The 123,907-nt window shown below is 36.5% G+C and overlaps 4 protein-coding genes across 4 annotated transcripts in view; 2 read left to right on the top strand and 2 right to left on the bottom strand.

The window, feature by feature from the left end:
• Nucleotides 1–3,241, bottom strand: part of LOC129263072 (uncharacterized) — a 12,481-nt gene extending 9,240 nt beyond the window's left edge. Inside the window, exon 1 of the mRNA XM_054900999.2 lies at nt 2,762–3,241. The gene's annotated coding sequence lies outside the window, so the exon portion shown is untranslated. The remainder of the gene's footprint in view (nt 1–2,761) is intronic.
• Nucleotides 3,242–42,483: 39,242 nt separating this feature from the next.
• On the bottom strand, nt 42,484–49,156 carry LOC129282369 (uncharacterized). The gene is made up of 2 exons (XM_064100632.1): nt 49,057–49,156; nt 42,484–48,016 (listed from the first exon to the last, which is right to left on the bottom strand). The coding sequence occupies exon 2, from the start codon at nt 47,886–47,888 to the stop codon at nt 42,876–42,878; it is 5,013 nt and encodes a 1,670-aa protein (XP_063956702.1). The 5' UTR covers nt 47,889–48,016; nt 49,057–49,156; the 3' UTR covers nt 42,484–42,875.
• Nucleotides 49,157–55,782: 6,626 nt separating this feature from the next.
• On the top strand, nt 55,783–83,956 carry LOC129263622 (2-hydroxyacyl-CoA lyase 2-like). Its single transcript, XM_064100607.1, has 13 exons — nt 55,783–55,806; nt 56,840–56,998; nt 58,757–58,927; nt 60,559–60,697; nt 64,770–64,881; nt 67,869–67,969; nt 68,687–68,796; nt 69,969–70,092; nt 70,439–70,533; nt 71,395–71,549; nt 73,195–73,332; nt 74,412–74,685; nt 80,287–83,956. The coding sequence occupies exons 1-13, from the start codon at nt 55,783–55,785 to the stop codon at nt 80,470–80,472; spliced, it is 1,788 nt and encodes a 595-aa protein (XP_063956677.1). The 3' UTR covers nt 80,473–83,956.
• A 3,729-nt stretch (nt 83,957–87,685) lies between these two features.
• On the top strand, nt 87,686–108,989 carry LOC129263924 (MYG1 exonuclease-like). The gene is made up of 8 exons (XM_064100631.1): nt 87,686–87,940; nt 94,502–94,636; nt 96,127–96,232; nt 98,025–98,255; nt 99,090–99,168; nt 101,788–101,910; nt 102,125–102,306; nt 104,618–108,989. Exons 1-8 carry the CDS (start codon nt 87,811–87,813, stop codon nt 104,790–104,792), a joined length of 1,161 nt encoding a protein of 386 aa, XP_063956701.1. The 5' UTR covers nt 87,686–87,810; the 3' UTR covers nt 104,793–108,989.
• Nucleotides 108,990–123,907: the final 14,918 nt, after the last annotated feature.

Raw genomic sequence — 123,907 nt, 5'->3', positions numbered from 1 at the left:
TTCGTCACGTTTAGGCATAGGCCTGTTTCTCAACAAAACAATATACCGTTATCTATTTCCGCTAGAGCATCCTGTCTATTTCCTCTTTCTAAACCATCTGAATGAGACAAAGTGTGCTAAATGTATTCTCATTTTACTACTTCCCCGTAAGCATGGCAAGTTCATTTCTAGGTAATCAAGAAATAATTCCAGAACAGTTTAATCGCATTTTATTTATATTTCACAATCGTCCACTCCATACAGAATATTTAAATTACTAGGTTTTTATCGAATGGGGTAAGCAGGGACGGCTGAGCGAGTTAAAGGGGGAGGGGGCAAGGAAAAAGGCATTTCGTCTTTTGAAAATGGCATACGCCACTCTTAATGACAGAATACATACACCTTATACACGTACGATCAAGGGCAGCGGAACTTTTGCGTAATTTCGTGGGGAGGGGGAGGGGCAAGGCAAAAAAAAAAGAAAAAGAAAAAAAAAAGACACTTATATATCAAAGGTAATTGGGCGCAAACAGATATACACACCTTCAAAGTACTTTTTCGGCCGGAAGCATGGTAATGTAATTTCAGCAAAACTTTTCCGAAAAAGTTTCTGATTATTTGGAAAAGTTTGGAAATCCTAAGTCGTAAAATTTTATTCCTTTGTGGTCTATTCTTGCACGAATTACAACTCTGTTTCTGTAGTTTAATTAAAAGGAAAATAAGTTTTTGTTTGTTGAAGAAACAGTTACAGTCGTCTCGGAAAAATTCCTCACGAAAGACCCTTTATATCGCTTGAAAAGAACATAAACAAAGGACCATATAAGATGGAGAGGGGCTCCTTTTTGCCTCATGTGGGTCTTGTAAGGTAAGATACCAAAATACCCTCAATATGCTCGTTAAATAGTATTCACCCAATTACATTAGGTTGTCTTTGGACTGTATACGTATCTTTTTAGAGACGAAAACAGAAAATTGATAAAAACGGAAATATTTCACAAGAAATACATAACAAATAAGAGAGAATCAACTTCAGAAACTAAAATGCGGAGATTTAATGTAACCTCACAAAGGGCACATTTTATTTGAAAAAGGGGATTTTTAAAAAAAAATATAAGGGGCAAGTGCCCCTACCCCTTACGGTTCCCAACAAAAAGAAACGGTGCTGATTGCAATTACCTTACCTTAACTGACTAAACATTTCGAATAAACTAGAAAAGAAAAGGAGCATTTATCGGATAAGAATATGGATATATTCAAATGGGGCATCAGACGTGAAGATTACAGAATAGGTATTCACTATTAAAAATAACTTAAAATGGTAAGAAAAACATTTAACAAGGGGGCACTTCCAAAAACAACTTGTCTGTAACGAGAATGGGCACTTATAAGAAGGCGAAATTACACTGAACACGTATAAACGTGTTTAGTGTAATTTCGGGAGCATTTTCTTGGGCAAAGGGACACTTTTTAGTGGTTCAAAAAGTGGTGAACTGTGCCCCCAAGGATAGCCGCCCCTTGGTATAAGCTCATACATTCAATCATAAACTAAACTTGTCACCCATCACTATTTCTTAAAAAAAACATTCCGTCATTCAAGTAAACTGTAACATAATATTAGCGATCCCTTCCCCATATTTTTTCTTTCTAAAATAATATCTTAATTCTAACTTAATCAATAAAACAAACGAATTAATAAAGAAGATATACCTGTAAAGACAGATGTAAGCTGTCTATTCTAGAACAGAGAGACAGTCTAAATAGTTTGAACACGTGTATTCTGTAGTATGTCTTTAATACAGGTATGCCCTGTATCCGTTATATTGATTTCCTTTCATTAATTAATTCATTCATTTACTTGAAAGATTTGGTATTTGTCTGTAGCATTATTTGACTTGATACTGTATTTTGAAAATGATTGACGCGCATTATTTTATGATGTTCTTTATTTGTCATAATGACATATTCTCTTCTATTGTTCAGACATAGCTCAAGATGAAGTCCATATTAAAGACGAAAGCTCAACTACGGGTATCCTGCGGCATTGTCTCCTAGAACTCGTAGTGTTGATAGTTCTCTTTTGCAATTAAAACATCTTTTACATTATATGTTTTATGAGGTAGAGTTTTTATTAATCTTTGTTTATTTTTTCTTTTATTTCAATACATAACATAAAAAACATTAAGTTAAAAAAAAATGATATTGTTATTACAGCCTGGTAGATCTTTTTTCACCTAGTTTCTTTCACGTTTATCATTGATATTGATTTGTATGTTGAAAATTAAAAAGGCGATGAAACAAAATACTCTAGTGAGTTCACAAGTCGAGTACGTGTCTTCACTTGTCATGTCATGATGTGATATAGCCTATCTGATCTTAGTTTACTTTCCATATTTCACTTCGTTCATACATTTTAATTAATTTAGTCAATTTTTCGTTCTTAAATCGAGAAAAGCAAGTAAAAAACAATGTTTTATAAAAAGTAAAAGTGGTTTGAGCCATGGAAATGATGTACCTAAACAATTTGGCTATCAATAGATAAGACACATATTCTAAAACAAATAATACTCAATTGCATGTGTATTAAACCAAATTGTTAAACAAAATAAACATACCTTTGAGAATACACGATGGTGAGAGTGGTCAGAGCAAACAAAACAAGAGCACATGAGTAAATGAATTCTTATCGCAAATCATTCGATAAAGATTATATACAAAACTTAAAAAAACATTAAATGGATAGGAATTATTCATTTAAACTGAAAATGAATGCAGTGCAACGTACCACAATTTCTTGATTGAAACGCAAGATTAGAAAATGTTGGTTGTTCTTCTTCTTCTTCTGGAAACAGTACAGTCCACCGTCTGGTGTATTGTCGTACTGGTGAAGTGCAGCGTGCAAGTGTATGTACATTATTTGATAAAAAATTGCTTACAGCGTGCAAGTAAAAGTGTTGATCGAGCATAGCATAGCTTGTTAGAATTCCACATAAACACAGATCCAGTAGCACACATTGTGATTCAAAGACGTAGTCAGAAATGCATATGATATAGTTGCCGTTTCTACTTTAGAATTTGATGTGCGCTGTGTTCTTACTAGAAAACATTGGTGTCAGAGGTGAGAGAGGCTATCAGCAGAGAATCTTTAGTTTTTGATGGTGATACCACAGCATGGCCAAAGTTCATTGACCCAAAATGGTATTTTACCTCATCTCGGGCCTGATAATCGTTTCAAATGATCACTGATACTTCTACCCTTATGTGTGAGTTACATAAAATAGGATGTTACATTTTCAAACTCATGGTGACATTTCAAACAATTAACGTTGGGCATGGGTAGGGATGACGACATTGCAGAAAACCCACCATGTGAGCTGAAATCTAAACAATTATAATAATAAAGATAGGCATATACCGCCATATCTAGAAATAATCTATTCCGAGGCGCATTGTTATTATTATTATTACCCCGGCTTGGGCTCGAGCTGCCTTTCAGCGCTCAATGTATTAAAGGAATTAATCCTTCCGGGTACCCATTCACCTCAACTAGGTTGAGTGCAGCGCAATGCGGGTAAATTTCTTGCTGAAGGAAAAGACGCCATGGCTGGGATTCGAACCCACGTCCCTCTGATTGAACGACGAGAGTCGTATACCTCAGCACCCCCAACAATCTAAATCATATTTTGAATGCACTGATTTTATGTGATTTGTTAATGGATGAGGAATCATTTTCGCAGGTTCGACGGTTGCAACAATGTTTCTTTGAATCCCGTGGAAACTAGTTTTGTTTATTATCTTGCTGACTCATATATGTATAGATTCACCTGACTCGTTAGACTAGACCTTGATCGTAGTCTTTGTACCATACCTTGGTGATTTTAGCTTACCACCAGACCACATCATTCTAAATTATTACATGACTGATCTCGTATTGATCACAATTCAATATTAAGTCTCTCCTGTTGGTTATATGTACAGTTCATTATTATGCGATCGCATTTGATCGTTTGATACTATTGTTGCTGATTGGATTTTTGACATGAACATAGATATTATCGATAGCTTTTACTATAGTAAAAGCTTTGGGAACGATTTTTTACAGGGGTTGCTGATGTAACTTTGACAGGCAAAAAAGGGGTTACACTAGAAAATGAAGGTAAATATACTCCCGGGAAATTTGAAAAGCAAAAAAAATAAAAGGTGATTCACTACAAAATGAATATTATTTTTGGTCCCAAGAAATTTGAAAAGCAAAAAAGAAAAAAAAAAGAGGGTTCACTACAAAATGAAGGGTTTTTTTTAATTCCAGGGGTGCTGCCTATGGAAAATAACACACGCATGGTTTGTCACTTGTCGGGAATACGTAGCGCCCCAAACAAATTAGAAACATGGTCTCTTTTTAACCGCAGAAAGATGGATAAGCTATTCGATATTGTGATACCTGTTTGGGGTTTATTCTACGAACCGGGGCGTCTTCCTATCCTAAAGAGGAAAATGCCAGATGAAAATGGGAGAGAAGATATAGAAGGTGAGAGAAAGAGAGAAGAAGATTGAAAGGGGTGGGAGAGACAGAAGGGGGTGGACTGCTGTGCAAACCCTTCACTGGAGGATAGTGTTCTGAATGACTACGATGACTTGAGTGCAGCAGAAGGGTCTGTGTCTCCATGGACCTATTATGGTGTCTCTGTGTCTGAGAGAGGGAGAGAGAGAGAGAGAGGGGGGGGAGAGGAATGGGGGAGAGAGTTGAGACAGGGTACAATTAATCTGTGATAATCTCTCTCCTGTTTTAGCATCTTTTCTACCAGTTCTCTCAGTGTGTTAGTCAAGATGACCTTCATAGATGGTTGATCATGGCAATGATTAGATGACCATACAAGTCTATCATCAGTCACGTAGAATGTGATCTTCTATTCAAGATTATGTTTTGCATGTTTCATGTCAATTTATATGTCTGCTCTCACGCCTGGTGTAATACTGTACCTCTCAAACGCCATGTCAAAATGCAAGATTCTCAGGAGGGCAAATCTACCCCAAAAATACCTTGATTTGATTTCTTTCCAAAGAGTAGAATCGCTTTACGCTAAAAATGTCATCAAATTCGGATGTAAAATACGAAAGATATGATTTCAAAATTTCGCTTTATATTTTACAAAACAGTTCGGTGAGGGAACCGAATGCGTCAACCACTCATTTCGTATTCTTTTATAATAATTAAATGCGTTTAATTTCTCCTCACGTTTAATGTTAAACAAATTTTGATTCATCAAAATATAGAAACATGAGCGTACTCATCATGCTGATATCTGGCCAAGCTGACAGACATCAAACTCCACAGGTAAAGTGAAGAGCACAGGTAAAACGAAACAAAAACCTATTCAAAACATATAAAAGACATCGTGTGGCCGCATTCTTTGCCAAAACATATATAAAACTCTACATTATCAAATTAAAGAAATGCAGCACGGACGCACGGGAAAAAGTCAAAGAAGAGCCATTATGGCTGAACTACGTGCATCGTGCTTAATGAAAATATATGAAAATGAAATGAAAGAACTACACACTCATTCACGCCCTCAGCACCCCAGCCCAACATACACCACAACATTCCCAAAAGAAACACCCCTATTCACGAACAATTGAAGGGAAATAGGAGTGGCCTTGGTAGGCTAACCTTGGAAGGAACTCCTGATCGCCTTTGTTCTCCATTTATGATGATTTTCAATTATGTTGTCTCCATGTTTTCTGATGAATAATCTGATTTATTGCTATCGATCTATCTCCCTTATTGTTGAACTAAGTTTTATTGAAGCGATATACAAGATGTTTTTGTTTTGTTTTGAAATATCAATTCCTCGTTCCCTTCCGTAACTGATTGCAAAAAATGTTTGAACCAATTTTATCAACGATCAGTAGGCTTACGATTGCTCCGATACGATCTGATACGAACTGGTACGATCTGATACGATTAACTACGATTATTACACGACTAAGACATGTAAGATGACCGTTTCAATCGTAAGGCAAATCGTGAAAATGAAATGATTCCATTTCCTATTGCATAAAGTACTGTGTAACTAAACTAAACCGGTGAAATCTTTCACTTCTTAAGCATGTTAAGGGGCGAGAAAGATCTAAATCCACTCTTGATACACGCCTCCGCATACATTCGTAATTCCGAAGCTTCGTTATTCCGAAGGTTCGGATATTCCGAAGGTTCGTTATTCCGAAGGTTCGTATTTCCGAAGGTTCGTAATTCTGAAGGTTCGTAAGTCCGAAAACGAAATGAGGTTCGTAATTCCGAAGGTTCGTTAGTCCGAAAACAAAGTGAGGTTCGTAATTCCGAAGGTTCGTCAATCCGAAAACGAAATGAGGTTCGTAATTCCGAAGGTTCGTTAGTCCGAAAACGTAATGATTAACGAACCTTATTTCGTTTTCGGACTAACGAACCTTCGGAACAATGAACCTTATTTCGTTTTCGGACTAACGAACCTTCGGAACATCGAACCTTATTTCGTTTTCGGATTATCGAACCTTCGGAATAACGAACCTTCGGAATAGCGCCACAAATGTTCGGATTAACGACATCGAGGTATAGGCAATTTACGTGTTTCGGAATTACGAACCTTCGGAATAAGGAACCTTCGGAATTACGAACCTTCGGAATTACGAAGTGTAACCCACGCCTCAAGGATAATCATCATTTGGGCAATTTCCACGTTACCCACGTTGCACAATTCAGGCACCCTAGCATATTGTAATTACAATATTTTTTTACTGTGGAGTTTTCTGTACAGGATTCGTGATTTTTTTTTAAAATACATATTGGTATGTTATCATCATTCAATTAAAAAAATCTATCCAGAAAATATAGACAAGCAAATTCTTGTTACGTTACGTTTTTGGACCACATAAGTCAATAACATGACTTTGTTCAAAACGTGTCCTCATACTGGGTGGAATAACAAGTAGTGGGTTTATGATTTTTATAACTGGCATAGATGTTCACAAATGTAGATGATCATAATTTTTGAAACCTTACATAATTATGTTTGACAAATTCACCAAAATTAGTGTTACTCACGTTACATGTTCATTGCCATGCTCCTGACCATGAAAATCTGCTGTATATTTAGATGTTATTAACTATTAAAATTATTTTAGGCATAAAATGGAGCAGTTTTTTCAAGTGTTAACTTTTACCCTGTATATCCCATTTTACATGGCTAATCATGAGCATTCAAGCAAAGTTACCACACATACTGATGTCAATCTTAGTTACATGTATGCATTGTGTAAGTGGTGTGGGATGAAAAATGTTCTCCCGTAATTTCATTATCTTAACAATTAAATTACTTTCAAGTTTCTTTGAATCACTGGCACAGGAGACACAATACACATTTTATTTTAGTCAGTCCTTTAAAGATTTTGATAATCGTGAAGTAGGTTACAACTTCCAGAATAAGTATTAACAAGTATTCTTACTAGATTGACTCCACACCGCATTTATGTGCAATCTGATCCAACCTAACACATGAACTTAATAAATACTCTATACAGTGTATGTTTCCTTTTCCTTGAAATCCCATGAATTAATTGTAAGCAAATCTATCTGATACTTATAAGTTAATGTGCTTGCTTAAAGATTAAGGGAGCAGCGTTATGTGTTAATACAGTAACAGTACAGTTACTCTGGCCAAAACATTTTATCTATTGCATTACAGGGCTAAAGAAATTATCATATGTCCCTTCCCCCTTAAAAAGGCAATTTGTGAAAATAGAAGTTGCCACCTTTAACAAACTAAAATGAAATGAAGAAGTGTATTTATTTGTTAAATTTCAATTCAATTTATTTCCACTTTAAAAAGCAACAATACATACAAATCAATACAATGTTCAATACATATAAGTATAGTGGGGGCTCATAAAAATCACAAATGATGGCTTATTAAAAATGACCCCTTACAGTACAAGCAAACAAAGATAAAATAACGCAAATGACAACAAGGTATAATATAAAATAAAGGAGGGAAAGAACAAAGAAAGAACATTTGGTCATATTATGCAATAATCATGCGGACTCCTATGACCAAAGATACAAATTTATTCATCTTAATTTATGAAAAATATAAGAAAGGCTTAAAACTGAACAGTAAACTTGAAAGGGCAACGATTATTAGCTATCTATGTTAATGGTGATGTACATGCAGTTGCAGCCAACACCTTTTTTTCACGAGAAAGTCTTAACCAAGGTTAATTGTCATAGGTCTACAAATATCATTACCGACGTCCGGCAACCATGAATCTGGGAATTGTTCGACATTCTCCTCAGTCACATTTTCGTTCGTCATACCCAGGATCAGTTCCAGCTTTCACCAATGAGGGGAGGGGGATATTTTCATCCACATTTTCTCGTCGCGGCCGCCAAAATCTAATTTTCTTTTTTGTAAGGGGTCAGTCCGAACTGAATTGTCATTTTAAAAAGCAACATAAGGTATATCACGTGGCCTGAATATAAATGACCATGCGAGCGCGAAGCGCGAGCTCAAATTTGTTGATATTTTTTATATTTAGCCCTGAAAAATGAACATTTTGCATCACCATGGAGGGGGGTATCTAACTAAACGATCCATGCGAGCGCAAAGCGCGAGCTGATATTTTTAATATACTTGCCAGCAAAAAGACCTGTTAAAGAATGTTCGCAGTGATCCATATAGAATACATTAGCATGAAGTGCTGGCTAAATAATTTAATATTTCGATCTGAAAACTCGATTTTAACCATAAAGAGGATGAATCAATTAACCAAACAATAATCGATGCGAGCGCGAAACGCGAGCTGAAAGTCTTGAATTTCGATATTAAGTAAGCATTTCATGTTAGCGCGAGCTTAAACTTTTAATTAACTTTTCTGAAAAAGGACATGTTAATTAACTGTTTGCAGTGAATCATTAATACTATAGAATACGCTTCTCAATAATCAAATTGAGCGAGTGCAAAGCGCGAGTTGAAAAAAATATATATTACGACCTGAAAACTCGATTGTAACCATGAAGAGTGTGGATATATCAACCAAACGAGCTGAGATTTCGATTTCCGACCAGAAAACTGGACATTCTAAACACCTTTTGCATGAATAATATGCACATATAGCAATCCATGCGAGCGCGAGCTGATACTTTTAATTAATCTTTCTGAATAAGGACATGTTTAATCAACTGTTTGCAGTAACCCATGAATATAATACACTTCTCACTAATCAAATAGGAAGTTTTAAGAGATTGGATCTGAAAACTGGACTCGTTAAGCACATTTTCAATAAAGAAAACAGCAAACAATCGCCAAGCGGGATCTGAAGTTTTCAGATTTAGATCTAAAAAGAAAACATTCGAAGCAGTGTAACCATAAAGAATGTCGGCATAAACCTAAGCAACTATTGCGAGCGCGAACTGATTTATTTTTTACAACCTGAAAAATTGACATTCTTAATACTTTTTGCGAACGTGAATATGATGGGTGTCTATTCAAATTTGGATATTCCATGCATTTTTTGTAATCATGCAAAGGAAATGTATCACGCGCGAGCTGAAAATTTTGGATATTTTGACTTGAAAACTAAACACTTTTATATATTTTTGCATTGAAAAAAAAATCAGTTTCTGCATCTGTAATTGAACAAGCTGTGCACTAGTATCTCAAGAAACATGATGCGAGCGCGAAGCGGTAGCTGGAATATTTGATTTACTGACCCGAAAGGGACCATTTTAAATACTGTCCAACATGAAGGAAAATGGTTCACTGTCGGTACAGAAGTGCGAGCTTCTAAACACAAAACTAAACATTTTCACAGTTTTGTATAAAGAACAAACTTATAGATTCCGCATAATTGAACAAACTGTGTATCTCAATATACACAATGCTAGTGCAAAGCGCGAGCTGAAGTTTCTGGTATAGTACTATTATTATTATTATTTGTTTGGCGTCACCTGTGCCTGGGAGGCGAAAGGCGAACTGAATCACTAAGACCCGCAAGTCTCTCCTCCCGATATACATGATTGGGGGGGGGGGGCGGGGGGAGTACAGGTGGACCACTACACCGGGGTTTCCCTCTACTCTAATTCGAATAGTGCAGTTGGTTCTTAACGTGCAAATGTGGTGACTCTCCTCTACACGGGGCCTCCATTTAACGTCCTACCCGAGGGACGGAGTGTTTTCCACTGTAACATAGCCTGCATCTATGAAACAGGGGAGAGACGTTTACATACAACGCACTGGCTTCAGTCATCCGCCCGGGGTGGACTCGAACCCACGATCGTTGGTTCGACGGGCAGACGCGTAATACCGACTGAGCCTACAACGCTTTCGAAAGGGAAGTTTTACGCACTGTCTAACGTCAACATGAATAGACACTATGGAGAGAATATTGATTTTGCTAAATGCGAGCGCGAAGCGCGAGCTAATTTTTGTTATAATTTAGACATTATACCGGGACATTCTTATCACTGTCGGTACAGGAGCGCTAGCTGAGAACTTTAAATGTTTTGACTTGAAAACTAAACATTTTCACACGTTTTTTATATAAAGAACAAACTCAGATATGCATATGCAATATTCTGTGTATCTTAATGCGAGCGCGAAGCGCGAGCGGAAATTTTTTATATTCTGAGGGAAATTTAAGCAAAATTTTCAGCACAATTTTTACCAAATATATGATGCGAGAGCGAAGCGCGAGCTGATCTTTTTTTTTACCTGATTGATTTAGACATTAAACTGGGACTTTCTAATCATCAGAGAGCTCCCCACTAATAAATTTAATTACAATTTAACGATAATAGCATGCAGTTTGACATTACTTTACCGACAAAGATAATGGAACTCAAAGACCGAGTAACAACAAGGTACATATGGAGCAGTTGGAACAGCCCTGCGTGACCCGACAGCTTTTCATTTTCCGGGTCATTTTACCGTCAAGCGTCAGTCCAACAGCCCTGCGCTTGCGTATTAAACAAACAATTTTCCAACATCTCAGACTTCGCATTTTTAATTACACCGAAAGAGGCCCCAATATGTATCTTTTTCACACAGATCCAAACGACATGCAGAACGATCACTTCGTGATAAAATTTCAATAGAAACCACATAAATAACAATTAACGTAACATTAACTATAGTGATACATTGATTAGGCAACTAGATAATTGGCGCCTCATAAACGCTATGTATATATATTTTATTAATCGATATTATTGAATCCTTACAAAAGCCATAAATTACTAGCTTTAATCGAGAGTAGACTGTTGCCATGGGAACGAAACTTGAACAATCTTTGGATTTGGGGATAGAAACTTAGGCTTTGGCCCCGGATACTAAAATAGGTGTAGGCTTGTGATCTTCCTAAGGTCAATGTCACTATCGGTTAAGGAGTGGTCCCTTGACGTCATTCTATATCGTAGTCTAGAATCCAGTCTTAATTAACAGGTCAGAATTTCATAAAGATTATTTGAAACCGAGTGTAAACCAATGACGTAAAACACCTAGGTGACCAATACAAACACCCTTCCCCATTCAACACACTCACCAATCTCTTACACACCCTGACACAGCTAGTGCGGTGCAATCGGTAAAATGGTGCGCTATGTGAGTTTACTGCAGTCAAGATCATTGACGCAGTTTCGAGGCTCACCTTCAACGGTTTTTCAACATACTTTAAAGAAAGAAAATGGTATTTCAATGTCAGTATTATTGATATAATAATAGGTCAAGTAACAGGATTGTCTAAAGTTCATATTTTATATCCGTAATAGCTCTATCTCGGTCGTCCATATCAACGATACACTCCTGTCCCATTATATCCCACCGCTGCCACCATGTAAGTGTGGTGGCATTGTTATACAATGCTACATGATTCGATGGTGAGTCTGATGATGATATAATATATGTCACTCAAGTCAATTGTATAAGTCGACGTGAAAAGATAGCGATGCAGATATCGTAAATCGTAACAATTACACCGACTGAAATCGCTTTGGCTTTTGGAATATTTAATGCAAACATTATTTATTTATTTATTTATTTCTGTTTCTGTTTCTACTACTCAAAGATGTGCATCCTAAGATACTCCGCAACTACTACCCAAAGATGTGTAGCCTAAGATACACATCTTAGGAAAGATGTCCTGGGTAAGCGGGGGTGCGATTTTCTTCTTCAAGACCACCACCCACCTATTTGAAAATCGTTCCCAGGGACCTGGATGTAAATGGTGTATAATATGCCCCGACGCTTAAATTGAAAAAAAAATGACTTAATTTTTGTCATATAAATACAATTGATATTCCTAGGGTGATTATATCTTCGAATTCTCATATAAAAAATGCGAGAGTATGCTATTGAACATTTAAAGACCTTCAATTTAATGAATAATAATCAGTGTATCCTGGTTTAATTGATCTGATATTGAGACACCATTGTCTCTGATGACTGATGTGTAGTATTCTTGTGACAACACCAATGTGATTTTTATTTCATCATGTCACCCTAAAAAGGGAGTAGACAAAATACAAAAGTTTTCACTGGCAAAAGGCGATTGGGATCTTGTCCCGAGGATACTTGAATTAGACGGTCATTTTATACTTAATTCATTTTATTTAATTTAATTTTATTTGTATATTGGGTCCTTTAAAAAAAGGATAATTGCAGAAAATTTGGAAATTAAAAAATAAAAAGCATTATGGAACTGAAGGTCTCAAGTTATCCTTTTCGCAGATGAATATCATCAATAAGAAGAAAAATATCACAAATATGCTGATGAGCTATATTTATGGAGAATAAAAATTCTCTTTCTGTGTTGATGAAGGAATTTATACTATTTTGTTCAAATGCTGGGCCAAAGATTAATTTGTAAAAAACCAAGCTGCTGAAGCTTAATATTGATATTGACCGCGGACAAATAGAATGTACTGAACAACCGATAAAATATTTAGGTATATAAGTTTGGGAAAAATTAGATAGAAGTTGAAGATTATAATTGGCAAAATAAGCCAGATAAAATACAAAATATTAGAGTCTGGAAACTCAGACATCTAACATTTGTTTGGAAAAATTATTATCATCAAAACTTTGTTGGTTTCTCAAATTTTTTAACCTGCAAAAGTAAGTAGAGTTCCCCCTAGAATTATCAAATCTCTAAATAAAACCATATATCCTTTTATTTGGAATTCTAAAAAAGAAAAGGTTAAAGAAATGTCTGTATAAATAAAACAAATGAAGGTAGTCTTGGTATGGCCAACTTGGAATAAAAAAAAAATCGCTAAAGATTTCATGGGTAAGCAAGTTATTAGAACACAGTGATCGCAATTGGACTTTCTTTTTTAGTTATTGGTTATTTAAAAATCTACTTACTTTGTCAATTTGTTTGAAATGAAGAAAAAATAAATTCAATCAATCAATCAATCAATCAATCAGTGAAATTCCTTTATGTTTTGAATACAATATATCCAAAAAAGATATGAATTGTCTTTGTGCAAAAGCGGGACGGTGTGCCTAGGCACACCGTCCCGCTTTTGCACAAAGACCACGATCTTTACCATGATCTTTTAATAAGATATTAGTTTAGTTGAAGTAAAAACATTGAAAATTAAATCATTTGGAATAATAGTAATATAACATTTATTAAACGTATGTTAATATGTGGGAAATTGAAGCATGCAGGTATACCAAGAGCCTATTAATCGTCAGTGGTTAGCATCAAATATTTTGAATAAATCTCTCTTGCAGAATCCTCAGATTCTTATTTACTTAGAATATGCTAAATCAAAATACCAAGGTTGCAGACATACAGTGGTATGACAATATAAGCAGATGCTTGAGCCGTTATCACACATTTGGATATATAAAATACATACATAAATATATAAAAAAGCTAAAAAGTCAAAACGAAACTAGGTAATGATAAAACAAAGAAAAAACCAAACAAATCATTATGTGCCACAACTATTTACAAATATTTACAAAGAGTGTGTGGGGGTAATGGTACTTTGAAATTATATTAATCTTTAAGTTGAAAATATCCAGTACAACAAATATTTGTCTTGCTAGAGAATTATATCTTAAAGACAAGTATGCGTTTAACAACACTTTCGAAGGAATGCACTGATAATATATTCCTGTAGTACTTGTAGGTAGGGAATTCCAAACATCAGGTCCATAATGTCTGATAGATTTATGAGCCAACAGCGTATGAGGGTTATACAAATGCATATGTGATGCTTGTCTTGTGTGGTAGGTTTGGATAGCATTATTTTGTTGAAACATAGCGGAAAAGCAGGTAGGTAACATTTTGGCATTAAATCGATACATAAAAAGGGAAGTTTGACAGAAATGGACATCATCAACAGTAAGACATTGCAGCTTTATAAAGAGAGGGCGTGTATGGTTACGTTCACCAACTCCAGCACAAATACGAATAGCTTTCTTTTGCAACAAGCTTTCTTTTGCAACAGAAGAATTGGGTTTGTGACACTCGTTGATGTTGCCCAAAGAATATTGCAGTATGACACATAAGGTAGAATAAGAGTATTGTACAAAATGTAAAGTATGTAACTTATACAGTATTAGGTACAAGGTACTTAACTTATACAGTATAACTATATTTCGAGAAATTGGTTTACTGATGTGTTTCAAATGAGTTAAGTTGATCATTAATGTAGACCCCAAGGAACCTAATATACGTCTTTTTTTTTTCCAACAAAGCATTGTCAAGTTTCAATCTTAAATCATGGTCAGCACATGACTTCCTGTCTAATTCATAATAATTCAATTAAGTGGCATGTAGTGAATAACAACACATGTAACATATCCCTTCATGAGCGAAAAAAAGGGAAAATCAATAAAAAGAAGGAAATATTTCATAATAGGAAATACATAAGAGACTAACAGAAGAGACTTGGGGATCAAATTGCAAAGAAAAAAAACGTTTGGGGCAAACGCCCCCGAAACCATTTTCTGGTTCCGCTCATGTAGAAAGGAAAGAGAGCTAATTGATCCTCACATTAGCAAACTGAACATGCTGAATGTTTTGAACAACTAAGAAAAGGGGCATTTATCAGAAGTAAATAAGGGTATCAGTGGCGTACCTAGGATTTTCCAAAGGGGGGGGGGGGGGGCAAATTCGTCCGCCAAAAAATTTGACAAGCCCCCCCCCCAAATAAAAAGGTCTTCAAGTTCAAAGGAGGGGGCCACTTGTGGCTGGTCAAGGATCAGTTGTGACTCGTCAGGGGGGGGGCAGGGATACGTCCCTTGCATGGGTTGTGAATCGTCAGGGGGGCAGTCTGCCCCCCCCCCCTTAGATACGCTAATGAGGGTATACTCACACGAGGGACAGGGTACTTGATCAAAAGTGAAAAGGGACACACTGCAGAAGAGGAATTCGATATAAAGAGGGGAGCAAAAGGGAGCAATAAAACCATTTAAAATGGATTATCAAATTAAAAGATGAACTTGCAGAACGGAATTGAACACGTAATAAGAAAAACGGGCGCTGATCGGGCATCAAAGTATTTAGGAATGAGCACTTATAAAAAGACAAAGGGGCACTGAACGGGCTTGGAAGGGGACATTTTTTTTCTGCTACAAAAATTCGGGACACTGTGTCCCCCTGCCCCATCCAGGCCCCTGTAATCCTCTATTCATAATCGTCTTAATGGGGGAAATGGCTTTTAAGTAAATTTGATTAATGAAAGTTATTCTAGTTCATATGACAACTGAAAACAAACTCTAAACTACCACAGACTTTGAAAAAATGTGAAAATAATCAGGATAGATTATTGAGGAAGTTTATCCGACTGTTTCCGTTGACCGTCTGCCTGTGGAATTACTTCAAGATAAATTTCCACACAGATCTTTTCTTTTTCTATTTGCAATATTTACAAATTAAAACACCTTGCTAGAAGCTTATTAGATCACGTGGTTTCCTTTATTCTATCCGGCATGTCCTGAAAAATCAGTCGTCGGTGTAATAAGCCAAAAACTTTGAGAGGGCCAGATATGGTAGATATAAAAAATGACCCTTTTCAATACAATAACCTTATTCTGTCATTTCACTCTTCCTCTTCCCTTTCTTTCTTTCTTTTCCCTTTCCTTCTTTTTTCTTTTTTTAGGGGGAGAGCATGACCCACTCAGCTCCCCCTCCATCTGTACGCCATTGGGAGAAATAACGCAAGCGTATACTTTCCTGGATTATGAAAATAGCGCAAACGCTTTCCGCAACGTTCAGAATCTATTGAAGTGTCCGTCAAATCCGAGATTAGAGGTCATTCCTGCAAATCTTCTAAGATTGGAACGGAATAAACTATTGCAAATATGTCGTTTGTCCAGAGTCCAGGACGACACTGCTGTTTTGATTCACCTATTCGACAAAGACTGCTTTGTTATGAAGGGATGAAGGGCTTTTGATAAAAAGATTCTCTGTGTTATAGAAAGCGTCTGAGAAGTGATTAGCACTCACTAAATAAGGTGGAGTGAGAACAATGGGGATTGCTTTTACTTACAGTAACTGGGAAGGGACCGGTACAGTAGTATTCAAATCAGTGGAAAGGATAGGGAAAACTGTGCAAGAAACTCATTCTTGGCACGTAGAGTAGGAGTGCAGGCCGAGGACAGAGTAATAATAATAATAATAATAATAATAGCTGGATTTATAAAGCGCTTTTTGCCAAAGGATACAAAGCGCTGCTATTATTACCCCGGCTTTAGCTCGAGCTACCATCACCGGCGCTCAGTGCATGTAAGGAATTACTCCTGCCGGGTACCCATTCATCTCACCTGGGTCGAGTGCTGAAGGAAAACACACCATGGCTACGATTCGAACCCACGACCCTCTGTTTCAAAGGCGGCAAGAGTCAGAACCACTAGACCACGACGCACCAGGGAGTACCCCCCCCCCTCAGTTCAAAATAATGAGCAAACATAAAAGGAGGAAAAGAATGCCACTTGAAACACCTCTGACCTAAATTCCTGCTATTAATATTTTTCTTAGAACATTTGATTTCCTTTTCCTATTCATTTCTGCATAAAATTGAAGCCAACAGAAAATAACTTTCATTTATTTCATTGTGGTTTTTTTGTTATTCCTATGATTAAAATGCTCCAATTGAAGATTGGAAATAAACAGAACAAACTGGAAAAGTACATCTATCACATGATAGCAATAACTATCATCACGTAGTTGAATAAAAAAAAAACAAGTTGAGTTTGAGAGGAAATGACTCAGAATAAAAGCCTTGTTTCTAATCGTGCATTGTTTTCTCGCCCTTTTCTTTCTCTCTCTCTTCAACTATTTGATGGGCTTTCTCCAAGGGATGTTACCATAATTCGTTTATATAGCACTTTACCTCCTTATATTTTTTCATTATTTTTTCCTAATGTTTTCTTTCTCCTTTTTTGTTGATTGTTTGAAAGCATGGAATTCTCCTGCAGAACATAATGCATATATACCTTCTGTAATTTTTTTTTCTCTTTCAAACTCAATCTCAAGATTCTCTTTTACTTTAACTTTCTTTTTCTCTTTTAAAATCGTTTACCTTTGCCTTCTATTGTATTTGCATGCTTCATAATGATAGCCTAAAAAATAGTTTTCACTAATTTTTCCTCTATGTTTTTTCCTTCATTTTCCTAATGTGCTCGAGAAAATTGCTGGAAGTAAAAGGAACAAGCTTGAAAGTTTCACACATCCCGTGATCTTAATAATAATTACCCTGTAATGGAATAAATAAATGACTCAAAATTAAAGCCTTGTTTATAATTGACACTGACTCTATTTTGTCGCCCGTTTCTTTCTATTTCTTATAATCCGTGTTATGCATTCTGTTCGTCTGTTTATAAATCATTCTAATCCTGTAAATATGTGATACGGTTGATGTACTTATATCAGACTTACCCCAAAATAAATATTTCCCTATCATACTTCATTAATCTTGCACTTCATATTTATTCACATCCGTATTATTCGTTATCAATTTCATCTTTCAAATTTACTTTCTATTTACACGGATTAAGGTACATTACTTCCTTCTCTTAAATTTAAAGGGATGCCCCAGGCTGAAGATACTTATATAAACAGAGTAAAATTCACAAAGCAAAATGCTGTAAATTTCATCAAAATCCGATGACAAATAACGAAGTTATTGAACAGTTATATTCACGTCGTCATGAATATTCATTAAGTGGGCTGATGTCACATCCCCACATTCCGTTTTCTTATGTTCTTACATGAAACCATAATTGTGTAATTTTTTTCATATATAAGTAAATGATGTGTCTCCATAATGATGAAATAAGTTGCAGTATGTAATAAATAAATAAATAATGCACTTAATTAGTCGCATGGGGTGTTCAAACTGATACACTAAACACTGTAGCGACTGCATGGGGTGTTAAAACTGATACACCAAACACACTGTAAAAAATGAAGTGCTAATTTAGCACTTACAGTGCTTGTATAGTGACTGCACTACGAGTTCTGATTTTCTAGTTCAAATCTAAACTAGAAAGTCAGCACTCGTAGTGCAGTCACTATACAAGCACTGTAAGTGCTAAATTAGCATTTCATTTTTTACACTTGTTGTATGTAACCTTACAAATTTATTGTAATAAAACTTTTTTCCCCTTTTTTAAAACGGACATGTTCTGTAAAATTCTAGAAAAAATGTAAAAAAAATTATGTCATGTTGTAACAATTTACAGAATTATTTGGTTATTTCTTTCTGTAAAATCTGTTTTTTTTCATTTTGTTCTATTGTAAAATCTTATGTTCACCTAACAGTGTAGATACCAACATCTTACCAACGGAGTGATATGACTGATGGAGCGATGGATTAGTGGATTAGTCTTCGGACTTTGAAACAGAGGGTCGTGGGTTCGAATCCCAGCCATGGCGTAATTTCCTTCGGCAAGAAATTTATCCACATTGTGCTGCACTCGACCCAGGTGAGGTGAATGGGGACCCGGTAGGATTTATTCCTTGAATGCTTTAGCGCCTATATGGCCGCACAGCTACAGTCGGGGTAATAATAATATACCAAGTATATATCAGCGCCTTGAGCACATAATCAATGTGGATTTGGCGCTTTAAAAATACTCTATATTATTGTTATTATTATTATGACTGATGTTCACCAATCAACACAAATTATTTTGACAGTGTAATGGGAGAGCGAGTCGGTAAAGCGTCTCCCTGTCCCACTGGCCGGCTCACAAACAAAACTTATTCAAAAACGACACATCGGACGAGCAAAATTTCGCCAGTAGCTCCCTCCGTTTTCATCCGCTCCATAAATGGACAAAATTGGCGAAAAATTTGCGTTTAACGATGCTAACGGACATGGGACGTTTAATGCTCTTACACGTGGCGGATTTATATACATCGCACACGGTGGAAAGTTCATCCGTTCTGAAAGGTTTGTGCAGCGCAAAACTTTTTGCGCGGATGAAATCAAAGTGGACGGATGCTCGGTGGATAGAGCGTATGAAACACGTAGGCCTATTATATGTAATGAGTACACAACGGATGCATAGCGATTTCCAACGGACTGCAAGATTTTGTTTCACGTTTTACATCCTCTCTGTATCCGTAAGCGCAGTGTGACCGGGCATTATAAGGTCGTGGGTTCAAGTCTACCCTGGGAGGATGACTAAAGCCTGCATTGTATCATGTAAACGTGTCACTCTCCTGTTCCATAGATGCATGTTATGTTACAGTTGAAAACATTCTGTCCCTCGGATAGGCCGTTAAATATTCGTATAAGAGTAGGAGAAACCCTGCTGTAGTGGTCCACCCGCACCCCCTAATCAGTTAGTATTATCGGGTCATAGTGATCATAGTATTATCGGGTCATAGTGATTCAGGTCGCTTTTTGCAGACACAGGTTTGATTTGATTTTATTTTATTTTACATATTTCACAAGTACAAACAAAATTATGAAACAATATCAGAAAACTTATGAGAATACAAATCAGACAAGGCATAACAATTAATTCAAATTAAAGAAAATAGCGATTTCGAATTAAAGACAATTTAAAAGAGTGAAATATGAGGGAACCTGCATAAAAAAGCAAGGCTTGTTAAGTCTGCAGGATCCAGAAAAAAAATCGGTCTTAATGAGGAGAGGACAGGTAAGTAAATTGATTATAACAAAGTAATGCCAAAATGTGACGATTGTGTAAGGAATACAAAAAAATAAAAAAATAAATAAATAAAAAAGAGTCCGCCACTCTATGACTATTATTTATTACTCATTACTCGGCCAGAGCGTATTAACAAAGTGCATGAATATAAAAGTTTACAAAGGGAAATTATAAAAATTGATAAGCATCGCTTTCAATTTACGTTTGAATATATTAAGTGAGGCACTATGTACCATATCATCGGGAAGATCGTTCCAAAACCTGGGCCCTTCAAATGCGATTGTTCTTTGAGCAAGGAGAGTGCGAGTACGCGGAAGGTGATAGGAGTCACTTAGCCGGGTGGGATATGTGTGGATTAGATTGTTCCTTTGAAACATAGAAACAAAGGTGACGCCAGACATAATAATAAATAATAATAATAATAATGTTAATAATAATAATAATAACAATAATAATAATAATAATGATTATAACAATAATAATGATAATGATAATGATAATAATAATGATAATATCAATAATAATGATAATAAAAAGGAATATAGTATTTCTACAACTAAGAGTAGAGCAAAGACTGATAACTGATTGAAAGCTAAACCCATCCTGAGATCGGAAATGACTCACAGTACAATTTATTGTTTCCTTTATTGTACCGTGTAATCAAACTCAAGGTTTGATATAAATTTAATTCAAACCGAATCCAACCACAAACCAGAGTGTTTTCATTTATATATTAAAGACTGGTGAAGAATGGGTAATTATGGAGTATAACGATCTGTGTCGGGTTGATTGGTCCTTCAATAGGGGATCTACTTTTCCGATTTTCAGAGCAAATGGGTTTCCATTATTCCAAATGAAAGAGGGTGGGGCAAAAACTCTTTAATTAATTCAACTTAACACTTTCTAAACACAATATTTCTTCACATAAAAAATATATAAACTTTGCTGTAGTCTGAGTGGTTACTGGTTGGTTACTGTTTGGTTACTGAAAATCGCCATAACAACGGAAATCGCAAATATTTTCTGCTTTGATTAATAAACACATGCATGGGCTGATCTTTCTGTACAAGATAGTGTGTTTATGTATCAAACCTCTTGTATCAGCGAGCACGAGTACATGAAGTATGGGTACTCCTGTCATAGAGACACATAATTGCGTGTTTTGAAAGTTGTTTTCATTTTTTTTTTGGCAGGGCTAAAAACTACAAGTGCTTCTTTAAAAAAAGCATGTTTTAACACAGATTCGATTAAATGCTGATACGTATTCACGGTACGCTCTATCCTCATATATCTTCTCATTCGAATCCTCCGGTATATGCGCGCAAGAATCAGATAGCTCTTCATTGTCGACATAGAGTGTGGGCTTATTAGCCCGTTACTTAATTGGGCTGTTGGGTTCTAATTTGAAATAAAACTCTGGTCCGAAATTATGGATGGACAATTGTGTCACAAATCTAGAAGTTCAATTCGACAGCAAAGTTTTTACTTATTTCACAATAGTGTTCTTCAACATTTAAGCGTGGAAAAGCGCGAGATAAATTAAAAGTTACAATGTTCCTGATAATGTTAACAAAATTTTACTTATTTATTCTGATTATCTCATAATTTTAGACTTATCATTGACGTACAATAGTCTATACAGGTCTATAATATAAGATCGACAGATAAAGACTTCATACGCAGACTACACCAAACAGATGGGAAAATGAAAACAGTTTAAATGTATTTGTAGATGGTAATGATAGTTGGGTGGTTAGTGAGGTATGTGCGTATAGTATTACCACATGTTGTCATACGCTATCGCCCGCTCTCGAAGGGGGGGGGGGGGGGGGTTGAGGGGGCACATAAAAGGTGACGTTATTGTTCTCAGTTGGCATAAATAGTTTTGATGACTGCAATGCCAATAAAAATCAATTTACGAATTCACTCAGCTGATAAAATGGATATTGCTAAAATATACGACCCAGACTTTCAATTTCCACACAACAATTATTTAAACAACACAGTTAGGTGAAAGTGTACGGTGTCACTCAATATTTCTTTTTTATTTCATTCTTGAATCATACAAAAGCCGTTACACGGTACTTAATAGCATTGGATTAACACTTATTTCAGCTTGTAATTTGCCCTTAACTCTAAAAGGACTGGGCTATTTGAGATGTAATGAGGACTGGGGGCCATGATGCCCCCTTCTGATCTCGGCCGCCGTTCACGCGATCGCGCCGAAATTTGGCACGCACATTCTTTACCACATTAACTACAAGCTCGTATAAAAAAATCTAAAAATAACTATTTTTGATTTATTATGAATAAAAATATGCAAATTTATTTATGAAAAACATTATTTGCAAATTTAACACCCAATTTTACTTCAAATTTTCTTCTTTTTTGCAGATGTCATCTTTGTAATCTAATTGAAAGGTTTCCACAAAGAAAAATTGCGAAAGCAAATTTTTTTCCTTATGTATTTCTTAGTTTTTTCATCTTTTGTTTTTCATTGTTTTTTTAATGGAAATTATTACAGACCATTTAACAACTAAATAAAACCCTAAATTAATTGAGCAGACCAATTAGAACGAAAAATAATCACCCTTTTATGAATTTCCTCTCCCATAGACTTTGTACACAAAGTATAAAAATGAGCCGTTTTCGGCATGACATCGTCTCGTAAAACGTCACGTGAGGTCGCGATGCTATACCCGTATGTCGCGAATTTGGTGTCAAAAACTGCCCGAGACTTAAAAAAAAGTAATAAATTTTGCGGCGCTATTTTTTTGCGTTTCGGAAATATCGCGCGAAGCAACGAGGGGGGGGGGGGGTCACCATGCCCCCAGACCCTTCAGGAGTAAACTTAAAAGTGTTTTAATATTTCCAAATCAATATACTTAAATAAACAATCATGCGTTTCACGATTTGTTTACTGAGATATCCCGGCCTTAGACAATTCTCATTGAACTGAAAGAGGACGTTTTAGGACGCATCTCAGTAAACAAATAGTGGGAGCGAGCAGCGCGAGGGAAAGACCAGAGTTTTATTTTTTTTTCTTTGGTTTCTCATGTATTCTAAATTTATTTTCAATAATACCATAGGGAAGCGTGAGTAGAAATTTTGTTGATAGGGTGGTGGTGGTGGTGGGGGGGGGGGGGGCTATAATGGGCCTACGCAACAGGGAAGGGGGCAGTCGCCAGCTGAAATTCTAAAAACTAACATTTTGTACTTAGAAATTTCACAAAATTCACCACAGAGTACAAGAAATTCTTTAATTTCACAAAATACAATAGTACCCGATTGACAAGCTCGGTTGCTTTGCTCTCTCGCTTTCGATTTTCTTCGAAAATAAAATCTGCCCCTCCATCTCCCCCCCCCCCCCGAAACAAATTTGTGCGGGGTTGATAAACCGACTTACAAGAAAGGAGACATTCTGAGCATCGCCAGAGTTCATGAGTAGTATACAAATCTCATTAATTCAACATTATTATAATGCGAGTGAGAAACGCGAACTCGAATTAGAACTGAAACATGAAACATGGACTGTTTCATGACTAATACCCTTTTTACACACGCTAAAATTTCCTTAACCCCGTACTATAGGTGGGGCTAAATTGCCATTTAGCCCCACCTATAGTACGGGGTTAAGCTTAGCCCACTTTCTTTTTACACAGCATTTTTGCAAAGTGGGCTAACCCCACCTTTAGTACGGGATTATTTGGCCCTGCAAAAAAGCAGGGTTATCCCAGCAATTGCGGTGCTAAGAGCGATAGTACGGGGTTAAAATCGCTAGTGTAAAACGAAAGTGGGCTAAGCTTAACCCCGTACTATAGGTGGGGCTAAATGGCAATTTGGCCCCACCTATAGTACGGGGTTAAGGAAATTGTAGCGTGTGTAAAAAGGTACGAGTGAAGTACTTGTACTACGAATGATCGACAAAAACCACTAGTCCGGGGTTAGCGAGTTTCGTGTGTGAAAAGCAAGCATTCCTTATCCGGGGTTAGCAATAACAATTTGGCATGTGTAAAAAGGAGAAAAAAATAGTACGGGGTTAAGGATAGTACGGGGTTAGCAATAGTCCGGGGCTAAGAAAATTCTGTGTAAAAAGGGTATAAGATACGTACCTAATTACCAAACACTAATGCGCGCACGAAGTGCACGGGTGGGGGGCGTTTTGTGAAAAGTTTGGTAGGTGACAGATCGAGTGAACCATCCCTCTTTTTTTCTTCAAAAACTCAAGTATCTAGAACTACATCATGTTAAGATTCACATTGGAATGGTTAATTTTTGTACACTGTATCTTTATCATGTTTATCATTATTCAGAAAATAAAATAAAACCACACCAAACAAAGAAAACAAACCTTGTTATCCGGGCTTGTTATACATGCTATATGTCCGTTTTGAAAATCCATGCCTGGACGAGTGTATCGATATCGTGTACAACATTGGTCGCATTGGTCCCCCTCTATCCACTATCACTCATCCATTGTTTTATCAGAATGTCTACAAACATCGCAATTTAAAGACAAAACAAAAATTATTTACCTTTTTAAATGTAAAGATTTAGTTGCAGGCTTGAATTTTCCCCCTCTGCAGGACAAGTGATGTTTAGCTTTGGGCAGCTGTTTCAGGCACAGATATGTGATTGCTACTCCATCTGTGTTTCTTGCCATAGCCTGGACAATGTTCACATTGAAGTAGACAGAGCTGTGGTAGAGTAAAGGTCTGACTGGCTTGTGTTTTTAATCTGATGAAATCCGGATCGAAGTGTTTCGCAAGGCAAAGGTAGGCCCCTAGCCTAGCTACCTGATTGTACGGCCCTTGGAAATTGTCGCGAATCTTATTGAGATATCGAAAAGTAATTTTATGTCGTTTCGCTGTAACGAATAAAACGTCGCCACAACATTTTCCCAGTCCGCAAGGTTGAATGATTAAACCAATGAGGCCGACTCCTCAGTCAACGGGATATGTGTGAATCGAATTTAATGCCCATGCAGATGCATCAACGAAACGAATTCCAGATCGGATCAACAAAGCAAAGCTATTGCGTTATTCTGATTTTTCTCAACATGTAATCTACACGTTGCTATCATACAATATATAGACCTTTTATTCCCCTTCCCTTTTATTTTCATGTCCCTTTCCTACCTTTTTAAGATTGAAGGAGGATGCAGTGAGGGGCGGCCTCTCCCCCTTGATCCATACAATATACCTTTTAGTTTTATTCCTCATCCCTCTTTTATTTTTATGTCCCTTTCCTCCCTATTCGCGCGCCCACTAAGTGACTCAACATTTTTGCTTGTGCCCCCCCCCCCATGCCATGACACATGGTACGCCGCTGTTTGCTATGATGTAAAAATATATCACATATTAATAAGAATTTAATTTCAAAAGGCCTTTTTTCTTTCTAACTCGCTTCGCTCGCTGGCGACTTTTTAAAATTTATACACACAATTTGATTAAAATTAGTGGCCATCTGTAAGGTTTAAAATGGCTTTAATATCAAGAGGTGTCGGGCCTTTGAAATGGCTTTAATATCAAGAGAATCCGGGGCTCTGCCCTGGACCCCACCCACATAGCACTGTTGTATGGATGAGTTTGGACCATGCCCCTCAAAAGGTTCTACAACCAAACACAAACAAAAGGAGAAAAGCAAAAGAAAAGTGTATCATATTTTTCTGAATAACACGTCGAAATCTTTTTATCTCGCTCGCTTCGCTCGCTCGGGACTTATATTAAGCTACCTCTTGCCACAAGCGCCATACTGGGCCCCCTCGAGCATATAGAGCTTCGCCCTGATGTGCACAATCATAACAACAATCATATTTCCCTTAGCGTACAAAAAAATAGAGAGAAGGGTGAAATATGATATTGTCTTTTTTTAACAGAATCTCAAAATCTTTCACAAATCTTTTGGATTTCTGTAATAAAAATGTCAATTTTTTTGTTCGCTCGCTTCGCACGCTCGATGGTCATTTTTGGCCTGATACACCATATCGCCCCCTCAAAATTTTTGCCTCTTGACGCCATTGCCTGTTCCATGAGATGACCGGGAAATTTTAGGCTCTTGCCCCCCCCCCCCCCAGAAGGTAAAACCAGTAAGACCAGTAAGAATTTTTACTGGTTTCCAGTAGAATTTTACTGGTTTCCAGTAGAATTTTACTGGTTTCCAGTATATTTTTACTGGGCCAGTTGATTTTTAACTGGACCAGTAAAATCAACTGGAAACCAGTTCCAACAATTGCATTCCAGTTGAAGCAATTAGTAATACCAGTTAAATTGTTTTTTCATCAAACTGGTGTTGCTGGTCCAATAAATGGTTTCCAGTAGATTTTTACTGGTTTCCAGTATATGTTTACTGGACCAGTTGATTTTTAACTTGACCAGTAAAAATCAACTGGAGACCAGTTCAAACAATTGCATTCCAGCTAGTTGAAGAAAAGTAGTAATACCAGTTAATTTTTTTTTTGATCAAACTGGTGTAACTGGTCCAATAAATAATGACTATTTCAAGTCAGATCATTTGACAAATTAAGGAAAATGAATCTTGCAATTCAGAAAAAGTTATTATCGTTATCGATTGTTATCATCATTCTTCTTATAATTATCATAATTATTAATTTTATGATTATTATGATCATTGTTATCATTCTTATTACTGTTATCATTGTTATTGATATTGTAATTATTATTATTAATATTATCATAATTATCAAGTATTAGCATTATCATTAAAATAATTATTTCCTTTAATTATGATTAATTAAGAGCAAGATATATTCCTCTGATATAGTCAACTGGTCTAAAGTAATTCATTGTTTGAAATTGAACTGGTCAAGACCAGTAATACCAGTAATTCTGATGATGCTGATCACGTGGTTTACCTCATTTGCATATTTCCTGTTTTTAAAAGAAGAATCAGGATTTAGAATGGAATATCCTTGCAATGGCACTCATTGTTGTTTAAAAACTTTCTAAATAAGTGTGCGAACTAATTCACAATGAAAATGTGTAATTTCATACATCAAATTTAAAATAACAGCAGAAAGATTAATTTACTAACCATTTTTCCATCACATTTCACTGACCATGGTATATAGCAACCCAAATGCATGTAAAAAATTGATCCAGTAAGACCAGTACGAGGCCAGTCAGATCAGTAGAAAATACCAGTAAAGACCAGCTTAAATTGGATACTAGTGTGAAGACCAGTATAAAATTCCAGTAATTCAAGACCAGTTTAATTTTAACTGGACCAGTAAAATTTTAACTGGACCAGTATGACCAGTTAGACCAGTAAACCGATGTTCCAATTTCCAGAGTTACCAGTTAAAATTCTACTGGTCTAACTGGTCCAGTGGAACTGGTTTTTCCTTCTGCCCCCCCCCCCCCCCCCCCCGGGCCACCGACCCCTGTTACACCCCTGGTTATAGCGCACTATCCACCGTGTTAGGTGCTCAAGGCGCTATACCCGGGCAAAGCTATAGTCTACCGATTCCGGTGCGCACAGCTCACATTTTTGCCGGTACCCATTTACCTCACCTGGGGGTGTAGCTGTTCGTAAAGTTACGCACGACTGGAACATGTTCTTAGGTCATAAATCAATTTTAAGGATACCACATATAGCACGTACAAGAAAGGATCACCAGTCGTGCGTATACCGTCATTGGTATCTGTATGAAACACCCACCTTGATTGAGTGCAGCAAAATGTGGGTAAATTTCTTGCTGAAGGAAAACACGCCATGGCTGGGAATCGAACCCACATCCCTCTGATTGATAGACGAGAGTCATTACCACTACGCCACGATCGACGCCTCCACCTGATGTCCACTATACTTAACACAGGGAGGGGGGGGGGGGGGGGGCCGGGAGTCGCGACTGATCAAATCATCAACTGGAATATATATGTATGTATATGTATGTACGTGTGTATGTATGGGTGTACGGTGTATGTATGTATGTACGGGTGCATGTATGTGTGTACGTACGTATTTATGTATGTATGTGTAATCATGCCCATCCCACTGGGCATTTTACCCGATATTACCCGGGTTGTAACAGGTAATAACGTAGTTATTACCACGGTAACACCAGTGGGTAGTAACGGGGAAATAGTAGACCAATCTTTCCCCGTTATTACCCGGACCCGATATTACTCCATTTACCCAATATTACCCAGTATGATGTAACCGATATTTCCAGTTATTTTCATGATATTACTGCCCGATATTACTCCATTTACCCAATATTTCTCAGTATGATGTAACTACTATTTCCAGCATTTTAATGATATCACCACCTCATATTACTCTGTTTACCCAATATTACCCAATTAATGTCGGCTCATTTAAAAAAACAATTAGTGTCATTAGGGTCATTGAAGCACATTTTTACAACTCCATACTCTAAGCCATATCATCTTATCCTATCCTAAAATCCTACATCCTAATCCTAATCCTATCCTACACCTATCCACCAAACCCTGTCATTTACTTCTATATATTGAGCGATTTTACAACACTTGACAAATTATGGTTAACAATTATTCAACCCTAAAACATTTTTCTAAAATTAATGTCATGATTATGACTAATATGATATATAAACTACACATTTTTCTGAAAATTTTCTGGGTGGAATAATTGCATAAACATAAACACATTAATTATTACAGCTATATTAGCTAAAATTTTGGCCATTTATTGTAGTAATGAATATTCATGAGTAACTAATATTCCCAGCATTTTCCTGATATTACCATCTGATATTACTCCATTTACCCAATATTAATGGGTTCCGCATGGGTTGGAGGTCTCGTTTCCATCTGAGTCCTATCTGGGCACCATGTGGGTTCAAGTATATGTTTTCATCTGGGTTCCATGTGGGCCCATATGGGACCCAGATATCCCAGATAAGAACCGTATGTGATCCAGATACTTTGCTGTCTGGGAATGGAAGCGTTTCAACATTACCCATTACCCCTTATCAACCTGTTTGTAACTGGGTAAAATGTTGGTTTCATCAGGGTGATAACAGTAATTTTTTGGACTTTGAAAATTTCGCTGGGATTGCTGTAAGATTGCTCTTATTACTAAAGTTTGCAATGTTATAACCAATCAAAGTCATTCAACATTACCCTTATTACCCCTCATCACCCTGTTGTAACTAGGTAAATGTAGGTTTCATCAGGGTGATAACAGTAACAGGTATCAACAGGAATTATAATTTCGGTAATAACATGGTAATAACGGTAATATTTGGTGTTACTCAGATTTCCGGGTGATATTACCGGTAATAACCGGTAAAATTGGTAATCGGTAACAAATTGCCCAGTGGGATCTACACTGAAAATAGCAGGTGTTTTTTTTTTTTATTACAGAGACAATATTTTAAATATAACATTCACATTTTCATCTTCATAATAGTTTGTTTAAAAGGGAACCTGCATCAGGCAAAATATAGAATTATAAACATTAATAAGCATGGGCGAATTAGATGTGGAAATGTTCGTGTAGGTCTACAACACACAACATTCAAAGGATGGTTATTGTCGGTTGTCGCTTTTACGAGACGTATTATACAGTAGTACTTTACCACAAAAACAAATTGAAATTCCTCGTTTGATTGGACTGCATATTGAACTATATTGTAAAAATTACTTTCTTTTCGTGCATGGATTCGTGTAGCATATAATTTGGAACTCAAAAGGAAATTTAAACAGTAGTGAAATATTGTATATACAAAGGAAAGCGAGAATGACTAAAGAGGAATATTTCCAACATTAAAGAAAACAAGAAAACAAACATGATTCAAGAAAATTATGGAAGAATCTAATGGATAGCGAAGCCAATAACGATAATTTCAAAGTAGTACATGCATATAAATTAGCTCGTGAATACCCCCGTTCGTTATGGACACAGAAAAGTTAGGAATTAATTCACCACTTTTCCTTATTGATATGTATCTGATATCACTATCATCTTAGACTAATTACATCACGTTTCAAAATATCTAGCATTAAATATTTATTTTAAAGAATTTGTTTAACCTTACATGGATTGATTTTTTCCGGAACAAAACCTTATTCGAATGTCCATTTTTGCAAATAAAAAAAAATAATAACGGAAATTGAACTATAAATGCCTAAAATTTGGTAGCAGAGCATATTTTACATCTTTTCTGATGTTTAAAAATTGGGAAAAATTGTAGGCCCTATATATTTTGTTCATATATGTAAGGACAGCGATTTTTACGATGTTTTATTGGAATGCAGACGCTATCATAATTGATTGATTGATTGATTTTATTTGGCAAGTCACCATAACATATATACAGTAGCATTAAAACAACAGGCTTGCACAGGATGACCCACGAAAGCTCGAAAGCTTATTTCCAGTGGGGTCCTCAATATACAGAATTAAGATAATAAAATGTTAAAATTATACTATTTACATATTAAAAATGAAGAAAAAAATCAGAATTTACTATTACCAATAAATAAGATATATAGACAATAAATAAGATATATACAAGAATATAACGAAGAAGAAGAAGAAAAGAAGGAGAAGGAAGAGGAGGAACAGAAGAAGAGAGGGGACGAGGAGTAGAAGGAGACGGAAGAAACTGATAACGAAGGGAAATAAATAAGGAGAAGAACAACAGCATAAACGTGACGACAATAACAACAAGAAGAGGAGAATAGGAAGAAATAAAAGAAATAGAAAGAATAGAAGAAAGGACATATCGAAGCTTCAATCAAACTATGTAAAATACATAATAATACCTAGTAGAGAAGAGAAAAGAACTAGGTCAGTATTCAGGCTAAATCAACCGTACAACATATCATTTGCATCTTCTTTTTGACTCTCAAGTGAAAGATATTCTTTCAATTTCCTCTTAAAATGCAAAAAGTTTCCTATTTCCTTTATATCATTGGGAAGGGAATTCCAATGTTTTATAGCATTGTAATAAAATGAGTTACCAATACTACCTACCCTTTCTGGTAAGCAAAAATTGAAATGGCTGTTTCTTGTATTATAGTTATGTATTTCGGTAACTAGATTAAAGTTTGATCCAATGTAATGATTCGATCTATTGTGATAGATTTTATGCACGTGGTGCAAAATAAGCTGTTTTGATCTTTTGTTGACTTCAAGAAAACCTGCTCCAGAGAGTTCGGTGTAGCCAACATGGGTTCTGGGACCAGAACAGCTAATGAATCTAACCATTTTATTCTGTATAATTTTCAACTTCTTTTTATCGAGTTCGCTTATGCCACTAAACCAAGCAGGGTTGGCATAGTCAAATAAACTCTGAATAAGAGCAAAACAGAGAATACGCCTTGCTTTTTGATCCATACAACTTTGATACCTGTACAAAAATTTCAAACGGGCATTCGCCCTTTTTACGATTGATTCTACTAAAGATGAAAATGAAAGGGAGCTAGTCAACTCAATGCCTAAATACTTTACAGATTCTTTCCTATGAATTATCTTATTATTGTATGATACTTCAAATTCAAATGAAGTTTTATGATTACTTTTAGAACAAAACAGAATGCTTTCGGTTTTGCCTAAGTGTAACGATAATCTATTATCAGTCATCCAATCGACACATGTAGACAGCTGTTCGCTAAGTTTTTCCTCAACAAATTTTGGGTTGGCATTTGAACAAAGTAGTACGCTATCATCTGCATACAATAATAATTTACAGTCAGCTTTTAAACAAATAGACATGTCATTGATATAAGTTGAAAATAGGATTGGGCCTAAAATACTTCCCTGTGGAACTCCACACGTTATAGGCATAATTTTGGAACAAATATCGCGAATAGCCACTACTTGATGTCGATTCGACAAGTAGGATTTGAACCATGCTACAGTAGCCTGGTTAAAACCCATTATTTGTAATTTTTTCAATAAGATGCCGTGATTAACTGTATCAAATGCTTTTTGAAGATCTAGGAGTACCATCCCAACGAATTGTCCCTTAGACATATTTGTTCTCAGATAATCAGTAAAGATAAAGATATCATAAAAGGAGCTAGATCAAAAATGTTTATTTATTCATTTATTTACGTATGTATTTATTTATTCATTTATTCGTTTAAATTCATTCACTCATTCATTATTAGGCGAGCGAGTATGAGGCGCCGAATGTACCAATATTATATAGAACAATTATTTGTTATATAATCATTATTTATTAAATAATAACTATTATTTATATATAATTTACATTTTATTTGTAAATAACTACTATTATATAAAATATCATTTCTAATTATTTATATATAATTCCAAGTAATACTTCATTATTTGTAAATAATAATAGTTCGACATTCCATTATTTATAAATAATGATTATTTGTTTTTCATTATTTATAAATAATGATTATTTGTTTTTCATTATTTATAAATAATCATTATTTGTAAATAATGAAAAACAAATAATCATTATTTATAAATAATGAAAAACAAATAATCATTATTTATAAATAATGAAAAACAAATAATCATTATTTATAAATAATGGAATGTCGAACTATTATTATTTACAAATAATGAAGTATTACTTGGAATTATATATAAATAATTAGAAATGATATTTTATATAATAGTAGTTATTTACAAATAAAATGTAAATTATATATAAATAATAGTTATTATTTAATAAATAATGATTATATAACAAATAATTGTTCTATATAATATTGGTACATTCGGCGCCTCATAAGCGAGCCACAGAAAATATACAATTCATTGGAGCGAGCTGCCAGCCTCCGTAATAGCGCCAGCTTGTGTTGGTTTACGATAATTTTGGTCCGAAATCAATCAATTGCGCAATACTTTGCGGAACTCTCCTTTCGAATGAAACGATCATTCTTCTTCTACTGCTAGTTCTAGCTCTCTGCTGCTCGATAGAATGGCCTCTCTAGTTTTCCTGAGTATTTGCGGGATTTCTATTATTCCCATTCTCCTCCTTCTTGCATTTGGAATCATCGTATGGAAGAACAGCATACTAAATCAGTTATTTCACCCGGTAAGTATGGCAGTGAGTCCAAACTTCGCGCGTGTCCATACTTCGCGGACGGTCATTATCTCAAAAGCTAGCCAATATCCTTAAAATCTGACATCATCAACATGAAAAGCAACCTAAAATTACCCTTTGGTGTAAGTTTCTTTAGGATGAGTTCAGTATTCATGAAAATATTGACAAAAGATCGGCAAATTTGTCACCGTTAGCGCTAACCCAGAGAGCTCCAGCCCGCGTAGCGGGCTGGAGCCCAGACGCTCAGTGTGCAAACGGGCATTAAGGCGGTATTTTATAGATGGCAAATATAGCGATCTTCAACGCTTATATATAAGCGTCGAAATTTGTAGCCATCTCCTTGTATTAGTCTATAATATACGACGTGTCAAATTGTAGCGAACTAGTTCGCTATTTCCAGATCTCCTCTATATATATATATACGAGGGGGAATTGTAGCGAACTAGTTCGCTATTTTCCAGATCTCCTCTATATATATATATACGAGGGGGAATTGTAGCGAACTAGTTCGCTATTTTCTAGATCTCCTCTATATACAAACGACGGGAAATTGTAGCGAACTAGTTCGCTATTTTTCGGATCTCCTCGATATATATACACGAGGGGGAATTGTAGCGAACTAGTTCGCTATTTTCCAGATCTCCTCTAGATACATACTACGGGATTTGTAGCGAACTAGTTCGCTATTTTTCGGATTTCCTCTATATATATATACGACGGGAAATTGTAGCGAACTAGTTCGCTATTTTCCAGATCTCCTCTATATATATATACGACGGGAAATTGTAGCGAACTAGTTCGCGATTTTTCGGATCTCTTCTTTTGTAGCGAACTAGTTCGCTATTTTTCGGATCTCCTCTATATACGACAGAAAATTGTAGCGAACTAGTTCGCTATTTTTTGGATCTCCTCTTTATATATACGACGGAAAATTGTAGCGAACTAGTTTGCTATTTTTCGGATCTCCTCTATAAAATTTTATACACGAGGAGGAATTAGTGAACTAGTTCGCTATTTTTCTAATCTTTATATATACAAGAGACGGAATTGTAGCGAACTAGTTCGCTACAATTCCCCCTCGTGTATATAATTTTATAGAGGAGATCCGAAAAGTAGCGAACTAGTTAGCTACAAATCCCGTCGTATGGATATAGAGGAGATCTGGAAAATAGCGAACTGGTTCGCTACAATTCCCCCTCGTATATATATATAGAGGAGATCTGGAAAATAGCGAACTAGTCTGCTACAATTTGACAATATGGCATCAATATATACAGCCAAAACCTGCAGATTTTCACTTTGAAGCCTTCACAATAATGTAAGCTTTGGAAAAAATGACAACTAGTTCGCTACAATTTCCCCCTCGTGTATATGAAGAGATCAGAAAAATTGCCAACTAGTTCGCTACAGTTTGCCATGTTTATATTTTAGAGAGGAGATGAGAAATGGCGAACTAGTTTGCAACAATTTCCTGTCGTATACATGTAGAGGAGATCCGAAAAATAGCGAACTAGTTTGCTACAATTCCCCCCTGGTGTATATATAGAGGAGATCAAAAAAATAGCGAACTAGTTCGCTACAATGCCCCCTCGTATATAGTTCGCTACAAATCCCGTCGTATGTATATAGATTATAGGCCCTAGAGGAGATCTGGAAAAATAAAAAAATAGCGAACTAGTTCGCTACAATTCCCCCTCGTGTACATATCGAGGAGATCCGAAAAATAGCGAACTAGTTCGCTACAAATCCCGTAGTATGTATATAGAGGAGATCTGGAAAATAGCGAACTAGTTCGCTACAATTCCCCTTGTGTATATATCGAGGAGATCCGAAAAATAGCGAACTAGTTCGCTACAATTTCCCGTCGTTTGTATATAGGCTAGAGGAGATCTGGAAAATAGCGAACTAGTTCGCTACAATTTCCCGTCGTTTGTATATAGGCTAGAGGAGATCTGGAAAATAGCGAACTAGTTCGCTACAATTCCCCTCGTGTATATATCGAGGAGATCCGAAAAATAGCGAACTAGTTCGCTACAATTTCCCGTCGTTTGTATAATATAGAGGAGATCTGGAAAATAGCGAACTAGTTCGCTACAATTCCCCCTCGTATATATATATATAGAGGAGATCTGGAAATGGCGAACTAGTTCGCTACAATTTGACACGTCGTATATTATAGACTAATACAAGGAGATGGCTACAAATTTCGACGCTTATATATAAGCGTTGAAGATCGCTATATTTGCCATCTTATTATTTCCCGCATTAAGGTGAGAGTACCGTGAAGTTTGGTCAAAATAATTTTGATAATACATAATTAAAACAGAAATTAAGCACTTACCACGATTGTATGGATGATAGTCTAACGAGTGGCAGTTTCCTGACATCGAGGCACAGACTGGAACCTCAAAAAACGATCAGTTCTGTCGCGGTAGCTCTCCTCTTTCAGAATTCAACACAAAATGGCCGATCGAGACCGAGGCTAGTATAGCACTAGCGCATATAGACTTTGTCAAATTCGCGCATGCGCCCTACACCCTCTCGAACGGCCATTTTGCTATGAATTTTGAAAGAAGGAGAGCCACCGCGACAGAACTGATCGTTTTTTGAGGTTCCAGTCTGTGCCTCGATGTCAGGAAACTGCCACTCGTTAGACTATCATCCATACAATCGTGGTAAGTGCTTAATTTCTGTTTTAATTATGTATTATCAAAATTATTTTGACCAAACTTCACGGTACTCTCACCTTAATGCCCGTTTGCACACTGAGCGTCTGGGCTCCAGCCCGCTACGCGGGCTGGAGCTCTCTGGGTTACGTTAGCGCTAGACCAAAAGCTTCGGTCTCTGTTATGTTGGTTGTTCAGCTGAACTCCGTTGGCTTCACTCACCAAATACAGATACCGAAGTTCTAGCGCGATCTGTACAGGGGACTCAATGGCCATATGTTTATGTACTTAAGATCGGATAAAACGGGGAAGTGAATTTGCGCGACAGCCGAGGTAAGTCACTGTTTTTGTTCCTTTTAACTCGATTTTTCTCCGTTTTTTGGCAATTGATGCCAAGAGGGAATATTAATTTGCATTTTGGTCGCGTGAATTTTCAAAATTTTTACTCATTAAAGACAAAAATTGAAGAGCCCCGACGGGGGGATTTTGCATTGCAAGTCCCCTAATGGTGGCTGCACGCTAGCGAGCCGTCTGTGTATGAGGAGAAATAAAAATTAAAAAAAATGTTTAAAAACTCCTCGAAACAGACGGCTGCCAGCTGTCTACGTTAGCGCCCATTTTGAAGAAATCTGATATTCTCAACAAGCATTACGATATCACCATTTTGCAAGCAGAAATCATCAAAAATGTGAGTTAAATGTGGTACTAACCGATTCTATAGCATTTTGCCGTCAATCTGATATAAAAATGTCACTTTGTGAGCTTGAGTTTTTGTTTAAATCTCCACAAAAACTTTGGTCCGCGAAGTTAGGTCACACTTTTTCAGAACGGTTTTCCAGCAAAGCGCGCATTCGCCGATCGGAATAGAATTTTGAGATCGCGATACCGGCGAAATCCCTTGACCTGCTTTACATTTTCGTCAATGATTTTATAGTTTAGGATCTTGCCGTCAATGTGGTAACTATTTCTTGAATTGGTTTTGTATGAATTATGAATATTTTGTGAACAAATTTAAGCCTGATTAATATTTTTGAAAAGTCCGCGAAGTTTGGACACCCCATCATACCAAACACCTGTGAAACAAAGAAGTGTGATCTTGCCCGGCAAGATTCTTGGACTTGGGACCCGCCCGGACGCCGCGACCCTGACGTTTGTTCCTCTAAAAATCTAACGTATGGCAGTGTATCCTATTACCGGACACCTTTATTTCAAGTGCTTTAAAAATGACAACTAGAGGAAATACAATCAAGAAATATTTGCACTTGCTATTCCAAATATTATGAAAATTATGAATATGATAAAATTATTTACCGGTATATTTACCAACCGTTTTCTTTGCATCGCAATTGTCGCATACCCCTCCACGAAAAACAGTTATTTTCACGCGCGACAAATTACATCATGATTCCGGACACGCGCCGGACGGGTAAAGATATTCTTCATTATAATGATGTAAGAAAGAATTTGTGTGAATTTTTCTTCATATAGCCTAGGGCCTAGGCCTATATCATATCATGCATATAATTCTAAGCTTATGTTTGTTTTTTTTCACATCAAATCTGAGCAGATGTTGGTAATAAATTCGTGTTTGATAAATTTTATTTTGACTTCTTAGCTGCATGTTCCATGGCACTTTCCAATACTATTCTCGTTCGTATCGTAAAGCTCATCAGGTTTGATGAGCTGTCGATCGACGGCTCTAGTCACGGTAAACCTCGCGCGCGGTATACCTCGAGTCTAGCCGTCGACGATTAACCACAATACGAAAACTACAGACCAATAAGCCTGACTTCAGTTATCGGAAAGATCATGGAATCTGTTGTGCGTGATGCCATTCTCAATCAACTTATTCAGAATGACTTATTGTGTGATGCACAACACGGATTTCTACCAGGAAGGTCTTGTGTCACACAACTGCTTGAAGTCATGGAATTGTGGACTGCCTCTCTTGATGAAGGATGTGAAGTTGATACCATCTACCTTGATTTCTGTAAAGCTTTCGATTCTGTGCCCCATGAACGACTGATGAACAAACTCAGATCCTATGGTATAACAGGTAGTCTGGGGAAATGGCTTTACAGCTTCTTGACCCATCGGAGGCAGAGAGTCGTCGTGAATGGAAAAACTTCACAGTGGTTACCTGTTAGAAGTGGAGTGCCTCAGGGTAGTGTCCTCGGACCGACAGTTTTTGTGGTATTCATCAACGATCTCCCTGAGGTAGTAAGCAGTATCATAAAGATATACGCTGACGACACCAAACTCTTCAGAGAGATCAGAATGGAAGATGACTATGACAGGCTACAAGCTGACTTAGACAACTTAGCTGAGTGGTTCAAGAAGTGGCAGCTTCAGTTTAATACAACGAAGTGCAGATCCCTCCATCTAGGTCATCAGAATACCCATCATCAGTATCATCTAGATGGAGATGTGCTGGAGGAAGTTTCAGAGGAAAAAGACTTGGGAGTCATTATGGACTCTCAACTGAAATTCCATTCCCAAGTAGCCAACGCAGTCTTGAAAGCTAATCGTGTGCTTGCTATGATTCGACGCACTTTCTTGCATAGAGACAAAGAAAACATCAAAAGGTTGTACAGTCACTCGTGAGACCAATTCTTGAATATGCGAATGGAATATGGTACCCAAGATATGCTTCTGACTTGAAGGCTATTGAGAAAGTCCAGCGACGAGCGACCAAGCTAGTACCAGCCCTGAAAGAAATGGACTATGGTAGAAGACTGCGTGAAATGAAATTACCCTCCATCAAGTACAGACTGCGCAGAGGAGACATGATACAAACCTATAAAATAATTTATGGCATTGATGATGTGAATAGAGACCTATTCTTCACATCAGCTACCACTCAAGCAACGCGTGGCCACCCTTACAAGCTATTTTTGAAAAGGAGTAGACTGGCAGTGAGACAAAACACCTTCAGTGTTAGAGTGGTTAATGACTGGAACTCTTTGCCTACTGAGGTAGTCACAGCATCAACAATCAATGGCTTCAAGACAAAGTTAGACAAGTTCTGGTCTGCGTGGCATTATGTTCACGCATGGGAATAGTGCCTATTTCATTCCAATACATTAATTGGCACAGCACATTGCACAAATAGCACAGACTCAGTTTTCGAACTTATCCAAGCTAGGAAGACAACAAGATAGGAAGACAACAAGATAGACCTGGAAACTTGACTGCAGGAACAACTGTATTTTTCCAGTAGATGCGGTATAAAGATATAAAGAAAAAATACACCACACTTCATCATTCGATCAAAGGAGCGGACGAGACTGAAATTCGGCAAAATCAGGCCCATTTTTCCATTAGAAAATATATCAATTGTTAATGCAAAACTACCTTATATGATATTTTAATAATTTTCTGTCATTTTAGAGATAGGCCTAAATAAGGTAAAAGTTTGATTTTTTCGCCTTGTTTTAGCAATCTTGTTCTATGTATTGCTCTGTGAAATTGAATTGCGGAAGTCTTACGGTACGAAATTGTTTTCGTACGCAGTACTATGCGCGTCCGGAATCATGTCCGGTAATACAATACGTAACTATACATGAATGCTAACTCTCCACGGAGCCAGGGATTGTGTGTCCCATCAGGCATCACCATTCATGTGCTTGGCCTTGGCAGGACAGCTGGCAGCCGTCTGTTTCGAGGAGTTTTCTAACATTTTTATTTTTTTTAAAATCTCTCTTCGTACACAGACTGCTCGCTCATGTCGCTATCGTGCAGCCACCATTAGACCTAGGCTTAGGGGGTTAACAATGCAAAATCGGCCCGACGGGGCTCATCGATTTTTGTCATTATTTCATAAAAATATGTAAAAAGAACTGTACCAAAAATTATTATTCAGTTTTGGCCTGAAATGCACCAAAACAGGGAAAAATAAACTTAAAAGGGGAAAAACGGTGACTTACTTCGTCTTTGACTATCGTTCAACTTCACTTCCCTGTTTTATCCGAACTTAATACATAAACATATGGCCATTGAGTCCCCTGTACAGATCGAGCTAGAACTTCGGTCTCTGTATTTGGTGACTTACAACACTGTTGGCAACAGAGTTCAGCGGAACAACCAACATTAGCAGAGACCGAAGCTTTTGGTCTAGGCCTTGGCAAGAGTAGTAAGTTAGATACTTCATATGTCCCCTCCCCTAGGCCTAATTAAAATTGAAAAAAAAAAATACGGAGAACGAGGTTTATCAAGCCGAATTATCTAACATATATAGGCCTACTAATACTAATACTAACCTCGCAATACGTGTGAGTGACATATATCTAAGTTATTCTAAGAGATTTAAGAAGGAAAAGTTGGATACACGTATACCAAAATATGGCTTTATTCCGTCAAAATTTCGAGTGTGTGTAACTTGATCCCACTGGCGCTGCCACTGGCATTGGTTTATTTAAAATAAATACCCAATACTCTTGGAGAGTAGACTAGTCGTAATATCGTTTGATAACCGTTATGAAACCCATCAGGCCCAGCGGACGGGTGCAATTAACTCGGTGATAACGCCCGATTCGTTTTGGAGGTTCAACCGTCATCCGCGCACGTGGAGAAAGAGCAGGCGCGTAGCCAGGAAGGGGGGGGTTGGGGGCGGTCGCCCCCCCCCAAAACGTCCCCAAAAAGAAGAAAAAAAGAGAGGAAAAAAGGAAAAGGGAAGGGAGGAAAGGTAGCTTTGTTGGGTTTTTTTCTTTTTATTCTTTATTTTTTTTCTCAAAAGAAAAACTCCTTCACTCTTGCTCTAAATTTATATATGAATTTTGCTTCCGTGCTGCGCGCGGTCAAATGACAATATTGAAGTTCTTCATTGTTTCCCCCACCCTTTCTCCCCCCACCTCAGCTATATGTGTTTCTTGCCAGTTAAAGTTCAAATGTATACATTGGGCATGGAATTAGAGTAAGGTTAGGCCGAAGTATATGAAGTTATCTTTTTTTTTTGATCGCGCAACTTCTGGTCGGGTCGGCTCCGGGCGGGTTAAATCTTTGTATCAATTTCTGCCGTCACCTCCATAAAGTCAACTTCTCCCGCTTTTCAGCTCATTACTAAACAACCATAATTTGGGGCAAACAGGTTCCTAATTTAAAAAGAGGAATGTATAAAATTTGTGTCGTATTGAATAAAAAATTACAATATTGTTTTCAAATTCTATTAATCTTCATGTTATTTCCCTGCACATTCATCTCCTGTCCTGTTTTGCGCCCTCAGTTTGAAATTTTGAATGACACTTAGGTTTCTTTATAATTCAAAATGAAGCGCTTCAGGATAAGTCAAAGAAATTAGGCATCCTTTTTTATATAATTTCAATAAATCACATAAGTTTCAACTTTTTGCACACTATTTTCCTTGTAATGAAGTTCAATAATCTTAGGAAATCAATTGAATTAGAGCCGATGGGGTATTAGAGATATCCAACCAAAAAATTACTTTTTTTCTTTCCAGGGCTCTTTTTGGAGAAACTTAAAAATTTTCCAGGGCTACTTTTTCATTTTTGGATAGTACAGAACAAGCCGAGATGTGAACCATGGAATTGAGATATTTCTACAGTGTTGATTTGTAGATTTTATTCAATCTGAAATGATAAAACAAAACAGCATATTTTGAGTCATCTCATCCTGAATTAAAACATGCACTTAAATATGAATATCTTGTGTAACCTGGTCTTGATGCATTTACATTTGTCCATCAAAGTATTACTAAATATTCTGACCAAGATTGACTTTCATTGTTTATAGTAAAAGCATGGATTAAGATTAATATAAACCAACTGAAAGTCTGAATGTAGCAGACAATATTATTTTCTATCAAAATCACTCCTTATATAAAAGGCATAAAAAATCAATGCCCAATTTTGGCAGGGCGCCAACAACGCATAGTTGAGTCCAACTATGCCGAAACAAATCCCTAATAGCTTTTAAAACTGGTTTTCTCTAAATTAAATGCACATGCAATTATTCATGAACCAAAACTAGTTTTGCCAGAAACTTATTTCTACCTCTTCAAAATACACTTCATGAATTCACCAAATGTTCATGTATCAGACTCATGAACATGTTTTTGTATCCTTTTGTATAGATCTATATTTATGCACTTTCACCTCACAATGAGCAACTTGTCTTAAGCATAGATATGCTTTAAAATACAATATAATCTTTGTAATATGAAAATAACCCACATATTTTGCCTCTTCATTCTCACTAAAAAAAGAAGTCTTGTATTTTCATGCTTTTGCTTAGATTATGAATCCAAACTGAACTAAACTTCCTGGAAATGTTTATATTCACATTTTCCAACATAACCAGTTGCTTCCAAAAAACTAAACAAAGCTTTCAACTGAAGCTTTTCATTAATTAAATATTCAGATTTTAGACATCTTAAAACTTTTACTTTATAACACAAATTTCCGTCATGTGCATTAAAGACAATTGTGATTAGATTTCACACGAGCCTTTTGAGCCAAAAAATTGTCTTCTAACTTCAACCTCTTTTCACGTGTACATTTATAATGAATTTTTACTTGTTTTTCGTCAATAACTCTCTTTGAGTTTCTTGTCATAATTATATAATCAACACGTTATCTCCCCTATTATCTGATTAATCTACGAAACTTACTTCTATGACGGGACACAAATGAACATTGCTGAAATTCGGACATAAAAGGTGACGAACTGCAGCACCTCCGTTAACTCATGAACGTGAAAAATCTGATGCTGTAAATTGACGTGTTGACAAATTTGATATGGTATCTTTGAGATAGATCATTAAAGCAAACGTTATAATAATTATATGGCGTTTAATCCAAAACAAATCACTTTTTTCCAAAGTTTAATCTTCTCTATAATTTAGCCTTTCTGAAGGATTAAATTTTCTCATATATTCAGCTTCTTACCAAAACATCCTCCCCGCCCAATGAGGGGGTTGTCCTCATTACAAATCGAAACAAAAAAAAAACAGCCAAATTCGCGCTACAGATAAATTGTTTCAAAACTTACAGTCCTTATGTACTAATCTTCGTATCCCTCAACAGGGTAGATTACTGCTAACTTGGTTACTGGGCGACGATATTCAGAGTTCATAGTCTTTACTTTCACATTCCGCACTTTACCGTCGTCACCTGGGTAAACTTCAATCACGCGAGCGATTGTCCAGTTGCTGCGTATAGAGTTCATGTCGGCGAGCATTACTACATCCCCAATGCAGACATTGCGTCGATGAACATTCCACTTCCTTCTTGGAGCTAACAGTGGCAAGACATCCCTTGTCCACCGTTGCCAGAAAGAATCTACAATGCGCTGAACCAGTTCCACTCTGTGTCTTGGATTTCGCGTCTTCAAGAATGGGCCTTGCGCTACGCTCCCCGAAGCTCGTCCTAGAAGCATGTCGTTCGGTGAGATATAGCTGCCATCGTCTGGATCAGTTGGAAGTCGGCCGATAGGTCTTTGGTTGACAAGATTCGATACCTCCACTAAGCATGTATACAGTTCAAAAGGCGACAACACTTGATCACCTATCGCCCTTTTCAATGCATGCTTGCAGCTCTTGACCAAAGATTCGGCGCACCCGTTTTGATGTGGTGCCCCTGGAGTAACAAACTTCCATGTAGTGCCTCTCTCTGCACAAAAGTCCTTCAACTCGTTGTCAGACATTCCTTCCGTCATCTTCCTTAGTTCTCGTTCTGCACCTATGAACTGGGTACCATTGTCGCTCATGATCATCGTTGGTTGTCCTCTGATAGAGAAGAAACGTCTTAGCACCTGTATGAATTCCATCGTACTGCAATCCACTGCCAGTTCCAGATGAACAGCACGAGTGTTCAAGCAGGTGAATATCACCCCATAATATTTTGATGTCTTGTTACGTCCCACTTTCACCGTTAGCGGCCCGAAATAATCACATGAAGTGAAGTGGAATGGTGGTGTACTTGGGGCCAATCTCTCTTTTGGTAGGTCTGACATATGTTGGGTCTCTGTCTTGTGCTGAAACACTCTGCACCTGGTACATCTATACTTAACTGTCTTGGCAAGTTTGTGACCATGAAGAATCCAGTATTTCAGTCTTATCTTTGCCATGGTTGCAGCTACTCCACTGTGACTCGTCTCATGTACATGACGAGTAATCAGTCTTGAAACATGATGTCCATATGGAAGCAAGGCAGGATGCTTCTGCTCGAATGACGTAATCGCTTTATCTATCCTGCCTCCAACCCGTATGATACCGTAGTCATCAATGAATGGACTCAAAGACTTCAGCTCTCCTTTCTTGATTCGAGACTCCATGCCATTTTGTACATCTCTGATGATGTACTTTTCTCCGTCATCTAGTTCTGTGGGCGTAATCTCTATACTGGTCTCTTTTTCCTGATTCTGCCGTCTGGCCTTGAGTTTCTTTACAAACTTTATCACCAATGCTGCTACTCTGACCAGTTTCCTCCAGTTAGAGAACCTCTCGTAATCAATCAGATGATAACTCTGAGACACATTTAGAACTGTCTTCTCGTTACGCCTCTCCTTTTCAACATCAGGAAGGTCCTCACGAACCTCGACTTCGTCGGGCCAATCAGATGCTGACTTTTGAAGAAAGTCTGGACCCCGTTGCCATGACCCCACCAGCTCACTTGCCTTCAGTCCTCTTGATAACACATCTGCTATGTTGCTTTCTCCAGAGATGTGTCTCCATTTGCTGGGGTCTGTACTGGTCTGGATTTCTCCCACTCTTGTTGTAACAAACGTCTTGAAGGTTTTCGCCCTACCTCTAATCCACGAGAGGGCGATCGTACTGTCTGTCATTAAAATGACATCCTCAATTTCAATCCTCAGCTCCTCCAATATCGTCTTATATAACCTACTCGCAAGAACTGCAGCCTGAAGCTCAAGGCGTGGAACTGTTAGTGGCTTGAGTGGTGCCACTCGTGATTTTGCTGCCACAAATCTAGTCATGTAGCCTCCACCATCCATTTCCCACCTCAGGTATGCACACGCTCCAAAGGCATGCATCGAAGCATCACTGAAGATACAGAGCAGCGGCTTACCCACTGCCTCTTTCGGAGTCAGACATCTTTCAAATGTTACCTCCTTGAGCTCTTCCATTTCTTGAAAGAATCTTTTCCATTCCATTTGACATTCATCTGGAAGAACTGCATCCCAGTCATAGCCATTTTCCCATAGTTGCTGTAGTCCAATTTTTGCCCGGATGACAAATGGTGCTGTATAGCCAATCGGATCGAAGATTCGGGCAACCTGACTGAGGATGATTCTCTTGGTTAGTCTCTTATCTATGAACTTGTCAACTTTCACTCTGTAAGAGAACTCATCCTTCTCTCTATCCCAGAAGACTCCTAGCACCTTCTCCTCTGCTAGACTTTCCATCATAGTTTTCTCCATTTCGTTTGCCTCTGGACCTTTTAGCTGTATGTTGGAAGTCCAGCCTTTCACCTTAAACCCACCATCAGCAAGAATCATGTCAATGTCCTTGGTTAAGGCTTTAGCTTGCTCTATCGTATCTGTAGATGTGCAGATGTCATCCATGTATGTATCTCTTTTCAATACATCTGCAGCCTCTGGAGACTGAGCACGGCCTTCTTCTGCAGTGAGTCTCAGTGCTGTCTGCGCCATTGCTGGAGCCGGCTTATCTCCAAACGTCACGACTTGCATCACATACGTATCAGGCTTTCTGTTCACTTGCAAATCTCTCCATAAAAACCTGTGTACGTGCTGATCAGACTCGGGTATCAGCACCCTGTGGTACATTTTTGAGATATCTGCACAAACTGCTACTGACCTCTCCCGGAAACGTAGGATGACTCCAAACAAGTTATTTAATAGGTCAGGGCCTTTCATCCAGAAGTCGTTGAGACACTTGCCAGCATACACTGAAGAGGAATTGAAGACAATTCTTATCGGTGTGCTCTTCTTTTCCGGTCGCAACACTGCATGATGAGGAATATAATGCACAGGGCCCTCATACGACTCCATTTCCTCATTTGTCATTTTCCTTGCGAAACCCATCTGTACCATTTCTTTGATTTGATTATCATAGGCTTTGGCATGCTCGGCATCCTTCAGCAACCTTTTCTCTGTAGCACAGAGCATTTTTTCCACCAGTACCTTGTTGTCTGGCAGTTCCTTTGGGTTTCTCTGCCATGGATATGGAACCAGCCACTGTCGTCCTTTCTTCTGACAAGCCTTGATGATAAACTTCTGTTCATCTACCTCTTTATCTGGACAGGCCACTCCCATAGACTCTGTCGTCCAAAAATCCTGCAGATCAATTGGATTCCTGATTACTTGTACATTGAGTACGTTTCCACCCTTCTGGCCTGGTTTACCACCAAACACCACCCAGCCTAGTGGCGTTCGCTTAGCAACTAGATGTCCTCTCTCTCTTGGCTTTCCATTCCCAAGATGAAGTTTTGCATAGTCGGCACCGATGAGTAGATCAATTGGTCCAGAACCTCTGTAGAGTTTGTCAAGATGGAAAATCCTTGCTAACTCTCTAACATTAACACCTGTGATGTTATCGTTGATGACATCTAGTCCGATAGCTTGTACCACAATGACTTTATGGGTATCCAAAGACTCAAGCTTAACCCGATATAACTTGGAATCAGCAGTCTCTCTGTCTCCGCCAACTTTTGTGATCACGACTTGGATTGGATCACCCTCTAGATTAAGCGTCTTTGCAATCTCCGTCCTGATGAGTGTCACTTGAGACCCAGAGTCCAACAAACAGTTACCAATGACCGCTCCCTTCGTACCTCGAACCTTGACTGACAGTATTGGTAAGAGTGTATCTCTTGATCCGATACTTGCCACGTCCACTGTAGACTCCCTTTTTTCTATTGTTGAATGCAGCAAAGGATGATGATATGAGGGGCATTGGTCGCACTTCCTTCTTCGTCTACATGTGGTCATGCGGTGTTCCTTGCTGGCCCGCTTCAGACAGCTAAAGCACGCTCTGTTCGCCTTCATCAAGTCGTACCTTTCTGGTTGGCTCATTCTGATAATCATTTGACACTTATCAATCCAGTGATCATTGGATTTACAGTGCCAACACTTAAAGTCCTGCTTACGAACCACATCATTGCCTTGGTCTTGGTTCATAACTTGGTGTATGGATGCACCTTGCTTATTCTTGTTATCTGATCTTCCTTCTCGAATGGATGCAGTCGCCCGAATGCGAGTCTGTAGTTCCTCGCTCATCCAGTCCATCAAGCCCTTTAACGTGGGTGACCTCTGCAGACGTAACCAAATCTTACGATCTTCATTTGTAAGCTTCCGTTCTATCAACGCCAACATATGAGAATTGTTCATATCCTCTTCCTTATTTATCTGTTTCAGAGTGTTGTAACTCCTCCTAACTAATCCGGCAAACTCGATGAACCTTGCATCCTCACCGTCCTTCAAGTTCTTGAACTTTGTGATATCAGATATGATAGCATCGGCTAGATTCCTCGGATCACCGTACATGATATCAAGTTGCTCCCATGCTGCTTGATAGTCGGTTCCTATCCCTTGAATTATTTCCAGTGGTTTCCCTTGCAGGCTAGTACGCATAATTGTTATGCAATCCCTTTCGGCATATCTGGTTTCAATGAGATGCTTGAAGTCGGACTTAAAAGTTTGATATTCTCTAATATCTCCTGAAAACCTGGGTAACTTAGGTTTTTCAACCTGCACCTTACATTGAGTTGCATTTCTTACTCCTCCAGAGCTGATATTTCCAATGCTATTGTTTTCGAGGTAGTCACAAACCTTTGCTTTCACTTGCATGAAGTTATTCATGCAATCTTCTATCCATGCCTGCTCTGATTCATATGCCGAATCATCAAGAAGCTCACAGTATACGTCATGCTTCTCTTCCAGATCTTTGTAGCATTTCTGACATTCCTGAAAACCCTCATCAACCTCTTTGCTGGATCTTTCACTGTCCATCAGGGCCTGAACTTGATTCAAAGTCCTTGTGAACTTCCCCTTTGCCGACCTCCGCTTCACCTTCAGTTCGCCTGCTCTTTCAGCCATCTTGTCCTTCTTGTACTATTCCCGGAGTATGCGAAGAAATTGAATTTATGGATAGTACAGAACAAGCCGAGATGTGAACCATGGAATTGAGATATTTCTACAGTGTTGATTTGTAGATTTTATTCAATCTGAAATGATAAAACAAAACAGCATATTTTGAGTCATCTCATCCTGAATTAAAACATGCACTTAAATATGAATATCTTGTGTAACCTGGTCTTGATGCATTTACATTTGTCCATCAAAGTATTACTAAATATTCTGACCAAGATTGACTTTCATTGTTTATAGTAAAAGCATGGATTAAGATTAATATAAACCAACTGAAAGTCTGAATGTAGCAGACAATATTATTTTCTATCAAAATCACTCCTTATATAAAAGGCATAAAAAATCAATGCCCAATTTTGGCAGGGCGCCAACAACGCATAGTTGAGTCCAACTATGCCGAAACAAATCCCTAATAGCTTTTAAAACTGGTTTTCTCTAAATTAAATGCACATGCAATTATTCATGAACCAAAACTAGTTTTGCCAGAAACTTATTTCTACCTCTTCAAAATACACTTCATGAATTCACCAAATGTTCATGTATCAGACTCATGAACATGTTTTTGTATCCTTTTGTATAGATCTATATTTATGCACTTTCACCTCACAATGAGCAACTTGTCTTAAGCATAGATATGCTTTAAAATACAATATAATCTTTGTAATATGAAAATAACCCACATATTTTGCCTCTTCATTCTCACTAAAAAAAGAAGTCTTGTATTTTCATGCTTTTGCTTAGATTATGAATCCAAACTGAACTAAACTTCCTGGAAATGTTTATATTCACATTTTCCAACATAACCAGTTGCTTCCAAAAAACTAAACAAAGCTTTCAACTGAAGCTTTTCATTAATTAAATATTCAGATTTTAGACATCTTAAAACTTTTACTTTATAACACAAATTTCCGTCATGTGCATTAAAGACAATTGTGATTAGATTTCACACGAGCCTTTTGAGCCAAAAAATTGTCTTCTAACTTCAACCTCTTTTCACGTGTACATTTATAATGAATTTTTACTTGTTTTTCGTCAATAACTCTCTTTGAGTTTCTTGTCATAATTATATAATCAACACGTTATCTCCCCTATTATCTGATTAATCTACGAAACTTACTTCTATGACGGGACACAAATGAACATTGCTGAAATTCGGACATAAAAGGTGACGAACTGCAGCACCTCCGTTAACTCATGAACGTGAAAAATCTGATGCTGAAGATAGCGCACTGCTGTAAATTGACGTGTTGACAAATTTGATATGGTATCTTTGAGATAGATCATTAAAGCAAACGTTATAATAATTATATGGCGTTTAATCCAAAACAAATCACTTTTTTCCAAAGTTTAATCTTCTCTATAATTTAGCCTTTCTGAAGGATTAAATTTTCTCATATATTCAGCTTCTTACCAAAACAATTTTCCAGGGCTCTTTTTCCACTTTCCAGGGCTACAATTTCTGGAGCTATTTCGCGGCTTTTTTGCGTTTGTGTGTGTGTGTCTGTGTGTGTGTGTGTATATATATACACGGTAGCTAGCATATACGGTGTAATCATACGCGTGTACTGTACATGCGATCGCGACGAAGCTTCGAAGCAGCGCGGCGCGAGCTAGCGAGAAGTACGTACCGGTACCATCTCGAATTCATAGGCACATGTACCACATGCACTATTCACGCCCGTAAACAGAGATTCACAGGTAAGTTCTCTTAGCTGACACGATCCTATGATGGACTCGCGTGCGCTGAAATGAGCAATGTTATTGTGCCACTGTATCTTGTATTTGCTTGTGTGACTCTGCGGGCAGCTCCGCGGTGATTTACGTACATATATACGTGATGTTCGCAACTGCAGTCGGGCAATGAGTTTGGGATTTTGTAGCACAATTGGTGTGCGCGTAGGAAACAGCTCAAGATTGTAATATAAGCGGTCACACGCAAATGCAAACAAGTACACATTTAAATGCAATATAACGTATAATGTATAATTTAAATGCAATCACGTACGTATGCATGAAATGCTACATAAATATACAGTGTTGACGGGGGCGATTATGAGTTTTGCAGTCGCCCTCGTGTGAATGTTTTTAGCCCTTTTCCGGGGCTCTTTTTGGACTTTCCGGGGCAAATTCGCCCGCCGCCCCCGTGTAATTTTTTGGTTGGAGATATCTATATTTGATGAAATGTCCACCCTTTGAAATTTCAGAGTTTATTGCTCTGCGCGGGGAAGAATATCTTCCTCCCGGCATATACACTTCTTCTCCTCTGTTTGGCGAGTTAAAGATATATGCACTGTCGCTAAATTGTTTGTATTCAAATCTGATCTTTCCAAGGGAAGTATTCAATATATCTTTGAGAATACCCTTTTCTCGGGACCCTTTTCATGGCAAAAAAATTGATAAAACGGTTTAGCTTCCGCGCTTCGCGCGGGGTTATGATTTTAATTTCCTCCATTGTATTCCTTTTTGTGCGTTCACAATCACTTTTGAAAACAAGGTTCAAAATCACAATATAGTCAATTGAATTGGAGCTGATATAGGTACTAGAGTCAAGAGAGACGGCTCCTTTTCATTTTAATTTATGAAACACCAAAAGCTTCGCGCTTCGCACGGGAGGGGGAAAGTCCCCCTCCCTGCACCCACCCCCTAGGGAGCGCGCTTTGCGCTCTGTATTAAAGTGTTGGCACGCTTTGCGTGCATTTACCGCCCCCTCCAAAATGAAATCCTGGCTACGCGGTTGGAGAAAGAGTTAATTTTTTCATGGATTATGATGGAAAATTTGCTTGCTAATATTTTATATTAACTAAATAATCGAAATTCCCTAAAATTTTCAGGGCTAATCCAAAATGATAATATCATTTGATCCTGAAAAAAATCATATCAAACAATTAAAGCTTTAATTTCTCATTAACTTTCATTTTCTTTGTCTCCAAAATATGCCCTCGAACCTTTTCCAGACATATCTCTACCCCGCATTGAATATTCATGAAACTCGCTGTGCATATTCATGAATATGTACGGGTTTGCATGCTAAGTTTTTGCTGTGCCGAAGACTTATTTTTCGAGAAATCACTTTATGAAAAGGGGTTCTGACACAAAATAACAAGGAGTTATGAAACCAGCGAACCCAATTCCCGCACGCCAGAGGTGGGCCCTATAACACAAGACGTTAGAATTGATCGTATTGCTAATCATGTAAAATAACCGGTGCAATTAGCTATGGGACTCAGCCCTGCATGCAATCAATTATGGTATAGTACGTCCGGGTCTAAGTGTTTACATGCATTTGAACCGTACTAACCGAGCTGAATGAAAGTACAAGGTAGGCATAGAAATGTCCTTTTTTTTTCTCTTTAACGTATGATTTTGCTTAAAGGGATGGTCCGGGCTGAAAATGTTTATAGCTTAATAAATGGAGTAGAATTCACTGAGCAAAATGCCGAAAATTTCATCAGAATCGGATAACAAATTTATAACAAAGTTATTGACTATTAACGTTTAGCAATATTTTGTGAAAACAGTCATGAATATTCATTAGGTGGGCTGATGATGTCACATCTCCACTTGTTCTTTTGTATTTTATTATATATGAAATTAGGATTATTCAAATTATTTCCTCCAAGAACTAGAAAAATTGGATTGACATCTGATTTATTGCATTAGATATTTATTGCTGCAACTTATTTTATTATAAGGGAGACATGTTATTCACACAAGTATGAAATAATGAAAAAATTATGATTTTATGTGAAAACAGACAGTGGGGATGTGTGACATCATTAGCCCACCTAATGAATATATTCATGACGACTGTTTTCACAAAATATTGCTAAACTTTATACTTCAATAACTTTATTATTTGTTATCCGATTTTGATGAAATTTTCGGCATTTTGCTCAGTGAATTTTACTCTATGTATAAAGATATAAATATAATTGCCCGAAGGTCAGTAAGGTGTTACGGTCCACTTGCAGAGATAGATTCAAGGAATCAAATCTTACTGGGTACCCATTCACCTCACCTAGGTCGAGTGCAGCACAGTGTGGATGAATTTCTTGCTGAAGGAAAACACGCCATGGCTAGGATTCGAACCCACAACCCTCTGTTTGAAAGGCGAGAGTCAGAACCACTAGATCATGACGTGCCCACTAGCTTTATTACAGTATAAAGTGAAAGCAACATATTTGTAAAATAAATTATTTAAAATATTTAAAGATTATTAAGTTTACATCTGGCTCTACATGTGTGTGCATGCAAATTATTCACAGCGATTAGTGGCCGAGATCTGAGGGGGGGGGGGGGTGGCAAATTGATAATCTTGAAAATGTGATTACATGTGCAACCATCCTGATTGACATTTGCTGCCTGAGACTGTTCAAACCAATTTTTTTCAAGCAAAATACATAAGTGGCAAGAAAACGAATAAATTTGCATTTTTCTGTCTGTTCTGCTTAAAACTGGTTGTAATTTGTTAATTTTACCTTTCGATATGGTTATACCTGTAGGGTCTGTAAAATTCAGGAAGTCACAGGACATGGTGATTTTATTTGATGTCATTGTGAACTTCCCCTTTAATCAATCTGTGATCACTTTAGACTTTGAACTGTTTAATTATCCCAGGTCAGATTGTTTTGTTTCATACATGTACCTTGTATACATGTCAAATGCTTTGTTTTTAAATAAAACAAGACCTGAAGTTTCTGAGACAAATTTTTTCCGACTCTGGCAGCCATTTTTTATTTCAAAATGGCTGCCAAAGTATGGATACAAATTAGTGTTGAAAATAGTATATTGATACATATTTTGTTTTGACAGATTTTTAAAGAACAAGTTTGATCATGTTGTTTTCGCCTGTGATTTAGCTTGCTATTATAACACTTTTTAAAATCCCACAGAAAGAAACACCAGTAATTCATTCATCTGATAAAAAAACATTGATGAAGTATGTGATATGGTATGTAATGTCAGTTACCGAAAACATGAACTTGTTTTTCTAATTTCCTGGAAAAGAGGATATACATGTATTATATGAAACTTGGTAGATTTCCTCTCTAGGTAACACCCCTCCCTTCTACACCAAAATTAAAGATTACTAATTAACAATGAAGCCATAGGGTACCATTAAATATATGTAATGTCAGTTACCATGATAAAACGTTGGTTACCAATATTGAAATGCAAATATGTGGTCAATTTTATGGTGAAGAAATATTGTATACTTGTTATTTAAGTCTTTTACTTTAAAAGTCACACCAGAAGAGCTTGTTATTGACTTTTAAAAGGTATACAGGTGTAGTTCACAAGGAATAGCCTACTATATGAAATTATGAAGGAAGTTGCATTCCCATCGTGCAAAAAAAATTACTATGAAATTGTTTTGTACATATGCACTTACCAAGTACCTAATTGTTTGTATCAGACAATTTTTTGTTTGGTTTTCGGGGGGGGGGGGGGGGTGGTAGAGGGTACTTTTCCCAACCTATTGCCTAAATCTGCAACATTCTTTAAGCTTAACATTGTGATGAAGGGGATTTCCAGGGTCCCTTTTTGTCTCACCTGCATAGCAGAGTGAGACTATAGGCGCCGCTTTTCCGACGGCGACGGCGGCGGCGGCATCAACACCAAATCTTAACCTGAGGTTAAGTTTTTGAAATGACAGCATAACTTAGAAAGTATATGGACCTAGTTCATGAAACTTGGCCATAAGGTTAATCAAGTATTACTGAACATCCTGCCTGAGTTTCATGTCACATGACCAAGGTCAAAGGTCATTTAGGGTCAATGAACTTAGACCATGTTGGGGGAATCAACATCAAAATCTTAACCTAAGGTTAAGTTTTTGAAATGTCATCATAACTTAGAAAATGTATGGACCTAGTTCATGGAACTTATACATAAGGTTAATCAAGTATCACTGAACATCCTGCATGAGTTTCACATCACATGACCAAGGTCAAAGGTCATTTAGGGTCAATGAACTTTGGCCGAATTGGGGGTATCTGTTGAATTACCATCATAACTTTGAAAGTTTATGGATCTGATTCATGAAACTTGGACATAATAGTAATCAAGTATTACTAAACATCCTGTGCAAGTTTCAGGTCACATGATCAAGGTCAAAGGTCATTTAGGGTCAATGAACTTTGGCCAAATTGGGGTATTTGTTGAATTACAGCCATAAATTTGAAAGTGTGTTGGTCTAGTTCATAAAACTTGGACATAATAGTAATCAAGTATCACTGAACATCCTGTGCGAGTTTCAGGTCACATGATCAAGGTCAAAGGTCATGTAAGGTCAAAGAACTTTGGCCACGTTGGGGGTATTTGTTGAATCGCCATCATATCTCTATAAGTGTATTGGTCTAGTTCATAAAACGTGGAAATAAGAGTAACCAAGTATCACTGAACATCTTGTGCGAGTTATAGTAGTTTTCAAAATCAGCACTGCTGCTATATTGAATCGTGTAATGCAGGTGAGACGGCCAGAGGCATTCCACTTGTTTACTTTCTAGGATTCTTTTGAGCATTGCCTCGCTAAAAGTAATTTCCTGGTTTTTATACAGGTCTGTTAGTAGTGTGATACTATTTTGTTTTGGGTTTACAAGTATAGATGAAAAGTGAAATTTGACAGTTGTGATCGATGTTGCATGGATCTACTAAAACTGTTTTTTTTTTCTAATTTACAAATAGTTCAGTTTCAGTTTAGAAGCTGGAATTTATTTTTTGTTGACAGCTTAAAAAAGAAATTAGCAAAGAAAATGATTAAACAAATTATGATGAGAATTGAAATCCGACAGATATGAACAAGCATTGCTTGCACTGACCAGAATAGAAATCAATAAAACTACATGGCTGCATTAGATTCGGGGGAGGGGTTCGTGTAGCCTAGGGGATGAGACCCTTATTCATTTTGCCTTTTTTGAGGGGAGGGGGAGGTTGGAGAAGGAAAAGGTTTAAAAAGTCAATATAAAACTGATGAATATATTATGGGTGTATAGTCAGAAAAATCCATGTGTACAGTCAATGCAATATTAAATTACTATAGGAAAACATGTAGCTGCTATGACCCCCCCCCCCCCGAGTAAGTAAAACATACATTTCTTATCTTTTGATAATTAAAAATGTGAAGTATTATGAAACTTTTATGATTTTAAAAAGCCTTACATATAAGTACCTACTAAGAAAATTATGCCTTTGAAAATCATATAGCACTGGTAAATGTTAATGTGTTTTGTCAGTTACCTACAAGTAATGATAAAAATGTTCAAACCAAAGAAAGGAATTAAGAAAAAGAAAGAGTTTTTTCATTGAAATGTTCCTAGAAACTTGGGTATACTTCCACATCAAGCTCACTTTCATGTGAAGCCCTGCACAGAAGATACAATGCAATGATTCCACACATTTGACTTCCATGTGTTATCTCTATGGCAAATTCAGTGTAATGTCAGTCACTGTAATGTCAGTTACCAGCATGGTTGTGGAAAAATTATCATAGCCCCCAAAAGACAAAAACGAATTGTTTAATATTTTGACACATCTTAACCTAGTAACAGAGGTATATTTAGCCTACATATTCAAATTATCTACTCAGGGACATGAGATGCCTCAATTTTAATGAACACCCTGAAATTGCATGTCCTTTTGCGTAATGTCAGTTACCGACACATTTTTGCTTGCTGATGCGTAAAAAAATGTGGTTACATAGGAAAACTTAGTATCAGAGTATACAGCAAGGTTCACTTTATTAACTCTATCAAAAGCAAACTCCCATCATTTGTTGTTTTTAGAGATACACACCATGAAAGGTGTGAAAACATTGTGCCGTGTAATGTCAGTTACCGTGAAAATGCCCAAATGGTATTACAACATGGTACATGTAGTAGTATGAATATTGTAAACTTTTAGCAATGAAGTGTGGATATCACATTTTTTTTTGCATGAATTAAGAATTCTAAGGGGCACGGACATTTCTTAAATGAAAGGGAAGGTGGTGCTCACTTTAGGTACTTCAGTCCAAGGCCATTAAAAAAGGGCATCAATTAAAAGGGCATCAATTAAAAGGGCATCAATTAAAAGGGCATTAATTAAAAGGGCACTTATTTTGGCCTAAATGTAAGTCTACAAATATTTGGATAGGCATCAAGGCTATTTTGAGGGCAATGGCGGCCATAACCTTGTATGGCCTTCAAAGATTACTTTGCGTGCTTGTAAATGGTGGCCTTCATGTGTAGTGTAAGTGTTCAAATATTCAAGTGTTCAAGTATAAGTGTAATTATTCAAATATTTGCAAAAATGCTTTGGGCAAAGGACACTATTAAATATTTTTTAAATTTTTGTTTATCCTCATTAGATTGATTTTTAAACTGTTCAAGTTTGATGAGGATAGAAGGACCAAAAACGAAGATTTACTTTAAATACATTTCTCTTGCAATATAACCTAAAACCCTGTAAGGACCGGGGGGCATGATGGTCCCCCGTGCTTTATTTCGGAAGTGCGAAAGATAATGCCGCGAAATGTTTCTTTGAAGTCTCGTGCAATTTTTAAGACCACATTCAAGCTGTACGGGTATAGCATCGCGACGTCATGTGACTTATTAAAGAGACAGCATGCCGAAAATGGCTCATTTGTGTGCAAAGTCTATTAAAGGGAGATGAAATGAAAAGGGTGACTATATTTCATTCTAATTGGTCTGCTTAATTAATTTAGGGTTTACTTTAGTTGTTAAAGGGTCTGTAATAATTTCCATTCGTTTGGAAAAAAATCAGGGTAAGATAAAATTTGGATTCTAGAAAAATAAAAGTATATTTCTTTTGGCATTTGGCTTTTTAGATGAGTGTGAGTAAGATAGTAGTTGCTTGACTCAAGGTAGTGATTTCATGTATTTTGACATTTTAACTTGCAGGTGGATAAGACAAGCAAGCGTACAGGAGGAGAGTTAGTGGCTGAGACACTGAAGGCTCATGGAGTCAAGTTTCTTTTCACGCTTTGTGGTGGTCACATATCGCCTGTCAATGTTTCTGCTGAGAAACTTGGTATAAGGGTTATAGACACTAGACATGAGGTAAGTCTATTTATGATAATAAAACTTCTTCAAATTGTTCATTCTTATTATTTGTAACAACAAAAAGAGGACAACAAAAATATGTATGAAAAATAATTAATAAGCCTCCTTACAATTAAATATTTTAGACCATCAGCTCAAAACCTAGCAGTCACAAATCCTGAATGACATTTTTATCAACAGTGGGTCTCAACACAAGATTACCATAATACTCAAGTAATTCACAGAAAATGATATGCACTGTATTTATAAGCTAAAAAACCCCCAACAAAAAAGGAAACCCGTTTTTGTCTCACCTGCATAGCAGAGTGAGACTATAGGCGCCGCTTTTCCGACGGCGACGGCGGCGGCGTCAACACCAAATCTTAACGTAAGGTTAAGTTTTTTAAATGACAGCATAACTTAGAAAGTATATGGACCTAGTTCATGAAACTTGGAGATAAGGTTAATCAAGTATCACTGAACATCCTGCATGAGTTTCACGTCACATGACCAAAGTCAAAGGTCATTTAGGGTCAATGAACTTTGGCCAATTTGGGGTTATCTGTTGAATTACCATCATAACTTTGAAAGTTAATGGAACTGATTCATGAAACTTAAACATAATAGTAATCAAGTATAAGTGAACATCCTGTGCAAGTTTCAGGTCACATGATCAAGGTCAAAGGTCATTTAGGGTCAATGAACTTTGGCCAAATTGGGGGTATTTGTTGAATTACCATCATAACTTTGAAAGTATGTTGGTCTAGTTCATAAAACTTGGACATAAGAGTAATCAAGTATCACTGAACATCCTGTGCGCATTTTAGGTCACATGACAAAGGTCAATGAACTTTGGCCATAATGGGGGTATCTGTTGAATTACCATCATAACTTTGAAAGTTTATGGCTCTGACTCGTGAAACTTGGACATAAGAGTAATCAAGTATCACTGAACATCCGAACATCCTGTGCGAGTTTCAGGTCACATGATCAAGGTCAAAGGTCATGTAAGGTCAATGAACTTTGGCCACGTTGGGGATATTTGTTGAATTACCATCATATCTATGTAAGTGTATTGGTCTAGTTCATAAAACTTGGAAATAAGAGTAACCAAGTATCACTGAACATCTTGTGCGAGTTATAGTAGTTTTCAAAGTCAGCACTGCTGCTATATTGAATCGCGTGATGCAGGTGAGACCGCCAGAGGCATTCCACTTGTTAGAGATAGATTTCACAATTATTAAATACATGTATGCTTTTACTATAAATTTTATACTCTTGGCAAGATTGGAATCTCATCTCTAATTTGAAAACAACAGCTTAGCAAATTGTTCAAGCATGGCTGATATAAACAATAAATATTGAGACATATCAGAAGCGATTTGTGTAGAAACTCATGTGTGAATTTGAATCCACTCTCTTTTCAGGGATTAGTTAGAGAATCTTAACAAAGAATACAAAAGAAATGCTAATGAGCCAATCGTTGAATAATCACGATCGTCGTATCACAAACCAATCTTGTCAAATTTTTGTGCGCAACCTGGTTTTGACGTTAAAATTTCAAACTCATCTTGCTCATTAATGCGTGAAGTGTTCGTCTCAAATTAGGTATCAAAATAAAGAGAAATGATTGAATTATAAGATTAAATGTAAATGATATCATAATTCATTTGCCTGTGAAGAATAAAAACATGGGAATCTCAGTTTCCTTTTTTCTGGGACGCACTGTATATGGATAACTTTGTAGTGCTCTTCTAATACTACCTGTATGATTAGGCGACGGCAGTGTTTGCAGCTGATGCTGTAGCTAGACTATCTGGGGTAATTGGAGCTGCTATTGTTACGGCAGGACCAGGTCTTACTAATACTATCACAGCAGTCAAGAATGCACAGATGGCAGAATCCCCTCTTCTCTTAATGGGAGGAGCCGCAGGTACATTATTAAAGGTGAGTTATGGGTGAATTCATTCTTCTTAGGAGGGGTGAATGCTATCAAAAAAATAAATAAAGCTAGTGATAAATACGTCAAGAAATTATTCCAAAATTTGATGCTTGCACAAACCCTTTATTATTATATTTATTAACATTTATTAACAAGGTGGATATGTGCGCAATATAAATACCCTATATTATTATTATTATTATTATTTATTAATGAAGAAATATGTTACTTTTTCCAAAGTGGGTAATGTGAAAGATCATTTGCTCAGGGAGAGATGTATTCTTAATGATGTCAAGAGAAAATGATTTAACTGTACATAGCCATATGACATTGCATGAGACATCAAAATAATAAAACTATGATATTCACTGATTCTTTTATTTGATGGATGTGCTAAATCTTCATAGAACTTACTTGGCATCATGGCCAACTTCTTCTTTTGAATTAATGATAAAGAGCTCATTGATAAACCTACTGATCTAAAAAGAGATTTCAATATTATTTGCTCAAATTGGTTTTAGGTGATATCTTGACATTAGAAGCATTGAATACTGAGTATGGTTCAAAGGTTCTCATACAATCTGTGTTCTGTTTGTGTGAACAGATAGAGAATAGATTAAATACAATTGAGGATTTGATCTTTGAACTTTCAGTGTTGACCAAGACCAAGTGATCAATGTATCACCAGACTTATCTTGCAGTTCATGGTTTTCTGATGAATATAGTAGGAGTTATTATTTTGATTTTTTTTTTTTTTTTTTTGGGGGGGGTAATCTTTTTTTTTTTGGGGGGGTAATATGGATATTATACTGTATTACGCTTTCAGTACCAACACTAGCCTGTAATATAGGCCAGCAAATGCCCGTGTCCTTGTTTGTGCCATCATTACAGTCTTGAATAGCAGTTTAACATAACATTGAAATCATAGATTAAACTTAATCAAATATTTAAAGAACATTTTATTATTTGTATAAATTTGTTTTTGATCTTCAAATCAGCATCAATTTGGATGTTATACCCTCTTTCACAGTTTGAAAAAAAGTGTTATGAACAATAGCAAGACTTAATGAAATTAAAATTGGACTATTTTGCATGAGTTCGAGATCAATTGCTCTTAATCATTAAAATTAAAACATAATGATAAATTTATCACTTTTGGCTACATGTACATATTAAAAGATCTGTGCATAAAATCACGTTTTTGTGCTAGTTTGGGTCTGACATGCACTTGCAAAGTGTTTCGAAAATTGGAACCACGTATTCCCACGTTCGCGAATTTGGTCTTAAAACTTGCATGAGACTTGAAGGAAAGAGGTCTTGAAATATTGCAGTGTGAACTTTTCATGTTTCACATTTATCACAAAAATATGTTCAAGGAGTTGTTATGGTTTCATGAAGAAGCATTAATGCTCTCTTAATAATCAGGTATTAAAGTTACTTGGCTATGAGATGCCATTCATTCATGTATACATGACATCACAATTTACAAGTAAGGCTATACATTTCTATTTCAACATTGAATAGATTTTATGATAGTTTGGTGAGGTATTTTTATTTGAAGTATAGTTTATTTGCTCCTATGACATGCTGTATATTGTACTAATAATTTCTGTATACGCTATTTTTTCATTCATAGGGTCGTGGAGCACTCCAAGATATTGACCAAATGGCATTGTTCAAACCGCTATGCAAGATATGTATATCAATATCACAGATTAGAGATATCATACCAGCTATGAGAAGAGCAATACAGATAGCACAGTCTGGTACACCAGGTATGTTGGCACTCTGGTCTAAAGAATTGTCACAAACATCTTCATTTTATCAGCTCATGTGTCACTCAGATACTGGGAATAATAATTGAATTGGTTTTTTTTTTTGCTCTTGAAACATGAAAGAGCACTTTGAATGTAGGAAAAATTTGGCTTCCTGTGACCTACATGTAAGTTAAACTAGACTTCAGAATACAGGCCTTAACAGCTGTAGTCATATCCTTCAACTCCTCTATGTGATTTTGACGGAGCTGCAGCTAATATCTCTGCTATGAATGAATACTGTTATGCTAATGAAATTGATTGGTTTGATCCAGAGAGACTTCAATCAGCCGCTGCAGAGATCTCATCTTACTTTTAATAGTCAGGATTTTCTTATCTAAGATTTTATTGCATTTTTTAAAATAAAAAATATCACATAATCTTAGATCTTAGTCTTGCTGCATTAGACCTACATGTATGTATTGCCTCTGTAGGGGAAGGCGGGGTAAGTTGAGCTACTACCCCCAGGCCAATTTGAATTCAGACATTTTGATGGTGACATATTGATGACCCATTGCATAACATCTAACCCCACCACATTGTCTCTTCAACATTGAAACAGAAAATAGTTTTTCAGAGGGAAAAATATAAATTTCAGCCCAAAAAGTATGAATGTATCAAACAGATAAGTGCATTTTACCCACATTATTCATCTTTAAATATAATAAGGTAATGAGATGACAATATTGTTAGTCCAGGTACAGTCTTTTACATGATGAGTGAATATAAAGTAATATGTGGATGTGAAAATATCACATGAAGTTTTGACTGACGAGGGTAGGTTGAGCTAGCTAACATGGGGCAAATTGAGCCATGGTAATTCATATGGTAATAAAAACAAACACACCTTAAAAAGCAATCATATGCAGGCAGAAAGGAGAAAGTTCACAAGACAGAACTTGTTTTAGTATTTGTAGAGAACTGCCAAGTAAAAATACTTTTTAAATAAAAGTTATGCTGGTTTTTGCCCCATAGCCTTTTTACATATTTTTTTTTGTGGCTCAACTTACCCCATGGGTAGGGCAAGTTGAGCCATTTTACTTTTTTTTTCAAAGTGACGGTGCCTTTCAGTGTGGGGATAGAAAGTTACATATTGGTAAAAAAAATGTTTCCAAATAATGAAATTTTACGGCAAGGTACTTGTACAAGACTATTAGTCATATCGGTCCTAACATGCAAAAACACAAAATAATGGCTCAACTTACCCCGCCTTCCCCTACCATATTTAGTGTTTTAGCTAATGTTGTAAATCGGATCAAAAATCAGATCGAAAATCGGATCGGCAGTTAAGCTTCTAAAATCGAAATCGAATCGAAAATCGAATCGGCGATGTTTAAAAACAAAGGAATACATCAAAATATTGTTCGCGGTCGCGCGCATCTTCCTGACAAAGTCACAAAGACGAATGCATTGGAATGGAAGTCGCCAACATGCGCGATCGTTTGGAACATGTTTTAAAGCCAGGGGTTTTGAGGTGTTATTGCTTTAAAATAAACCGAGTGATTTTTATTAGAAAGATAAACGAAAGACGCATCTTCCGAGCGAAGGCGCAAAGGAAAATAAAATGAAAATATTTCTCATAGATCACAGGTTAATGAACGATCGGCAGGACATCTTTTAGAAGTATTTTTAGGTGCTAGCGATTTAGAATTATTGGAATGATCTCTTACGACGCATCATCTTAAAGTCGCAAGTGCAATTAAAATGAAGTAGAAGACGCAAGCACGCACGATGATTTGAAATATGTTATTAAAATGTTTTGGGTAGCTAGCGTTTTCAAATCAATTTGAAGTTTACGGCGGGGTCCGCTATCACCACGAGGTTGAAGAGAAGATGTCTATCATCATAAAGGGGGTAAGAGAGTAGCGCAGTGAGCTCCGTCGGTAATACGACCTTTCAAAGTTCACGGCGGCATCCGCTATCACCACGAGGTTGAAAATAAAATGTATATCATCATAAACGATGTAAGAGAGTAACGCAATAAGCTCCGTCAATAGTACAGTCTTTAAAAGTTTATGGCGGGGTCCGCTATCACCACGAGGTTGAAAATAAAATGTATATCATCATAAACGATGTAAGAGAGTAACGCAATAAGCTCCGTCAATAGTACAGTCTTTAAAAGTTTATGGCGGGGTCCGCTATCACCACGAGGTTGAAGAGAAGATTTATATCATTATAAAGGGGGTAAGAGAGTAGCGCAGTGAGCTCCGTCGGTAATACGACCTTTCAAAGTTCACGGTGGCATCCGCTATCACCACGAGGTTGAAAATAAGATGTATATCATCATAAACGATGTAAGAGAGTAACGCAGTGAGCTCCGTCGGTAATACGACCTTTCAAAGTTCACGGCGGCATCCGCTATCACCACGAGGTTGAAAATAAAATGTATATCATCATAAACGATGTAAGAGAGTAACGCAATAAGCTCCGTCAATAGTACAGTCTTTAAAAGTTTATGGCGGGGTCCGCTATCACCACGAGGTTGAAGAGAAGATTTATATCATTATAAACGGGGTTAGAGAGTAGCGCAGTGAGCTCCGTCGGTAATACGACCTTTCAAAGTTCACGGCGGCTTCCGCTATCACCACGAGGTTGAAAATAAAATGAATATCATCATAAACGATGTAAGAGAGCAACGCAATAAGCTCCGTCAATAGTACAGTCTTTAAAAGTTTATGGCGGGGTCCGCTATCACCACGAGGTTGAAGAGAAGATTTATATCATTATAAACGATGTAAGAGAGTAACGCAATGAGCTCCGTCAGTAGCACGATCTTTAAAAGTTCACGGCGGGGTCCGCTATCACCACGAGTTTGAAAATAAAATGTATATCATCATAAACGATGTAAGAGAGTAACGCAATAAGCTCCGTCAATAGTACAGTCTTTAAAAGTTTATGGCGGGGTCCGCTATCACCACGAGGTTGAAGAGAATATTTATATCATTTTAAAGGGGGTAAGAGAGTAGCGCAGTGAGCTCCGTCAGTAATACGACCTTTCAAAGTTCACGGCGGCATCCGCTATCACCACGAGGTTGAAAATAAAATGTATATAATCATAAACGATGTAAGAGAGTAACGCAGTGAGCTCCGTCGGTAATACGACCTTTCAAAGTTCACGGCGGCATCCGCTATCACCATGAGTTGGAAGAGAAGATATCTATCCTCTTAAACATCGCCATAGATAATACCGCGTCTTTCTCCCTGAATAATGCGACCTCTAAATAGCTAGCACCTCAAAAACAATCTTGAAATATGTTCTGAGCGATCACGCACCGTAACCAGATATACGCCGATTTTTTATTTTCGATTTTTTCCTTCAAGGGGCATGATCGAAGATCGGCAAGTGATTGCCGATTGTGGTGAAATCGAATGGAATCGGTTGCCGATTGCAAAATCGGTTACAAGCTTAGTTTTAGCTGCAGTCTCCACATTGATTACATGTAGCAGCTTTCTCCATTACTTACCTGATATTAATGATGTTGATTGTTGCCCACATGTCACTCTCACTCTTCATTCTGTAATTTATGAACTGCATCTCAATACTGCATGGAAGGTGCTATCAATATCTGTTAATGTCAAGTTTCTATCCTGCCAATGCTGTTGTCTATCAGCATCTCAGCATTAGCATAGTAGCTTTACACTAGCTGAGAATAAATGTATACACAGTATCGTCAGGTACATGTGGGCCCCGTCTTACAAAGAATTACAATTGATCCAATCAATCGTAACTCTATGGAAATCCATCAATGTCATAATTTTTTTCACAGGAAATTTTTACAGTGTACTTTGTAAACGAAGAGAAGCACAGGGAATTTTCAAGAAAACATTGACTGCATGAATATACATCATAGATAGAAAATATTTTGATTAAACATGCATAATAGATGTTGACCTTGCTGGCCGTCCATAGTAATCTTTTGTAAGACGGGCCTCAGAATATGAACAGGTACATGAATGTCAAGTGTGCATGTCCTTAATATTAAATCTGATTGTTACTCTGTTAATATTTTCTGCATTTCTAATTGTTTTACAGGGCCAGTTTTCATTGAGTTGCCTATTGATGTTCTGTATAGTTATGAACTAGTTTTGAGAGAAGTAGCAGCAAAGGGCAAACAATCAGGCTTTGTTAATAACATTATAAACTGGTAAGTTACTCGTTATCAGTCTCAGTTTGAGGCTTGGTCAATAAACATTGTAAACTGGTACATGTAAGTTACTCATTATAAGGCTTGGTTAATATAACATTGTAAACTGGTAAGTTACTAATTATCAGTCTCAGTTTAAGACTTGGTTAATATAACATTGTTAACTGTAAGTTACTCATCAGTCTCAGTTTAAGACTTTGTTAATAACATTGTAAACTGGTAAGTTACTCATAATATCAATCTCAGTTTAAGACTTGGTTAATAACATTGTAAACTGGTAAGTTACTCATTATCAGTCTCAGTTTAAGACTTTGTTAATAACATTGTAAACTGGTAAGTTACTCATAATATCAATCTCAGTTTAAGACTTGGTTAATAACATTGTAAACTGGTAAGTTACTCATTATCAGTCTCAGTTTAAGGCTTGGTTAATAACATTGTAAACTGGTAAGTTACTCATTATCAGTCTCAGTTTAAGGCTTGGTTAATAACATTGTAAACTGGTAAGTTACTCATTATCAGTCTCAGTTTAAGACTTGGTTAATAACATTGTAAACTGGTAAGTTACTCATTATCAGTCTCAGTTTAAGGCTTGGTTAATAACATTGTAAACTGGTAAGTTACTCATTATCAGTCTCAGTTTAAGGCTTGGTTAATAACATTGTAAACTGGTAAGTTACTCGTTATCAGTCTCAGTTTGAGGCTTGGTCAATAAACATTGTAAACTGGTACATGTAAGTTACTCATTATAAGGCTTGGTTAATATAACATTGTAAACTGGTAAGTTACTAATTATCAGTCTCAGTTTAAGACTTGGTTAATATAACATTGTTAACTGTAAGTTACTCATCAGTCTCAGTTTAAGACTTTGTTAATAACATTGTAAACTGGTAAGTTACTCATAATATCAATCTCAGTTTAAGACTTGGTTAATAACATTGTAAACTGGTAAGTTACTCATTATCAGTCTCAGTTTAAGACTTTGTTAATAACATTGTAAACTGGTAAGTTACTCATAATATCAATCTCAGTTTAAGACTTGGTTAATAACATTGTAAACTGGTAAGTTACTCATTATCAGTCTCAGTTTAAGGCTTGGTTAATAACATTGTAAACTGGTAAGTTACTCATTATCAGTCTCAGATTAAGGCTTGGTTAATAACATTGTAAACTGGTAAGTTACTCATTATCAGTCTCAGTTTAAGACTTGGTTAATAACATTGTAAACTGGTAAGTTACTCATTATCAGTCTCAGTTTAAGGCTTGGTTAATAACATTGTAAACTGGTAAGTTACTCATTATCAGTCTCAGTTTAAGGCTTGGTTAATAACATTGTAAACTGGTAAGTTACTCGTTATCAGTCTCAGTTTGAGGCTTGGTCAATAAACATTGTAAACTGGTACATGTAAGTTACTCATTATAAGGCTTGGTTAATATAACATTGTAAACTGGTAAGTTACTAATTATCAGTCTCAGTTTAAGACTTGGTTAATATAACATTGTTAACTGTAAGTTACTCATCAGTCTCAGTTTAAGACTTTGTTAATAACATTGTAAACTGGTAAGTTACTCATAATATCAATCTCAGTTTAAGACTTGGTTAATAACATTGTAAACTGGTAAGTTAATCATTATCAGTCTCAGTTTAAGGCTTGGTTAATAACATTGTAAACTGGTAAGTTACTCATAATATCAATCTCAGTTTAAGACTTGGTTAATAACATTGTAAACTGGTAAGTTACTCATTATCAGTCTCAGTTTAAGGCTTGGTTAATAACATTGTAAACTGGTAAGTTACTCATAATATCAATCTCAGTTTAAGACTTGGTTAATAACATTGTAAACTGGTAAGTTACTCATTATCAGTCTCAGTTTAAGGCTTGGTTAATAACATTGTAAACTGGTAAGTTACTCATTATCAGTCTCAGTTTGAGGCTTGGTCAATAAACATTGTAAACTGGTACATGTAAGTTACTCATTATAAGGCTTGGTTAATATAACATTGTAAACTGGTAAGTTACTAATTATCAGTCTCAGTTTAAGACTTGGTTAATATAACATTGTTAACTGTAAGTTACTCATCAGTCTCAGTTTAAGACTTTGTTAATAACATTGTAAACTGGTAAGTTACTCATAATATCAATCTCAGTTTAAGACTTGGTTAATAACATTGTAAACTGGTAAGTTACTCATTATCAGTCTCAGTTTAAGGCTTGGTTAATAACATTGTAAACTGGTAAGTTACTCATTATCAGTCTCAGTTTAAGGCTTGGTTAATAACATTGTAAACTGGTAAGTTACTCATTATCAGTCTCAGTTTGAGGCTTGGTCAATAAACATTGTAAACTGGTACATGTAAGTTACTCATTATAAGGCTTGGTTAATATAACATTGTAAACTGGTAAGTTACTAATTATCAGTCTCAGTTTAAGACTTGGTTAATATAACATTGTTAACTGTAAGTTACTCATCAGTCTCAGTTTAAGACTTTGTTAATAACATTGTAAACTGGTAAGTTACTCATAATATCAATCTCAGTTTAAGGCTTGGTTAATAACATTGTAAACTGGTAAGTTACTCATTATCAATCTCAGTTTAAGACTTGGTTAATAACATTGTAAACTGGTAAGTTACTCATTATCAGTCTCAGTTTAAGACTTGGTTAATAACATTGTAAACTGGTAAGTTACTCATAATATCAATCTCAGTTTAAGACTTGGTTAATATAACATTGTAAACTGGTAAGTTACTCATTATCAGTCTCAGTTTAAAGCTTGAGTCAAGCTGGTTTTATCTCACCTTACATGTATATTGGTGGAATAAATAGTAATAATAATAATATAAGTATCACATCAGAGCGGCTTTGTCTAAATGCCAAATATGTTATGAAATGCTGAGAATGTTGGCAACCATAATATATTCACCATGTTAACGTGCTCGCAAGTGAAATGCTTTAATTTTTACCATGACTAGTTCTTTTTCTTTAGGTACATCATGACATTTGTTAATAATATCTTTGCTGGAGCCTTTGACAAACGAGACCCCTCCCCCTTGCCTGTAAATCAGCCTCTAGCCACACCCCTTCAAGGTAAGTAGATAACTAAAGAACTATTTGAGGGCTCCACTTCAAACTTGGCCCATGTATTTATAAGGAAGTGAAGATGATTTCATAAGATTTTGGTTTCTTTTTATCAAAGGTCGTATGTCACAAGGTCATTACATACAATGTACACTGAAATAACTTTGAGACTAAGGGATCAACTGGAAAATTTAGTTATGTATGGACTTTGATACAAATAGATTTTGGGGGTCATTTGGTCAAGGGTCACAGAGGTCATGTATACCTGAAAATATTACGTTATTACAAAATAATACAAATATGATTTATAGGGAGCTTTATACGGGTGTTTCAAGGCGCACAGGTCAGCTGACTTAAGTACACAATGAATCAATAAAACAACAAAAGCAAAAAAACAAACATACCAACAAACCATCAGACAAACTGAGCAAGTTCGTTGAAAAATGGTTTGATGGTTCAAATTCAAACTTGGTTGAGTCACAAGGCCATATAGGCTTTTAGTTGTGTAATTTATTCTTCATCTGGCAATGGGAGGAGATTTTTTTACTGCATGCAGTTGCAAATCCATCTAGTTATTTTTGTTTCTACTGTAATGTGGTTGGTCCAGACATGGTTTTCGTCAGAATATTATGCTTTGAAGTGGGATGAATCTGTCTTTCCTTGAATAGCTGGCTTGTCTAACATGATTAAATGATCCTTTCTTTCTATGTTTTTCTTTGTATATAGTTCAACAGGGTATTGAGATTATTAGCAGAGCAAAGAAACCTGTTATATTACTTGGTAGTCAATCAACACTACCACCTTTACCTGCAGACAAGCTTAGGGCAGCTTTAGAGGTGAGAGTCACTGTGTTACCTATTTTGAGGCATTATGGGCTGATTGGTGGCTTTCTCCTTCCACTCTCTAATGATCTCGGTCATCTTCTGCACACAATAATTTACCACATAAACTTCAAACATGTATTATTATGAATAAAGCATGCACATTTATTTGTGAGAAACATGTGACATATTGACCATCCACCTTTATCCATAGATTGTCACCAATGAAAATTGGCATCATATCCCTCCTGTAGAATATTGAGCGAAAGATTGAAAAGGGTGGGGCTTTCGTGCAATATTTTACATTATCATCTATATAGAGTGTTTTAGCGATGCATTGAAAATGCACTTTTGGTCTGCATCAATTGTCTGTGCGTTAAAGGACGGTATCCCTAAAAAGGACCGAAATCCGACGAATATCCCATAGGCCCCTGTTCAAACTTTGCTATCGACTATGAAAGCTTACTCAACAGTTTATGGGCGTGCGTGAAATATACAACGCGTACAATGAAAGCAATGCGATGCGCAGCATAGAGCACAACTGCCCTCAATGAAGTGCAAGTCTCATGTCAACCAAATATGATCCCAAGTATGAAGTGAAAATGGCATAATGTGATAAGTGATATGACTCGTTAAATCAAATTGCTCCCTCTTTAAAAATTTTTTTTGGGGGGATAGATGAAAATAATGATATTGGATGGCTTTATTTCATGAAATACCAGAAATATTGCACTCGTTAGGGCCAATATTCCACTCATCTGCGATTCATAGAATATTTTCCAGAACTCTTGGAATATTTTTTGGTATTCCATTCTGAGCCATCCAATACAATATAAATGCATGAGAACATGGCTGTGTTTCATTTTGTTTTCTTTGAACCCTTTCCATGTATGAGGAAAATAAAGAGAATCTTCATTTTCCTCATACATGGAACGATGTCTTATTAATTCAGTCATGACTAATCTCAAGATTGTATCCTCAATTGTACTCATAAGAGTTGCTAAAACTAAATTTATATTGACTAGTAATACTTGCACTCTAATTCTGATTTCATGTGGGATATAATGCATCACTTGTTCATAGGAGGGGTTTTACAGTGCATTAATCATTGAGATTGTTAAATAGTTGTCTGTTGGCTTATCTTGTCAGACTTATCTTGTGAAATGCTTTCTGTTGCCTCTATGTAGGCCATTGGTATCCCATGTTTCTTAGCTGGTATGGCCAGGGGCATGCTGGGAAGGAATAGTCCGCTTCACATTCGACAACGTAGAAAGGACGCCCTCAAGGAGGCGGATGTTGTTATCTTGGCCGGTTAGTAATATTACCAAATTTAAAAGCTGAGTTTAGGGTTGAAGTTGGTATACTCCTGAATTATAAACATTGAGTTGGGTTCTTTTGGGGGTGGGGGGGGGATGGTGATATACTCTCCAAGTGTCAATAAACCTTTAATTAGTATTTGGTTTGAAAAAGCTATGATTTTGAATAAATCAGTGTTTGGAAAGTGGGATAAAGCCAGGGTAATACTGTTGCATAATTGTAGAGTGCTTAAGAGACTTCAGTAACTTTTAAGTACTTTATACGCAAAGTATTTATATGTGTTGTTATTTTTATTGATAATTACAATTTTTTATGAAATCTTTTCTTTTTTTCTTTGAAGGATCTGTGTGTGATTTCCGTCTGAATTACGGCCGATCATTAAGCAGGAAATCAAAGGTCATTGCTGTCAATCGTAACAAGGAACAACTTTACAAGGTTTCTCCCTTTCCTTTCTTCATTTGTATTAGATTGATGTCCCGCTACTAATCACACATATTTACTTTCCAAACATGGTGCAGTGCAAATACATAGTCTGTTGTTTAATAGTGTGATGTCAATATAATGCTGGTAAAAATAATTTGAACTTGATTCAAATGGATTACTATAATGGTAGGAGACTTTCCTTATTAATACACATCCCTATCCCGATCAGACATCTGAGCTATATTTCCTAGTTTTCATGAATATTTTTAATAAGTGGGGTATAATATTTTTACTTTGCTTGGTCTATACAGACTCTGCATACAGAGACATTGCTCAATCATACCTTTGTACTTCCTTCACTCTTGCATCTGGACATATGAATACCCATACAAATAGATACGTGTCATTATTATTCCATTCACCAACAATCTATGACATACATGTTATAGCAGCCTATTCTTTAAGGATATCTCCATTTTCATGTACATGTATTTGCCTGATTTTGATTAATAATAATAATAATGGAATATTTACCCAGGGTAGCCACTTCAGTTCCGAAAACTGTTCTCCCAGCGGGCACTGCTAGTATTATTACCCGGCTAAGCTAGGCCACCGATTCAGGTGCACACAGCTTTTTGAGGAATTATTTCCTGCCGGTACCCATTTACCTCACCTGGGTTGAGTGCAGACAGTGTGGATTATAATAAAATGATTGATTGACTCGCTTTGTGAACATTAAATACATTCCCCTTGCCTAAAGACCTGTGCCAATATGATTCTGTTGTGGGATATTTATTTTATGTTCCCTGAAGGCCAGTCAATATTATTATTGTTTGGCCAAGCTGATGTAATAACGGTATATTTCTCTTCTAGAATACTGATCTATTTTGGAAGCCTACACTAGCCATCCAGGGTGATCCAGCCAGTTATTTAGTTGAGATTCAGAAAGGTCTAGGTTCATATACATGCAATGAAGATTGGATTCAAACACTCAGAGATCGTGACCAAGAAAAAGAAACAGCTAATCTGTAAGTATGCTTTCCATATTCAGATTCTAAAAACAGTATCTAAACTTTGTATTTTGAAGTGCACCGAAATAAGTGTACACTGGTTAAGTGTTTAACTTAAGCTATTTGATATACAGTATGCACACATGATTAATAAGTAGGGGTTTTAAACTTCTATACAGCAGGGATTAGGGGAGCATTTCATAAAAGGATTTACTAAATGTTCATTTGACAGTTACCATAGTAACAGTAAGACACCTTGGCTCCTTAGCTAATGTAAATCAAGGTAAGATGTAAGACAATGAATATTCATGAAATGTTGTCTGGGCTTACTCACTACTCAAGCTGGTAACAATAGTATATCTTACACCTTTGTTTCATCAAGAGGCAGCTTTATCTACAATGTTTCTATCATTCAATGGTTGATCCAGGTGGGGGTGGGAGAGGGGGGCAGGGATAGGACGCACAACCCGCTTTATTTTAATATGCGCCCCCTTTATTAACTATTTGCCGATGCTCCCTTTCTATTCCCAAATCATGGACTTGCTACTAATATTATCCAATGATCATCAAGTTGAGTTCATTTGTAAATCTGCCCGATATTCTTTTTGTATTTATAGTAAAGTGTATTAACTCAATAATAATCCTTCAGTGTTAACTATGTTAGCTTCCTCAGTATTAAGCTGGAAGAGAGGCTGCTATAAATGATACCTGAGTGCGCCTGAAATGATTGTATGCTGTAAGATTGAAAAGAATGCTCCGGGCCGAAGATATTTATATCTAAATAAATTGATTCAGTTCTAGGCATGTCTTAATGAATATTCATTAGGTGGGCTGATGATGTCATATCCCCACTTTCCTTTTTCTTTTGTTACTACATGAAATCATAATATCTTAATTTTTTTCATACATGTGTAAATGATGTGTCTCCATTATGATGAAATAATTTGCAGCAAGAAATAACTAATGCACTTAATCAGTTGTCACCCCAATTGTTTTAGTTCTTGGTAGAGAAAATTTGAATAAACCTAATTTCATATAATACAATACAAAAGAACAAGTGGGGATATGACATCATCAGCAAATCTAATGAATATTCATAAAGACATGCCTAGAACTGTTTCACCGGAATAATGCAAATCTTTAAAATTCAGTAACTTTGTTATTTGTTATCCGATTTTAATCAAGTTTTCAGCATTTTGCTTTGTGAATTTTACTCTGTTTATTGAGATACAAATGTCTTCAGCCCGGAGCATCCCTTTTAAGAAAGCACACACTGTGCAATGCAATAAGCACTAAGATCTGATTGCAACAAGTTATCACTGGTCTAGTTGCAATCGGATCTTAGGTCAGTCAGGTCACATAGTATGCGCTGGTCAGAAATAAGATCTATTTTGATGTCTTGCATAAGTATTATTCACAAGCAAACATAGAGGGCGGTACACAAATGGTTAACACATACTAAAGCTATTAGGTTTTGAATGTTGGGAGTCGGGACATGAATAATAATTCTGTGCAGTGAATCTTTGCATATTCTTCCAAAACAAACTGAAAAAAAAAGGATGGAAAAATCAACAATTATTGTGTTTTAAATCTTTTGCACTGCTGATGGTTCTCAGTTACATTAATCTCAACCAACTCAAACCTCAACAATTTTATTTTGTAGAACGAAGGCATCGGAGAAAGCAGATAGATATCTGAATCCTCTAAATGTCTTATACCAGGTTGAAGATGTAATGGAAGATAATAGTATAATTGTAGCAGACGGTGGAGACTTTGTTGGAAGTGCTGCTTATATACTAAGGTTAGTAAGGGAATGAGATTATTGGCATGATGACGGTGTGTTGAAAGAACAAGAAATATGATATTTATTTTGATAATAATAACGACGATGATGATGATGTCAGTGGTGAGTGATGAAAAAGTTAAGGCAATACTGCTGATGCTTCAGTACTACATTATTATTAATTGGTGTTGTTCAGCAATATTTTATTATGATGCTGTTGATATTTATTTCACATTTTTGATAAATTATTCAGTGTATCCATTTCATATTTGCTAGAAATTTTTAATCTTAATTTGAATTTATAACTAAATCTCACTGTCAAGTGCATCACATGTAAAAAAAAATTGGTAATTGGAGCTAACACAACAAAAAATTTTAACCAAGAAAAGCCCTAAATAAATAGTCTTTTATCCTAGTTTATAACAATTGTATACAATTTTCTGTAAAAGCTGACATTGAAATTCTATTCAAATTGGCCATAGTACTAAAGACTATTGGAAGCCCAAAGAAATATTGGAAAGCTATGCAGATGAAAAATATAACATGGCAAGTTTCATTTATTTTTACTGCTTACCAGATGAATATTTGTGCATTGTATGTGAAAAGAGTTTAGATTACAATTCTTTGGTAAGACCAGTGTGTTGGCTCCAATGGTAGGGCATCCATCTCTCAACCGGGAGGTCGGAAGTTCAAACCTTGGCCGTGTCAGACCAAAAGATGTTTAAAGTTGCGAGTTGCTGCTACCCTATTTGGTGCCCAACGATTTGAGGGATAGAGCTACGTCAATCTGGCACTGCCGGGCCCACGATCGATTGGGCAAAGTAAATTTTCGGGGGATGTCTATGTCTGGTTTGTTAATATGAACAATAAAAAAAATGGATGAGATGGTGCCGTAGTTCACTGGCTGATGAGTGATGCTCATTTTCAATGTCAGTGAAAATGAATGTTTGTACAGCAGAAATTCAGCTGGTAAGCTGTGAAAAATGAGTGAATTGGCAAAGTGAGTAGTTGTTATATCTTGTACCTTGATATTATTTTTCTATTTTTAGCATATAATCCATCAATTTACTTGGTGTATAACTGGTTTTCTTACACAGACCAAGAGGTCCTCTAAAGTGGCTAGATCCTGGTGCCTTTGGGACTCTTGGTGTCGGTGGTGGCTTTGCTCTTGGTGCCAAACTTTGCAACCCTGATTCCAACATCTGGATTGTTTATGGTGATGGATCATTAGGTTACAGCTTGATTGAGTTTGATACGTACAGCCGTCATAACACACCTGTTATTGCAGTGATTGGCAACGATGCGTGTTGGACTCAGATCTGTAGGGAACAGGTCCCAATATTAGGATCAAGAGTCAGCTGTGATCTAGCTGTAAGTACTTTGTCTATAAAGAACTGTAGACTATATTATGTTATCACATAACAGTCAATGGAAGTTTACCTTCAAGGGATTCATTCATTGTGTACAAAATCGCTCATATCAAATGATTATATTGTATATTGTTTAGAAGCTACCCCATCCCTCAAAAATGGGAGATGATAAAGTAATTGAATCCAAACTAATTGTATGGCAATTTATGTATTAAATTATCATTTGGGATATCTTTGAATCCCAAAGGTTTTATCTTGGATCCATCATTTCCCCCCCCTAAAGTTTCCATTTATGAAAAAATATTCCTAATCTAGTCATATCAGTTTTCACTCTTTTGCAAGAAGATCATCAATATATTTTGACAAGTAGACATAATTCCTAATATCTCCCATGTGAGTAATTATTGCCTACTGTTCATAACATCACAGAACTCTTCTTCTTTTCAATGAAAAATCTTACTCTTGAAGTTCCTGAGCTTTTTGTTTTGAAATGATTTTCCTATTTGACTTGATGATGTATTGTGACATTTGCTATCCCTATTCGACTCTTGTTAAGTATAAAGAAGAATGAATTCATTGAAACCAGATGGATTCATGTAAAAGAGACAAATCGAGCAAAAGACCAAGAAAGTTATGAGCTTTTGAATATTGGGAACATTAAAGGAAACCAAAACCCAAGATGAGAAGCAATCTTATTGGAAAGAGATGGTATGTAAAGCATTAAAGGAATCCAAAACCCAAGAAGAGAAGCAATCTCATTGGAAAGAGTAAAATAAGAGGAACAATTTAAAATAAGTTTCATCAAAAATCGGTTGTGAAATAAGCAAGTTATGGATGCTTAAAAAGTCTTGTTGTACTTTCTATGGGAATCCTCAAATTGGCAAACATGCTTTAAAATGGCTGATTTTGTGGACAACTCTCCACTTGTTTTGTACACAATTTTTCAGATTTTCCCTATTATCATCTTTAAAATTGCATATTGCCTCATTCTGAGCATAAAATATGTAATGGGAAAATGTAATTCACACCACATATATCAAGGTCAGGAGGAGATGATGTGAAATATGTACATTTAAAATAAAGGGGAAAATATGTGTACAAAACAAATTGAGGGTTGTCCACAAAATCAGCCATTTTGAAGCATGTTTGCCAATTTGAGGATCCCCATAGAAAGTACAACAAGACTTTTCAAACTTCCATAACTCGCTTATTTTATAACCGATTTTGATGAAACTTGTTTTAAATTGTTCTTCTCATTTTACTCTTTCCAATAAGTTTGCTTCTCTTCTATGAGGCGCCGAATGTACCAATATTATATAGAACAATTATTTGTTATATAATCATTATTTATTAAATAATAACTATTATTTATATATAATTTACATTTTATTTGTAAATAACTACTATTATATAAAATATCATTTCTAATTATTTATATATAATTCCAAGTAATACTTCATTATTTGTAAATAATAATAGTTCGACATTCCATTATTTATAAATAATGATTATTTGTTTTTCATTATTTATAAATAATGATTATTTGTTTTTCATTATTTATAAATAATGATTATTTGTTTTTCATTATTTATAAATAATGATAATTGGTTTTTCATTATTTATAAATAATGATAATTTGTTTTTCATTATTTACAAATAATGATTATTTGTTTTTCATTATTTATAAATAATGATTATTTGTTTTTCATTATTTATAAATAATTTGTTGAGTTTTCTATTATTTATAAATAATGATTATTTGTTAAATAATGAAAACGTCTACTTCATTATTTATAAATAATTTTTTCGAGTGCACCATTATTCTCATTATTTATAAATAATCATTATTTAATGTTCGAGTTTTCCATTATTTATAAATAAAGATTATTTGTTAAATAATGAAATATCTACTTCATTATTTATAAATAATAATTTTGTTTCAATATCCCATTAATCATTATTTATAAACAATTTTTACAGTTTGCCATTATATACAAATAATCATTATTTATATACAAATAACCATTATTTATTAAATAATGCCATTATTTATTAAATAATGCCATTATTTATTAAATAATGCCATTATTTATTAAATAATGGAAAACTCGCTATAACATGCAAATGTGGGACCGCCCATGATATGAATATTCATGATGCGATTTCCTTTTTCGTGATTTTTCTTCACAAATTTTTGTCCATTTCCTCTTCATAATGACATTTCTTGAAGCAATTTTCTAGGGATATGGTCTGATTGTAATATTCTTCATTTTCTATATAACTTCGTCTTCGTAGAAATATCAAAAAGTGTAATTTTATACGATTTTTCCTACAGTTCACAATCCCCATAGGCGCGCGTGTACGGTAGGGACAACCGGTGAATCGACGGAGTGCTCTTCATCGAAATACTACGTTGGTTGGTCCCCGGAAGTGGCGGGCGGAATTTAGCCCGAATCCTCGATGGAAGTCGATCAAGTGCATATGAGCTGAGAGAGTGAAATATCAGTGTACTTGTACAGGCCCTTCTACTTTTTATAAATATTTCTTGTTGCTTTTTTTGTTAAGTTAATTTTTCCTGGTGTAGAGATAAGTTTCAGTTCTAATAATGCACTTCAAATACATTTTGGAGTGTCTGTTTGAGGCGTTTGGGGCGATTTCACCCTGGCCCCAAAATGCTCGCAACGACAATACGGGGGCATGATGACCCCTAAATTTTAAAAAACTTATTTTTCTATTGAAAATTATCACAAAATTCACCAAAAGTGTGCACGAAAGCCTTCGTATTTCACTTTTAAAACTCCAAAAGTGCCCAAATGACAAGCTTGGTCGCTTCGCTGTGTCGCTTTCAACTTGAGAACGTTTACGCGTCTGCTTCGATATATCCCCCCCCCCCTCCTCCGAAAGAAATTCTGTATACGGCCATGCTCTAAAGAGCCTGGCACATTGATTTATGTATACTTTCATTTTCATTATTTTTATCTCATTATCAACATGGCCTTACGCATAATTTTTTCCAGGGGGGCCGGGGCCGGAGCATGACGCGCGTAAACTTTCTCATAAAAATCTTGAAAAAGCGAAGCGACCAAGCTTGTCATTTGAGCTTGGTCGCGTCGCTGTCTCGCTTTCAAGATTTTTTTGAGAAACTTTACGCGTGTCCTAGCTGCTCCCCCCCCCCCCCCCCCCCCCCGGTAAAAATTCTGTGTAAGGCCATGATGATAATGTGATAAAAATAATGAAAATGAAAAGTACATATAAATCAATGTGCCATATGCTCTTTTGAGCATGGCCGTTCACAAAATTTTTTTCGGGGGGTGGGGGCAGACACGCGTAAACGTTCTCAATTAAGTTGAAAGCGAGACAGCGAAGCGACTAAGCTTGTCATTTTGGCTTGGTCCCGTGGCTGTCTCGCTTTCAAGATTTTTTTGAGAAAGTTTACGCGCGTCATGCTCCGGCCCCGGCCCCCCTGGAAAAAATTATGCGTAAGGCCATGTTGATAATGAGATAAAAATAATGAAAATGAAAGTATACATAAATCAATGTGCCAGGCTCTTTAGAGAATGGCCGTATACAGAATTTCTTTCGGAGGAGGGGGGGGGGGATATATCGAAGCAGACGCGTAAACGTTCTCAAGTTGAAAGCGACACAGCGAAGCGACCAAGCTTGTCATTTGGGCACTTTTTGGAGTTTTAAAAGTGAAATACGAAGGCTTTCGTGCACACTTTTGGTGAATTTTGTGATAATTTTCAATAGAAAAATAAGTTTTTTAAAATTTAGGGGTCATCATGCCCCCGTATTGTCGTTGCGAGCATTTTGGGGCCAGGGTGAAATCGCCCCAAACGCCTCAAACAGACACTCCAAAATGTATTTGAAGTGCATTATTAGAACTGAAACTTATCTCTACACCAGGAAAAATTAACTTAACAAAAAAAGCAACAAGAAATATTTATAAAAAGTAGAAGGGCCTGTACAAGTACACTGATATTTCACTCTCTCAGCTCATATGCACTTGATCGACTTCCATCGAGGATTCGGGCTAAATTCCGCCCGCCACTTCCGGGGACCAACCAACGTAGTATTTCGATGAAGAGCACTCCGTCGATTCACCGGTTGTCCCTACCGTACACGCGCGCCTATGGGGATTGTGAACTGTAGGAAAAATCGTATAAAATTACACTTTTTGATATTTCTACGAAGACGAAGTTATATAGAAAATGAAGAATATTACAATCAGACCATATCCCTAGAAAATTGCTTCAAGAAATGTCATTATGAAGAGGAAATGGACAAAAATTTGTGAAGAAAAATCACGAAAAAGGAAATCGCATCATGAATATTCATATCATGGGCGGTCCCACATTTGCATGTTATAGCGAGTTTTCCATTATTTAATAAATAATGGCATTATTTAATAAATAATGGCATTATTTAATAAATAATGGCATTATTTAATAAATAATGGCATTATTTAATAAATAATGGTTATTTGTATATAAATAATGATTATTTGTATATAATGGCAAACTGTAAAAATTGTTTATAAATAATGATTAATGGGATATTGAAACAAAATTATTATTTATAAATAATGAAGTAGATATTTCATTATTTAACAAATAATCTTTATTTATAAATAATGGAAAACTCGAACATTAAATAATGATTATTTATAAATAATGAGAATAATGGTGCACTCGAAAAAATTATTTATAAATAATGAAGTAGACGTTTTCATTATTTAACAAATAATCATTATTTATAAATAATAGAAAACTCAACAAATTATTTATAAATAATGAAAAACAAATAATCATTATTTATAAATAATGAAAAACAAATAATCATTATTTGTAAATAATGAAAAACAAATAATCATTATTTATAAATAATGAAAAACCAATTATCATTATTTATAAATAATGAAAAACAAATAATCATTATTTATAAATAATGAAAAACAAATAATCATTATTTATAAATAATGAAAAACAAATAATCATTATTTATAAATAATGGAATGTCGAACTATTATTATTTACAAATAATGAAGTATTACTTGGAATTATATATAAATAATTAGAAATGATATTTTATATAATAGTAGTTATTTACAAATAAAATGTAAATTATATATAAATAATAGTTATTATTTAATAAATAATGATTATATAACAAATAATTGTTCTATATAATATTGGTACATTCGGCGCCTCATACTCTTCTTGGGTTTTGGATTCCTTTAATGCTTTACATACCATCCCATTAGCAATGCCACCAACATCTCTGATGCCACACATGTACATTTTCCCAATTACCCTTATTAGTACTTATTTCGTTTCAGTTGTCTCTTTTATCTAGTCTCTATTGCAAGATCTTCTTTTATGAGATGACATGAGTCTAAACGGGAGAGTTGTACATGTGTGACATCACAAATCTTATTTGCATTGCCAATATGAGGATTGCCATAGCACATCCAAATGTGTGTCCAATTTTACTAAAACTTTAGATTATCATATTCTTTCATTATTATGTTTTCACACAAGCTAACTTGTTCCATATGATTTATTATTTCTTAACTCTTAAAAAAAAATCATTTTCCCGACAGTTCTGTGACTATGACAAGGCGGTTGAAGGAATTGGTGGAGTAGGTATCAAGTTAACAAATGAATCTAAAGATGAGATACATCAGAAGCTGATTGAAGCTCAGGAGATCAGTAAGAAAGGCAAGCCAGTCCTCATCAACTGCCTCATTGGTAAAACAGACTTCAGAAATGGATCTATATCGGTCTAATCAGCCTACGGTCACAACTAGATGTCTTTGCGAATTGAATCTCAGCATATCTCTTTCATCTATACATTTAATGTGTAGGTTTCTTCTGTACACCCTGAATTAGCATGGTCCATTTTATCTTGAGGCAGTAACAACGATCGACTCCAGCTCCAGCTAAGGAGCTCAGATGAACTCCTCAATCTGCTTATAATGCGTTTGCAGTAAGAAGTACATACAGATTAAACATTCAGATGTGCATGATAAGTTCTGACAAATCCATAAGGAAACAATTTACTCCATTTTTCCTGAATGGAATCAATTTTTATGAGCAATAAACCTCCTTGCCTCACATGGAAATTCAGTCATATATTCTGTGTTCAATTAGCTGATAATGATTTGTCTTTGATGGACATACATGGCTCTGATATTTTGATAATTAAGGTGCCTCTATTCGCTAATCCTGGAATATTGAAAAGAATTTTGATAGTTTCAAACTATTTGATGTTTTGTGGAGTCAGCAATTCACCATTCCACTAAAATTTAATCTTCACTTTTAAAACCTGAGGCACTTTTGGCCCTAGATTGAGATGATGAGGTTAGGTATTGCTTGGAATATGTCTTAGGGTTAGGTTTACAAAATATATCCAGATTACTCTATAAAGGCCCAACAGGTGATACTGGACAATACTTTAGGTTCTGCAGAGTCACGCTGCTGCGTCATATTATTATCATCATATTTGGTACCCACAGGCAAAATGTGGGCAGGGTCATTGTCGCCATGATGATTGTATTTCTTTGTCAAATTTCTGTGTGAGCTCTATATATCGCAATGACGAATGACGCGGTGGGTTCGGGGATACATGTGCTCGGCTCCACGACCTGGCGAAAATCTCTAGTTTATTTATTGAATTCGAAATTGTTAATATGTCATAAATCTTGTTGGCTACACAGTCAAATTGTATCAAACGTTTTTCTGAAAGCTGACATTGAAATATCCTAGGTAAATTAGTACATGTTCATATCATGATATAAATTTATAATTTTTTTTTCTGATGGCGGCGGCATCGTTAACATTGAAATCTGAACCAAGGTTAAGTTTTTGAAATGTCATCATGACTTAGAAAGTATATGGACCTAGTTCATGAAACTTATAAATGAGAGTTATGGTGTATCAGTGAAGATCCTGCCTGAGTTTCAAGTCACATGACCAAGGTCAAAGGTCACTTAGGGTCAACAAACTTTGGCCATGTTGGGGGTATTTGTGGAATTTTCATAACTTTTAAAATTTTTTGGATATAGTTAATGAAATTTGGACATAAGAGCAACCATGTATCCCTGAATATCATGAGCGTGTTTCAGGTCACATGACCAAGATCAAAGGTCATTTAAGGTTAATTAGCTTTGGCCGTGTTGAATTGGCATCATATATTAGAAAGTTTATGGATCTAGTTCATGAAACATAGACACAATGGTAATCAAGTATGAATGATTGTTTTGCACATGTTTAGGTCATATGATCATGGTAAAAAGTCATTTTCGGTCTATGGGCATAGTATTTTTTTATCATATGAATGTTTTGTTGTGTGAATAATTATTCAATAGCTGTTTTCAAAGTCGGCACTGCTGCTATATCAAATCGCGTTATGCAGGCGAGACTGCCAGAGGCGTTCCACTTATTTTATTAATGTAGGCTTTCTTTTTTAATACATTCCATCATTAATATGAAAATATTATGTTATACAAGTCATTATGTAACATTAGCTTTATTTCACTGTCATTGTCCTATTAGAAATAATTTCTGGCACCACCAAATTGTTTTTTTTAGTTTTGCGAGAAAATTATTGTATATCGCCATGTTTCTAGTTGCAATTTTCAATCTTTGGCCCATATTGCTCTACTTTGGCAAAATTGTAATATATTTTGTGTCTACCAATATATACCATCCATATCTTGATCAGTATGTTGGTATGACAATGTGTCAAATTAGGAAAACTTAGTCAGGGCCAGTCATTTGACTGTGTTTATAAACAAGTTTTGTTAATCCTATCTTAACTGGGCTATTTCAGACCAATATATACTGGGGGGCGGTCAATTTGACCCCCCCCCCCCCTCAGATCTCGGTCGTTGATTGCGTGATCGCCGCAAAAATTTGCCCGCGCATAGAGCCGGATGTAAACGTAAGACTATAATAAAATTTTCAAAAAATTAATTGCTAATATTTTTTTATTAATTATGCAAATAAGCATATGAAATTTGCCCTAATTTTGTTTTTTTGTGTATGTTTTTGCCTTTAACTCTTTATATAGCTAGTAGAATGCTCATTTTTGGTGAACATATTGATTTTCACATTTCTAACAAAAAATCTACAAAAAATTGCCTAAAAATGATTAATTTCTTGTGTATTTTATAGTTTTTTTAATTCTTATGTATTTCTTTCTTTGTTCAAACCTTTGTTTTTTATTGTTTTTTTCGATGAACTTTGTCAGGAAACCTTTTGTGATCATCAATAACATAAGATAAATCCATCTAAACCAACAAAAGTAAAAATAATCATACATTTATGATTTTTGGTTGAAAAACACAATTTTTATTGACTTTGTACACATAATCACGTTTTTGAGCAATTTTGGGACTGACATGCACTTACAAAATATCACGTAATTTTGGAACCACGTACCCGGACATTACAAATTTGGTCTCAAAAGATGCACTAGACTTGAAAGTAAAAAGTCAGTGAGCGGCGCGGTCAAAAAATTTGCGCGGCGGCGTAGCGGAGAAATTTGTTGAGGTTTAATAAGGGTTAAATATGTCAGTCATATCTGGTCACTGTAACCTGTTAGTTTTATACATGTATTCTCTATTTGACAGATAGGATAGTTTTTACCAGTTCTTGTTTTGTTTATTTTTTGAAAGAGTAATTGGCTGGATGATGTCTGTTTTCAAAAATGGCAAGGTGTACATTTCATGTTTAGATGTATAAAAGGAAATTAAAGCACTTCAATTGATGAATATATATATATATACAGATGTGATGATCTTACTAGTTTCAAGGTTGTACATCATCCTTCACCAACGCACTCTAGACTCAGGTGAGGTACCAAGTCATTCCAGGAATAGCAGCCAGGAGTGTCATATCTAGACTTGATATTAAACCATTATTATGATCATCATTATTATATTTCTCATCATCTGGCACTCCACATTATGAGAAATTAGAAATTGCATTACGATCAATTATTGATCGCATTATGATCAATTATTGATCGCATTACGATCAATTATTGATCGCATTACGATCAATTATTGATCGCATTACAATCAATTATTGATCGCATTACAATCAATTATTGATCGCATTACGATCAATTATTGATCGCATTACGATCAATTATTGATCGCATTACGATCAATTATTGATCGCATTGCAAATCATAGTACACCTGGCAAGGTATGTATATAAAGGAAACTTATTTTCATTTACAAATAAATATATTTAGTTTATGGATTACTATACCTTTGTATTGGTTTTTGTTAAAGTGATTGGTTAACATTGGTTTGACTTTTAAAAAATCTGAGCTAGAAGGTCACACTTGTCACCTGTGTCTATGATATGTTACAAAAATGAAGCCCAGAAAAAATTGCATTAGAAAATAATTATTTAGTGCTTCAAAAATTGAAATATAAAGTTACCGAAAACACCATCTTAATTTCATCCCATACACTTTATGTGTACTATTTAGGCGTCTATAAGACGCCTATTTACAAAATCGGGGTTTGCCTTGTAGTTTTAGCTTTTCTTTCTCAATAATGGTTGTTTTCAGGGTTTATTAGTTCTAATACATGCACTTGTACACATGTTTCATCTTGGTTTGATATTTTTTTAAATCGGCTGCTCACAAAGTTAAACAATACCTTTAAGACACTGAGGCCTGTTATGGGGAGCCAAAAATTCAAAACTTCTGTCTATGTTGTATATTTCTTATGTTTACTGTTTTGTTTCCTTTTGCTTTTTCTAACAGAGAAACACTTCAAATTACTTTAGTTACCATTCCCATACAATTATGAACAATTTGAGTGTCATATGAGTTATATGTTATGTATAGTTTACATCCAGCTCTACGCTTGTGCAAATTTTTTTGCGACGATCTTTGGATTAGCGGGCAAGAGAAGGGTGATGACATCACCATCAAGGATCATACAGGTCATAATTGTCTATTGACAACAGATCAGGTGGGTGTTTCATAAAGCTGTTCGTAAGTTAAGAGCGACTTTAAGAACGACTGGTGATCCTTTCTTGTGGTAAATGGTATATTCATTGGTGATGGTTTAGCGCATAAGAAATGATGAAACCAGTCGTTCTTAAAGTCGCTCTTAAGAGCAACGAACAGCTTTATGAAACGGCCCCCAGGCATCTTATATGGCACATACACCATCATCACAAATTAAAAAAAAATATGTAACAAAACTTTTAAAAAAATCATTCATTGCAAAAAAGAAACAAATATGCAAAAAAAAAATGAACTTTTGGCACCACTTGTCTAGACTCAGGTTTCCTCTCATTGAACATTTTTGGATTGGTTTCAGATCTGTATGATAAAATAAGAATCTTTGTGTCATTTTATATTCTTTTAAGAATAGATTGTTTGTGTATATTTTTGTTTCATGTTTGCATTTTAGTCATTTTCATATGAAATTTTGTGTATTTTGATGTAAATGGAGCTTGGCTGGTAACAATATTCTTATGCAACAAGTGCTGCCAAGCAGCTAATGTGATACCTCTTTAAAGGAAAATGAAACCTTTTGGACAAGGTACCTTGTGCGAACACAGAAAAAATCAAAGAAACAGATCAACAAGAATTTGAGAAAATTGAATGTATAATAAGAAAGTTATGAGCATTTGAAGTTTTGATCATTATTGTAATTAATTTTGTATTTATAATCAGCCTCTTTTATCACATCTATTAGTAAAGTATGCATTCTTTATGTAATGAGGGCATGTAATATAGATTTTCAAAGAACACAATTATGGGTGAAAAGTTTATCTCACTATAGGAGAGAAAAGGAGACATTTTGAATAGTTGTTCACATGTGACATCACAAATCTTTGTCACATTGCCAATAAGAGGATATCTATGGCATTAGTGATGCTCATAACTTTCTCATTATTTGTCCGATTTTTCTCAAACTTTCTTTCATCTCATTCTTTTATTTTTCTGTTTCCACACAAGCCTACTCATTCCAAAGGTTTCATCCCCCTTTAACTATGTATTTTTTTACTTTGAGTTTGATTTTGTTCAACATTAGTGAGCATTAGGTCCCCGTGATTAGATCCGAGTTAAATCTCCAATGCAACTTCTGTGCCACACTTGTTTGGCAAATAATGTTGATATGATTTCATCACTAAACCTATAGGGAGGATCCAGGGATGTCTCCCTGTTTAATGTTTTGTTTGTGGTATGAAGGAGACTTTTTTTTTTTACTGAATAATGGAAAATAAAATAGCAACAAGATATTGGCTATTAAGATTTTTTTATTTCTTGTGATGAATTGTGATGGTGGTGATGGTGATGATGATGGTGGTGATGGTGGTGGTGGTGGTGTTGATGGTGATGATATAGTGATGATGATTATGATGTTGCTTATAATGGTTTTGATAGTGATGATAATGATCATGGTGATGGTAACGATGGTGGTGGTGTTGATGGTGATGATATAGTGATGATGATTATGATGTTGCTTATAATGGTTTTGATAGTGATAATGGTGAACATGGGCTGAAAGTTCTCATATTGGAGTTGGACTCAGTTAAGTTTCCATTGTTCGTATACACAGTGCGGATCCAGCTTGCTAATGAGGGGGGGGGGGTGAAAAAATAGTTTCGCTTATTTTTCACAAAACAGTTCAGTGCATAACTCAGCGATATGCAAATCAGAAGAGTCGATGATGTCCATCACTCACTATTTCTTTTGTTTTTTATTCAGGTTTGAATAATACAATATTTCAATTTTTATAGAGATTTGACAATAAGGACCAACTTAACTTAACCATAAACTGCTAAAATAATGGTAATTCCACATGTTCAGGGAGAAATAAAACTTGTTTCACTTGACAAGGAGGAGAAATTAAATTAGAATATTTCATTTGATAAAATACAAAAGAAATAGTGAGTGGTTGATGTCATCAGTCTGCCAATTTGCATACCGACAAGGATGTGCATTGTGAAATTAAGCGAAACTTTAAAATATAACTTTCTTATTTTACATCCGATTTTGATGAAATTTTCAGTGTTTTGCTTGTTGGATTGATCCTTTTTTTCAAATCAACTTTTTGTTGGGGAGGACTTGTCCTTAAGGGTATAGGGTTTCACACGCCAATACATTTTCAGAATAGTGCTTTCGAGACCCCAGCATGGTATCCACTCGTCAATGGAAGTGCCCCCCCCCCGGATTCTACCTTCATTTTCCACTTTTGTTTGACATTTATTTGTCATCTTTTAATTCATATCCCTTCATCCTAATCATGATGATATTTCGGAATGACTTGTTCTTTCTCAAATGTTCTTTATTCGTTCCTTAATTTTCCCGCTTTCCTTCCGTTTTCTTTTCACTTTTTCCCTTTCCTTCTCCTTTCCTTTTCCCCTTTCCCTTTCTTTCTCCCTCCCTTTCTTTCTCCCTCCCTTTTCTCTTTTTCCCGTTTTTTTATATTTTCCGGTGAAATCTGCCGGGGGTGGGGGGCAAGCTAGGCCCTATATAGGGCCTTGGTGGGGGGCAGCTTGCGCCCTCTCTGTCATTCCCCCCATATGTCTTGTACACAGGGCTTTGCCGACTTGCGCAAGTTTTGAAGTTTTCTTACTCAACGCTCCCTTTAATTCCCCATAGACCTATGAGACGCCAATTGTACCAATATTATATAGAACAATTATTTGTTATGTTATCATTATTTATATATAATTTACATTTTATTTGTAAATAATTACTATTATATAAAATAACATTATAGTTCGACATTCCATTATTTATAAATAATGAAAAACAAATAATCATAAATAATGGAATGTCGAACTATTATTATTTACAAATAAAGAAGTATTACTTGGAAATATGTATAAATAATTAGAAATGTTATTTTATATAATAGTAATTATTTACAAATAAAATGTAAATTATATAAAATAATAGTTATTATTTAATAAATAATGATTATATAACAGATAATTGTTCTATATAATATTGGTACAATCGGCGGCTCATATAGACCGGCCATGCACGAATCGAAATTCAGCGTTTTATTGCGCGCGCTATATATACCGTATATTAGTGTCCGATCCGATCTTCCCGTCTACCTTTACACGGGCACGTTATGGTGTCGTGCAGACTTCCATTTATTGGTATTTTTCGGCTCCATTTGGTTGATTGTCAAAGAATTTTGGCTGCCAGAATTTTGATACGACACCAACTTAGCAAATTTCTCCCAAGGAACTACGTTAGCGGTAAGTGTTTGTCTGTCTCCATCCATGTCCATGATCATGTCATCAGTTGAACTTGAACTTAACTTAAGCTCCGCCTCCGGCCCGCGGGCCGGAGCTGCCTGGCCTGGGGCTGGGTACTCCTTCACTCACACAAGTCACAAGCATGCGAGGTTAGTTATACTAACCTCGCACAACGCATGTCATTTCATAATGAATTTTGACGTTTTCATTCATCACACGAATGTGAGAGAATGACACACGCCAAAATCTTCACAATAATACTAAATTTATTCATCTAAATCTGTTCATTGAATTAATTTTCAAACTATGCTACAAAATATTCATAAAAAGGGATTTTAAACGCTTACCTTCAAAATCTCAGCCAAGAATAGATACTCTGTCCGATCCTTAATACTGCGGTGGAAATTACGCAAACAACAATCGAAATGCGAATTTTTCTTATAGAACAGTCTAGATTCAAGTCGCTGGTGCATAATAGGAAATTGTACCAAAAAAATCAACGGGCATCTCACGTATAATCGCTGATGGCGCTACATCATAAAATAACGCTGAACAGCGAAAAAAATGCGGAGCGCCTAGAACGCAACCAGCAGTACAGCTGATCTGACGTAAACGACGTAAACAAGCAAGTTTATTAAGTAATATCGCGCGCCCTCTCTGTGCGTATAGAGAAAACCAGCGAATTGGCCGCATGCCTGCTTCGACATCAAGTAAAATCATCGATATAAAGTACCAGAAAGACAGAGAGGAATTGAAATTGGCTTCATATCGTTTGGTAAGTTTCATATCCAAAGCTTAGTTTCATGTAAAATGTAGATAAATTTCAAATTTTTACATAAGAATAAAAAACTTATTGCAAGTGCCGTGCCAGTGGTTATCCTGTGCACTGCGGCGGTAATGTACCCATAGGTGGGTACTCCTTAGGCTTAGCGCACGTCGTAGGCAAGGCTCGACATTAGCGGTGGCCCGGTGTCCCGGGGCCACCAGAAATTCACCTCGGGCAACCATTAATGAAAAAATATTAAGTTTTGGTGGCCCGAATCGGGCAACCAATAATTTTCAGAATAGCGCAATTTTTCTCCCCATTTTGCACGCATTTATCAACTTTCTACAATTCAAATTGCAAGCCAGTTCGTCATGCGCCCTTTTTGTTGATCTACACACAAACACACACACAAAGTTGGCCTACCGCTATAGCATTAAGTAGCTTTTATCCAGCCGGCTGCGCCGGCCGGCTGGCGTGAGCTTTGCATGCTTGAAGCAGCTGTGCGTTAGCAGCCTACTCAGACTCAGGGAGCTGCGATACGAAATGTTGCTGCTAAGAAATCTTCCACAGAACTATGAAAATCCAAGTCAAAGTCACATTTTACACCAATGAAATGCCCTTCTACAGACCTTTTTGCTAAAATCTGGTGTATCCTGATTATTTGCAAGCATTAAAAAGAGGAATCATGACCTCTCTTTTGACTCAAAAAGACCGATTTCCAAATGAAAATGATATACATAAAAACACATCTATAGGTGAGTACATCACAGTCCCACATGTGCATTTGTATGTATGTTTTTACTTGGTTTCTATTGAAGCTGTGTCTTTTCCGGTCTTTTCTAGCCAAAAATAAACAGACAGTTACTTTCTTTCTTGTTTATAAATGACTTCTTAAACAACTCTTGAGAAAGTAAATACTTTGGGAAGGCATTTCATTAATATGAAATGTGAATTTTTCAAAAATTTTGGCAAATTTAGGGAAGGAATTTTCTCACACTTTTTTTTGCCGTTTTATTATTTTCTTTCAATTTTTTTTACAGTGGTTAAACCATTTATACCCATTTATTCATTTTTAATGTTTTTCTTTATATTTTTCGGGGCACCAAACTTTAATATCGGGGCACCAAAAAAAAATTATTTAAAGATTTTTGTGGCCCGAACGGGCCACCACCAAAAAAAGTTAATGTGGAGCCTTGCCGTAGGTAACGGTACGCCCGGGAGGGGGGGGGGGGCACTCAGTATATAATGCATAGTGGGTATGTGCCGCGAAGGGGACCCCCATTTTACACTCAAATTTCCGTTCCATTTTCTTCTTATCAGTATACCGGTAGCACGTTCCCCCAAGTCTGCGCAGTCCCCCTTGTCTGCGCACACGCGTAGATCGCGATTCTAGTAAAAGAAGATACGCGACTACCTCAGGCGATGTTCGTACAGGCTCCACTCCACTTCACTACCGCTACACTACGCTCCACCTACCCGAACATCGGAACCGTGAACCATTTCGGATATACCGAGTCACAAAGGTGGGATGGCAATCATGGTTAATTGGTTATCGTAAAAATTAAAGAAAAAAAATATAACGAGGGATATGAATGACTTAATATCTTACTCTACACCCGTATTTCACTCCGTGTCCATCCTCCGGTTATCAGAATTGGTGATTTGGGGCCAGTATCTTTTTCCGCACATGTATTATTCACGGCCGATTTCAAAACATCGCATGCGATCGGTCGCTGATCGATCGCAATCGCATGCGATGTTTTGAAATCGGCCGTGAATAATACGTGTGAGGAAAAAGATACTGGCCCAAAATCACCAATTTTGAGGATAACCGGAGGATGGACACGGAGTGAAATACGGGTGTAGAGTAAGATATTAAAGGAGAATGAAACCCTTCAAACCAGCTGAATCCATATCAAAGAGAAAAATCAAAGAAACATATTGTTGAAAGTTTTAGGAAGATTGAATGAATAATAAGAAAGTTATGAGCATTTGAATATTGAGATCACTAATGCCATGTAGATCCTCCTATTGGCAATGCGACCAAGATCTGTGGTGTCACACACGTACAACTCCTTCATTACTTTAGTACTTATTTCAATTATATTCTCACTTTTATAGAGTCTATCACAAGGTGAGGTGTTCTCTTTATGAGAGGACAAGTACAGAGGTTTTACAACATTATATCATTGATGAATCGTTTGTCATATGATTAGAATGAGTAAAAAGAGATGTTTTGGGGTATATTTTTAGTGTCCAAAAGGGGAGAGTTGTTCATCTGTGACATCATAGATCTTGGTCGCATTGCCAAAGGGAGGATCTCCATAGCATTAGTGATCTCGACATTCAAATGCTCATAACTCTTCTATTGCTAGTCCTATTTTACTCAAACTTTTGTTGATCTTATTCTTTGATTTTTCTGCTTTCACAAAAGCTAACTTGCTCCAAGAGTTTCATTCTCCTTTAAGTCATTCATATCCCTCGTTATATTTTTTTTCTTAAATATTTACGATAACCGTGATTGCCATCCCACCTTTTATGACTCGGAATATCCGATCTAGTTCACTGTCCCGATGTTCGGGTAGGTGGAGCGTAGTGTAGCGGTAGTGAAGTGGAGTGGAGCCTGCACGAACATCGCCTGAGGTAATATGCGACGAGCACGAACTTTACACATGCAATACATAGACAGGTATTCATAGAAAATCCGACTTAAAATGGTGGGAAATTAATGAATTTAGGGCATTTCATGTGATGGCCTCAAATTCAAAATGCAGCCTTTCTCATCAAAATCCCTGAATCATGTGCAAATTGAATGAGTGCGCAGACATGGGGTAGGCCCACTCATTCAATGAACAAGGTTATGATATAACCTTGTTCTCAGTTACATCTCCATGTGTGGCAAAATAAGGGTGGCAATTTTGGCTTATTTTCTCTTTCTATGGGACAAATGCCTTTATTTTCGTATACTCTCAGTTTCCAATACAGCTATTCGATCATCATATAACTTGGCTCTTAGGTAAATTTGATTCTTTAAAATTGTTTTTTCTTAATTAAAAATAGAGATTGAAAAATGAAAATTTTCTTGCCATATTACTTTCCACCAATAGAGGGCGTACACAAAAATATGCCCAAAATTCAAGTTTTTGAGCGCTCTGGTGAATACAAAAATTATTCCCAAGTTACAAATGAAAAATACATTGCAACTGTATGGAAATTAGTAATTTTGGTCACAAAAGTGATATCTTAATGATTTTTTAAAGTGTGTGCTATGTACAGCATTGGCATACCGTCCATAGTCCTACTTGTAGATTCCCCACAGGCAGGATGGTTGCAGTGAACAAGTGGGTGGGCCCTACCATTTTATTTTTCAATCTAAAAATGACTGCCCGAGGTTTTTTCAAGAAAATCCTATATTTTCTTTCATTTTTTAATGAGAAATTTGGTACACTTACTCTTAATAATATAAGAAACATTATTAACTGAAAGATATTGTGAAATAAGAAGAAATTCATGTTAAATCTTAACTCAAATTGTTAGGTGTGCAGACTTGGGGCCCACCATCATATAATTATAATGCATAGTGGGCATGCCGCATAGTGGGTATGTGCCGCGGAGGGGACCCCCCATTTTTACACTCAAATTTCTGTTCCAACGCATAGCATTTTCTTCTTATCGAGAAAAAAGAAATCTGCTTCAAAGCTTCGTATATTTTCCGTTACGCCGTTCCGGTCGCATCGATCTGATACAAATCAGTGACAATGAGCCGCAATTTTGGTGAAAATCGGACGCAGAGCGCTGTCCGACCATCGCCTCTGCGCGTGGTAGCGCACCGGCGCCCGTGCCGCCGGGCTAGCTGCATGCACGTTCCATAGGCATAGATCTAGACTAGGCCAAGGGATGCCTACGCACTCACACGCAGGTGACCCGTTCCAAGGACCCCCGTTTTCACAAACATTTGTAGTTCTGAAGCCCTTTCCGAGGACCCTCCTTTTTACAATAAGCCCGCTTCAAGTCCCCCGTTTTTTGTCTCACCCGCGGCACATACCTACTACTTTTTTGGACGAGTTCTCCCCCCCCCCCCGGGCCGGTACGGTATGTTGCAAAAAAAAATAAATGAGAGATATGAGGTGTTTGGTTCATAGCATCATTTAGAGCTCATCAAGACCTTTCATTTGATACCTCATTCATTTCAATAGCCCCAGTAACATGAAAGGGAATGAGTTCCATATGCACCCCCCACCAAAAATAAAAGATTGTTGAGACTTCCGATTCCTTCACTTCAGATTTTTCTACATTTCTTTACTGTTACTTTCTTTTAGTTGGGACTCAAACTCACCTCGTTTTATCCGCAGTCAATACCCGGGGGGGGGGGGGGGGGGGGGCCACTTCCATTGACGAGTGGATACCATGCGCAACCATGGGGTCTCGAAAAGCAACCTAAACACGTATTAACCGTATTTTCCATATTTTGAAAATGCACCCCTTAACAAGTATTGGCGTCTGAAACACTACCCTTAACAAGTATTGAAAACAAAACGAAACTCTTGGCAAGTATTCCCTGAAATGAACCCCCTAAACAAGTACAGCGATATTTGATTGTTATCCGTCGGTCGTCGGTTAACCTTTACACACCATTTGGTTTAGCACGGCCCACCTTCCACACCGCGCGCAAATCGGACTCTAAACACGTAGTGTTGGGGCAAAAAGGACATCCTTTTAATTTTGTTTTATCATCCACGCATATTTGACCCTAAACACGTAGCTTACCTAGCGAAATAGATACCTTTTTTTCATTATTTTTGTGTTTTTGACACCCTTATCACGTTACGTGCCCTGTCTTGAAAAAGACATCCTTTTTACATGTTTTTTTGGTCGCGCATGGTATCCACTCGTCAATGTAAGTGGCCCCCCCGGGAGTCAAGACCTCTTCCCGCTATGCTAGCGAGAAGCGCTGATACCGGAAGGGGTATTTTAACGATTATCAGCCGATAGTTCGACTAGTCTTGACTCACAGGCCCTTTACTGACTAAATAAATCCATGTCTATGGACAATTACACGCACTAGATCCTGCTCAAAATTTGACGGAATAAAGCCATATTTTGGTATGTATTTCCACTCCCCCATCATATATGTTCTATATTATGGCTAGATATATTATTCATAACCTTCTCAACGTTTTTATTTTCAATTTTAGTGGGGGGGTGCATATGGAACTCTTGCCCAAGAGAGTTATGGTACTTTTATTGTTCGTTCAAATCGCCTCTTCAATTCTTCAATTCCTATTCCTTTGTTTTTGAAAACAAAAGTTGTGACCTTCATGACATTGGGACCAAGGTGCACTAAACAATGCGCATACATTGGCATATGGAAGTGCCCAACAACATTCCAATAAATTACAGACGCCGCTGAAACGGACATAAGGAGTCCACCGTGCATTTAGACATAGACACGGGACTGGGGTAGATTGGGGTCTCAATAACTTACTTTAAAAAACGGGAAAACAGAAATTATGCACTTACCATGATTATATGGATGAAGGTCTATTGTGTGACAGCATCCTGACATCGAGGCACAGACTGGAACCTAAAAAAAAACAAAAAGTGTTGTTGCGATACCTCTCCTACCCCAGTCTAGATCGGCCATTTTGTTATGAATTTTGAAAGAAGGAGAGGTACATCGCGACAGAACTTTTTTTTTTTTTTTTTTTTAGGTTCTGCTGCTATGTTGAATCGTGTAATCAGCGAGAGGTGCTCCACTTGTTATCTTTTTGAGATTTGTTTTCTTTATAATTCAGGTCAAAGCATAATGACGGATAGTAAAGGAAGTAAACGTAGCTGTGTGAGAATAGGCACACACAATGGAACTTTTCACTGTGATGAGTCCTTAGCTTGCTTCATGCTTCAACAGCTTCATCAATACAAAGATTCAGGTTTGTCAGTCTCTAGAGATTTGAGCAAAATGAGATAAATACAGAATGTATAGAATAATATGGAATTTTGAAAAATATTGTACTATCAGGATCCTTAAATTAGCAAACATTCTTCAAAATGCTTGATTTAGTGGACATCTTCCACATCACATCTTGCTTGTATCAAGATCGGAAGGAAATGTAAGATAAAAGCAGAAAATTGCAAATTTGAGGATCCAGAGCTGCAAGTCTTTTCAATCTTCTATAATCTTATTTTTTAAACAAATTTTGGTAAGCAGTTTTGGGACTGTATTAAAACATTTACAGCCAAATTATGATTTTATTAAATTAGCATAATTAATTATTCAAAAATAAATTTGAATATTGGTACAATTTACTATCGAATTTGGGAGATTACATTATGGGTGACGCTTGTGCCAATTTTTGTTGCGATCACATGATGAATGGCCCGGGGGGGGGGGGGGGGCACTAACATTGACGAGTGAATACTGTGCCCGACCAAAAAAAAACGTAAAACAGATGTCTTTTTCAAGATAGGGCACGTTACGTACGTAATGTAATAAGGGTGTCAAAAATACTAAAATAATGAAAAAAAAGGGTATTTATTTTGCTAGGAAAGCTATATGTTTAGGGTCAAATTTGCAAGTATATGAAAAAGACTAAAATGTTTTATAAAGCCTTTTTAATAAAGGATGTACTTTTTGCCCCAACAGTCAACACGTACGTGTTTAGTGGGAGGTGGGGCCGTACTAAACCCAATGATGTATGTACGTTGCAGGTAAAGGTAATAAAACCGACGTCCATGAAATATAACAATTAAAATATTGCTGTACTCGTTTAGGGGTTCAATTCAGGGAATACTTGCCAAGGGTATCGTTTTTTTTCAATACTTGTTATTAAGGGTAGGGTTTCACACACCAATACTTGTTAAGCGGTGCATTTTTAGAATATGGAAAATACTTGTTTAGTTTGCTTTTCGAGACCCCGTGGTCGCGCATGGTATCCACTCGTCAATGGAAGTGGCACCCCCGGTTGAGTGGCCAAGATAGAGGGCAAAAACAGCCCCCCCCCATATACAATTTCAAGACGCCCTGGCTATGAAGAATAGGTTCTATTATTCTGTCAAGATGACAAAAACTTTAATACTGTTTTTGTATAATTCGGAAACGTGTGTGTTATGGAAGCAAAACGTTGGTGGTCATGAAAGAAGAATTAAATGAAGTACTGTATTTGAAAATAGCAGGATGGACTGTGATATTACTTGACACCTGGAGAAAAAATTGCAGTCTTGGGGAGATTAGGCCCCCGAAATGACCAAGAAAGCCCTGAAAACTAAGAAGCCCTGGTAAATACAATATTGCAGATTTAGACAGTATTAAAGATGTAATAATTTTTTGCCTGAATGACACTGGTATTAACTTTGCTTTTTGGGAAAACCAAATAATTCCTTTAAAATCTATTTCTTGATTTTTGTTGGTTTTATGTTTTAGAAATAATTCGTACCAGAGATCCTGCTCTCCTCGAAACCTGTGACATCGTAGTTGACGTTGGTGGAGTGTATGATCCATCTCGACATCGTTATGATCATCATCAGAGGTTAGTAAATTACTATGATCATCATCAAAGGTTAGTAAATTACTATGATCATCATCAGAGGTTAGTAGTTTACTATGATCATCATCAGAGGTCAGTAGTTTACTATGATCATCATCAGAGGTTAGTAGTTTACTATGATCATCATCAGAGGTTAGTAGTTTACTATGATCATCATCAGAGGTTAGTAGTTTACTATGATCATCATCAGAGGTTAATAGTTTACTATGATCATCATCAGAGGTTAGTAGTTTACTATGATCATCATCAGAGGTTAGTAGTTTACTATGATCATCATCAGAGGTTAGTAGTTTACTATGATCATCATCAGAGGTTAGTAGTTTACTATGATCATCATCAGAGGTTAGTAGTTTACTATGATCATCATCAGAGGTTAATAGTTTACTATGATCATCATCAGAGGTTAGTAGTTTACTATGATCATCATCAGAGGTTAGTAGTTTACTATGATCATCATCAGAGGTTAGTAGTTTACTATGATCATCATCAGAGGTTAGTAGTTTACTATGATCATCATCAGAGGTTAGTAGTTTACTATGATCATCATCAGAGGTTAGTAGTTTACTATGATCATCATCAGAGGTTAGTAGTTTACTATGATCATCATCAGAGGTTAGTAGTTTACTATGATCATCATTAGAGGTTAGTAGTTTACTATGATCATCAGATTTAAAAGAATAAAAAATTCACAATGATAGTTGAATAATAGATTCATAGGCCACTACCATGTTAGCTTGGAATTCGAGGTCATACTCAAATATAATTTACATTACTATGATACTGTACATGTGGTGTAATATATGCTGCGTTTCGACCCCAGGCTTGGTACAAGCCACTTTATATTGATATATTTTAAAGTATTTTTCATTTAATTATCATTTTGATATTCATGGTTTCATATACACTTTTAGACTTGTGGGAAGCATAAAGCAAGGTTTTCTTTTCAACTTTGTATGGCTTCTGAAGGCTAGATATGAATCAATAATGACCACAAGACATTTATATTCATTTACCAAGTGTTATGCGTAATTCTTCGTCAGTTCACCGATAGGTTTAAAGTAACCAATCAAAATAAAGTTACTTTATTTTGCGCTGCCAACCATTAGGAAATAATTCTAATTATTACGCTTTTCACTCCAAATTACGCCAGTACGCTTTTGACGTCTGTTACTACCCTTTTTCGCGCCAATAGCTATGTACAAAATTTTATTATACAGATTGCGCAGTGGCTAATTCATCTGAGGGCGGCAAATACTGCCATTGCATGCACCATTGTGTCGCTTTGTTTACATTACTGCGCACGTAAGGATGGCCTCTGCCGTGGCCGGAAAGCGGCGAAAGCGGCGAATGTCCTAACGTGCCTATGGAAAATTCTTGCATGAATCCATATCCACTCATGCACGTGCGCGGAAATCGAACAGAGGTTACTGGAATACAAAACCTCCGCTCTACCGACAGCTTTCATTCCTCTCTTTGATTATTGACCCTTTACCAAAAATGTGATTATCGTGTAATCCAAGTCACAGATTTTGGATCAGTGGAATCCATTCAGTGCTTTCTAGATTAATTTTCACTTTTAGATGTTCCAATGCAGAAAGTCATTTTATTGGTATCTAGAACATAATTCAGAAAGAGATGGGGCGCTATTACTGATCAAAAAGTACCATTCAATGCAGTTGGTGTAATTGGTGTAAATGTCCATGATATAGATGTCTTTTTTTAATAGCAAAGTCTGAATTAATATTATAGTTCTTTTTTGTTTCATCCTAATCAGATCGTTCAAAGACACCATGAATTCATTGAATCCTGTATTACCATGGACTATTAAACTGAGCAGTGCTGGTTTGGTTTACTATCACTTTGGTAAGCAGGTTATCTCAACGACCCTTGACCTTTCACCTGATGATCCTGACGTGACCTCTATCTATAACAAAGTCTATGAGAACTTTCTTCAAGAGGTGGATGCCATCGACAATGGTATAAATCAAACAGATGAGAAGCCAAGGTAATTCTTACTGAGACATTAAAGGGGAAGTTCTCCCTGAAGAAAAGTTTGTTGTAAAAAAAGCAGAAAAAATAATAAGAAATATCAGTGAATGTTCAAGGAAAATCCTTTTAAGAGTAAGAAATTTATTAGAATTTAAGTTTTGGATTTGTGACATAAACGAGCAGCTGCCCCATATGTTATGTAATATGAAATGCTTGAATTTCATATTTTTAATGTTTCTTGATGAAATATTTTTGTTTTCTTTTTTATGAATATGTGTGAAATGATTTGTCTATTGATATATAAAGAGTACAGTAAAAACCATTTTCAATTTTCTGAGAAAATGACATTGATTTTTTCCATTTGCTAGGAATGCTGCTAGCATACGACGTCACAAATCAAATAATTAGAATTCTAATAACTGTTTAATTCTTTGATGGATTTTTCTCAAACCTTCAGTAATATTTTTAAATATTTTTTTGGGCTATTTTTACAATAAACATTTGGTCAGGGTGAACTTACCCTTTAAGATCAGTATTCTGAATTTCTGTTAAATATTTTTTGTAGTATGGATAGCCAACTGTGACACATTTTACTGTCTGGAAATGAATTAGTTTTCTTTGCATGACAAATAAAGACAGTGAAAATATGAAACATACAAAATTGATGAAATTTAGACATTTAGCTTGTTTGTTTCATGTGGGTTCATTATCAATCACAATGGTTGTGTGTAGTGCTGTGCCTGACAAGATCATTAGTTAGAAATAATACAAGTTAAGACTGGCAATATCACAGTTGTAATTTTTGATTAAGTGCAGTTAAGAATTGATGAGTTTTTATTTTGTTTGATAGGTATGCCGTAACCACCAATCTGAGTTCTAGAGTGGCACATCTCAATCCCTCATGGAATGATACAGAACAAGACTTTGAGGTGAGAACTCCATATTATTGTCTCGTGTGCATTGAAGAGTGAGACTATAGGCGCCGCTTTTCCGGTGGCCGCGGCGTCAACATCAAATGGCTTGTTCATCTAAACTGCATGCGCGAAGTATACAATGCATACATCAATGACTGCAATGCGAAACGCAGGACAGAGCACAATGATTGATTGTAATCATATCTTTATTTCGAAGAAAAGCAGTTTACAAATGATGAACAAATTGAAACAGTGAAAAAGTAACAAGCATAACCTGGACCCCATCTTACGCGATTGATCCGATCAACCACAGTCCACAGCTATGGACAGCCAGCCACGCCAACATCTAAAATGCATGTTCAAAATATTTTCTAGGTATCGTGTATACTCATACATTCATTGTTTTCTTGACAATTTGATATGCTTCTCTTTGTGTACGAAAGGGTTTTTTTGCAAAATTTGGGGCGGAAAATTATGACAATGATGTATTTCCATATTGTTGAGATTGATTGAATCAGTCTCAACTCGTCTTGACCGGTCCCAGGTCCATGAACCTATACATCTATCTTATCAGTATAACAATGGCTGACATTGCAAAGCTCTGATGATCTCATTTTCAAACTTAGTTACATCAAGTCATTCTCTTTCTTTCGAGGTATGCTCGATTTTCAATCATTTCAGCAGGTAAATTATCCAAGAGTTTTGGCAACCAATTGATATTTCATTTCTGTTAAAAAATCCTATAATTTTCACTGACCGCTGTGAAATACTGTTTATGTACACCCACTGCAATAGATTACATGCTCAATCATGAATTTTCCCCTTTTTTTCCCTTGGGGGTGGGATAGGTAAATTCACACCATTCATTAGTAACAACTAGGCTGTACGCAGAGGAATTCGATTTCCCCATTTGGGGTTATTTTTGGAATAGTAAATTACAAAAAATGATGTCACTGCAAGTTTGTATAAGTTATCTCTGAAGATTTTGTAAGGGGTTGGTTTGCCAAATTCATTAAGAAGCATTTTCAGTTGTTTTGTGTTATCCGGGGAAATGTAACCTCTCGATCACTCTTCGATTGGAAAGTATTTCACTGTCTAATGTTTGGAATCAATATTGGATATGAGTGGGGCGTATTTTCTTGTGTTTTTTCTGTATTGGTTTCAAAAGGAACCAAAAGTTCCAGAATTACTAGTTTTGTCTCGTTTTCCCATAAGGCACATATATCGGGATCAGATTTGTCTGCGTACATTCCTAGCTTGAGGTCAGATGTAATCTTTACCTCCTGATCGGATGCATCAATTTCTTTCTGTATCGTCTCCAAGATATACAATAAAATATTATCGTGTCACCAAGTGTAGCGGCCCTCATCGAGGGCAACAGAACATGCGTTAAGCACATGATGAACAGTTTCCCTGTTATTGCATTCCTTACACTTCGCTGATGTCACTTTCCCCCATCTGACGATCTTTGAATTTGGTTTTAATGTGTAAGTGAATTCATGAGAAAACAGGCTACTTTGTGTGGGAGATTGTAAATGATACTTTTTTATTCGACTGACTTTTCTTGAAGGGCTATAAGCTTGAAGAATTCGCCTTGAACGGAGAGAGATTGGACATGGGAAAGCCAATATTGTGATCTTTCTTTCATGTAGGGATCTTTAATATTTTGTTTCAGTTTGAGGAAAGTGTCATCAGCCTCCTGTTGGTGTAATAATGAGTATACTCTGTCACTATTGACAGTGCTTGACTTTTTGCGTCTCCAATTTGCCTCCTAGTAGTGCAGAGTCAAGGGAGACGTTGACTCTAGAATCTGTGTTACTTCTGATTCTACTATAATTAAGAGCATGGGATTGGTAAAAATATCAGATATTGACATGATATTCAAACATTCAGGCATATGTACAAAGCGAGTGTGATAGGTTTGGCGAGGCCAGACTACTTCTTGAGGTAGGGATTGGTAAGTGCATCAAGAAGTTTCAGATGGGAATCAGTTCATCATTGACAGTAAGGTGATAACGAATTGAAGGAAGGAAATATTCTAAATATATTCTTAACTTGTACTCATCTCTGATAAGGGTGTGGTCGATGTTGTCCACAGCTTTGTTGATCATTGAGTTAAGATATAAGTATACATCTTCAGATGTTTTGTATGTAACCAGTGAACCAAGGAATTTAATATCATCTTGTTCTAGGGTTGCTAAATTTACTCCCTCTAAGGAGAATGGTAGATCTTACTGGGAACCACCAACTATCGATAATGATTTATAGCTTTAATTTCAATCCCAAAGAGCGGGTGTGAGAAGCGATCCGATTCATAAGACGTTGGTGTCACTTTTTATTTCAGGTAATTTAGCAGAAATCATCAGCAAATGGAGCAGTGATGAAATTCTCACCATTCAGTATATAGCCCAAATTTTTGTTGTAATTTAGAAACTCAATCATGGGATTAAAGCATAACAGAAACATTATGGGAGACAGGGGGGTCTCCTTGAAATATTCCTTTGAATAGTTGTCTCCCTCTCACATCCCTGATTGTTTGAATCCATCCATTCATTCAATTCATCAATTTTTCTTTAATTCTTTGTTAAATTATTAATGAAAAAAGACCCACACCTTTTGTTTTGTTTTCTTCAGAGTGGTTTTCTAAAGGCAGTAGCATTGACAGGTGAGGAGTTTCTTGATAGGGTCAATTATTATGCCAAGGTATGGCTACCAGCTAGAAGCGTCGTCAAGACAGCACTTCAAGATAGATTCAATGTAAGTACAATGCCTGTTGGCTCAAGTCACAAGCCAATTTCATTAAAATTGTTATAATAGAATTTTGCATTGATGATTAAAAATTACTGAAATCATTCAATTTGATTGGCTGATAAGTAAATTAAAGCTAAGAATTTAGGATTTCACAAAGTTAAGTTTATGTAACTAACAGATCTAGATGTATGATAATACATGAAATAATTTGTTTATTTAGGTTGATGCATGTGGTGAGATCATCACCTTCCCACAAGGAGGCTGCCCATGGAAAGAACATTTATTTGAATTGGAACAGGTCTTAGAATTAGACCTACCAATCAAATATGTCCTCTACCCTGATAGCAATGGTGCATGGAGAATACAGTGTGTACCAATCAACAAACATTCCTTTGAAAACAGGTAAGGCTCAGTCTACTTCAATTTGTTTTGTTGTTTTCTAGGTCCCATGTAATAATGAGCTACAATTATTGTAACTCTTGCAACTACCATGTAAGCCTGGATGTTAGAATGATAGTTGTAACTCTCTATGAAACAGCCCCAGGGTGTAACATCTGTTATTAGTACTCAAAAATAATTTCTTGTGTTGCTATGCTGATTTGTGAAAATGAAAGTGCTGGCAAAAGGTGATTTTTAATTGCACAAAGAGACATGTTTAAGCCATCCCAGATGTAACTATATGTTGTATGCGCATTGACGGTTATTACGTGCTGTCTGTTTTACATGTATGTGAGCACAATTTGTCACTTCATGAAAAGATTTTGGAATTCGTGACATGAAATTTTCCTTTATATAAATTTAAAGTCACAATGAAAAGATTACAAATCTATTCTGTGAGTATGCAGTGGAATGGTTTTCCATATGTATACATTTGTTTGTGATCTCAAAGTGAAAATATTAAAAAAAGGATTATCTTTTTATTAGCAGTACGCTTTATCTGCCAGATCATGAAATGAAAGGAGATTGTGTTTACTTCCTCAGAATTGATCCAAAGATCTCATGGCAAAATTAGATTTTGTACCAACTCTCTTCAGGGTATTTCCGAAAAAACTTGAAGGGCCTTTACTCTGTGACCTGAGACAGTTTTATGCAAGCAAGGTGTCGTATTAAAGATATAGTTGTGGCAACAACCTCAAAATGAGTTCGAACATAATCCAATAAAATTATCACCCAATTGTTTATATTTATAAAAAAATATGTGCAAAATTGACCCGGAAGAAAATGCCTATTTGCTGGTAAATGAGAAAATAAGCATGGAATTCCATCAAATGTCAGGTATTTTTCCAAGCAATTTTAAACTATAGGCGCCGCTTTTCCAACGGCGATGTCGTCAACAATGAAATCTTAACCAAGGTTAATTTTTGAAATGTCATCATAACTTAGTATATGGACCTAGTTCATGAAACATGTACATAAGGGTAATCAAGTATTACTAAACATCCTGCCTGAGTTTCAGTTCACATGACCAAGGTCAAAGGTCATTTAGGGTCAATGAACTTTGGCCATGTTGGGGTTATTTGAGGAATTGTCATAACTTTTAAAAGTTTATGGATCTAGTTCATGAAACTTAGACATAAGAGCAACCATGTATCCCTGAATATCATGTGCGAGTTTCAGGTCACATGATCAAGGTCAAAGGTCACTTAGGGTCAATGAACTTTGGCCATGCTGGGGGTATTTGAGGAATTGTCATCATAACTTTGAAATTTTATGGATCTAGTTCATGAAACTTGGACAGAAGAGTAATCTAGTATCCTTGAACATCCTGTGCTAGTTTCAGGTCACATGACCCCAAGGGCAAAGGTCATTTAGGGTCAATAAACTTTGGTAATGTTGGGGGTATTTTTTGAACTGTCATAACTTTAAAAAAAATTATCGATCTAGTTCATGAAACTTGGACATAAGATTAAGAGCAGCAGTGTATCCCTCAATACCCTGTGTGCGTTTCGGAACATGGCCAAGATCAAAGGTCATTTAAAGGTCGATGAACTCTGGCCGTGTTTGGAGTGATTGGCATCTTAACTTAGAAAGTTTATGGATCTAGCTCATGAAACATCGACATATGGTACCGTAATCAATTATGAATGATTGTTTTGTGCATGTCTTAGGTCATATGATCATAGTCAAAGGTCTTTTTTGGTCAATGGACATAATATTTTATTATCATATTAGTGTTTTCTTCTGTGAATAATTATTCATTAGCTGTTTTCAAAGGCAGCACTGCTGCTATATTGAATGGCGTAATGCAGGCGAGACTGCCAGAGGCGGTCCACTTGTTCAAAACAATACACTGTCCCACAGATGCTTTTTATCTGTGTTAGTGATCATCAGAATTATCGGTTTCTGAGCTAAAATTTCTATGATTTCCCAAAGATAACTTTATATTAATATCAGATCTAGGTATATAATAATATGGTGACAATTTTACCGTGATTTAAAAGACAAAAGTCTTTGTTGAAATAATTGTTTGCTGCAACTACATGTACTTTCTTTAAGCTTTAAAGATGTTGAGTTACTCAGTATTGTGTAATAGAAATTACAAGAATGTATTCTTGATATAGCTAACCTTTGACTTTTAGGTACATTTTTTTTAGAAACACACTATATTAATCAAATACATATTTTGTGAGCTACCGTTAACGGTTAAGCCTGTGAGGATCTATGCATCGTCCTGTACACATTTGTTTTTTCTCATGCTTTTTTTTTCCTCAAGACTATCTCTTCCTGAAAAGTGGCGTGGTATCCGTGATGAAGCACTGAGTGAGATTACAGGTATCTATGGATGCATCTTTGTCCATGCAGGAGGCTTTATTGGTGGCAACAAGTCAAAAGAGGGAGCCCTTCAAATGGCTAGGAAATCACTACAATTAGGCCAAGAAATGGACTGAAAATTGTTCTACCTGCTTCTGATTGCTGTTAATATGCTTCCCGGAGGCCGTTTCATAAAGATGTTCCTTTATTACACGTTAAACAAATGCCAATGAATATACCATTTAATACAAGAAAGGATCACCAGTCGTTCTTAAAGTCGCTCTTAACTTTTGAACAGTTTTATGAAACACCCACCAGTTCCTATTTATTGTGTGTTGATGTCACTCTAGCTGTACCTGCACCTAACAACATCCGGATGGGGGGATAATCAACACCCCCTCCTAAACATTTTCCAGGACCATGTTGAATGTAATAAAGTGCTGTCATAACACACAGGGGTAATCAAGTATCACTGACAAGTCCTAGGTCACATGATCAATGTCAAATGTCATTTCGGGTTGATGAACTTAGTATTGTATCATTATATGAATGTTGTTTTTTGTTAATTATTTTATAGTAGTTTTCAAAGTCAGCACTGCTGCTATGCTGAAACGCGTAATGCAGGTGAGACTGCCAGAGGCGCTCCACTTGTTATTGGATAAATTTACTGAATTTACAGCCTGACTGAGATGAAATATCTGAATATTTTTGTCTTGTCTGTATGAAACCAACATGGAATACACCCAAAATTTTGGGATATAATTCAATAATTACTAAATTTGTAAAGTAAATAGCTCATAAAAAAATAACTTACAGAGAGAGTGTACCAGATTCTGATCTCATGTCACTCATATTGGAATGTTATATGGTACTGACTCTTTATCAAAGCTTAGAAAGACTTTAAGCTCAACTTGAAACAACATCAACTGACTTTTTCTTGAATGATGAAATGTCATTCCAATGCGAGTCCTTCATATTTGCTAGTTTGTATTCTTAGCATGAGACAAGATATTAAAATGGTTTTTATTTTGATTCCCGATATGGTTGTCACAAATCCAGCAGTTCAGATTCGCAAGCAAAGCTGGAAATGTATTTTTGAAGACATCATGTTATTAATACAAAACACAAAAGCTTGGATGCATACTGTTCATAGAAGGATGTATTATGTGTTTTTAACCCTTTTACTCTACGTGGTGGAGTGGGCATAATGGCCCTCTCCCTAGGCATTTATTTGTTGTGATTTAAATACTTTCAAGTCGTGCAAGACCTTTGGAATTGAATTTGCGATATCCGAGTAGCAGTTACAGAATTATGGAACATAATGTAAGTGCATGTCAGACCAAAAATTGCCTCAAAACATGTTTTTTCTGTACAAAGTAAATACAAAATGTATTCCAACTGACAGTCTCTGCCATCGTGCAAATTCTCGTTGCTATCACATGATCTGTGGCCGAGATTTTAAGGAGGGCCATAACCCAGCCCACCCCCCCCTCCCCAGGAGTGACAAGAATAAAAATACCCCAGGGTTATTAAGATTAAAAGATTTGATGCCTATAAAGAAGAAGCACAATTACAGCAAAAATCAGGAAACACATTACTCCAATAACTACTATTTTATCATTCACAGAATCTTTGTAGGATTCTGATCAAATGTACTTTCTCAAAATATGTTTCACAATATTTCTTATGTATTGTTCTTAAAATTTCATATGTATTTGCCTTTTTTAATGTAAAACCTAGGCTATTTTATTTTGATCAGTTAAACCAGTAAGATTGAAAATGATACATTTATGAATTTTTGCAATAATGCAAAGACAGCCCCCCTTAGATCTTGCGATCACAACAAAAGTTGGCATGCATGTCACCCATTAGGTAATCTCACAGTCAATATTACCAAAATTCTTGCTATTTGTTTTTAATTATGGTAATTTTTGCAGGATATCATAATTTGGCTGTAAATCTTTCAATATATCCCCCAAACTGCTAGATTTTGGTCTGGACACTCTTCTTAGGACTATTATCAAATTTTACTAAAAAAAGTTGCAATATCAAATTATTTGTTAAAGTGTCTTATTGTTTTAACAATTTCTTATGTATTTCTAATTCTATGTTTTTTTCGACTTTATGTTTTCATTGCTTTTTGTGATGGAAATCGTCGGCAACACTATTTCAGTTATAGAGAATATGAAATCTATTGCTTTTAAACAGTGATTGTAAAAATAATGATACATTTATAAATTTTGGCTACATAAAGAATTTGCATTGGATTTGTACATGAAATGACGTTGTTGAGCAATTTTAGGTCTGCATGCACTGAAGAAATGTTGCAATTTTGGTCTCAGATGTAGCGCAAGACTTGAAAGTCAAAAGTCAGCAAGTGACATCTTCAAAAAAATTTGGCCGTTAATCTCGCGATCACGATAAAAATTGGCATGCGGTCACCAATGACATAATCTCCACAATTTCATTGTCAATTGTACCAAAATCAAAGGTCAAGTCCACCCCAGAAAAAATGTTGATTTGAATAAATAGAGAAAAAAACTAGCAGGACGCTGAAAATTTAATCAAAATCGGATGTAGAATAAGAAAGTTATGGCATTTTAAAGTTTCCCTTATTTTTCACAAAACAGTGATATGCAACAACTCAGTGATATGCAGATGAGTCGGTCGTGATGTCCATCACTCACTATTTTATTTGTTTTTTATTGTTTGAATTATACAATGTATCATTTTTTACACATTTGACAATGAGGACCAACTTGACTGAACCATATAGTATTAAGCTATGTTCAGGGAGGAATTAATCGTTGTTTCACTTGACAATGAGAACAAAATTAGAATATTTCATATTTCATATAATAAAATACAAAAGAAATAGTGAGTGGATGACGCCATCAGTCTCTTCATTTGCTTATCGACCAGGATGTGCATATAGCTGTTTTGTGAAATTAAGCAATACTTTAAAATGTCATAACTTTTTATTTTATATCCGATTTTGATGAAATTTTCAGTGTTATGCTTGTTGAATTTTTCTCTTCTTATTCAAATCAACTTTTTGTTGGGGTGGACTTTTCCTTTAAAAGTTAATCAATGCATAAAATCATTATTTGGCTGTAAATCGTTTAATAAATATATACCCAAAACTGCTAGATTTTGGTCTGGACACTTATCTTAAAACTATTATCAATATCAAATGTATACTTAAAGGGGAATCCAACCCAAATAAAAACTTTTTTTTGTAAGAAAAAGAAAAATCAGACAAGTTGATAGGTGAAAGTTTGAACAATATTGGACAAACGACAAGAAAGTTATGAATTTTTAAAAGTTGTAAATATCGGTAATCACTATACCCATGGAGACTTCAAATTGGCCGCATATGGGATGACATAGTGATTTAAGGCAAGGACTACTCTTCCATGTACTCCAATACATGTCATTTTTCCCCAAAGTTTTATTTCAAATTATATTTTTCTTTCATGAGGACTCAAAACAATATACTACCTGGGTTATATTTAGATTACTGCCCCAGGGGAATGGTTTTTCATTTTTTTTCTGTGGAAATCATCGGCAACACTATTTCAGTCATAAACAACGTGAAATCTATTGCTTTTTAATCAGTAATTATAAAAAGAATGATACATTTATGAATTTTGGCTACATAAAGAATTTGCATTGGATTTGTAGGAGAAATTGAGCAATTTTGAGTCTGGCACGCACTTACAAAATGTTATGTAGCTTTAGAACTGCGTACCCCTGTGTTGCGAACTTGGTCTTACAAGTTGCGCAAGACTTGAATGAAAAAGTTATGAAGCATTGTGGCACGTTTTTTTTTCTTGTGTGTGTTACATATTTATCATGAAAAATGGCAACGGGGGTTGTTTTTGCCCCTACCCCCCCCCCCCTTTTGGGCTGGATAGGATTAATCTTTGATGGATTTCTCAACAGAAACGGCAAAAGTCATTCATTGTTGTACAATTTAATGTGTTAAAGACAATCCATTGTGACTCCTGCAGAGATAAGGTTTTTGCCATAATTACTCTGTTTTTCAACAAAATTATGGTATGACAGTTTTCGTAAATTAGGATTTAACAAAAATATATGTATGTTAAAAAAAGCTTCTCCCACAAATAAATGTTAATGGCACTTTAAATGATTATGTAGAAATTACTGAATCATATTTTATATGATTTTATAATTGCAAAACTAGCATTGTTTTATACAAGTGGCATAAATTTTATGAGATATGGTTCATTGAACATCGAGATATGTGCCTTCTTTCAGCAGTCAGTAAACCCCTAAATCCATTATTATGTTGAATAAAATGTGAAATCCAATGATGTCTTCATTCGCTCTTATTTCATTTCCTTTTTGAGATTCAGGGGCTACAACTTGTGAGCCTATCATTAGATTTAAGTTGTTTAAGCCAAATTGGCATGTCTTTAATCAGCAAAAATTATACTGAACAATAATTACAAGGAAATTAAAACATTTTTTTTTTATCCATGATCTCATCTTCAAAAGTTTTATATTTTTCTATCTAGTTTGTATTTACATTATTTAAATGTATTATTTTCAGGGGCGGATCCAGGATTTTTCGAAAGGGAGGGGAGCACATTTTCCAGAGGAAAAATTTGACAAGCACAAAAAAGGCCTTCACTTTCGAAAGGGGGGGGGGGGGGGGCATGGGCCGGCTGCCCCCCCCCCCCCGGATCTGCCAGTGATTCTTTTCATAAGCATTTACATGTCGAAATATTATTTTCCTGTACTGATTTATGGCCAGATGATCTGCCTTAAACTTGATGCCCATCAAGTCGCAGGCATGTCTGTGCACGTTCAGCTTTTTGGTAGAGAGCTCGACAGACAATTCTTGTCCTGGCTACTTAATACAAAATTTGGATGGAGAGGTTTCCTCATGAAGAATATGTTCATATAATTGTGACCATTAGACCATATAAAATATCATCAACCATATCAGACATCTGAGCTGGTCAGTTACAAAACCGTATTGCCCTATATTTTCTGAATACCGGGAAGGGATTGGTATATTATTTGTATTTTGCTTGGTCTATATTGACCCGGTCAGTAGCTAGGCAGATCCTCAAAACATGGCTTCTTTCATCCAAGTGACATTCATGAGTAGATAGGTTTTTGCATACTTAATGGGCTGGGTGCGAACCAAAAAAACTCCTTTTATTCGGACATTGTTGCTCTAAATTTTTATCAAAATTCATGATTTGTTTGAATTTATTTAAGAATTTTGTAATGTTGGTGAAACTTTTGATCCAGAACATATGGAAGCTTAAAAGTGCCACCGAGATGTTGAGATAATTATCTTGGGAAGTCGACATCTTGATAGCAAAAGATCAGATGACAAGATCCTGGATCTCATCATGTCGACATCTTTTAGAAGAGATGATCAGATGACAAGATCCCAGATCTCATGTTGACATCTTGTAGAATAGATGATCAGATGACAAGATCCCGGGTTTCCCAGGTTCGTTAATCCGAAAACGAAATAAGATTCGTTATTCTGAAGGTTCGTTAATCCGAAAAAAAAACCGGGAAAGCAGAGGAAGGGCAAGTGTGGTGGTGGGGGGAGAGAAACACCGTCGCTGTTCAATTGTTTTGAGGATGGGAAGGCAAGGGCGGCCGAACGAATTTTCCTTTGGGGGCCGAGCCAAAAATGACACCCGATCGTCAAAATATGGGCACTTTGGTGATATTTTCACCATGAGATTATTATCTGTGTGAAGTCCTTGTGTGTTTTATAGTAATTAAGTCGAGAAAAGACTTTTTGAAGTGACTTCTGATTATGGAAAGATGCATATTTAGGCTTTATTTTTCGCGAGAGACTATAATGAGCGAGCGGTTTGGGAAAAAGAAATCAACGCTGAAGTTGTAAAACTCGTTTTTGCGGTCAATTACTGTTAAAATGACATTATTGCGAGCGTAAATCACAAGCTCAAACTTTAGGGCATTTCAATAAGAAATGAAAAAAAAATCCGAGCAGGTTTCTGCCATCATTAATAAGATGTGCATCTAATCATGGAACCTAGGGTCCATGATCTAACTAAAGAATTAACACGAGCGCAAAGCGCGAGCTTAAATATACTGACCAGAAAAGGAACCTGTTAAGGACTGCATTTAGTGACCTTTTAGGGTACATATTTCACCAATCGAATAATGTGAGTGCGAAGCGCGAGCTGAAAATTGTAATATTCCAGCCTGAAAATTAATCTAAAATGTATACTTTAAAAAGAGTATTTATTTTGAAAAAAAAAAGAATTTCCCTTTTTGGAAAAATAGCACCTCCCTGTTATTCATTTTGGGGTGCAAGTGCCCCCTGCCCCTCCGGCTGATCCAACTTTCGCCAATCGCGGGGGGGGGGGGATATTTTTCACCCATAATTTCCTTGTTCGGCAGCTCTAAGTTGATTTTTGTTTCTTTCTTTCTTTAAAAGGGTAGTCCTAACAGTCAATAATTAGCTTTATTCTTAAAAAATAAAGTAAATATGTAATAATATCATAAGCCCTTTTTAATTAATGTGAGCGCAAAGCGCGAGCTATACATTTTTTTAAATATGATGGGCAACGTGTTTTTAATCAAAAGAAGATGCCCATGTAACTAGAGAACTTTTGGACCACGCCATGTCTTCTGCGGAGGAGATGATCAGATGACAAGATCTTCCATCCATGATCATGTCATCTGATCATCTCTTCTAAAAGATGGAGACATGACGAATTACGAGATCATGACATCTGATCATCTCTCCCACGGGATGTAGACATGATGATGAGACCCGGGATCTCGTCATCTGATCATCTCTTCTGAAAGATGTCGACATGATGAGATCCAGGATCTTGTCATCTGATCATCTCTTCTAAAAGATCTCGACACGACGAGATCCAGGATCTTGTCATCTGATCATCTCTTCTAAAAGATGTCGACATGACGAGATCCAGGATCTTGTCATCTGATCATCTCTTCTAAAAGATGTCGACATGACGAGATCCAGGATCTTGTCATCTGATCATCTCTTCTGAAAGATGTGGACATGATGAGATCCGGGATCTCGTCATCTGGTCCTTTCGCTTGCACGGTGTCGACTTCCCAAGATAATTATCTCAACATCTGGTTGGCACTTTTAAGGCTCCATAAAAACATGCTTCAAAAATAATTATTTTCAACTGACAAAATGTGTTTTTACACTTTATTTTTTGTTTGAGCCAAATTGATTTTTAGATCATGATAAAGCTGAGTATGTCTACTTTAAGATGATATATATTTCAAAATAAGAATTAGTTTAATCAGGTCAAGATCACCCTTTACATTGACCAAGTACATTTAGCAGCTTGAAAACAAGAATATTAAACTCTGATTGGTCAAAGAGCCTACACTCCCACAGGCGCTGGATGTTCATCCATTCATATAAACATGACAAAATAGAACCCTATTCTTAAAAGAAATATATCAATTTTCCCTAGATGTCTGATTTGGATGATAACAAAAATATTGACTGGCTCTTTCGGGGAACATCAAATATATTGCCGTTAAAGAACCACATGGCCCTTGTCTAAATACTATGATTATCTAAAGAATATGATTCTGTTGCGGGCAATACATTTCATGTTCTCCTCAAGGCGAATCAACGTTATATGAATATTTCATCCAGTTGTAGAAAATGAATTATTTACGTGTGTATAGATATAAAGAATATGTCATTGTAATTTTCATATTATCCCCATCTAGATTGCCAGAAACATTTTTTCAAGGAAATATTTTGTTGAGAAGAAAAAAAATCGTCCCTATGTCTGTTTCCTTAAAATTATTGGCATAGATAAATGAATTCAGGTAATTGGGACAATTTTGAAGGTTATTTGAGGGTCAATTTATACATATATATATATATATATATATATATATATATATATATATATATATATACAGGCGCGGATCCAAGATTTCGTGGGGAGGGGGGCCCAAATTTCACCTGATTTTTGGCGCCCATGTGTACTTTTTGAAAAATGGCGCCCCTCCCTCCCGGCCAGGCTAACTTAAATGTAACTTAAATGCCTTAAATGTATTTTGAATTATCTTATTACATAATCACATTAAAAAAAAGGCAATTAAAGACCACTTTTTTAATGTGTTCTTGAAAAAAAAATCCATGAATATATAATGTAATATCAATATGAGCGCGAAGCGCGAGCGATTTTTGGGGGTCTCAATTTGGTCTAACTTCTCACCAGAGTAGGCCCTACTAGAATATTGTGTGAACGGGAGCTGTAGTTTCTTTACTAGTAGTTTAGAATAGCCTTCAATAATATGAATGATAGCCTCTTGGGAATAATGCAATCTCGAAGCAATCGACTCAATCTCCTCATCAGTGGCGAAGCTGTGATTTATTCAGCAGGGATGCACGGGGGGGGGGGGGGCTTGTTGAACTTTTGTAGAGGGCACCAAGATAAAAAAATAAAAATAAAATGGGGGGTAGAAGTTAAAGAAATTCCGAAATTTTATTCTTAAAAACACATTGAGGTATCTCACAAGGCCTAAATAAATAATGATGACGCGAAGCGCGATATATTTGACATAATATATTTCACCATAATCTCTTTCCTTTTCTCTCTTTTTTTTCTTGGTCGTGATTTTTTTTTTTTTTTTTTTTTTGGGGGGGGCAAAACGCCCATCAGTCATTTCCTATCTTTACTTTATAAACAACATTAATGTGCAATAATCTCATAAGCCCTATGCGATATTAAAAAAATAATTAAATTTCATGTATTTTGACTCGAAAATTGAACACTCTGGGCAATGTTTGTGAACCTGAAAAAGATGCGCATGTAACTAGATAATTACTACGAGCGCGAAGCGCGAGCAGAAATTTTAATGTGCGTTCTGGCCTGGTCGAAAAGGGACCTGTTAAGGAAGTTTTGCAGTTAGCCATTAAGACGATACATATTTCAGCGATTAAATAATGCGAGCGCGAAGCGCGAGCTGAACATTTTTGATACTCCAACGCGAAGCGCGAGCTAAAAAATTTTGATATTCAGATAAGAAAAATTGACATTTTAAGGACTGATTTTAGAAATTCATGAAGAGCAGACATCTCACCAATCAACTAATCGAAAAAGTCGAAAAGGGACCTGTTAAGGAAGTTTTGCAGTTAGCCATTAATACGATACATATTTCAGCGATTAAATAATGCGAGCGCGAAGCGCGAGCTGAACATTTTTGATATTCCAACCTAAAAAATTAGATTTCAAACCCCTAACGGGACACTCGATTCATGTTTTGTCACTCATGAAAAATGATGGGTAGTTTTTGGTATCTTCCTACATTAATAATGCGAGCGCAAAGCGCGAGCAGAAATTTTTTGATATTCTGATCTGAAACTGGATAATTTTAGCAATAAACATGCGTGCACGTGTTTTAGAGTTAGACAGAATCTGGGCACTCTGAATACATTTCATTTTTCATCATGAAAATCAATAATGCGAGCGCGGATCGCGAGCTGGAAATAATATTTGAAATTCCGATATGAAATGGGTCAATTTAAGCAATATTTAAAGCACTGTGTATATAGGGGAATTGTGAAGTGGATGTGGAAAGCACTTAATAAATGATGCGAGCGCGAAGCGCGAGCTGATATTTTATTATTATTTTAAACTAGGATCGATACATTTTAGGCCTAATGACATTTTGTCATTATATAAAAATGATGCCAATCTTCTATTCCTCTTCCTAAAACTTGTCGATATTTTTTTTTGAAAAAGGGACAATTTAGTTATGAATTCATAAATTTTCTTTTTCATATTTATTAATCTAATAAGCCTATTGAGTGCGTGAAATTTGTTGACAGTGCACGAGGCCTGAAAAACTGGATATTTTATATTTTTTGTAATCATGAACAGCATTCATGGGTTGATACATTTATAGCAAATAATGCGAGCGCAAATCGCGATCCGAAATTTTTAAATGGGGGAAATTCAAGTAGTTTGTTATAAAATATATAGGTACAGTAGCGTACTGTGGGTCACGGCATTGGGGGGGGGGGCACCACCGCAAATTTGGTGTCACTTAGGGAGCGCGCTCAGTTGCTAGGTATGCTGACCTAATAAAAAAAAAATTAAGGACATGCAATGCCATTAAACGGGTAAGTATCTTTCTGATTAAATAATGCGAGCGCGAAGCGCGAGCTGAAAATTTTTGATATTCAGACCTAAAAGGGACATTATAAGCAAATTTTTTGTAATCGTGATACGTACCTGTCTCGCTAAACAAACAATGCGAGCGCGAAGCGCGAGCTGAAATTTTTGTATATATTGACCCCAAACAGGGATATTTTAAGGACTATATTTAAGGTATCCATTAAGAGTATAAATATCTCAGCATAGTCATCTAATGATAGTGGCATCCTTTGCTGATTTTGTTAGAATTACATCTAAACATATGAAGCACTTTTTTGTAGTCATTGTAATCATGATTATCATACGCATCTCTCTAATCAAATACTGCGAGCGCGAAGTGCGAGCTGAAAATTTATGAAATTCAGACCTGAAGAGGGGCATTCTAAGGCTTGTTTGTAGGAATTCACTAAGTCCTTACGTATTTCACTAACCAAATGATGCGAGCGCGAAGCACGAGCTAAAAAAATTTGATATTCAGATCAGAAAAATTGACATTTTAAGGACTGATTTTAGGAATTCATGATAAGCAGACATCTCACCAATCAACTAATGCGAACGTTAGCACGGAAATGTTTTAATTAAGACCTTAAAATTGGGCAATCACTTTAAGTAGTCATTAAAAAGAAGCAAATGTCACTACATAAAACAATAATAACTCGAATTGCGAGGAAATATATTTGGTGTATATTGATTTGAAAACGGGAGGTTTTAGTACAACAGGATTATACATCTCGTTAAACAGTCTATGCGAGCACCGGGAACAATGAAGACATAGGACCTGAGCAAACTGTTTCATAAAGTCATGAAAAAATGCTTCTTATGTAACATAATTATGATATAATATAACATTATAATAAATAATAATTTCTTCTTTCCCCATTACGTTTCTCTTCCTTTCTCCCTCTTTTTCTCCTTTTCCCCGTTTTTTTTTGGGGGGACAGCTGATGGGGGGGGGGGGGGCACGTGCCCCCCATGCCCCCTGGTAGTTACGCCACTGTATAGGTATACAGAACTCACCAATCAAAATGCGAGCGCACAGCGCAAGCTCATAGGCCTTCATTTTTGACAATCGAAACACCTGAAAAGGAATATTTTGAGAATCTTATATGACATACACAAAGATAATAGGTAGGCCTACAACATTTTAAAGTTTCGCATAATTTCACAGACCAGTTATATTCACATCCTTGTCGGTATGCAAATGAGGTGACTGATGACATCACTCACTCACTACTTCTTTTTGTATTTTAGTATATGAAATATGAAATATTCCATTTTTCTCCGTTGTCGTGTGAAACAACGATTAATTCCTCCCTAAACATGAGCAATTAGCATTGTTTAATACTAAACGGTTCAATCAAGTTGGTCCATATTGTAAAATCTGTAAAAAATGAAATATTGTATAATTCTAACAATAAAAAACAAAGGAATTAGTGAGTGAGGGACATCATCGACTGTCTCATTTGCATGTTACTGAGTTGTGCATATCACTGTTTTGTGAAAAATATAAATTTTAAAATGTCATGATTTTCTTATTTTAAATCCGATTTTGATGAAATTTTCAGCATAATGCTTGTTTGATTTTTCTCTTTTTATTCAAATCAACATTTTTTTTGGGGTGGACTTGTCCTTTAAGAAATGAATGCGAGCGCAAAGCGCTAGCTGAAAACTTTTTTAATGATGAAATGAAAAGGACATTTTCAGCTTGTGCTTCTCGTTCGCATAAAAAAAACTGTGAGGTCGGGATGCGTATATAACTAAACAGTGATGCGAGCGCGAAGCGCGAGCTCATTTCTTTTTATATACTGACTTAAACAGGACTCTTTTAGGGTATAATTCCTATTCTAAAAGTTTTTCCTTTTTCTCTTCGTCTTTTTTTTTCTTTTTCTTTCCTTTTTTTTGCGCCACCATGGGGGGGGGGGGGGGGGGCAAAAACTTTGCCCCCTGGATCGGCCTATGTATATCGACTTGAAAAACACTAACATTTTAAGGACTTATGTACGTGTGATCGATGGAGAGGATACACACCTCACTAATTAAATATTGTGAGCGCGTAGCGCCAGCTGAATTTGATATTAACCCCTTTTCTGACCCTGAACAGGATACCTATCTCTGCCAAACAAACTTCAAACTCGAGCACATTGAATTTTGTCTATTATTGTAAAAACGGGATATTTTAAATCAGCCGCATTAATTTAACCTTTTTGGGCAGGAAATAAATTTAACTTTAAACAGGCAATTCGAGCAATGTTGCGCTTCCGGTCGAACATGAATTTGCATGGAGCCCCCTAAGTTCAAGGTCAATTTGGCGCCCTCGGTTGAACATGAATTTGGCGCCATGTGAAATATCACTTTGGCCCCCCCCCCTTCTGAAACATGTATTTGTCGCCTTATAGTCAAACATGAAATTAGCGCTCCCCTAGTTCGAACATCAATTTGGCGCCCCTCCCAGTTCAAACATCAATTTGGCACCCCCATCTAGTTCGAAAATTAATTCGCCCCCTCATAGTTCGAACGTCATTTTGGCGCCGCCTAGTTCTAACATCAATTTGGCGCCCCCCTCGTTCGAACATCAATTTGGCGCCCAAGTTCGAATAGCAATTCGGCGCCCCCTAGTTCGAACATCAATTTGGCGCCCCTAGTTCGAACATTCAATCGGCGCCCCCCGATGTCGAACATAAATTTTGCGCTCCTACGTCGAACATCAATTCGGCGCACCCCCCCCCTACGTCGAACATCTATTTGGCCTCCCTAGGTCGAACATCAATTTGGCGCCCCCAGTTGGAACATCAAATTGGCGCCCCTGGTTCGAATATCAATTCGGCGCCCCCTAGTTCAAACATCAATGTGGTGCCCCTAGTTCGAAAATCAATTCGGCGCCCCCCCCCCTAGTTCGAGTATCAATTCGGCGCCCCTACATGTAGATCGATCATCAATTCGCACCCCCCCCCGTTCGAACATCAATTCGACCATCATTTTTGCATCCCGTCGAACTCAATTTGGCTTCCCTAGTTCGAATATCATTTTGCCCCCCTAGCTCGAGTATTAATTTGGCGCCCCCTAGTTCGAACATCAATTCGGCGCCCCCTAGTTTGAGTATCAGTTTGGCGCCCCCTAGCTCGAACATCGATTCGCCCCCCCCCTTGTTCGAGTATCAATTTGGCGCCCCCAGTTCGAACATCATTTTAACATCCCTTCGAACATCATTTTGGCGCCCTCCTAGATCGAATAGCGATTCGGCGCCCCTACATGTAGGTCCAACATCAATTTGGCGCCCCATAGTTCGAGTATCAATTTGGCGCCCCCTAGTTCCAACATCAATTCTGAGCCCCCCTAGTTCGAGTATCAATTTGGCGCCCCCTAGTTCGAACATCGATTCGGCCCCTCCCCCCTAGTTCGAGTATCAATCTGGCGCCCCCAGTTCGAACATCATTTTAACATCCCTTCGAACATCATTTCGGCGCCCTCCTAGTTCGAATATCAATTCGGCGCCCCTACATGTAGGTCCAACATCAATTTGGCGCCCCTAGTTCGAATATCATTTCGGCCCCCCCCCTAGCTCGAGTATCAATTTGGTGCCCCCTAGTTCCAACATCAATTTGGCGCCCCCTAGTTCAAACATCAATTTGGCGCCCCTACGTCGAACATCAGTTCGCCCCCCCCCCCGTTCGAACATCAATTCGGCCCCCAGTTTTAACATCATTTTGACATTCATTCGAACATCATTTCGGCGCCTTTTTGGTTCGAACATCATTTTCTTTCCTCCTCTTCCTCTTTTTTCTCCCCCTCCCCCTCCCTTTTCTTCTCTTCCTTCCCCTCTTCCTCTTTTTTCTCTTTCTTTTCCCTCTTCTTCTCCTTTTTTCTTCTTTTCTTTCCCCTCTTCTTTTTTCTTTTCTTTCCCCTCTCTTTTTTTTCCTCTTCTTTCCTCCCTCTTCCTCTTTTTTCTTCCCCCTCTCCCCCTCCCTTTTCTTTTCTTCTCTTCCCTTCCCCTTTTCTTCTTTTCTTCCCCCCTTTCTCTTTTTCCTCTTCTTTCTTCCCTCTTCCTCCTTTTCCTTTTCCCCTCTTCCTCTCTCTTCCCCCTCTTCTTTCCCCGCTTCCTCTTTTTTCTTCCCCCTCCCCCTCCCTTTTTCTTCTCTTCCTTCCCCCTCTTCTTCTCCTCCTTTTTTTCTTCTTTTATTTCCCCTCTTCTTTTTTCTTATTTTCTTTCCCCTCTCTTTTTTCCTCCCTCTTCCTCTCTCTCCTTTTCTTTTCCCCTCTTTCTCTTTTTTCTTCCCCCTCTCACTCCCCCTCCATTTTCTTCTCTTCCTCTTTTTTCTCCTTTTCTTTCCTCTTTTTCTTCTCTTCCTTTCCACTCTTCCCCTCTCTCTCTTTTTTTATCCTTTTCCTTTCCCTCTCTTTTTCCTTCTCTTTCTTTCCCCTTTTCCTTCCCTTCCTTCCCCCTCTTCCCTTTTTCTTCTTTTCTTTCCCCCTTTTCCTCTCTCTTTTTTCTCCTCTTCTTCCTTCCCCCTCTTCCTCTCTCTTTTCCCCTCTTCTTTTCCCCTTTCTCTCTCTTCTCTTCTTTCCTCCTTCTTCCTCTCTCTTTTTTTTCTACTTTTCCTTTTCCTCTCTCTTTTCCTCTTTTCTTTCCCCCTTTTCCTCTCTCTTTTCTTCCCCCTCTTCCCCTCTTTTTTCTCTTTTTTTCCCTCTCTTCTTTTTTTAGCCGAAGGGGGGGGGGGGGCCAAGGCCCCCTCGGCCCCCATGGATCCGCGCCTGTTAATATATATATATATATATATATATTTATATATATATATATATATATATATATATATATATATATATATATATATATATATATATATATATATGTGTGTGTGTGTGTGTGTGTGTGTATTATAAATGTTGAAAATGCTTTATTCCGCTGCTCTGATCCATTCAAGGTATTCACCATGCACGTTGGTATTTTTTTTAATGTGCAATCGTGTTCTATTGTGACTCGTGATGCGACACTATTGAATCTTATCTTTTGCTACTGTAATGTAATAAAGAACAGTTCTCATTCATAAAAAAAATTCTGGAGTTCATAGTTGAGGCCTTCATCAATTTCAAGCTCTAAGCTTAAGATGAAGGTCTCCCACATTTCGAAATGTACTATGTTGATATATGTATATATATATATGATTTTTTTTTCTGCTATTTTTGTAACAATAAAAAAAAAATTATCAGGTATAAATATATTTTAATTAGATATTAGATTGTATATATGTATATGTTATTAATCATATCATTTACTTATTATGTTGTGCTAAGAAAATAATTATTTCACTTGTATATGATTTTATTGGAATGTGGAAATAAATAAATAAAATCAAATCAAAGATTAGCTAAGTACATGTTAGTGCAGGTGCGGATCCATTGGGCTGAAGGGGCCTGCCTCCCCATAAAAAAAATGGATGTTAATAATAATGATAATATGAGAGATAGACGAGGAAAAGGAGAGTGGAAAGAAAGGGGGGAAAGAGAAAACTAGAATGAAAAGAAATGAGAGAGGGGAAAGAAAATGGAAGGGGAAAGAGAAAGAAAAGAAAGGGAAGGGCAGGCCCGTAGCGGGGGGGGGGGGGGGTTGGTGGTAGGGATGGTGTTCATACAAAATATCCAAATAATCTTTTCTCTCTGTTTCACACACCTTTGTATATGCCCTTCCTCGAACGGATGTATTATCGTATCACGCTCGGTGAGGTTTTAAACTTGTCAAAATCCGTATTAAAAAAAAATTATTTATGTATTTAAAAAAAAAACTATTTTTGGCTCGCTCACAGCATTTTAAAATTTATTTAGCCCTTTGTCATGTCTTGCCCCGAAAACTTTAGACTCATTACGCTACTGAACTCCGCCCAAACCAAAAAAATAATAAAATAAGAGCTATAAAAAATTAAGAAGAAATATATATATGAAAAAAGATCCTCACAAGAGAACAAAACAGCCCCAACCATAAATACAGATCGACACCCATTGTTTGCCAGTATTTATGCTAGAACGGTGGTTTACTTTGAATTCTATCAAGGTAATCATGAAATATGGCGCTTCAAACATTTTGTTGACTTAGATGGCGCTTTTTAACATTGAACGAAAAGCAAATAAGAAATTAGAGAGCCGACGTCAATTTTTATGTTTGCGGTGCGATTGTCCGCAAACAGAACCACAGAGCTGAAACCTTGTTCTGATCCCTGATTTTGTTTTTGATATATAAAACACAGATTTAGAATGAAAAATCCGAAAAAGACCAAAATATTTTTTATTTCAATTTTCTGTTTTTGATCTACAAAAACGAACTCACAACACGCTTTTCTGTTCCGATCATGAAGAAGCGAAAACGAATTATATAGTCCAGGATAGAAGAGGCATAACCTTGTTTTTTCATATATGCAATATTTTTTGATGGGTTCTTGTCAATTCGAGGGTGCTGATTACGAATCTGGATTCTGCTGCTCGTGTAACCGTGAACCTTTTCTGCAAATTGGCAAAATCCAATATAGTCGCCAAAATATGCATATTACTCATGAAAATCATAAAATTTCCAGCAAATTGGCTATAAAATGCATGTATGTAATTGTGTTGCAGAAGTGAAATACTCTCTGAAAAAGCATTTTTGGGGACAAATTATCTATCTCTTGATATTCAAAATGGCCACCACAGACCTCTCTATACCCTATCATGTACAATATGAATAGGGAAAATTAATTTTTCACTAAATGATCGCTAAACTGAAAGTAATTGTGATCTATGGACGAAGTAGTATATGAAAATCATCAATGCTAATTTGATATATCATGTATTATTACCTATACGAGGTGTTTCTCCGTGGCAATCATTATCCATATTTTTCGTTCTCTGATTTCGCAGCGGTCAATATCGTGCCGTATTTTCTCTCTTCCGGGTGTTCCCCATTGACTTTGTGTGTAAATTATTTTAACAGCGGGCAATATTCGCGAAATCCGGTTGGAACCAGTTTGTGAAGAGACCGCAGTTGTAGCGCAGCGCGGCTCTATACAGCGCAGCGCATAGTGCGATGCATGTCATGCACATGCACATAGACAAATAACTATGAAAATTGTGTATGCACAGTGTGTATGTGACGTGAGAAAATGGCTAAGAGATTCGCTAGTTATGGTGCAGACGAATTTTATTTGCTGTGTTCATGATTGTTTGCATCTATTTTAACTCACATTAATGGAGCATGCTGCATTACAAGTAGGCCTACAATGGATGATTTTTCAGGGGAACCTATATAAAAAAAAGTTAAGTCAAATGTGTGGTGAAAATTCTCAATATAGCGGGTGTGACTGTTGATAGACTATTGCAAAGATGTTTATATCATGAAGTTTTGAATCAATTCACTATATAGGTAATATTAACTGGCATAGAATGAGATACAAACCTATATTACATAGGTTATGTAGATTCGAATCAGTGATAGGTCAATACACCATCACGTGATCATAACTGCGAGGATCGCATTTGTTATATTCTAGGTTTTGACGTCACCTCAGGGAATATACTGCGTTGTATTGTCAATTGCGGCGTTATATTCACTAAGGTGACGTCACTCGCTGCATACAAGTTGCGTAACAAGGTAGTTTATTTGATGTACGCGCTAATGTTAACGCGTCGATTGCATGAAGTACGCGCTTGATGTATTTTCCAAAAAAAAAATCTATTATGACGTAGATGGATTAGAGCTGTATAGCAAGAATTTCGGGTTTGAGCCAGATGATGAATGCAATTTCTGATGGCGAATCCACATAGACTATATAATATAACAGATATTGCCTGGTCTATCGTTTTAATGAATAACATTTCAACTCCCCTCCGACGCTATATTTTTCCCTCGGGATAATATTTTCCCTCAGCGCTGCGCGCTTCGGGCAAAATATAATCCCTTGGGAAAAATATAACTCCGTCAGGGAGAGGAAATGTTATATTCAAACTCTAGGTAGGCAATATCTGTATAATATTTTCCTCTCTGAATCGAATATTGCCCGCGCCTTCGGCTTGGGCAATATTGGATTCACATCGGGCAATATAGGTTTGTATCTGATTCTATGCCAGTCAATATTATATAATTATCACCCGTATTAGACATCTGAGCTGGTCATTTACAAAACCGTATTGCCCTACATTGTCTGAATATCGGGGAGGGATAGGTATATTGTTTGTATTTTCCTCGGTCTCAATGCGCGTATTGACTTTGCTTGCAAAGACGACGCAAAATATACCTTTGTATTTTCCCTGGTCTCACATCCGGGACTTTGAGGATGCGTATGAAGAGATACGCTTCATATTGATCCGCGCACCAACAATCTACGTCATAGTAAAGACAACGCTGGATCTGGGCCCCGGGGGGGGGGGGGGCACTCGACCAAAAAAGTGGTAGGGGTGTGCCGCGGGCGAGGCAAAAAACGGGGGCCTTGGAGCGGGCTTATTGTAAAAAGGAGGGTCCTCGGAACGGGCTTCGGAACTACAAATGTTTGTGAAACGGGGGTCCTCGGAACGGATCTCCGTATCTCTGTGAGTGCATATGCATCCCTATGGAACGGGCAATCGTGCATGACGCAGCTAGCGCGGCCTCCGCCGGGTGCGCTCGCGCTTAGGCGATGGTCGAAAAGCGCTCTACGGCCGCTTTTCACCAAAATTGCAGCTCCTTGTAGCAGATCAATGCGACCGGAACGGCGTAACGAAAAATATGCGAAGCTTTGGAACGGATTTCTTTCTTCTTTTTTCTCGATAAGAAGGAAATGCTATGCCTTGGAGCGGCTTTCTTTGTTCTTTTTCTCAAAAAGACAAAAATGCTATGCCTTGGAACGGAAATTTGAGTGTAAAAATGGGGGTCCCCTCCGCGGCACATACCCACTATGCATTATATACTGAGTGCCCCCCCCCCCGGGATCTGGGCACTTGCAAGTACGTCATAATGGTAAAATGCAGAGCCTAGACCCTGATGTTGACATGACACAATAGAACTCTATTCTTGAAAAAAATATCACGATTATCATGATTTTTGCTCTAGATATCTGATTTGGATG

Source organism: Lytechinus pictus, chromosome 6 (assembly GCF_037042905.1).
Source record: "Lytechinus pictus isolate F3 Inbred chromosome 6, Lp3.0, whole genome shotgun sequence".
NCBI classification, from domain to species: Eukaryota; Metazoa; Echinodermata; class Echinoidea; order Temnopleuroida; family Toxopneustidae; genus Lytechinus; species Lytechinus pictus.
This window is presented reverse-complemented; position numbering and strand designations above follow the sequence as displayed.

Coding starts and splice junctions, on each gene's coding strand:
- LOC129282369 (XM_064100632.1), bottom strand. CDS start 47,888: ATGGCTGAAAGAGCAGGCGAACTGAAGGTGAAGCGGAGGTCGGCAAAG.
- LOC129263622 (XM_064100607.1), top strand. CDS start 55,783: ATGCCCAAATGGTATTACAACATG. Junction 58,928..60,558: donor CCGCAGGTACATTATTAAAG/GTGAGTTATGGG, acceptor TTTCATTCATAG/GGTCGTGGAGCACTCCAAGA. Junction 70,093..70,438: donor GGATGTTGTTATCTTGGCCG/GTTAGTAATATT, acceptor TTTTCTTTGAAG/GATCTGTGTGTGATTTCCGT.
- LOC129263924 (XM_064100631.1), top strand. CDS start 87,811: ATGGTGTCGTGCAGACTTCCATTTATTGGTATTTTTCGGCTCCATTTG. Junction 96,233..98,024: donor CGTTATGATCATCATCAGAG/GTTAGTAAATTA, acceptor CATCCTAATCAG/ATCGTTCAAAGACACCATGA. Junction 99,169..101,787: donor ATACAGAACAAGACTTTGAG/GTGAGAACTCCA, acceptor TGTTTTCTTCAG/AGTGGTTTTCTAAAGGCAGT.